This window comes from Vipera ursinii (genome assembly GCF_947247035.1).
Source record: "Vipera ursinii genome assembly, chromosome: 2".
NCBI classification, from domain to species: Eukaryota; Metazoa; Chordata; class Lepidosauria; order Squamata; family Viperidae; genus Vipera; species Vipera ursinii.
In genome coordinates this window covers 150,032,742-150,176,920 of record NC_139513.1, presented here as the reverse complement: position 1 = coordinate 150,176,920, position 144,179 = coordinate 150,032,742, and the positions used below count along the sequence as shown (strand labels likewise).

General features: G+C 43.7%; 1 protein-coding gene across 3 annotated transcripts; it reads right to left on the bottom strand.

The window, feature by feature from the left end:
- Nucleotides 1-48,805: 48,805 nt before the first annotated feature.
- On the bottom strand, nt 48,806-93,445 carry CALCOCO1 (calcium binding and coiled-coil domain 1). Of its 3 annotated transcripts, XR_014491180.1 has the most exons (17): nt 93,395-93,445; nt 90,194-90,236; nt 80,356-80,510; nt 79,259-79,361; nt 78,594-78,793; nt 77,164-77,322; nt 76,498-76,646; nt 74,993-75,083; nt 74,716-74,871; nt 73,021-73,275; nt 68,711-68,836; nt 66,803-66,898; nt 66,547-66,658; nt 64,004-64,218; nt 54,768-54,874; nt 50,193-53,110; nt 48,806-50,160 (listed from the first exon to the last, which is right to left on the bottom strand). XR_014491180.1 is itself a non-coding variant. In XM_083352444.1 (16 exons), exons 3-16 carry the CDS (start codon nt 80,494-80,496, stop codon nt 52,915-52,917), a joined length of 2,106 nt encoding a protein of 701 aa, XP_083208570.1. In that variant the 5' UTR covers nt 80,497-80,510; nt 90,194-90,236; nt 93,395-93,445; the 3' UTR covers nt 48,806-52,914. The 3 variants fall into 3 exon arrangements, 2 of the variants coding, with proteins under 2 accessions (XP_083208570.1, XP_083208571.1); XM_083352444.1 differs by having other exon boundaries at nt 48,806-53,110; XM_083352445.1 differs by lacking the exon at nt 90,194-90,236 and having other exon boundaries at nt 48,806-53,110; nt 93,395-93,419.
- Between the last annotated feature and the right edge of the window lie 50,734 nt (nt 93,446-144,179).

The window sequence follows — 144,179 nt, the reverse complement described above, 5'->3', positions numbered from 1 at the left end:
AGGACCCAGGAGCGAAGGTGTGCAGCCTCCTATGCTAAGGCTGGTCTACCTGAATGCCAGGTCCGTAGCTAACAAAGCTCACCTCGTTCGTGACCTAGTGGAGAGCGAGCATGCGGACCTGGCTTGCATCACGGAAACCTGGCTGGGCCCAGAGGGTGGTGTCCCTCTGGTTGACCTCTGCCCGCCAGGTTTCCAGGTGCTGCACCAGCCTCGGACCCATGGGAGGGGCGGGGGAGTGGCAGTTATCATCAGGGAATCCCTTAGCCCGCGAGAGACCCCTGTCCCTCAGATGGTCGGGTGTGAGTCTCTCCTACTGAGATACGGCCCGGGGGCGCAGTTGGGCCTGCTGCTGGCGTACCTACCACCTAATCGTGCAGCGGCGGCCCTGCCCGAGCTACTCGATGTCCTCTCAGGGTTGGTGGTTGAATTCCCAAAACTCATGGTCTTGGGCGACTTTAACCTACCGTCCCTGGGAGGATCGTCCGAACTGGCTCGGGAGTTCATGGCTTCCATGGCGGCCATGGACCTGTCACAAATAATTTCTGGACCAACTCATGAGAGAGGCCACACCCCAGACTTGGTGTTCTTGTCTGGACGGTGGCGTGATGATATCGGTGGGGGTGCCACGACTGTTACGCCCCTGTCATGGACCGATCACCACCTCCTGCGGCTAGACTTCCCCTTTGCCACCCCCACCGTGGGTGCACGGTGCCAGCCAGATGGTACCGCCCTAGGCGCCTAATGGACCCTGATAGGTTCCAGGCAGCGCTTGGGGATGCACATGCACTCCCTGCTCACAGCTCGGCGGATGCCTTAGTGGAAGCCTGGGAAAAGGCAGCCACGGAGGCTCTGGACCGAGTTGTACCCTTGCGGCCTCTGACCCGGCGCAGATCCCAGCGAGCCCCATGGTTCACTGCAGAGCTCCGGGAGATGAAGCGTCGGAGACGGGGCCTAGAGAGCCGTTGGAGATCCAGTCGATCCGAATCCGACCGATTGCGATTAAGAATCCTCACCAGGTCTTATCTCGCTGCGATAAGGGTGGCAAAATCCAACTACTTTTCCACCCTCATCGCGTCCGCAGATAATCGCCCGGCTGCCTTGTTCAGGGTGACTCGCTCCTTACTGAACCAAGAGGTGAGGGAGGAACCCTTGCAGGGTCGAGCCGAGGAATTCGGTCAATATCTGCTGGATAAAATTGCTCGGATTCGAACCGGCCTGGACTCCAACTGGGCTGAGCTGGAAGAACAAGACATGGACAGTCTTGTCGACGTCATCTGGGAGGAATTTGATCCTGTGACTCCTAAGGAAGTGGACAGGATTATGAGGAGGTTGAGCTCCTCCACATGCTTACTGGACCCGTGCCCTTCCTGGCTGGCTTATGCAGCTCGAGAGGGGACACGAGGCTGGTTCCTGGCGGTCATCTCTGCTTCTCTGAGTGAGGGTCACTTCTCCACCGCCTTGAAGGAGGCGGTGGTGAGACCTCTCCTCAAGAAGCCCACCTTGGACCCATCCTCTTTGAATAACTTTCGTCCAGTCTCCAATCTTCGCTTCCTTGCGAAGGTTGTTGAGAGCGTGGTGGCGCACCAACTTCCTCAGATCCTGGATGAAGCGGTTTATCTAGACCCGTACCAATCGGGCTTCAGGCCGGGCTACAGCACGGAGACGGCATTGGCCGCTCTGATGAATGATCTCTGGAGAGCCCTTGTGACCTCTCGCCTAGAGGTCACATAATGCTCTCTACATGGGGCTGCCCTTGAGATCCACTCGGAAGCTTCAACTGGTGCAAAGTGCAGTGGCACGGACACTCTTGGGAGCCTCCCGATACTCCCATATCACACCTCTCCTCCGTGCGCTGCACTGGCTTCCGGTTGCCTTCCGTGTGAAGTTCAAGGTGCTAACAATGACATACAAAGCCCTACATGGCATGGGTCCGGACTACCTACGGGAGCACCTTCTGCCAATGTCAGCACCCCACCGTCCTGTGCGCTCCCACAGAGAGGGCCTCCTCAGGGTGCCACCGCTCAAGGAATGTCGGCTGGTGGCCCCCAGGGGGAGGGCATTCTCAGTGGGTGCACCAGCCCTCTGGAACTGCTTGCCAACCGAAATCCAGATGGCCCCCGACCTCCGCACCTTCCGGCGCGACTTAAAAACTTACCTGTTCCAGCAGTCCGGCCTGGCCTGATAGCTCTAATTGGGGTCCCAGTTTGTTTTTACTATTGTTTTTCACTATTGTTCAATCTGTATACCTACCTTACTCTGTACACCGCCCCGAGTCCCTCGGGAGAAGGGCGGTTTATAAAAACAAACAAATAAATAAATAAATAAAATAAATTTAGGGCTTTGTAGGTGATCACCAGCACCTTGAATCTCACCCGGAGGGCAACTGGGAGCCAATGCAGCTCACGGAGAAGAGGTGTTACATGGGAGTATTGGAAGACCCCCATCACAACTCGCACGGCCGCATTATGCACCAGCTAGAGCTTCCGAGTGGTCCTCAAGGGCAGCCCCATGTAAAGAGCATTGCAGTAGTCTATTCAAGAGGTCACGAGCGCATGAGTGACTGTACGTAGGGCATCTCGGTCCAGATAGGGCTGCAACTGGCGCACCAGGAGAACCTGGGCAAAAGCCCCCCTAGTCACAGCTCCTATGTGATCTTCCAAACTGAGCTGTGAGTCAAGGAGGATGCCCAAGTTGCGAGCCCTATCTACGGGGGGTAACACCTCACCCCCCCATAGTTAAAGATGGAATAGGCTGGATTACCCGAGATGCCGGTATGTACAACCACTCGGTCTTATCAGGATTAAGTTGAAGCCTGTTCCTCCCCATCCAGACCCGAACCGCCTCCAGGAAACGGGACATCACGTCGAGGGCATCAGTGGGTTGATTTGGGGTGGAGATGAAAAGCTGGGTATCATCAGCATACTGATAATACCCCACCCCAAAACCATGAATGATCTCACCCAGCAGCTTCATATAGATGTTGAACAGGAGGGGTGAGAGGACCGACCCCTGAGGAATTCCGCAAACGAGAGGCCTCGAGGCCGACCTCTGCCCTCCTGCCAACACCGACTGCGAATGACCCAGGAGGTAGGAGGAGAAGCACTGTAAAACAGTGCCACCCACTCCCAACCCCTTGAGGCGCTGCAGTAAGATACCATGGTCGATGGTATCAAAAGCTGCTGAGATGTCTAATAGTATTAGGACAGAGGAACAACCCCTGTCCCGAACAACCCCTGTCCCAAGCCCGCCAGAGATCATTCACCAGCGCGACCAATGCCGTCTCCGTGCTGTACCCGGGCCTAAAACCCGATTGGTACGGGTCCAGATAGTCAGTTTCCTCCAGGAACAAAGGGAGCTGATGTGCCACCACACTCTCAACAACCTTTGCAAGAAAGCGAAGGTTGGAGACTGGACGATAGTTGTTCAAAATAGCTGGGTCCAGGGCAGGCTTCTTGAGGAGGGGCCTCACCACCGCCTCCTTCAAGGTGGCAGGGAAGCTACCCTCCCTCAAAGAAGCAGTTATTACTGCCTGGAGCCAGCCTCGTGTCCCCTCCCGAGCTGCATACACCAGCCAGGAGGAGCATGGGTCCAGTAAACACGTGGTGGAACTCAGCCTCCCCATGATCCTGTCCACCTCTTCCAGAGTCACAGGGTCGAATTCTTCCCAGATAACATTCCTAAGACTGCTCGTCTCCCCCCCATCAGACTCTGCCCAGTCGGAGTCCAGACCGGCCCGAATCTGAGCGATTTTGTCCGCCAGATGCTGACTAAACTCCTCGGCACAACCCTGCAAGGGCTCCTCCCTCACCTCCTGATTAAGGAGGGAGCGAGTCACTCTAAACAGGACGGCTGGGCGATTATCTGCGGACGTGATGAGGGCAGCGAAGTAGTTGGACTTCGCCACCTCCATTGCCGCGAGATAAGACCTCGTAAAGGTTCTTAGCCACAATCGGTTAATGGTTCCTGAAACCATAAAAGAAAATAATTCTTCTCACCAGTAATTTCTAAGTAATTAGATCACTGCTGGAATGGAAAAGGGGCAGTACTAGAATGATGCCACAGCCCATCTTCACAAACACTAATAGGTATGATCCGGAATCAGAAATATATTGATTCTTGGGAAGATAGAAGAAAGATTTCACTCAAAACTACCTTTGTTGGCTCAAAGACACATCTTTTATTCTACTGTTGTTGTTCTTTAACAACAATTACTATGTAGAAAAATTCACTTCTTTTTTCTTTCTTTCTTTCTTTATATAAGGTAATACTAATAGCAGTGTTGAAGCCAGGGAAGTTGTAACATGTCCACTTTTGTTTTTCATTATATATTCAATAAAATTTGGAAAAAAAACAAAAGCAACAACAATTACTATGCTAACTTTGCATTTCTGATGTGGCCTTTCCCCCAGGAGCAAAAGTATCAGCAAAATCACTTTTAGAACATTGACTGGGATACACAGAAATATGGCCATTCTTAGAATCACAAAGTTGAGCAGCAACAGACTATGATATGGTATTGTTTCCTCCTGTCACTGCTGCCATCGCTGCTAGCTGGAATAAAAAAATGGCAGAATCCAAAATATTTTTAGATATATGAATATAACATATAAAAAGTAAAGGAGATATACTGTATATACACACATACATACATACATACACATACATATTAGAAACATATGCATTCAAGACTATAGAAAGAGAAAAAACATAGATACCTACCTACCTACCTACCTACCTACATACATACAGTATATAAAACACATTCATTCTGGCCAGTAGATACAGGTAGTCCTTGACTTACAACCACAATTGAGCCCAAGACATTTGTTAAGTGTGCCCCATTTTATGACCTTTTTGCCACAGTTGCTAGGTGAATCATTGCATTTTAGTGGTGATTAAGTGAATCTGGCCTCTCCCATTGACTTTGTTGTTAGAAGATGACTGGAAAGGTTGCAAATGGTGAACACATGACCCTGGGATAGTGCAACCATCATAAATATCTGCCAGTGTCCAAGCGCCCAAATTTTAATCACATGGCTGTGGGGATGCTGCAACAGTTGTGTGAGAACCAGTCAAAACTCATTTTTTCCCAGTGCCATTGTAACTTCGAACGGTCACTACATGAATGGCTGTGGACTACCTGTACTGATACAAATACACCTCCCTGTCTGAATGATCTTCTTGTTGGAAAATTCAAATGTAGTAACCCTACTGAAACATGAGCACACACCAGCATATCTGATTTCAAGCATAGTACTTGATGTACACAAACTACTTTCTCGTACATGCTGAAATAGCGTAACGTATCTTAGTAACATAGGGCACACTAATTCTTAAAAGTTAACATCTTAAAGAAGATTTTTCAGTGAAAAGAATAACTTGCCCTTAACCACTATCTCTTGGTTTACCAATAAAGCCTGTGTGTGTGTGTGTGTGTGTGTGTGTGAGAGAGAGAGAGAGAGAGAGAGAGAGAGAGAGAGAGAGAGAGAGAGAGAATGGAAGAAGGGAATGTTATTCAAGTTTTTTAAAAGGCTGCCTCTTTTGTTCAATCTTCCTGTCTCTCTCCTTTTCCCATCTCCCCCTGACCTGGATTTACCAGGCTGCACAGCACAAGATGCATAGAAGGTCCTCTGGTACTTTTACAACCTCGATCATAAAAAAGGCCATCAACTCAAACTAAGTAAATATACATATACTGTACATATGCATAAAAAGCGTGGATAGGAATTATGCAGCTGCCAAGGGTTTATGCTTTGAGAGGCGTGATCTTCTCTGCATAGATAATTGGTTGGAGCTGAAGTAATGGTGGAGAATTTTTCTGGCTAATTTATCAGGGCAGTCCATGTGGGGTTATTTCTTGGATTACAGGTCACCCACTCTGTCAGCTGCTCAAATCCAAGGGCGGAGAAATATCAGAAAGGTAGCCATCCAGCTGGCAGCTGGGAGATAGGGAGAGTATCAGTCTAATCAGGGGTAGGCAACCTTGGCTCTTTTATGACTCGTGGACTTCAACTCCCAGAATTCCTGAGCCAGCCATGCTGAGGGGAAAGGGAGAGGTTTCTATACTGAGCCATGCTGGCTCAGGAATTCTGGGAGTTGAAGTTCACGAGTCATAAAAGAGCCAAGGTTGCCTACCCCTGGACTAATCAAATCTTCTGGTGTCCCTCAGCAGTATAAGCCAGATATATTTAACATGTCTGCCTTCCCATAATGCAATGCACGGAAACTCCCATTATCCTCCTATACTGCATTCAGAGTGTTATATGGGCGGGCCGGCATCTGCACTCGCAGTGACTCTCCTTCTCAGTCCCTCTTCAAATTCTCTTGTAGGTAATTTATATTTTCTATCCATTCATCTTTGAATTGTCTCCCTGACAGTAAAATACTACTGAACCGGCTGGTTTTGACTTCCCTCCCATTTTTTCCCCCCACTGGCTGTTCTTAAAAGAAGCTAATTCAATTTGTTTGGAATGCGTTTTGAAATTACGCTTTGACCTTGTTTGGAGGTAGGCCCCGCTGGAAGCCTTCAAACGGACATCTCTTGTGGGTATAAATTCCAAATTCTTTCTCCAATTAAGCGTGATTATGTGCTTCCCCTGTAAGATCTGATGGTACATTCCACGGATCAGAAGAAGAAGAAGAACTAGCATGGCAATGGCCTCCCAGCTGAAGCTAAGAAGGATTTGGTTGCCTGGAGTTTTAGGCACTGCTGCCAAAGGTGTGAAGGAGTTCAATTAAGGCTCTTTCCTTATTTTGACCTGGAAAGCAAGGAGAACATGAAAGGGGGGAGGGTCTTCGTCTCCCCAGTACATGCATACCTCATGAAACACCTGCAGATAAACCTAATGGAAAGATTGTAGAAAAATGGCTTGTCACATATTTATAGCCTGGTCTGGAGGGTGTTTACTCAGAAATCTGTCTCGGCTGCAGTCTGTAAACTTTCCCATGAAACGAGCCTGGAAATACATGTACATTTTCAGGCACTTTAGTGATCATTTGGGAATATCCTCTGGTTTCAATTAATATGCATTGCCGGCATTCACCTTTCCTTGCTTTAAAGGTCATTGTTGCCCAGTCGGCTTGTGTAGGGAAAAAAAAAAAAGCTCCTTCCCCTTGCCTGCCTCTCTGTGCTCTTCAGAGACAGTCAGAAAATGATGAAGTAGTGGTAGGTTGACAGTCTGAATATAGTCTTCCTATGAACTACACAAAAGCGGCATTGACATTTTTCCCCTCACGGCTCCCTTCTAGTTCCAGCCAACCTGATGAGAATGGAAGGAACCTGTTTTAGAAGGGCCTATTCTTCAGCTTAAAGGGACGCGGTGGCTCAGTGGGTTAGGACGCTGAGCTTGTCGATCAGAAGGTCGGCAGTTTGGCGGGTCGAATCCTGCGTAACAGAGTGAGCGCCTGTTACTCGTCCCAACTTCTGCCAACCTAGCAGTTCGAAAGCACCTAAAAAAATGCAAGTGGAAAAATAGGGACCACCACGGTGGGAAGGTAACAGCGTTCCGTGCGCCTTTGGCGTCTAGTCATGCCGGCCACATGACCACGGGGACATCCCCGGACAAGCGCTGGCTCTTCAGCTTTGAAACGGAGATGAGCACTGGCCCCTAGAGTCGGAAACGACTAGTACGCGTGTGCGGGGGAACCTTTACCTTTTTATTCTTCAGCTTTGATGAAGGTGAAATAATTTCATCCGGGCTGGCTTAAAGGTATTCCCATGTAGATCAGGACTGATGAACCTACATATTTTTTATATCCATGAAGGAAAAAAAGCAGAAACTATAGGCATGCTGGCGAAAAAGATAGTTCCCCCCCACCCCACTTCCTAAATTATATCAATTTCTCCCTCATAGCCTGAGTTGGGATCAGGGAATGGAAGGCAGATTTGTGGGGACAAAAGTTTACATGGTGGGTAGCAGGGTAGAAAATATGTTGTGAATAAAGAAGGGGGTTAGAATGGTAGAGAAGATAACTGTTTTTAATGGTGATTTTTTTTTCTGCAGAGAGAAGCCAGGCAGATGCTTACGAGTTTTTACTCAGCATTGCCATCTGTATCACAAGTGGAATCTCTTTTGACTGATCTTGAAAATCCATTCCCATAAAACTCTGTGTCTGGATTTATATTATATCCCTACCTGTAGCCAAGCCAGTGCTTTGCCTCTGTTTGTTTCATTAACTCCCTGCGCTAAGCGTCGTCTTTATCCTGGTGGTTTATGGCTTTTTTATGATGCTTTACAAGATGTTATATTGAAACTGCCCTCAGTGTTTTTACTGAAACACACGACCCTTCTGCGTGTGAATATTGATATATGAGTATTCATGGAAGGGTGCGATAATTGCGGGGCTTTTGTTTGTGCAGGAAGGTGTAACAAGGGCCTGTGGAGGAGGAAGGCTTCCCGAAAGGCAGGCAAGGAGAAGGGGGAGGAGAATGCAAGGAGACATATCTCTTGTGCAGTTGGGGACAGGGGGCTTCTGTTGTGGGTCCCTGATGGAGGAGTGAAGGATTCTGGGGGGTCTTAGTGAATCTTTGCTGCCAACTGACTGACCGGATGCTAAAGGTAAAAGTTTCCCCTGCCCAGTTGTGTCCAACTCCAGGGGACGGTGCTCATGTCTGTTTCTTAGCCAAGAGAGCCAGCCTTGGCCGAAGATGCTTCTGTGGTCAGCATGACTACATGCCAAGGCACATGGAACACTGTTACCTTCCCATTGAAGTGGTACCCATTTATCTACTCACATTTGCATGCTTTCGAACTGCCTGGTTGGCAGGAGTTGAGGCAAGTTATGGGAACTTACCCTGTCATGTGGCGCTTGGGTCTCCAACCTGGGCTGTCAGTTTTCCAGCTGACAAGCTCAGTGTCTTTAACTGCTGAGCCATCACGTCCCCCAACAGGATGCTACAAATACCGGCCTAGTGGGTTAAAGAAATACTACTCAGCATAAGAGCTGTTCCAAGAAAACAGATGAGGTTATTTTTGTGCTGACATCTAAGAGTAGGAGGTTGATTTTCTAGGTTTCTGGAGAGAAGGTGTGGCAAACAAAGGCCCAATGTTGTTTCAGTGCAGGCTGCTTTTTATCTACCCCAATACTGTCTGTTCCAATTCAGAAAGGTGGAGGGGATCCTTTCTCACCACTTGCCCTCTTTTCCTTTTAAAGGACAATGTTTAAGACTGGCTGTGGGAAGTTCTGCATACAAAATGTTAGGCTGATATGAAGTACACATATAATATCCAGCTTTTAAGTACGGTTCAGAATAATGATATGGGAAATAAAATCATGCATTATGGCCTCCAGGTTATCCTTTAATCTTTTTTTCATGTCAGCTATAGACCCCAGTTTTCCTATGTGTGTATTTTGCTTAGAGTCACATCTTATGCATTCTATAGCTTTAAAGATGTGTAGTAATTATATAAGCGTATTTAATCTCCAGCCATCCTGCATCATAGATTCTGTAATCTTGAGGCAACTTAAAATTGGAATTCTTGTTCAAGAGACTGTGAAAATGTAGAAAATCTTGTAGCCTAGAACTAATTTCCTAAATCAGTGAAATACAACTCCTGGGACTACTGAAAGACTAAATTCTTCCTAACCAAACTATTCAGGGGCAAACTTGCTCTGACACACTATTTCTTTCTCCTTTCTTGTTTTATCTGGACTTCAGAGCCTCTAATACACCTTTTTTTAGTCTGAGTCAAGAAACTGCTGAGAAGAAGTAGCTTTCATTAAGAAGTCCAGCTGGGGGATGTTGCATGACCATCCAATGCCACAGAAATTTTTCTCCATGAAAGATCTCTGCGACAGCACCATGACAAAAATGACATCCACACAGATAAATTCTGTAGAACTTAGAATATCAGGCATGTTAGGATCTCTGGCTTGGCCCCCTCTTCTTTCTGACTGTTCCAGTTGATTACCTTCAAAGGTTTTGAGAAAACATTTCCTTTCAATGAGGAGTTCTTCAGAGGTTTTCCACATGCTGGTGTCCTCCAGAACTGGATTACAACTTCCATCATACTTAATAATTGTGACTGGATTGCTGGATGTGAGCGGTCGGAAATTGTTCCCCGAAATGTCTAAATTGCATCACTTTCTTTGAGTAATCCTTTCCCAACGTACCTTTTTTATCCCTGCCTTTTTATGCTTAAAAGCAGGAGACCATAATGTTCCTCCATTTATCACATGAAGAATATAAGGTAGATCAAGTGAACCCTGGTTTCCCCAGCTCAGCAATTTCCAGATGTGTTGCATGACAATTCCCATCATCATGAATGAAGGCAAATAATCCAATCACTGGGACCAGATATTTAGTCTTCCAGGCTTTCAGACTCGTGCTAGAGCCCATCTTCAGGGAATTTCTCTCTCACCCGAATGTGTGGATGTGACTCTCTCACAGACCCAGATTGGATCCTGCAATTCCCATCTCCTCTAGTAGTTATGGTGGTTGTCCAATGCATCTGGAAGAAACCAAATTGGAGAAGGCTGCAGTAAGAGAATCGAAAGAGTTCATGGAAAAGGGAAATGAATAATAAATGTAGGGGTGGGAGATGCAACAGAATGAAGCAAGGCAAAATTCCTATATGTGTAATGCAAACCTTTTGTTGCTGATACCCACAGTGCACTTAACAGATTAATGTAAGAATATTAATATGACACATAAACATATAAGGAACAGTTGCTGGAATTGGGTATGTCTAGTTTAATGAAGAAAAGGATGAGGGGGGATATGATAGCAGGGTTCCAGTATCTCAGGGGTGGCCACAAAGAAGAGGGAGTCAAGCTATTCTCCAAAGCGCCTGAAGGCAGGACAAGAAGCAACGGATGGAAACTAACCAAAGAGAGAAGCAACCTAGAACTAAGAAGAAATTTCCTGACCGTTAGAACAATTAACCAGTGAAACAACCTCCCTCCAGAAACTGTGTATGCTTCAACACTGGAAGTTTTCAAGAAGAGACTGGACAGCCATTTGTCTGAAATGGTATAGGGTTTCGTGCCTGAGCAGGGGGTTGGACTAGATGACCTCCAAGGTCCCTTCCAACTTCTTCTTCTTCTTCTTCTTCTTCTTCTTCTTCTTCTTCTTCTTCTTCTTCTTCTTCTTCTTCTTCTTCTTCTTCTTCTTCTTCTTCTTCTTCATCATTATTATTATTATTTGCTGAAGCAACTTTCACTTTAGCTATAGAAAGAGGAGAAACATTAGGTTGACCTAAGAATAAAAGGGTAATTTAAATATTTCATAAAAGAAGTGGGGTCTGAAAGTAAAGATGCAAAGCTGGGCTGTGATATTTGGGTAAACTTGGCAGAAATAAACAAAGACGACACTTCCCAGGAATGCTGGAACATGTGGTTTGAAAAAGCTACAAAGTGTTTTTGCCCCACAACTGTGTAAACGAAAATCAGTCCTTCATGCATGCATTATTAGGGAAAAGGAAGAGCTTTTAGGTTAAAAAACACAGTTGGCCAGGCAATAAAATTTAGACAGAGCCCTGCTCCAACTGAAAAATAACCACCAACAGCACATGCTATTCACTGTACATTTACTGTATTCAGGAGGCTGTTGTAGAATTACAGCATCAACCTTCCAAATAAATAAATTTACTGTGTTCAGTAGGCTGTCGTAGAATTACAGCATCAACCTTCCAAATGGCCGATGTACTGTACATTCTTTCAGCCTCCCCTTACAATTACATAGGAAAGATTCCACACTGAGTGCCCTCAATACATTTGTTATCCATGCACTTGTGCAATGGATTGTTTTAGATTTTAGGCATAGGATTTTATGTGGCCTGTTCCATTTCTCATCCCATATATTACTTCATTGGTTTTAGGAGGTGGTTAGCTGGCCCTGCTGCTCATTTGGCTGGACTTCTTCTCTAACGTCCTGCCCTGATAGTCCCATTGTACTCATGCGTTGTGCTGGCTGGAAGTCAGCATGTCTTTCTGCGAAGCTAGATAACTACCTATTGAAAATCAACCATTAAGCCAGAACTCCTGGCTGAACTTCTCTGCTGGCTTGCTTTGGACCGTCACTACCCAACTGGAGAGTCACAGATTGAACTGAATGCTGGTTTAATCTCTTGCCAAAACCATTTGAAAGCAAAAATGATACTAACCACCTCAAACCGCAGCGGGTGCCCCTTCCGTGAACTTGCCACTGACCATATTCAGAAACTGTCGCTGAAAAATGGTGGGTCAATATAAAGAGGAGGCAGCAGAAGCTTTAGAGTTCTCTAGGTTTCTCATGACTCTGTCGGCTCTGCTTTGTTAACTTTCAGCACAGATTTATTTTTTTACAGGCTGCTAAATAGGGTGTGTGTGTGTGAGGTGGGGTGGGCTACACTCCCAGTTTTAACTACTTTGTAGAAAAAAATGATAGCACCTATAGATTATCCCAGGATTGTTGTTTATGCAGAAAGCATAGCTGAAATGAAAGACAGTTTTCCTCTGAGCATCTGAGCGGTGACCAGTAGGGGTCTCTAGCACATCAAGAATTGTAGTTAAAGCCAACCCAGAGATTCAAGAAGGTGGGGTGGGGATCCTTTTAGTTTCTCTGCTTCTCTCCTGCACACATAAACTGGCTTTGTTGGCGTTTGAGCTACCTGACCTTGACCTAGTAAGATGCTGGGAACTGCTCACCCTTGTGAGCATCCTTCAGAAGTGTTTCAGCCACATCCAAAAGTGCCTTTTTAATAAATAATAACAGCCATTATTTACGAAGGGCTGAGTGACTCAAGAAAAGAAGAAATTCACACACACACACACACACACACACACACACACACGGGTTGCTTGCAGATTTACAGTGTCAGTGATAACATAGAAAGAAAAAAGAAGCAGAGCTAGAAAGTCGAAGAAGGGTGGGAATGGATGGGGAAAGACACACTGCCATGGTCCTACGGCCTTTTCTGCCTGCTTTCCTATAATGGCCCAGTTCAGACAATCTTTTAAGGAACAGTGGTTAGGAAAGGGGTTAATGAGCCAACCTGAATGTTAGCCTTCTTCAGAAACTTTCACTCGCTCCCGGTTACAAGCCATGACTTGGCTGCTTCATCAAAATGCAACCAGTTATTCTTTAGTTCTTAATTATTCTCAGTTGTTCCTAGTTCTAGGTGGCTTCTCTCTGAGAGAAGTTGTGATGCTTGAGAAGTTATGAGTGGTCCATCACTGGAGGCTTCAGAAAGAGACTGTACGAGCATTTGTCTGAAATGAGATAAGGTCTGCTTGAGGAGGGGGGTTGGACTACAACAGGGCTTTTCAACCTTTTCACCCATTTGTACCACTTTTAGAATAAGGCACTGTCCGACTACCACCAGTCGCCCAGCAAGGCGTCAAAAACTTGACACCCCCCCACAAAAAAAGAAAAAAAATGATAAAGTACAGGTAGTCCTCGACTTACAACAATTTGCTTAGTGACCGTTCGAAGTTACAACAGCACTGAAAAAAGTGACTTATGAACATTTTTCACACTTATGACTGTTGCAGCAGCCCCAGGGTCATGTGATTTACATTCGGATGCTTGGCAACTGATCCATACTTACGACGTTCAGTGTCCCAGGATCATGTGATCACCTTTTGCAACTTTTTGACAAGCAAAGTCAATGGCTTGGGGGGGGGTGTGGCCAGCTCATCACTCAGGTTGCAGGGTGCCTGTGGGGCGGAAATCCTTGGGTCTCTGGTAGAGGGGGGTGGGACTGGGGTGGGTGCCTTCCTTCCCTCCCTCTCTCCCATTGTCCCTTCCTTCCTTCCTTCCTTCCTTCCTTCCTTCCTTCCTATCCTTCCTCTCACCTTTCACCCTTTCCTTTCTCTTTCCTTCTTTCCTCACCTTTCTCTACTCACTCTTCTTCCTTGCTTTCTCTCACATTTCTCTCTTCCCTTTTCTTTCCTTCCCTTTTTCATCCATTTATTTCTTTTCCTTCCCTTCCCCATCCATGTACTTTCCCTTTCCCTCCCTCCCCATTTGGTCAGCTGGTAAAATTGTCTGACAGATCCTTCCAGGGTTAAAAAAAAGAAAAAAGGAGAGACAAGGCAGCTTTCTCAACCCTCCAGCGGGTGGGGGGCTTGGTGTCCTCTCTCGCCAAGAAGAATTGTGGGAATCAGGCGACCTGGAGGGCCACCTGGTCTTGCCGGAGCTCCTTAACATTCCCGGAAGGACAAGGGGGTTTCTCCGGGGACGTCAGGATGCCACCTTACTACCTGACAGGTAGAGACTCAGGGCTGCTCTTCTTTTTGATCCTGGCTGGCAAAAGGTGTGTGTGTGTGTGTGTGTGTGTGTGTGTGTGTGTGTGTGTAAAAAAGACGGGACTTGGACGCAGGATGTGTCTCCCCACTACGGAGAACTCCGCTTTCCCCAGCACGTTGCTTCCGGCCTACCGGGCTGCCTCGGGACTCTCCGTGGAAGCCAAGAGGGCCAGGAGCGAAAGTGCGGCTTTGGCCGGGGAGTTCAAGGAAAGGGTGTCTGGGAGCGCTCTGGGGCAAAGAGCTGGAGGGCTCCCCCGAGGGCATCTGGCGCAGCCTTCCACAGCTCGGTGGAGGCAGCGCACTCTGGCTTCCCGGGCTCAGCTGGCAGAGGGCGAGCAGTGCCCGCCGGCTGCACCTGTGCCAACTAGGTGAGCGCAGGGAAGCAGAGCTGGGTGGCCGCTTGCCCCTGCCGGGCCCAGTGCCTCCTCTACCTGGCCATGAGGGAGCAGCACTTGCCCTGCCCGCCCACCCGCCAGCAAAACACCGGGACTCCTCCGGAGCGGTTGGGGCCGGTTCCAGGCTCGCCGCCTTTCCCCCGTTCTCCTCACTGGCTGGGATTGCCGCCGGGGAGCCAGCAGACCGCTGGGAGCTTTCTGTGGAGGGTGTGGGACGATCCGGCATCATGCTGTGTAGAGGGGAATCCCAGTGGGGTCCTCGTGGCTGCAGGGAGATCCCGCAGAAACCCCGCTTGAGCGTTTGGGAGGAAAGGCGGGGCTCCCTCCCTTCTTTCGGCGAGCGCAAAAGACATCTGGACGGAACAAGCCTAGCCAGGTTCTGCCAGCCCCTGCCCCCGTCCAGATAACCTCACCACTCCTAAGCGTTTTTTTTTACTAACCTGCTTTCAGCTGCATTCCATTTCTCCGCTTCTCTGCCTTTGCCACGTGTTTGTGGGACTATTGGTAAAAAAGAAAAAAAAGTTCCATGAGATCTCGCGAGAAGTTAGAAAGTCTCATGGAACTTTTTTTGTCCCACAAACACGCGGCTGAGAAGAGAATGGAGAAATGGAATGCAGCTGAAAGCAGGTTAGTAAAAAAACGCTTTTTGCTTTTTTATTTTTTACTTTTTTTACAGTACTGTTCAACTGGTCCTATGCGTACCACCAGCCAGGTGCTCGCGTACCACTAGTGGCACGCGTACCACCGGTTGAAAAGCCCTCGACTAAAAGACCTCCTACATCCCTTCCAACTCTATTATTCTATGTTCTATGTTCTTTGCTTAGGACAGGATTTTTTCTCTTGGGGCCCTTCCCACTTTTAAAAACTATGGAGGACTTCCCCAAAACCTTTTATTTGTGTGGGTTCTATTTATGGATATTCTAAAATATTAAAAATTAAAATAGATGTACTTGTAGTATTTATTGAATCACAGAAAAATAACACTAAACCCATTAGATATTAAATAAAATATTTCATTGAAAAAAACCCTATATTTTTTTAAGAAACATGAAATACTGTTAGGAAGAGAGACATTGTTTAAAATATTTGCAAGTATCTTCAATATCTTGCAAAAAGTTTTGATTCTGTGGACCCCTGGGAGGGTCTTCAGGGGAACCCAGGGTTCCTTAAACTGTACTTTGAGAAACACTAGCCTAGAATTTTTATTTGACACAAAGGATACACCAGGGCAGGGGTAGGCAACCTTGGCTCTTTTATGACTCGTGGACTTCAACTCCCAGAATTCCTGAGCCAATAAGGCTCAGCTTGGAAACCTCTCCCTTTGCCCTCAGCCTGGCTGGCTCAGGAATTCTGGGAATTGAAGTCCAAGAGTCATAAAAGAACCAAGTTTGCGTACCCCTGCACCAGGGGATACACTATGCCTGGCTGAGGAATTCTGGGAGTTGAAGTCCACAAGTCATAAAAGGGCCAAGTTTGAAGACCCCTGGGATACACAAAGCATCCTTTTAAATTCAGAGGCAATACAGTAGGTGCTTCTCTGTCACCTGGAATACAGGAGGAGGGAAGTGAAATTGAGAACAGGTAAACCTGAACTAGCAAATTTTAGCAGAGTCAGACCTTAAGAACTCTCATGGGTTCAGGATGAAACTGGGCCAGTGTTGGGTTTAAAGGGGCTAAACCAAAGTTGCCAGGTCAGCTAAAGGACATGATAAATTGTAAGTAAAGACTGACTCGTATTGTTATGTATTAAGCTTTATTGCAACACCTAAAGCTGTGTATAAGAGTCACCACCAGGAGGCGTTGAACTGTAACTGTTTTGGCGGGAAGCATTTTGGCGGGAAACAGAGGTTCAAACCGATTGGTTGGTTGAGTACCTGGCCAGGTACTGACCAGGTATATATAAGAGTGCAGGTAGCCCCTATTCCCCAGTACAGTTTCTTCCATCTAATAAAGAGCTGCTATGCTGTATTCATCGTCTCGGCGTCCTTCCTGCTCTCCAGAACCCACTACACAACACGTATTGTAGGTTGCCGTAATGCCAGGCAGCATTATTGGGTAGTGTTCATTATTATCAGTGAAACATACATTGCTTTTCTCATCCAAAAACAGCCCTTCTGATTTAACTTGGAGGAGAATGACACCTCAGGGACTCTGGGAGTATGACAAAGATGGATGCCAATTGTTTCACACCTACTGGGGGATTGTTCCTGTTGGCACTCTAAGGTCTGCCAAATTTCCCCAAGGGAAGGGAAGGGTGACAGAGGTGGGTGTGGGCTGGGAGCTTTCTTGAAAATCCCAAGTCCTGAACCTCAATTATAACAGTGAGTACAGCTGATGTTTGGTTATACTGGGCTCTGTGTGCTTGTTTGCGTCTTAAGGCAATAGCTATTGATGATATCTTGTTACTGTCAAGAGTCTTGATGTACAGCAAGATTGGATTACCAATATTCTGAGCAACTAATCATGTTAACCATAGGAAAAAGAGGCAAGAGGAGCATTTGTCTTGCTTGGAGATATCCTAGTTAGAGAGCTGTAATCTCAGGCAACACTTGTTTCAAGGCTGTTCTCCAGCACAAGTGCAATTTAAGAGCATAAGAAGTGTGTGTGTGTGTGTGTGTGTGTGTGTGAGAGAGAGAGAGAGAGAGAGAGAGAGAGAGAGAGAGAGAGAGAGAGAGAGAGAGAGAGTGCCTCACTGGCTGGAAATCCCAACAACAGATAGGATCTTGACTTAAAGAATAGTAGATTTATTGTGGCTTAATTTTTGTGAGAATAATCCATTGGACCAGATATATAGGCCCCCTCTGGATGTCCAGGAACCACCACCACCCTTGCTACATAAGACAGAGTTTATCTGAATTGCAATCAACCCCACCGTAAATTTTCCCTATTATATAGTATTTAATTCCAGATTACATAAGATCAGATACTACTGCCCAACTCCAGCTCAAATGGTCGTTTTCTTTACTTGCAGATTAATCACTGTAATATGCCCTGAGGACATCCAAGTTTTCTTCCCATTGAGTAGCTGTTGCTTGCTATTCATCAGAATTCAGCTTCTGCTTCTTTTATTCAGTTACTTTATTCTGTGTAGAAAAGCTGGCCCAACTAGCATTGGAGTTTTTCTTCCATACAATGCTTATGATGGGACTCCAAAAGGAGGCAGACTAACTTAGAGACTGCGGGCATGCAAGATGGGACACACGTAGCCTTGTCTTTCAACATCTTGCACTTACTACTTCCACATACATGTTGCCAGAGGCAGCTGCCCCACTCTGCCCAGTGATGGGAAGAGGGGGGCGCTCTCTTCCAGACCTTCAGATGCGTGGAAGTGTTCCCAAGAAGCAATCCTATATTGACATAGTTGAAAAGCTACACACTTACACAATTTCCACCCACTACAGTGTATTTATTTATTTATTTAATTAAATTTTTATACCGCCCTATTCCCGACGGACTCAGGGCAGTTTACAGGGCAGCATAAAATACAATATAAAAATAGTATAAATTAAAATAGATTAAATTAATTAAGCCCAACAATTAAAACAATATTAAAAGCTAAAACCCCTTCAGTCCAGGCCTGATAGATCAAAAAACCAGGTTTTCAGGTCCCGGCGAAATGAACGCAGATCGGGGGCGGTCCGAAGTTCCACCGGTAAATCATTCCAAAGGGCAGGCGCGCCCACAGAGAATACCCTCCCCCTGGGGATCACCCGCCGGCACTCCTTAACCGCCGGCACCCTGAGAAGGCCCTCCCTGTGGGAGCGCACAGGACGATGGGAAGTTGATGCCGGCAGCAGGTGTTCCCTTAGATAATCCGGACCCAAGCCATTACTATTAGAATTGGCTTTGTGTATATATTTTGCGTGAGGAAAAACTACGGCCTTGTGTGAAGGAAGGATGTGACAATTCGAGCCAACAAATTTGTGAACAGCCAAAAAGCCAATGTAATAAAAGAGGATGGATAGTGGATGGAGGTTTTTTTTTGTTAAGTCTATAATAGAATTTTCCTCACAGGTTTTTAGCCTTGGGACAGATTGCAGTTTAAGACAGCTGAAGGTGCCATGATGAAAACTTTTCTTTTGCTTCTTTTGTTGCAGCCCACCATTTTTCCCCAATCCAAAAGGTTGTGCAGGTTTCTGAAGCAGGATCAAAACCTGCAAAACGGGTTTTTTTTAATTATTCATCTGACAGTGGGCTAAGCATATACATCTTCAGCTCGGATACCTGTGTCATATCTGTGTAAATTCTGTGAGACTTCCTTTTCTCCCAGAAATTACAAAACAAACTCAAGTTCTGACCGTAGCTTAAAAGGCAGAGAACACCTGGAGATCTCCCTAAGCTAACTAGTGACCTTTCCAACTGACCAACAATGCCATTTAACCAGGAACCTGCACCCTGAGCTTCTGTAAGTCTTGAGCAAATTAAAAACCTGTTTCCCCCTTTCTACACAGAGAAGAAAATAAATGATTATTGCCCCTCGCTCTTAATGAAAGGGAATGAACAGCTGACCGGCATTTTTCTCACCGTCCTTTGGAATAATAATGAGCCTGAAATTCTGGAGGAAAGTAAGAAATTTAAAATGGCACTAGGGCTCTTGGGAATGAGGAAACAATCACTCTTACGAAGGTCTTCTCAAAATTAGAACTATCCCTGGACAAAATTCCGAATCTGAGTTTCTGGGGTGTCCCAAATTCTGTTGCCAAGTTTTGGAGAGCCAGTTTGAGGCAGGAGGCTGTAACTCATTTTTTTTAATGAGTTCTTTCTCTCTCCCACTGACATGATAAATGATTCAGACTCAGCCTACATTGTCAACAGCCTCTTAGGGCTGCCTAGATGGCACTTTTGCACTGAGGCATTTTGTTAGTCAGGTTTATAGAACCAGCTACACAATGACGATGGCACGGGATCTTAATTACTGATATCCTGGTTTGAGCCAGTGTTGTTCTTGGCACTGGACAACTGAACAGGAAGATCCACTCTGAAACAGGTGTTCATCCATCTTTGCTGATATTCATATTGTGGGGCCTCTTAATAAATTTGCAGGAGACTTTAGAAGCCCTCTGGAATTCAATTTTTAAACCAGCCACAGGAAGATGTAGAAGATATGACTAAACTCTCTCAACATCCCATATTATTCGCCATACTGACTGGGGCTGCTGGGAGTTGTAGTTCCAACAACTAGAAGGATACAGGTTGTCAAACCTGGCTTTAAGTCACAGACTTAACGACTATTCCGTTTATGGCTCATATGGGGAAGGGAAGCTGCTCAAAATGAAGAATTTAACGTGTCCATCAGTCTTTAATCATTGGAATGATCATACAGACATGTCCTTAACTCATCCTGACCTATGGGAAATCACATCCAGATTCTCAATTTACAGCAACATTTTCAGTATAGGTATTCCAGCTATGTAAATAAACAGTAATATGAGAGTGGTCTAAAAATGCAGATTGTTTGCTATCATAAACAAGCATGATGACCTCCTACTACTTTAAGTTCAAGCCCAGTTTTTCACTTGCCTCAAGCTCACTGGCATGGGCTATTCGAGAAGATTCCTTATCCAATTTATTTGTAAGCTTTCTATTTCAACTTTCTTCCTTGAGACCTCCCCTTATTTAACCCCCACAACAACTTGGGAGGTGGACTAGGCTGAGAGAAAATGCCTGGTCCAAAGTTCATCAATGAACTTCTGTGGTTGAGAGCGGATCTGATGTTTGATATGTCCAATCCTAGTTCAGTACCATAATTCTATCCCATATTGGCTTTCAAGATCTTTTCCTTCTCTTTACCAATCATTAATAGGATTCCAAGATGTTAATTGCCTAGCTTGGAAATTGCAGCTAATGGTAGGAAAATGGCTGATGATAATAACACGTTACTGCAACATTTTTTTTTAATGTGACACCCAATGAGTTTTGATTGTTGAACGAAAAGCTTTCATTGGAGCTGAATTCCCGTTCTTTGACTAGCAATGGTTCAAGAACGAGAGTAATTTTTACTGGGCCCACAATAGAATAGAACAGGATTAATTTGTCTGTCAGCACTTCACAAAACATTTTTCCAATTCTGATTCAGGAGGGGACAGCAGTTTAAATATCTTAGGTGCCGAAGGATCTTATTTGAACTATCTTAGATTGGCAGATAGCACTGACGGAATTTTTTTCAGGGTGGCGTCATATTTAGACAAGTTCTTTTTTGCAAGGGGATACAAATGATATTTTACTGGTCTTTAAATTTACTAAAAATCAATGCTTTTTCATTAATATGTATGGAGTATTGCTTGAACTACTCTGTACTCTTGTGATTCTTGATGTTATCGTTCTTAGTTTTAAGTTGCCAACATACTAATATGCCATATGGGGATTTATGTACTATTGTTGTACTCTTGAGTTGAATTATTTTGGGGGAAAACCTGGATTGCCAGTGTTAAATTCTTTAAAACACATTTATTAACATCAGATATACCATTAAAACTATATGTCATTTCTGTCCATTACATTACTATATCTCTTAACAATGAAAAAAATAAAAAAATACAGAAGCATGTGCTTATTAATGGAAAATCTTGTCCCCTGAAGTTTGGCAGGCCTCCATCCTTTTAGCCTTAAGGCTTTAAACACCTGGCTTTTCCCCAAAGGTTGAGAAAAGATTAAATGATGGCAACTTAGCATGGATTGGCACCAAGCATTTGTTGTTTTTAATATTTTATGCTTCAACTGCTTATGTTTTGTAGTTTTTAAAAGATTCCACGTGTCCTTTTAATCCTTGATTGCAAGCCACCCAGGGTTGGCTGAAAAATGGGTGGCTATGTAAATGTTTTAAACAAATAAAAAAATATTGAGCTTTGATTGCCATTTTACATTTTAAAAAGATTGTTTCTCATATTTCTACACTGTACCTATAACATTTGGAAGTAACACAGAAAAGAATAAAGGCATTGTGTAAGTAACAAACAAGGCTAGTCAAACAATGCCAAGATGCCAGTGGCTTTCATCCCCTTTTGAATCTGAGAGGCTGCTCCCGCCAAATTCATAAACTGTATTAAATTGTGGTAATCACACTCCAGCAAATTTAACTTTGTCATTTAAGGAATATATGATGTATAGTTTTTAACTGGAAAGATGCAAAGCAGTTGGTCACTGAAAAGATATTTAGGAGGTTCCAACAAATCTTTCTGTGGAGAAAACCTTATATCCAAGGTATTACAGTGGAGGAAGCCTTCTTCCTTTGGTTGCCTGTGGAAATCATTGGGCAATCGTGCTGCTGCAACCAGATTTTGGAACAGCAATCTTGGGCTGCTTAGAAGCCCCAGAAGGAAATTTGTTGGAATAACTGGCATATGAGTAGTGGGATGTCCACCTTTTCCTTCCTGTTCTTGTGTGCTGCTCTTCCAGTGTCCTGCTCAGGCAGCCATGGAGATGGTGCATCATGTGCTTTCTTGTACTTCCCCACCTCCGTTGTGTTTGGCTTTAAAACAGTGTTGTATACAGTACATGATACTCCTGGAATTATTCAATAGTAGGATTGTAGCTGGCGGTTCCATGTTGGTTGAATGAGTTAGAACGCCAAGGCATCATTTCTCATGCTGAATGTATGGGTATGTGGAGGCACCTGCTGGGAGAACATTGCCCTCGTAGTAGGTTCATTGGCTCCTCCAGAGTGTGAGTGGTATATAGACACTATTACTGATATAGTTCCTGACTGATGGGCTGGAATCAGGTTTAATGCTGCTTTTATATTTCTTGATTATGTGTTTCCACTCCACTCCTGGCCTAGGCATGCATTGGGGATGGTTTGCTAATTTTAACCTCGTGTTTTATCGTCTTTTATTATTGCTTTTTTAGTTTTATATATTTCTCTGTGTATAATTGCAGAACAGCGGGATATAAATAACAATATTTAGTCATTACCATCTCTTTAGTTCATAGCTTGATGGTGGAGGATCAATGCATCTCTACTCAAAAGTAATTCCCTCTTAATTCAGCGTTAATAACTCTTTGGTAGGGATGCTGAGTAAATGATGTAATTAAGAAATCGATAATAGAGAATGCAGATCTGTTAGTCGGACTAGATGCAGGGTGGGAGAGCATTGTAAAAGAAATATGATTTCTAGCAGCTAGAATCCAGCCAATTGTTACTGTACTTATTTTCTCAGGGGCTTTTAAATTGAAAATGCATAGTAGGAATTTGAATAAGCTTCACATAGTGCTTCAAATGAAAAGAATTATCCAGGGAAGATATAGTTAGTATATGATGAGTAAGGCAGGTAGGTAGGTAGGTTGTGTTTTACACTTGTGCATGAGCACAGACAAACATACCTCCAAGCTCTGCCCTTCTGCCCAGCCATCCTAGATGCCATTAGATGTAACTCAACAGACGATTTCGTAAACCTACTTAAGAATGTAAAAGTTTGATAATAATTCCTGTATTATTAACCCTCCCACCCTTGTAAATTTTATGGGCTGGGAGCTATGGGGGGGGGGAATTAGAGGCACGGTCATCGGACGGGACTCCACAGCTGTGATTCATTCTGCTGTCAGTCTGGGTCATATTTATTAATAGTCCTAATGCGGGAAGCAATAAAGGAAGAGAGAAATTCTATTAATTAAATCATTGTTATAATTAACTTTCATTAAAGGAAAATCAATAAAGAGGAGCCACGACTGAAATAGTGCCCATCCATTATGGCTGATTTTACTGGAATGCATTCAGGGCCTGCCATATATTATAGAAGTGGCGGGTTTGGGGTGGCCGGGGGGGGATAGTGATGGTAGCAAAGCTGCAAAAAGAGCGCCATGTCACAGCCAAATGATTTAAAGGACCCTTCTCTATCTCTGTGGGTCTGGATGTTCAGATATATATAGATTTGAACCAGGTATATGTAAGATACATACCCTTCCGTAGTAGAGGTTGGTGTGCAGACGTAAACTTGAGCACGTTAAGATTACTATGCAATCACAGTAATAGTACCGGAATAGGCATCTGTACTGGAATTTAACGTGGGCAGTATATATATTATACTAGGAAGCATGGAAAGCATATTTTATGGTCAAAGCATGAAAAGGGCACTTTTTGTGGAATCTTGACCTAGAGATGTAAATGTCTCTGTTACATGGACAGGCAGAAGCGCTCAACATTAAAAATGAAAGCAAAGAGCAGATTTAACCGTGAGAGTTTCTAGGAGCTGGAATATCTCTCAAGCATTGATCTGCAAAACATTCGACATTTATCTGATCCCCTGCAGTCGCAAGCTGAGAGACGAGAGCTGAATTTCTCAAGCTGTAGGCCAACATAAAGGACACTGTTGTGGCTTGGAGAGCTGCAATATGGTGGCACTAGATGGCCATGGATCATGGTCTCTACCTTTTACAGTGCAATTGTCTTGATCTGTTATAGTTTCAGGATTTACTCTGTCAACATCTCCTCCTCCTCCCCCCCCATTCTCCTGTACAGGTAGTCCTCAACTTACAACGGTTTATTCAATGACCATTCGAAGTTACAATGGCACTGGAAAAAAGTGACCAATGGCAATTTTTCACACTTACGACCTTTGCAACATCCCCATGATCACGTGATCAAAATTCAGACGCTTGGCAACCGACTCGTACTTATGACCATTGCTGTGTCCCCAGGGTCAAGTGACCATCTTTTGCGACCTTCCGACAAGCCAAGTCAATGGGGAAGCCAGATTCATTTAACAACCAGGTTACTTACTTACTAATTGCAGTGATTCACTTAACAACTCTGGTAAGAAAGGTTGTAAAATGAGGCAAAATTCGCTTAACAAATGTCTCACTGAACATGAGAAATTTTAGGCTCAGTTGTAGTGGTAAGTCAAGGAATGCCTGTACTCTGTAGACTTTGAATCAAAGTTGAAGAATCTTGCAGAGATATATATCTTCCTGCATTCCTTGCCATTGGTCGTATGCCTGGGACTGGTGGGATTTACAGGTGGCAACGTCTGAAGCTCGACCAGATCAACTATTCCTGTAACTTACAGCCACGACATATAGGGAACGTTCCTGCCAGACAGTGCTAAGTACTCAATCATAATCCACACATACAAGGCTAATATTCAAATGAATTGTTGCCTCATTGCTTCTGGCAGTGTGCTTGAAGATACCCAACTGCTCTCGGTTAGAATTTGCTAGCACACTTCAGGAATTTGCTAAACAAGACTGAGTTCCTGATGTACTAATTCATCAGTGTTTTAAACAATTTTACTCTTACTTCAGGTTGTTTATTGTTGATTTTTTTTTTAAATGTTCAATATAGCCACAGGAAGCAAAAAGTAGAGAAATGGAAACTATTATTTTTTTTCCTTCCCATTAAACCCCTTTTTAACAGGGGTTTAATGGGAAGAAAAATAATAATAATTTCCATTGAGGGTTTATCAGCACCTGAGGAACTCATGCCACAAAGCTACCAAAGTGTCAGAAAGAGCAAGAGTTGATTAGTTGCATCAACTAATATTGCGTGTAATAGCAACATTACAATATTAGTTGATGCAAAACAGTCAAAGCCTAAATATTCAAGTTCCGCCACTGCTGTTTCTTTTGCAAAGAAAAAGGCAGCACGGAGCTGTTTGCTGTACAGGTGCCTCTGCTGTGCTTTGCTGCCATGGCTGCCATCCTCTCTATAGCTAAACATACCATGCTAGGCTGCAGAAATCTAAGTGGTAGCAATATCCAACTCATTCCTGCCACCCAATAATGGTGTTCATTTTTGCAGTCCAGATCTGGCAGCCCAAACCTATCTAGAACCTGTCATCTTCTGGGTTCTTCTCAACCAGTGAGTGAGTGAGTGAGAGAGAGAGACAGAGAGAGAGGCCACATAAGGGCCAGGCTTTTCCAGTGGTAATGTCTCCATTGTGCAATCTTCCCCATAGAGAGGTACAACTGATTTTTCTGTTGTCTTACTGGACACTAGATGAATATTATTTTTCGTCTTCTCTGGTTTTTCATTCCAAAAAGTATGCAACTTCTTTTTTACTTTACAAATATTGGTTCACGGCATTGCTGGTATAAAATCATTTTTAACTAAATAGTTATGTTTTCACTACTTTTTATGAGTTTAAAATTTTACCTCAGAGCTGAGCAGTTTAAGGAAATGAATAAAAATATACTCTTTATCCAGGTTTAAGACTGTTAAACTCATTTGTACATGGCTGAATTGATGCAATAAGATTACACTGTACAACAGCACATCCTTACATACAATTAACTACCGTAGAGCCAACGTCTTCCCGTGATTTGCTCCCCAAAAGTTATTGTAGGACTCAGGAATCACTATATTCTCTTTTCCTGTTTTCTCCTAGGTCAGATTCCTTCTGATGTTGTTGAGCACCAGACTGCAGAAAGCCACCTGAACTCTTTGACCAGAGATGGTGACCAGATTAAGGCAGGGGTCATGCGTTGTGCTGAGCCATTACATGGGTTGTTTAGTGTCATGGATTCAGTCTGAAAATGGAGCACACCAATGAGGAGAAGAAGCATGTTCGTGGCAACAATCTTCGGGTACTTCCTTTACAAGAAATAGGAACCCGCAAATGGAAAAGCCAAGATTTTAATAGAACTTTGTCTGTCTGGTCGGTCTAATTTATAAAGCTGCCCGTCTCAAAAGAAGTGACTCTGGGCCTTGTATAATAGTCATGTTGAGGGATACATGGTGGGCAATCTTAAGAGATCTGATATGCTGGCCAATATGGAGGAGACGTTAGGCAGGTCCTTGTCTATGTACTCTGAGATGAGGTCTACTTTTAGGCAAAATGAGCCTTACGGGAGAGCAGCAGAGCTGAGAAAGCCCATTGTTAAGGTGATGGAATGTTGAGGTCGTCAGTTGACCAGGAGATAGAAGGCTGGGTTTCTCTAGGTTGCAACTCCCTTGTACTGTAAGAGCCCTCCCAGAGCTCTGCTGTGAGCTAGTGAGAAGCCTCTATTCTTTGGTTTAGATGGGATTTCAGGTGGCTGTCATGGTTCCGATAAATGAGACAGTTCAAACAAATTTCAAGCATTGTTTATCTAATAAATCTTAATAATGAAAGGAAGCATCGGCACTCATGGAGGGATGCCAGAATCTGAAATCTCCTCCCCCCAAACCCATCGTATCATGCACAATTCCCACCCCTATTCACACGTCATAATCACATTATCCAATTAGTTTTACATCTGAAGTTTCACTTCCCTTTCTGTGCGCAGACTTTTCTTATCTTCTCCAAACATCCAGTTGACATTTCCCCCCCCCTTCAGTGATTCAAAGTGAAGCAGTCAAAATAAACGGCTGTCTCTTATATTGTCAGTGCAAAAACATGTCAATGTTTGCAGCATTGAGAGTGGCTATGTCTGGGGTCCAGAAGGGTCAATCTGGATCTGATGGGATTAGGCAAAAATAAATAAAAATGAACTGGGTTTGACCCTAGTCATATCCAAAACGTGTGTGTGTGGGGGGGAGCAGGGAGGCATGTAGTTTCCATCTTGCTCGTTAGATTTATTTTCTCCCCTGTATTGATTTGTCTTAGCATGTTGGGGTGAACCCAACCAATTATGAGCACATCATGACTTTGCATTATGTGTGAATTCTGTCTCTATATATTAACTTTCTCTAGGTACCTCAAATGTTTGCTTGACATTCCGTGACAAAAGCTTTTAAAAAGAAATGGTGGCTAAGAAAAGGTGCATTTATACAGCATACATAGATGAGCATTTTGTCCTAGCTAGAATTTGGCTTGGTGTTTCAGAAATCTAACTTTGTGTTCTTAGCATCCTTGTTCTGTACATACTGCCCCAGACCCAGTTCTGTATAAGGCACGGTGCCTGCTTGCAAAAAACACCATGATATTTCTAGTGTACTTTTTGTTGTTATTATTTTCTTTCTCTGTTGCTGTAAAAATACATTATTAATGAGACTTGGTGGTTTTCCATGATCTGTACCCAACCGGCTCAGAAAGGTTGGTATGTAGCTGAGATTGAAGAGGCCCACTGGGGCAATTGGGAAGGGATTGGCATAGCCATTAAAAATGGTCTCCAATGTCGAATGTATCTTGTATCCCTTAGCAAAATGGCGGCTGGGGGAATTGCTGCAAGTACCAGGAGCTGGAGAAATGCGATTTTAAAGCTGCCATAATTCATCCTGATGGCCCTCCATTGCCTGCCATTAAATCGGAAGAAATACAATCCATCACCTGAGTCCTGTCAACATCGGACAGGCTCCTACCCACTACACTGCTGTCTGCCATGGTGCTCCTTGCTGCCCTGGTGAAAGAATTTGGCTGTCCCTTGTCTTCTAAGGCCTCCAGAGATGCTTGAAGAACTCAAGGAAAGTAGAAGAGGTCTCAATTACGGTAATCTCTTGCTTCCAAGAAGCCACGTCCTGTTCACTAGTGCTCTTGTTTTAGAATTCCCTTTATCCTAGTGTCCTTCCTCCAGAGATTAGGTCTTCAGTGAGGTGATCATCCAAGTGATAATCATTATATTGCTCTAAGTCAAAAGACAGCCTCTCTGTGGTAACCCAGGTATGAACAGCCATTTCTGCTGGTTCCTGTTCTACTAATTTTCTGGATTAAGTTGGATTAAGAAAGTGGTGGGCTCTTGTGTTTATTTTGACAGAACTTCATAAAGTTGAAAAGAGTTGCTCAAGAGATAATACCAAGAAAACATAATAGCATATGTATGGAACATAGTTGGTAACTGTGCTATCATAACACTTTTATTATATCTGAAAAGTGGCAAAGGCCTGCCACTTCTTTATGCCAGTCAGAGGAGGAGAATGTCAAGGTTCCATTATTTTCATTTCTTCCTCTTCCTTTTTCATATGTTCAGAATGTCTAGAATTTCATATTAACATTAATTTGAAATAAGGATATCTAGTCTTTCTGAGAGTGCTAACTGCTTAGTGTGGAGAATCTTTGGAATTCTGCAGAAAATTCAAATCCCAGTATTTCCTGGGGAGATGGCGTGTCCGTGAAAGCAGTCTATGTTCCTCCTTATCTTTCGTTAGAAGACAAAGATGATGCAGAGGTAAGTATTTTATAAATGTGCTTTAGGAAATGTTCTTTAGAAATCCTGATCTTACATTCAAGAATGGATCTGGTAGTAAATAAAAAGGCACTTTTATTGCAAGAAAATCTGGAATCCTCCAGTGGTAGTTGAGGATGTTGCTTGGGGTTGATGAGAATTTTGTGCCCCAGCATATGGATGAGCCCATATATCCCTCTTACCTCTTCTAGACTATTTAATAGACTGGGAATGTCTCTGTTAACTTTAATACCTTTTTGCTATTCTCTTCTTGCCTAATCTATCTCCCTGCTGATTGCATTTAGGTGTTGCTCCTCTGCCTGAAAGGCACCCAAGGTAATGTATGATATTAAAAGCCTAATCCAAATTTACTTTAAATTGAAAAAGATTAAAGTCCACATACAAATCTCAATTTTTTTTCCATTTAAAAAAATGTTTCTGCCTTGAAATATGTAAGACCATCTTTGTCATAGTCAGTGGTTCATATTTAGGTAAAGGTAAAGGTTCCCCCGCACATGCATGCTAGTCGTTTCCGACTCTAGGGGCTGGTGCTCATCTCCGTTTCAAAGCCGAAGAGCCAGCGCTTGTCCGAGGACGTCTCCGTGGTCATGTGGCCGGCATGACTAGACACCAAAGGCGCACGGAACTCTGTTACCTTCCCACCGTAGTGGTCCCTATTTTTCTACTTGCATTTTTACGTGCTTTAGAACTGCTAGGTTGGCAGAAGCTGGGACGAGTAACAGGTGCTCAACTCTGTTACGCGGCACTCGGGATTCGACCCGCCAAACTGCCGACCTTCTGATCGACAAGCTCAGTGTCCTAACCCACTGAGCCACCTCGTCCCTAGTGGTTCATATTTAGCTGGGTGCAAATCTAAATCCTTTAACTGCAGCCTCAATTATAAAACAAATGCATGGAATAATTCAGTAATCTGGAGAGAAGGAGAAAGTTGGATTACCAAAAGGTGCACAGCTAGCCCAATTCCTTTTTTTCCTATGAAGTGAAAGCTAGTGCATGTGATTTTGGACTCTATACTTAAAGATATACATAGTCCCTACTCTAGATGTGATGGTTTCTTATGGAGTTATTTTGATGGGAATGTGCATTACTATATTAATTTCCACATGTGATAATTTGGGCCTGCTGCATTTTGTGGTCGGTTGCATTGCTGCTGTTCTCTGTGCTACATGGAGCTGGGATGCTCAAAAAATTTCTTTTTAATTTGATTGCTCTATTGGTTGGTAAATAGCGATGAAAAGGTCATCAGAACTAAATTTACATAATCTCAGAGGTTTTCCCCTTGCTGTGCTTCTGATTACAACATGACAAATATACATTGATAATATTACGTCGAATGGGGAAGTTCCAGGTTCAATTTTGCTTTTTGTTATGAGCTCCATATGCAGCCTTAAGCAACCCACAGTTCTCTTAGGTTTAATGCTAACTACAATATTGATATTATAAAGTTGACGTATTTAATAGGTTCTTGTTCGAGTTACTGAGGTAATGTTAATAAAGAGTGCAGCATAATGTAAGGTTGGCCAACTGAAATGATGTCACCTCTCATGCCACTTGAATCAAGAAAGATGTGGATTCCTTTCTAAACTTAGCCATGAATCTGACTGGAAAATCTTGGTTCGTTTCACTTCACTTAATCGACCACACAGAGCAATTATAAGGATTAAATGTGGTAATAGCTGCAAATTTAACTTTCTCCATCCCTTTTGATGTGAATGAACCAAAAAACTAAATAGAAACAAAATGTCTGGATTTTTTTTTCTTGTTTTCTGAAGATTAGAGCAGTTTCCAGTTAGAAAGGGCAGGTTTGTGGCATTGGGGAGGATTTTGTAATCATCTTCTCCATGGTGTTTTTCCACCTGAAATTGTTCCCAGTCCCCATAACTTGCAGTTTATCCTGTATTTATATCTGAATGTTCTGACCTCTCAAGATAGGTTTTGAGTGAAGGGGCTTTCAATGGCAAAAATAATGAGGATAGAAAAAATATATCATATTTAATATCCATTCTTTAAAAATCCCAGTAAGAAAGGCAGCTGCTTCTGTCCCCTCTACTTCATCTCTGCTCTTCTTCTATTCCATAGAGTGGGATAATATATGATATACATTGCACTGCTTTTGAAGCAGCTCTTTCAGCTGTACCTTTGGCAGTAACTTGATCTTTGCCAAAGGGCAGGTGGTAATGTTGACGTCCATGTTCTAGGAAATTTCACTGTTGAATTTGGCAAACAGAGTAACATGCAAAAACCTACCCAGGTCAGTTTCCCTCATCAGTTGGCAATCCTCCAATACCAGCAAATGTTGAATATTGGAACAGGAAGGAGAATGTTGTTGTTCAGTCACTAAGTCGTGCCCTACTCTTCGTGACCCCATGGTCCACAACATGCCACACACCCCGTCCCCCACTGTCTCCTGGAGTCCACCCAAACCTATGTCCAATGCATCAGTGACACTATCTAACCCTCTCTGTTATGTGATCATGATAGCAGCGGCCACTGACACCACCAGGTGGTGCTGTACTGCGACAGGATTGGTTGGCCTGCAGACGGCGGGAAATTCAGATAAAGGGATTGGCTTTGGGTGTACCTGGACAGGTATATAAGGGGTCAGTCAGCCCTATTGTTCCAGTTCAGTCTGACTACAATAAAGAGCTGACATGCTGCACTCTAGTGGCGATGAGGATGGGGTGCTGCTTCATTCAGAGCTGAAATCACTAGTTGATGCACGAGCTGAAGTCACTAGGGACTGAGGGAAGAGATACCTCTCCCTAAATCCATTCTAACAAAGCAGTATCCGCCGGATCGAACACAGCATGGCAAAACTCAGCCAGATCTGTGAATTTGACGTCAGCCAGCCCGAATGCTGGGAGTCACATCTGAGACAGGTTGAAGGGTACCTACTGGTTAACTGGATCACGGAAGACTGGCATAAAGCGGTAGCCTTGCTGTGCCTCAGTGGACCGGACGTATACGATGTGGCTGTCAGGTTGTGTTCACCGGTGCACATCACATCCGTTTCGTACAAGGACCTCATGGACAAACTAAGTGGGCATTTTATGCCAAAGAGGTCTGAAATGTTCTGGCGGTTCCATTTTGCCCAGCGGATGCAGTTACTGGGCGAAGCGATGGTTAAATACATTGCGGCTGTGAGACAAGCCGCCCGTCTTTGTAAGTTCCCCGATCTTGAAGACAGAATACGCGACCAGATCTTGTTAGGACTAAGGGACAACTGGCTGCATCAAAAAATACTCGCAAAACTGTCCATGAGTCTGCAAGAGCTCCTAGACGAGGTGATGGCCCACGAGACATCCAGTGGCTCAGACCAGCCCACACATCGACCCAGCAGCAGCTCAGAAGGTACAGTCCACCAGGAGAGTGCTGCATATGGCGGAAGCGGGGAAGCGGTCGAGGAAGAAATTGATGCCGTACTTCAAAGACTAGGGAAACACCTAACATGGCGTGACAACGATGGAAGCCAGCGGAAGACCACAACGGCCAACAAATGCACTGGTTGCAGCTGCAGCAGCTGCAGAGGAAATGTCCAAAAATGTGCCAGCTGCGGAGGGAATCACCCGAGAGCAACCTGCAAGTTCTGAACTGCGAAGTGTCGTTCCTGCGGCAAGACGGGACACATCCAAGCCGTCTGCCGGAATCGCAACCAGGACAGCCTGCATGAACTTCAATCTTTGGATACGGCGCTAAAAGGTACTGAGCCCCCCCAGCGCACACCTAATTTTTGTGAGAGCAGGAGGACTGTGTCTCACACAGAAATCCGTCTGCTCACCCCAAAAATTAAACTAGAGGTCCATCTGCAAGGTGTACCTTGCAAGATGGAGCTCGACTCCGGTTCCGCAGTCTCAATAATTCCTTATGAGACTTTTAAAGTGGTTTGTGGCCGGAGCAAGTGGTGGGTTCCATTGAAACCCACCAGCATACAGTTGTCCGATTTCCAGCACGCCCCTATTAAAATCAAGGGGGAGGCCACCATGTTAGTGGGGTTTAAGGGTCCCTTGGACGTACTGGTAACCGAGGGACAGAGGACTAGTTTAGTGGGGCTGAATTGGTTTGAGGCTTTGGGCATAGGGATCTCAGGGATCCATAACACCCAGCCAAAAAGCCTCGAATCCGTCTGCAAAACATTTAAAGACGTATTCAATGGCAAACTTGGCAAATACACAGGGCCCCCCATTAAATTTAAGCTAAACCCCAATGAGCTGCAGGTACGAATTAAGCCCCATAGAGTTCCATTCGCGCTCAAGCATAAGATTGAGAGCGAATTGGATAAGTTAGTTAAACAAGGGGTGCTAGAGCCCGTGGAGGGGGGAGATTGGGAGACCCCCATAGTTACCCCACTAAAGGCTAACGGGGAGATTAGAATTTGTGCAGATTATAAGGCCACGGTGAACCGGGCCTTAAATCCACATGCTTACCCGGTCCCGACGGTCCAGCACGTCCTCTCTGCAGTCCAGGGTGGCGCCATCTTTGCCAAGTTAGATCTTGCGCAAGCGTACCAGCAGCTCCCGGTTACCAGGGAGATGGCTGAGGCTCAGACAATTGTAACACAGAGAGGGGCTTTCAGAGTTAACCGTTTGCAGTTCGGTGTTTCTGTACCTCCTGGAATTTTTCAAGAGGTGATGGAAAAGACTCTGAAAGGCATACCTGGAGTATGCCCTTACTTTGATGATGTCCTGATTGCTGGGGAGTCTGAGGAGATTTTGGCTGACAGGCTGCAGTCTGTTTTAAACAGATCCAACTCTGCAGGGCTCAAACTAAAAAAGGAAAAGTGCAGCATTGGAGTGGCATCCACTGAATTCTTAGGGTTCAGAATTGATGCCAAAGGAATTCACCCAACTGATAATAAGGTAAGAGCAATTAAAATGGCTCCTACCCCTAAAAACAAGGCTGAATTGCAAGCTTTTCTGGGATTACTTAATTTTTATCATGCTTTCTTGCCCCACAAAGCAGCAATTGCTGAGCCTTTACACAGATTGTTAGACAAGAAAACCCCATGGAATTGGACCACTATCCATGAACACAGTTTCAAAAATTTAAAACAACTTTTGTCCAGTAATTCAACTGTCACACATTTTATAGAAAATAAGCCCCTTATGGCGTGGGCGCGGTTCTGAGTCACATAGAGGAAAATGGGGAGCAGAGGCCTATTGCTTATTACTCCCGAACACTGTCCAGGGCGGAAAGAAATTACGCTCAAATTGATAAGGAGGCCCTGGCAATAGTATCTGGAGTCAAGAAATTTCATGACTACCTGTACAGCAGGGAATTCACTATTTTCACAGATCACAAACCTCTGTTGGGGCTGTTCATGACAGATAAACAAAAACCACAAATTCTATCCCCGAGGATGCTAAGGTGGTCCATATTTCTATCTGCGTACACATGCAAACTGGTCCACAAACCAGGAAAGGATATGGGCCACGCAGATGCATTAAGTAGTTACCTTTAATCATGACCGAGCCTGATCTGGCGCCGGCCGAACAAATACTGGCTATCCAAGATCTACCAGAGTGCCCTCTCCAGGCTTAGGACATTGCTGCCGGTACCACAGCAGACAGGGTCCTGAGCAGGATCTTAATATGGGTAGTCTCAGGGTGGCAAGAGAAGAGTCCAGGCCTGGAGTTCCAGGCATACTTCACAAGGAGACATGAGTTGTCTTCTCATAAGGGATGCCTATTGTGGGGTAGCAGGGTCATTATTCCAGAGAAATTGAGGGAGAAGGTTTTGTAGTCGCTACATGAAGGACATCCAGGCATAGTCAGGATGAAGGCATTAGCATGGAGTTACGTGTGGTGGCGTGGCCTGGATAAAGTTATAGAGGAACAAGTAGCAGGATGCTATGTTTGCCAAAGGTCCAGGCCAGAGCAACTGCACGTCCCTGTATACAAGTGGGAAGTAACACACACTCCCTGGTCCAGGGTACACATCAATTACGCTGGACCATTTCAAGGACAACTGTTTTTGGTGGTGGTAGATAGCTATTCCAAATGGCAAGAGGTAGTTCCGGTTGCGAGTATGACCACAGCAAAGACTGTCCAGGTGCTCAGGGGACTATTTGCCACGCATGGCCTGCCTGATGTGTTAGTCTCAGATAACGGTCCACAATTCACATCTGCTGATTTTCAGGCTTTCACCAGGGCCAACTTGATTAGGCAAGTCACATCCATGCCTTTCCACCCGTCGTCCAATGGACAAGCAGAATGCATGGTGAGAACGACTAAGGACGCGTTGAGACGCATCATCAGTGGAGACTGGCACCAAAGGTTGGCTCAATTCCTTCTGGCACAACACACCACACCATGCACAACCACTGGCAATAATCCTGCAGAACTACGTTGGGGAAGACAGCTTATCACTAAGTTGGACAGACTCCACCCCGACAGAGTGGCCGCAGAGACAGAACAACCAAAACTCACCAGGGAACTAAACATTGGTGAAATGGTTTGGGCTAGGAACTATGGGCTGGGGCATCTGTGGATTCAGGGTGTGGTGTTTGACAAAACGGGGCCTTTGTCATACATTGTAGAGGTGGAGGGAGGCCGCCAGGTCAGGCGACACATAGACCAATTGAGGAAGCGTGCTCCTGAAAAGTCACAAACCGACCAACCCCAGCAACCGTCAACAATAGGTCCTGGGAAGGAGGAGGATCTCACAGTCATCAAACAGTTGCCAGAGAGTTTCGGCAGGGCTGAGCAACAACAGGCACAGGCCCACCACGACAATGTGGTCGTTAGGGCCCAGAGCCAGGACTCAACTAATGACTCTGCTGACAAAGCCGGGGAGCACAATATGAGATGGTCATTCAGGACTCATAGGCCCCCCCGCGTATCTGGAGGACTATGTAAGGTCATGAGGGGGAGGGTCACATGGTGACTCAAAAGAAATAACCAGTACAACAGTATATTCGTTTTTGTGTTGTTTATTGTTTGTTCTTCTGGGGGAAGGGGTGTTATGTATATAGATGGGTGATCATGATAGCAGCGGCCACTGACACCACCAGGTGGCGCTGTACTGCGACAGGATTGGTTGGCCTGCAGATGGCGGGAAATTCAGATAAAGGGATTGGCCTTGGGTGTACCTGGCCAGGTATATAAGGGGTCAGTCAGCCCTATTGTTCCAGTTCAGTCTGACTACAATAAAGAGCTGAGATGCTGCACTCATCTGCCTGCCGTCTTCCATGCGGTCCAGAACCCACGACACAATACTCTCATCCTCTGCCGTCCCCTTCTCCTTTTGCCTTTGATCTTTTCCAACATCAGGGTCTTTTCAAACAAGTCCTTTCCTCTTATCTGGTGGCCAAAGAACTTCAGCTTCAGCTTCAGTATCTGCCCTTCCAAAGGTCACTCAGCACTGATTTCTTTTAGGATTGACTGATTTGATTTCCTTGCAGTCCAAGGGACCTTCAATGTTGGGGTAACCTTGGGGGGGTTCATGCATCAGACTGAGATTCTAGCTGGATTGATTTGCTTAAGTTAATACACCACTGGCTTCTGAAGTCTCTTGGCAGTTTAAGAATAGCTAGAAGAACAATTAAAAAACAACAGAGGCATAGGGAGGTAACAGGGATGGCCCTTAGCACGGCAATCAAGATGGCAAGACGGTGATCAGCCAAGCTTTTTCATAGCCTTTCCTCTCCCACCCATTTTTCCTTTTCCTCCCCTCCGTCAGGCAGGAGCTGCATTGCGTTGCCACATGGCCCATAACTCTTGGCGATATTGTATGTCTTTTGTGGAGGGGGGCTGACAAATTGTGAAGAAATATTTAATTGATTTGTTTATAAATTTATTTTGTATCTTGCGAGAAATCCCAGGCTGTGAATAAAGGGTCAGGGAAGGAATAAACAAAATTTATAAGGTAATAGAAAAGCACCATCAAACAGTGAATCATGTAATTCAATCTAACAAGGAGGACTCCGCCAGGCCGGTAATAAAAAGGACTCACCAACAGCCTATAAGGCAGAAGACAAATGGGATCTGGAGAGAGCGATGGAAGAAGAGGGAGGGAGGAAGTGGGGGGAACAGCTACCCTTCAAAGGGGGGGGGTCGGGTGGCAGCAGTCAGGAGGCACCCAAAGTTCAGGCTTGGCAAAAAAAAAAAGAGGTTCAATGCTGCAGGTGCAATTTTGCAGGGCAATACCTGCATGGGAGAGGGAGAAGGGGGGACATGAAAAATGTGTGTGAGTGTGTGTGTGTGTGTTATGCCAGCAGGCAAGCTTGATGAGAGGCTAGTGGGCTGTTATACCGGCCAGGAAATAAAAGCTTTGTTTTGGAAAGGCGGAGAGAGGAAAAAAAACTTGGGTTACTGCTTGCTCATTTTTTTTTAAAGAGGGAAGAGGGAGGGAGACCTCCTCCTCCTTTATTACCACTGCTGAGTTCCTCATAAAAGTCTCAGCCATAACTACTGGATGCTCCATCTCGGGAACAAATAAAGACTCCCTCATTAAAAGGGGGTCCTATCGGCTGCCCCTTCCTGGGTCTCTCTCTGGGTCTGGAATGATGAATGGGCCAGAGGGGGTGGCAGCAAAAGCTGGAATTCCCCTTCCCTCCCACCGCCCCAAGGGTGTGAATAATAACTATATTTTTATTGCACCTGTGCATATGTGTATGTGTATGAGAGAGAGAGACAGAGAGAGAGAGAGAGACAGAGAGAGAGAGAGAGAGAGAGAACGAACATATTTTACTTCTTGTGTATCCCAATATGCCCGTCCACATGAGAAACCATTTTACGTGAGGAGAAGGGAAGATTCCCCTCCCCCACCCCAAGGCAGATAAGGAGGGCGACAGTCACAGAGAGATTCAAAGGTCTCTGGGGTGTATTCAGGGAAATGATGAAATGATTTGATTCATGGGGTTGTAAAAACCCCAATATGAGATGCAACTGCTCACAGGTTTTCCCTCTTCCACCTAGTCTGGCTCTACTACTCCTATACTTACCAAATGATTTGTTTGGAAAAGGGTCCCCTTATTCCAGAATAAGGGTGGGAAGCGGCCTGCTCCTCAGTTGGAGCCCTAGCTTATTTAACGCAACATTGCCTGTATGGATTTGTACAAACTCCTCAGGTTTTCAGGTGAGGGTTTTCTTAACCCTATTTAGGGATTAAACCAGAGGCTTTTTTTTTTTCCTGTCTAAGAATTTGTTCAGTTGTTTGAGATGTAACTCTACTTATTTCCATATTAAAAGCACTTTTGCACAGATACCATTGCCATTTACCAATCTCTCTCACTCTCAGAGCCTGTCCTTTTATTTTATTTATTTATCATTTTTTTATCCCACCCATCTCCACTATAAGGTGATTCTGGGCAGCTTTCAGGTTATAAAACAAGTAAGGCATAATTTAAAAATTTTAAACAACACATAGCTATTGTGGGAACTCAGGACAAGCCTACCAAAGGTGACCAGTGCTCTCTCCGGCTAGTCTCCTACCCGTGTCCCCATCCTTGCTTTTGTCTTTCATATTAGGAAAGTGTAAAATATGCAGGCTGCTACGCTGCAAGGATTTTGGGGTGTTATGGTGGCTTAGTAGCTGGAGGCCAAGGGAGAGAATCAAGGCACCAGAAGATGGGGATTGGCAGGGAGATTCCAGCCTATTCCAAAATGTGGGCTCCAGCATGGCAAATTTTGCCATTGGAACTGGACTGCAACTAAAAGAAAATCTGCTCAGCTGTCCATCAGTTCTGAAGGTGTGGGATTATTGGGAGAAGATATTACGTTCTATTCAGATTGACTGAAGTAGGACAAAAGTCCTTCTAGAACTGCCATAAATTAGATTAGGGCTGCAGATTTCAGAATAATCACTAGTTGGAAAGTTTCTCCATGCTTTTGCTGCTATCCAATGTAAATGGGAATTTTTACAGTCCATATCTGCAGATAAAAAATCCGAAATGTGGTTGGTCCTAGCTTTGAGTAAACTTGCAGAGAAACTAAGGTCACAATCTCATGGCATGCTTACCAGTGACTAACTGAAGAATTAACCTAGTTGGCTGAACCCTGTTGGCTGAGTTTGCACACCAGGTGTTGTGCAAATCCAGCCTATAAATACATTGACAAACATTGCAGAAAAAGTAGTGTATATTAATCATGCTTCTTACTCTTTAAATCTCACAATACTCAGAAAGATAAGTACTTCAGATGAGAAATCACATACCATAATAATCACAATGTGTGTAATTGTGCGTGATGTAACACAGCCCTTCTAAAATATCAACTCTGTCTAGCTATTTGTCTGGGGTTATTTTCCAGCATTAGTAATTGGTTGCTATCTTTTCAATCAATGCAACAAGCTAACAGGGACTAGACCCCTTGGAAAATCTATTCTCATAAAATACTATACCTATCTATCTTTTATATATATATATAAATGTTTAACTGTTTCAGATACTGAAACGGGAATGGCTTCGACCCAACATATTTGTATGAGATTAAGCGTCTATGCAAAAGCACACATTCTTTGACTACAGGTTAGTACTATAATGGTGCTGTATAGAACTGAAGATAATACTGTAATAATAATAATAATAATATTAAATAACATTAAAAGAATTGTTATTTGTCTAAAGGATCTAATGTGAATTTTAGGCCTGTTTTAGGTATGAAAGCTGGCAGGATGACTTTGGCCAGCCATTCTCTCTCAGCCCAAACCACCTCACAAGTTTGTTGTAGTGGGGAAAATAGGAGACAGGAATGTTGGGTATGTTCATGCAGTTTTTTTTCCCTCTTGGCTCCCAATCCTCTCTGGAATAAGTAACCCTTATTTCATATGATCTGTTTCCCACATACACATACATAGATTTTTAGACTAGCCTTTCCTCAAAGTAGCATCATTGAAATACTTTTGGCCTTCAACTCCCAGAATTCTCAGCTAGGATGGCCAACAAATTCTGGGAGTTGCAGGATGCCAGGATGGTTTAACCCAGTTACCTAAACCTTCACAGAATTATATTTGTGCCAACTGAACAAAACAAATAGCCAGTGCTTTTTTTGTAAAAGAAAAAGGTGCCGGAACTCACACATGTCATACAACCTCCCTTGCCTACCCTACAAGGTTCCATCCAAAAAAGGTGCCGGACCTCCGTTCTGACCGTTCTATGAGAAAAAAAAGCCCTGCAAATAGCTATGATCAATGACCTTGATAATTGCATTAATTTTACAGCAGACCACAGTTGTGAGGAATACTTCTGGCACAGGAACTCAGGTGAGGAAGATTTGCATATGAAGGTTGTTTGATGCTTAATGGTGAGCAGATGCTTCTATATAGAAAGGTGTACTTCCAAATAAGAGGAAAAATAGGATGTACTAGCAACAGCAGCAATAGCAACAATAATTAACACTAGATTGGGAATGGAAGATTCTAGAACCGATAAGACAAACTCTGTAAAAGGTCAAGATGTGGCCTCGACATAAGACAAAGCCATAAAATGCGTTCTATTTTACTGTATATCCATCGATCCATTTTTAAAACAGGTTAAACAAATTTGTTTTTCCTTGGATGGTGAAGATGTAGTAATAGAAAGGATGTTCTCTGAGTAGAAAGGTGAGATATAAATTGAATAAATAAGAAGTCATTTTAGTAGTAATATTACTAGTAAGGGTCAAGGCTTCTTAGCTCACTTCAGTAGTATTATAAATCACAGTTTATATAAAAAAAACCATCTCCCTTGCCTGCCCCTGCCCCTAGCCAATATGGAAAAAAACCACATTTCTCTCACCCTGACTTCTATTTCATAATCACATCCCCCACACATCAAGCTGTATGGATGAAAGCTTCACAGCACATTTATTTCCGCTCTTCACCTCACTTCTTCAGTTCTTTAATCATTGTATATGTCTACAGTGTAAACCTAAATCAATTTTACACCAGGTTAGTAATAATTAACAACCATCGAACCTTAGAATGGGTTGGTGAGTGGCTTGCAATCTTTCCAAGATTACACAGGCCAGGATTCTCTTTCCCTGGAGAAAGAAAATGACCATCACTTCAGAAATGTTTGATAAAAATCTCTGCCTTCAAAGACGAAGGGAGGGCATGTATAGAGTAGCCTTCTCCACTTAGTGGCATCCTTGTGTGGGGAGGAGAAGACCCCAAATTCTCAACCACGCTGACTGAATTCTGGAAGTTGCACTCCCAGTATTATCTGGAAGACTGCAGGATGGGCAATCAATCAATCAATCAATCAATCAATCAATCAATCGAAACTTCCTAGCTGAAAGAGCAAGTAAACGTACATTGCCTCTTTCCCAGTTATAAGGCTGCTATTTAAATTGGGGGATATGGAGGGCTGCGTGTAATCAATCCTCTGACACTAGTTATGCTGGCTGGGAGACAAGGATGATTGTAATCCTACAACATAAAATGGAAACTAAGTCTTGGCAGCATCATAAACTCTAGACTTACTTTTTGGACTCAAATATAATACTAATGATAATGAATAAACATGTTGGTGAGATAATGTGCATATAACAACTAATTAGTCATGTTGTAGAAAAACAGACAGATAGGCAGAGTTTGCACTTTGTTGCCGCTCTGGCTATTGGGCATTGATGGAATCAGCATTTGTCACTGGGGTTCTTGACCTTTGGATAGTCCTAGAGAGAGAAAGAATACTTGGCAAAAGCAATCACATCCTGGTTTTCATGCCTCAGAAAACCTGCCTAGCAATTTCTCTCCTTTGTGCAATTATGGAAGCCCTGATGCTGAAAAGATTAGTGATACTAACAGTTTGGTTTTCAGGAATTACTCTGGACATTTTTTTTATTGTATCAGTTACTGCATGCTTGCTATCTAATTCGGTTATGTTTAGTTTATGTGGGGTTTGAAGAAAGTGTGCTTTCATTCACTATTATTGATCCATACTCCTTCATGGCAAGCAAATATCTCTTTATAAAAAAAGAAAACTGTGCTAAAATGATTTCTTGATCCGGAAAATTTTTGAATATCCTTGCCACCCGACTAGTTAAGAATGATCTAAGAAGAACAATTGGTGTTTTTTTTGTAAGCAAAATGGGGAAAAATCCATTTCGAGATTACAATAAAGAGAAGACACCAAAATCTCTCGCGCGATCTTACTGTAATCTATGAATCTAGACCACAACTGATCATTCTGGAAAGTAGGAAAAAAACTAAATTATATGTAATTGTATTTTAGGAGGCATTCCCCTTTTTCCTTCTAACCAGGGCATGACATGTCCTGACAAATTCTTTCCCCCCCAAGGCAGGATAGAGGTCAATAACAGACATGGCAAAATTCATGCTGATGTAGTTTCTGGTAGAATTAAAGATTGATATATAAGCACTTCTTTTGTTGACAGGGTGATGTCTCTGCTTTTTAGGCTGAGCGCCAAAGAATTGAGGCCTTTGAACTCTGGTGCTGGAGAAGACTCCTGCGAGTCCCTTGGACTGCAAGGCGATCAAACCGGTCAGTCCTAGAGGAGATCAACCCTGACTGCTCTTTAGAAGGCCAGATCCTGAAGCTAAAACTCAAATACTTTGGCCACCTAATGAGGAGAAAGGACTCACTGGAGAAGAGCCTAATGCTGGGAAAGATTGAGGGCAATAGAAGAAGGGGACGACAGAGAATGAGGTGGCTGGATGGAGTCACTGAAGCAGTAGGCGTGAGCTTAAATGGACTCCAGAAGATGGTAGAGGACAGGAAAGCCTGGAGGAACATTGTCCATAGGGTCGCGATGGGTCGGACACGACTTCGCAACTAACAACAACAAATATAAGCACTTCTACCCAGTAAGAGGAAACACCTCCTTCACCTTACCTTACAACTCTACAAAAGATGCCTCATTCTGGGCCCAAAGATTCCCAAGATCTACCTTGGCATGGTAATGACTAGCTGCTTGCCTCAAATCAAAGCAAAGGTAATATAAATGGTGAATTCTGAAACAGAGTCATGTCTTGATTGATTTTCCCTACAAATGTAGGGAAAAAACTGTTGCCCTAAAATGATTCTAGAAGATGGGGCACAGGGCCTGGAGGGGAGAAATCATACCCACAGCAATCTCAAAAGGCCAAAAGGTGCTGGGGCTGATCTCAATCCCAAGGGGTCACCTGACTGCACTCCCCATACTAACAAAGCATGTCCCATTGTGTCCCTGGCCAATTTTTCACCCGCCTAACAAGGAAAGGCAATATTGACAATAGTACATCTAGAGATAAATTAAAACAAGCTCAAGTATGGTGGGGGATGCCTCAGCTATGGGCTGGGGATCCGACTGAAGCAATTGCACGAGGGAAACAAAAGTCGCTGGGTCATATTCATGGCCCAGTTAGTTGCAAGAGATGAAAACATACAGAGCCAGGCCAAGTTCAATTTAGTCACAAGGTGTTGTCGTGGAAATTGGAAACTGCATTTGGAGAAGCCTTGGCCTTGTTGAGCTACTCAGGACTGCAATGTTCAGGGATGCCTTCACAGGCCCTGGTTTACAGTTTAAAACTGAGCACACTAGAGCACATTCTTGCCCTAATGGAGGATGCATCTTCTGCAACCCCATCAATCTTTCCTCCCTTTCCAACCGTAGGATCTGATCAGGATTTTTGACATTACTGCTGCTCCAGTTCCTTTCCAGATACCATAGACTCTCTTTTTTCTTTTCTCTCTTCTTTCCACTCTCCCTTCTGCAACCCCCAACATCAGGAGTTAGTCAGGAATGGACACGCTGGCTCCTTAACAGCCCCCTGATGTATGATGCAGCGGGAGTGATATTGATCACTTCTCATTAGAAAAGCTTCTTCATCACCCAGGCAAAGTGTTTCTCTGCTCCCCTGACAAATAGGAGTGTCACAGGGTACTGACGACATCATATATCCTTCTCCCCTTGCAGCCATCCCCTCCCACCTGAGGCACTACGCTTTGCAAAGAAAACATCATGCCAGAAAAACTCACATTGGGGTGCAGTGCACTTGGATGGTGGAGGGAAGTGGGGGGGGCAGGAAATGCCACTAATTGGTGGAAAGGATGGGAATTCTGCAGAATCAAAGAGCAAGCGGCAATAGAGCAAGTAGGAGAGGATCAATAGGGCATACTTTTACAGTAGTTTGGCTCAGTGAGAGAACTAAAGCTGAGAAAGATGAGATTTTCCCCCCAGGATGCACTAGAGACAATGTGCTGAATTTACTAGACTTGGGGTAAAAAATGCTGCTTTTCTTTTGAAGAAACAACCAAGTCTTAGAGAAAGTGAAGGTGAGGAAATCTTAAGAGGTGAAATTATGTTATGTGCTTTGAGAAAAGAAAAAAGTGCTTGGGGAAATTTTTTCATGAGGATTACTGCAAATATGCTTGTCCACAGCTAGATTTCCTTCACATAAATAGGTGACCTGCCACCATTTAAACAACAACGAAGTTCAGCTTCCTTTATGAAATGGCCTTGAAAGAATTGAGGCCCTTTATTGCCTGATCAAGGAACAGGATTCAAACCCGTTTTTGAATTATCCCATCTAGATAATGCTGCTAGCTTCTATTTCACATGGCACCTTTCATCCTCATCCCCATTTTCTTATTTCATTGTTCTAGAAAGGGTAGCTGTAATCTGTGGTTATATCGCCCCCCCTTAACCCCACCTGAAAGGATTGTAGTGCAATTTTTGCTCTTACCTTCAGAAGTCAGTTCCATTCAGGGGGCTAGATCTACAGATAAATAGCTTCGGGGTTACAGTCTGACAGTAAGACTCATGCTTTTAAATGCATCTGACTCTCAGGTAAGTGATTACAAAGAGACAACATGTATTCCAGCCTTCCCCAAATGAGGGGCAAGTCTCACAATGCACATACTTGCATCAGAGATTGGAAGCCAGATATGCTTGATGATATCACCACATGCATGTCATCGTTTTTGTGTCATTGGGGTTTGCATACGGGTATTGCTTTGAATTCCTAGAAATCCCCTTTCTGTGAATTGTTTTCAAAGTTGAAATTCAGACATCTAGAGCAGCGGTGGGATTCAAATATGTGAACAAACCAGTTCTCTGTGTGGATGCCCCTTCTGGAAGTCCATTCTGGGCCTGGGCAGCAAAAAATTAGCTACTGGTTCTGCCGAACTGGTGCGAACTGGCTGAATCCCACCACCGATCTAGAGTTATTTTCAAGTTGAGGAATGCTGCTATATTTTATTAAAGCTGTCCTCCACTCAAGTGCCTTCTAAGCACTGTTATAACCCATGCTTCATAATCACAGTTGATAAAAACCTGAGTGTGCTATTCCAGTACCTTCTGGAATTAATAAGATGCAAAGAATATAAAAAAACCCTTACAGTATATTTGTACTTCTGCACTGGGATCTCATGGAAAGATCTTGATGTTCTTTTTAATTTGTGCCACATTGGTAGCCTGTAATCATTTTACGTCCCATCAATATCTCAAGAGTAGTGACACATTTGAACTTTGGTGTTGGAGAAGATTAGCATATCCAGTTGAGAATAGCACACATAGCCAAGAAAACAAATATATTCATAAGTGAACAAATCAACCCACAGTTCTTATTCAAGACACAAAAGCCCAGACTCAAATTACCATTTGATGAGAACAGCTAGTTCTCTGAAGAAGTTTTTAATGCTAGGAGAGGTGATAGGAAAGAGACAATAAGGATATGAAGCAGCAAGAAAAATGGACTCGATTATTTATTTTTATTTATATCTCTTTGTTTTTATAAATACCTCAAGGCAGTGAGCATACATAATATTCCTTCCTCCTTCTGTTTTCTCCAAAGGGAAAAGGGTTAGTTTGAGAGAAAAGAGTGACTGACCCAAAGTCAGCCAGCTTTCATGCCCAATGCAGGACTAGAACTCAGCCTCCTGGTTTCTAGCCTGATATTAGGATTTAGGATTTATTAAATTTATATGCCGCCGTTCTGCCTAAGGACTCAGGGCGGCTCACAACAATAAAAATTAAGAGACATAAAATACAAACATTAAAAAAGAATTAATATCTTAACCACTAGACCAAATTGGCTCCTTTTATTATATCACCAACTATAGCCACGAGGGGGACACTTTTGGAAGACCTGAAGAACCATATTGGGGACAGGTTGTGCTGGAACTTTATGGTGAGTAACATTAGGTAAAGGAAAAGGTTCCCCCGCACATGCATACTAGTCTTTTCTGACTGTAGGGGCCGGTGCTCATCTCCGTTTCAAAGCCGAAGAGCCAGCGCTTGTCCGAGGACGTCTCTGTGGTCATGTGGCCGGCATGACTAGACACCAAAGGGGCACGGAACACTGTTACCTTCCCACCGTAGTGGTCCCTATTTTTCTACTTGCATATTTACGTGCTTTCGAACTGCTAGGTTGGCAGAAGCTGGTACGAGTAACAGGCGCTCACTGTTACACGGCACTTGGGATTCGACCCGCCAAACTGCCGACCTTCTAATCGACAAGCTCAGCATCCTAACCCACTGAGCCACCGTGTCCCTTGAGTAACATTAGGATCAATCAATATCCTAAAAATCCTAAGATCTTTTTTTTCCCAAATGTCATTTTCAGTGGAACTGCCTGGTGCAAATGATAATACTTAGTGGTGTATCTTTAGAATTAGGCTTCAAGGTAGATCTTGTTTAGCTAATGCTGTTTTCCTTATATCATGCGATTTGGTGGGGGGTGGTGAAGGGGAAAGAGGTAAGGCTATCGTTCCACTCCAGTTTACTTGGGGTTTTGAACACAAAGAGTGTACTGAGTAGCTATAGATAGGATTGCAAAGGCATCTTGGCCATCTTTTCTCAAGATCACCTTCAGATATTTTGGGTTTCAGCTTCTATAATCTTCCAGCTAGCATGGCCATTAACCTGACTCTCAAAGGCTTACACTTTGAGCTGTTAAGTAGTGGTGTAATGGAGCAGGAACACTGGGAAGTGCAGAAGCTAATAAATTGGATATTACAATATGTATTTCTGCTCTTTTGCTTCAGGTTAAATCTATGTCAAAGTATGTCCTTCAATTTTCAGGGGTTTTCCCTAATCAAAAAGACTCTCGTTTGAGTATTTCAGAACCTACTTTATCCTTGCAAGGAGATGGAAAATGCTGTTGCTTATGCCTTTCTTAAAACTCAAAGGAAATAATTCCCACATGATAACTTTGGAATTTAATTGATTTTGCTTCTGAAGGTGACCAGAGAGAGATGATTATACAATAAAAGAAAGAATATGAAATAAAGGGCTTTCATACGTACTACTTGGTCACATTGTTAAGTTCAGGAACCCTGCATTCATCTGTGAAATATTCTTTTCCTTTAAAATATTTTTGAAAACTCTTCCTTTCAAATCAAACTGGACAAGAACGACTCCCTTTCCCCTCTAGTTTAGACATGTAATAGATTTACACAATTTGTATTTATTTATTAAATTTATTTGATACCCATCTCGCCACAGCCAAGTCTGGGAGGCTTACCACATAAAAACAATTGTTTGACTTGTTTGTTCTATCCTTGGGATGCAAGTCTCCAACACTAAAGTCACCTTTAGCTATTGCAGTATAGAATTCACCTGGCGACCACCCTCACTTTGTTTCAGAACAGATTATAAAAAGGAAGATGCCTTAACTCGTGGCAGAATTGAATCTATTTCACAAACTCATCTAATTCATTCTGTGTAAAGGCATTCCTCCGTAAGGTCATCAGCTTGTTTAATGTTTAACCTATGGGGAGAGCTGAATTTTGAATGTATTGATTTTGTATTGACTGGGTCTCAGAGTCCAACTTCTATGCAAGTAGGCTTAAGTGCCTTCTGCCTGTTGAAATTAGTGGACTTCACTATAGAATTTTTGTGTGCTTTCAGTGGCATTAAGAGACTTTCAGGCACACTGTAGTGCTAAATTATTTTTAAGTTATATTCCTGTCTTCTCCCTCTTCCTTGCTTAGAAAGCAGCGGGTACATTCCTGAACCAGCCAAATACCCAAAGAGCGTGAGAACAGGTTAAATCAAGGAGCAGGCGTCACTTGGCAAGCCCTTGACTCTGCTTGTAAATACATCTGAATCTATTCCGAGGGAATTCTCCTACAAGCCCAATGCTTGGCCAGCCATTTCTTATCCTCCATATTCTCCATCCTTGTAGAAATGTCCCAGCACAACACCTGGCTTCTCTGAAGCCAGCTGACTGCCCCCTCCTGCCCTGCTCAGTTTCCATCTTATTCACCCCAGATAATTGCAGCAGCTATGAGTCAGGTTGTATGAATGATCTATAGATCCCAGGTCACCCATTGCGCTTAAGACTTGGATTGCAACACTCCATTACTATTGGCTATACAAGGGCAGAGCTTCCATCCGTACAGCCATAAATCTAGCCTCGTTGGGCCATCACTCAGCCCCACTCTGCCTGTCCATCTTCACCTGCCTGTGGGTCTTTTGTATTTTACATTTCTAATTAAATAAAATTACACACACAGACACCCGAGACAGACACACACTGGGAAAGAAAAGGTGGAGGGATAATGAATTCCTCAATGATTTGCTGTTATATTTTAAAGGGTCCATAAAAGCCAAGGGTGATAAAAATTGATTTTGTCGTTATCTGCTCCAGTGCTGGAACAGGAAAAGCTGTTCCCTCCTTCCCAGGCATGCTGGTTTCCCCAGCTGGGATTTGGCTGTGGTGAGGACTTACAGCAAACTGGGACTTACTGGTGGGAACTAACAGGCATGGCAGGAGCAGTTTTGTTGGACTAGGCCAGAAATACTGCTATGGGCTTCTCAAAATACCAGGGAGCAGAGACGGTAGAATGCACCGATGCTGCATAGATATGAACTGCACAGATGAAAGAGCAAATATTGAACAGAATGAAATGATTGGTTTTATTAATAAGGATTTTACATCTGCTGCTGGATCCAAAGTAAGCCCTCTTTGCCAGCATGAGTAGAACAAGCTTGTTCAATTCCAAGCAGCCTTCACTTGAACCAAAGTCTGTTGGCAACAATAGTTTCCTGTCGGTCTACATGAGAAGGAAAGGGAATGCCCAAAAGAAAAAAAAAGTTGGTGTTCACACACACACACAAACACACACACACACACACACACACCTCTTTTGCTCTGGTCCCTCCCAAGCATCCTTCAGCCCCACTCACCATCAGCAACATGCAGCAGGAACCTCAACAGAAAACAACAACACATTTTCCAAATCACAATTTGCTCAACTCAACAAACAACAAAAAACCATCGAGCTGCAGAAAGACTGCATTTTATTAGAATAGCTGCAACATGTCATATAAATATAAATATAAATATATACATATATATATACATCCTATACATAGACTTGGGGAAAGGTCAAGGCTGGGGGAAAGGGTGATTATTGCTTTGAGCGGCTATTATATTTAGTAAAAAAAACAACAAAAAACATTAACCGTTTAGGGAAAGGAAAGAAACAGATGAGAACACAAAGCCACAAATGCAGGTAACAATGAATAGTAAAATGTGTGTGTATAGCTATCAAACCTGTGCTGTAAGTGTTTAGTTGCCTGATAGATGGCAGCAAAGATACAGAAAACTCTTAACTCTTTGCTACCATCTAGTGGTTCTGACGGGCATGAAGAGGCATTTTGTAGCATATCTTCGAAAGGCACAGTCCCTAGAGAGGTGTGTCTCTCTCCTTCTGCATCGATACAGCAGGACCTGGATCTTACATTCCTCTCTTGTGACTCAACTGAGAGGTCAAAACGCAAAGCAAAAAAAAAAAAAAGCCCGCAACCAACCCACCCCACTCCGCAATTAGAAGGAAGCAAATGCAAAGCTCAGCAAATGGGGAAACTGGGGATATATACAAGGGCTAGCTTGTCAAAGGAGAGGCAACTAAAGCCAGAGGCTCAGTCTCACACAAAGGAGACACATGCATCAGTAGTCACAAGGCAGCAAGTTGAGAAAGAAGCAATACTCGGCTCGGCATTGGGAAAGAGCAACTTAAGGAAAGAGGTGAGGAGGAAAACAACAACAACAACCAAGTCTACTTAAGGAACTGTGGCTGGTTGAGAACCACCTTCACATTTGCCCCCTTGCACTCATGTCAATCCAAAATGTAAATCTATGGATCCTTATCTCTTCTGCTATGTCTTGGATCTCACTGACTCATGCAGCGCTATCATGATCGACAGCTTCTTCTACAAAATACCAGATCAATTTACTGATGCCATGTCTCAGGTTCCAGTGCTCCTCCAAACTCCCTTTACATCAACGTATTAGGTGCGTTATCCTAGAACCTTGCCCACTGTCACACTGGGAATTACCATGATTATTATTATTATTTGCACAGAGGGAGATTTGTTCACATCGGAACACGTGAACCTAGGTTCCCTCACTTGCAGTTTAAAATGGTGCAGTCCATCACTAAAGCCTCAGATTATGCCTCCGTGGGGGGATTAGCTGCAGGTTTTGTCCAAGAGAGGGAATCGTACTGAAAGAAAGATAATCATGGGTGGGCTTCTATACTCCTACCAGTCAGAACTAGCATTGCATACGGATGCACCCCCAGGCCCTCACCTGAGATTTGCAACAAAGGCTATGATCTGAAGGGGGAGGAAGCCTTGAATTATAAATCACGTTTCAGGGAGTAACTACACATTCCCAATAGTTCAGAACTGCGGATACAATGCAAAAACAAAACAAAAAAAACCTAACCCCATGTTTCTAGACTTTAAGGCAAAAGAATCTGAATAGGACTGGCAAGGCTTCTTTTACTCTAATTGACGAGATTCTGCCTACTATGCAGTTGGTATTGGCACTCTTCACAACTTGATCTTTGGCTATTTGTAGAACATCCCTGCTCTTCACATCATCTGGCTCCAGTTTCTGCCTTTTTCTGCTATTGACATTCTTTGCCGCATTGGATTTGTGCTATTTATGATGAAATTTGTGCTAATATAAATCTATTGTATATATTTGTGCTAATATAATGTATCGTATATATTTGTGCTAGATATAAATCGAGTAATTAAGCTAACTTGGGACTCTGTAGCTTATAGTAATTTAATTTGGTTTTCCATGTGAAACAAGATACATTTGCTATCATTTATTCCGGAAGCATAATTTATTGTTAGTATGAGCTGACTTGCATAATGGGCCTAATTTATGCTAGGGTGAGGAAATGGAAATCTGGAGCCAAAGCACATTTATGCACAGTTATGATCCAAAGCATCGAGATAAGCATGCTTTGATGTCTTCTCCAGATGCATTGTCCCCAGCTAAAAAATATATGTATTTCTGCTTAATACTAATAATACTAATGTCGTGGCAAAATACTATTCCTGTTGCTAATTCTTAGAGTGAATTATTTGATCAATTAATTACATGCTGCAAGGTTCTCTGTTGTGCAATAGCCAATGCTATTTTTCCCCCTGCTCTTTATTCACTTTGGTTCCTTTTGGAAGGAAAATGGACCCATTGCTGTTCTGGTGGGAGATAAAGAAAATTAGCTTGATTGAAACCACTTGAATTCATTTTTAATTTAAGGGTATCTCTTACGAATAACCTTGCCCACCACTTTCCATTCCTTGAGAGTAGTGGCAGTTACTGTACATTACTGTCATGTCCCTGTCCCTCCTTCTCCAGTTTAAATATCGTTGGAATATTTGAGAACAGGAATTATAATAGAATAATTTTGCCTTTTGCTATTTATGTAAAGGTAACAGTCTCATTTAGGAAAGTTATTCATCGTGTTTAAGGGAGAAAAACAACCTTGCCTGGGAGTTTGTATAATTTTGTTCCCTTGTGGTGATGAGATGTGCCGAAAGAGATTTTATGGAATCTGTTCTCTATTTTATTCTAATTTACATGTCTGCTAGTCTGGTTGCTTTAGCTTTTATTTTAAAAAGCCCACATACAATGCTATATAATATACAAATGTAAAGCAATAAAATCCTTTGAGGTTTTGTTGGAAGGGATACCAGTAGCTAAACCAATAAATAGACAATCCATTCATTTGCATTTCATTTCTTTTCTTTCTATTTACATACTGAGGAGTTAAACAATAGGTGGGCTTTCATCTGTTACTGAGCTGTTCTATAACAATGAAGAGAGAGTAGTACCCGCTAAATATTTTTGCCCCCAAGTGTTTTGTAGATATAAATTCAGCCAACTATTTATAACCAAGGAATTGATATCCTTAATTTGAGAACTTCTCAAATACTGACTTTGGGTTTATTCCAGGGATACAGAGTCTGTAACTCCCCAGCTGTGGCTGGATTCCAGCTGAAATCAGCCACAAGGAGTCTTATTGGACCTGGAGGCCAGGGATCAGTAAAGTCCTTATAACAGGAAAACCACATTGGTGCTGCATGGTTGACTGGAGCCTCAATACCTACGTAACTTTTAAAGGCCTTCCTTTTCCATTCATCTCAATACAGCTGCTACTGATAAGGCAACTGAAGCCGCCTCTTCTCTGCCTCCATTTGCTTGTTAATGAGCAGTCCTGGTGGTGCAGTGGTTAGAGTGCAATGTTACAGGCAAACTCTGCCCACAGCCTGGAGTTCAATCCTGATAAGGCTCAAGGTTGACTTATCCTTCCATCCTTCCGAGGTTGGTAAAATGAGGACCCAGATTGTTGGGGGCCAATAGGCTGACCCTGTAAACAGCCCAAAAGAGTGCTATAAAGCTGTAAAGTACTGTGGGGCAATATATAAGTCTAAGTACTATTATCATATCTCAGTTGCAATTGCTCCTGATTTTCTATAAAGTCTACAGAGTCCTTTCAGGGCAAATGTCAGAGTATCATTACCTTCCCTAGTGAGGAGATCTGATGGTTACTGGACAGTGTGAAAACAGCTGACTTCCTTGCACGGTATAGGGACGCCTGACTTCTTTGCAAGGCGTAGGGACCATAAAGCTTCTGGACATAAGCCTAGGGAGGACCTACATATATCTGGTGGGTTTTGTAGATACAAGCATTTTCAAGAATTTTGTAGTACTGGTACAATTGGCAGGCAAACAGGGAGGCAAAGTCATTGTGGATGTGTGTAGAAGATCACACAAAATGCCTGGACAACTATCACTCTATGGTGATACATAGCCCATTCTACTACTATAGTTTAATATCACCTACTTCCCATCCTTGAGGATACTACTCCTGATGCAAGATGGCTCTGACTGTTCTGCCTTGGAAAGGGCCCCTGGAAGACAACCGTTTTTTTACAGCCACCAACCCAATTGTGCTAGGATAACTCATTCTTCTTAAGAAACTCTTTATGAAAGCAAGAATAGAGGGGAGGAAACAGCCTGAATCCTACTGAAACGAAAGAGGGGAAAACAAGGGGACATGATGATGGTGGTGGTGACCAGAAGCTTATTCAAAAGTAAACGGGTCATGGGTGCTGAAAAAGAAGTGCCCGTCAACATGCGTATCAACAGTTTCCTTGTCACTCTCAGGCGGGAAGCGCTCGTGGCAAATGGGACACTCTTTCCAGAAGCCTGGAGAGGGCAGGTCCAAGGGAGATGCACCCATTCCGGATGATTCTGACATCTGCCGCCCTGTCAGCCCACTGAGCATGGAGGAAAAGTGTGGGAAAAAGAAAAAGAGAGAGAGAGAGAGAAGTTAAAAAGGGTGCTCTAAAACTGAAATTTAATAAATTGATCTTCTGAAATGGTGCTGAACATTCTCCCATAGGATTCACTGTGCAAAACCAGGGTAGAGTGGAGAATTGGTTAGGCAGACAAGATCCAAGATGCCCAAGGTGACAGAATTAAGGTCAGTGAAACTTGACCTCCAGTGTAGGCCAAGATACATTAATCGCAAATGAAGATAGGAGAAAGGCTTCATCCTACCAGACACACGGGGACCCTTAAGCAAGTCCTTCACTAAGCATATAGCTCCATGGTGGCGAACCTATGGCACGCATACCACAGGTGGCACGCAGAGTCCTCTCTGTGGGCACACGTGCCATCGCCCCAGTCCTAGGACTTTAGCTGGGTTTTATAAAACCCTTTAACTTTAGGGGTGTGCAAAAAACCTTTTGCTGTCTGCAAAAAAAAAAGTTCAATCAATCAATTTCAACTTCTCATGGGGATAAAAAAGATCTCGCAAAGTTGGAATTGATTGATTGAACTTTTTAGTCCCACCCAGTCTGCTGTTACCACCGCAGCCACGCCCACCCCAATGGGCCACGCCCACCCAATTGGACATACCCAGCCAATGGGCCACGCCCACCCAGCACCCAACAATACATAAGTGGGTTTTGGGTTGCAGTTTGGGCATTCGGTCTCTAAAAGGTTCGCCATCACTGATATAGCTAATACACAGGGCAATCAGACTCAGCAAGAAGAGAGAAGAAATGCAGTGGAGGGAGAAAGGGACGCCTGTAAGTGGTAGACTTAGGGCTGCAGAAAGGATGGGAAGGAAGAGGATACTGAGACATGATGAATTTATATCTATCTATCTATCTATCTATCTATCTATCTATCTATCTATCTATCTCCAGTTTGGCTGTGTGTGTGTGTGTGTATCTGTGTGTATGTGTGTGTGTGTGTGTGTATGTGTGTGTATGTATGTATGTGTATATATATATATATATATATATATATATATATATATATATATATATATATATATATATATATATTGTATGTATGTATGTACTGTATGAATGTATGTATGTATATATATATATATGTATGTATGTATGTACTGTATGAATGTATGTATGTATGTATGTATCCAGTTTGGCTGTTAAACAATCCAGAACTGGCACTATGGGCAACTGGAAGATGAAACCGTAATTAAGCTGCGTACATTTGCATGCATTTCTTATTTTGCACCATCAGCACTTTCTCTCTTCTGCAAAATCTGTCTGGCTTTTCAATATTTACAAAGCGGCTAGGGAGGACTGCAGACTACTGAATTACTGGAACCCCTAACCTGGACGGGTCTCTGGGTTCTGAGCTTTTGACAGGTACCACCTAGAAAACTTTCAGATGTTGCTGGTAACACTTTCTCGTCCCCCACCCGCCACCCCCCCGGTGAAAAAAAGACGAGATTGTTACCGAAATAACTGCAGTTTCCTTGTTTTCAAGTATTCTTTTTTTTTCTTTCTTTCTTTAGCATACTCCCAATCTGGCACTTGCCCAGAAGCTGGGGGCCAGGAATGAGAGAGGACAAAGTTGAAGAGAAAACACAGTTCAAATGAAATAACTTCCTCTCACCTGGCCATTTCACAGAAGCCATTGCCCAGCTCTGGAAGAAGTAGATTGGTTTCTTCACCGCCACTCTGGGCAGCTGCCATCAGAACCACCTTCTCATCTTCGGCTTCCTACAAAATAAAAAGAGACACGTTTTCAGCATGTTTGACTTTGGCTCATGTTCATGAGAACTGGCCTGTTCTTCTTTTTTTGCTGGAGGGCACAAACTCCTGTGCCTCAGGTTATCTACAGGATATGCATGCATACGGGATCCTCCGTTCAGGACACCTGTTTTGCACAGAAAAGACCTAGGTTCAATCTCTCCAACTAAAAGAATTATGGGATGCAGATGAAGGAAAGAGTCCTTGCCTAAAATTCTGGGGAGCTGTGGCTAATCAGGCTAAACAGCATCGGAAGATGAATACAAAGTCAGTAGGCACTTCTCTTGGTGCTGACCACATTTCTTGCCCCTTTTGGACATTGTTATGAATTATTATTATTATTATTATTATTATTATTATTATTATTATTATTATTATTATTATTATTATTATTATTATTGCTCTGAACTTGCAAAATTAGAAGCTGGTATCATGGAAAGTAAGCACATCGGCGTTTAGCGCAGACGTGCGTGTGTGTACACGCACACAAAATCAAACACAGTGCCCTTGGATCTGACAGACACCGAGGGGAAAAAAAAAGACGAGTAGCTGCAGTCCTGCCATCTTCCTGCCCAAAAGAAGAAAACTAAGCCAACATGATAGGAAGCATCCTTTAGGACATCCTTTAGGTTGTATATTTCCTCGGTTAGTCCAGACGGACAGACTCCATTATCCACAGTAAAAAGTTGTGCCTTTTTACTGGTTGGAGGCACATGGAGCTGCCTGAAGGAGGAGTTTTGGAACTTGTGTGCGTATGCACAGGTGTTTTATACATAAAAAGATGAGCTTTTGCCCATGTATAAAGTATGGTTTTATTCAATATTTATACTGTACAGTAAACTAGTATTCCTAGATCCTTCTTACGTCCACTGTTGCCAGACTAGATCTCCCCAGTCCTGTACCTATAAATTTGGTTTGCCTTACTATGATGCAGGATCTTAAATTTATCTTAACATCATCCTGTCAGATTTGGCCCAATGTTCAGTTCTCTCAAAATCAATTGGATTTTGATGCTCTCCTCCAATATATGAGAAAACCTCCTAACATTATCTGAACATTTAATAAGCAACCCTGCCATTTCATCCTCTAGATCAGGCCTTTTCAACCTTTTCACCCATTGCACCACTTTTAGAATATGGCAACATCCGAGTACCACCAGTCGCCTAACAAGGTGTCAAAAACTTGATGACCCCCCCCAAAAAGGAAAAAAGAGATGAAGTACAGGTAGTCCTCAGCTTACAACAGTTTGCTTAGTGACTGTTCGAAGTTACAATGGCACTGAAAAAATTGCCCTCCTAACCACAGCCAAGCAAGACACCTGCCTGCCCGCCCGGTGGCGCTCTTCCTCGTATCCGAGGTTTTCATTGTTGTGAGCATTTCTGTTGAGGATTGGCAGCGGGGGGTGGGGTGGGGTGTGTTGGTTTTTATTTCCCCCCCCCTCTGCTGGGTGGTTGCAGCAGGTTTTGGTCACTTCACATGACCCTGGTGTCGGGCCTCGGCAGCCCGACACACGAGGGGGGGCCCCTCCACCTCTCCGGCACACCCGGCTTCCCTCCCGCCGACCCCACCTGGAATCAGCATGGCCCGGAGAGTCCGGAGGCCCGCGACGCTCTTCTCGCCGCCTCCAGACGCGCCGCGGCTGCTTCCTGCGCCCGGCGGCACGTCGACACGCGGCTCCCCGGCTCGGACGGCTCCGGGGCCCGCGTCGCCTCTTCCGGTGCCTCCAGACGCGCCGCGGCTGCTTCCTGCGCCCGGCGGCACGTCGACACGCGGCTCCCCGGCTCGGACGGCTCCGGGGCCCGCGTCGCCTCTTCCGGTGCCTCCAGACGCGCCGGGGCTGCTGGCCTCGCTCGGCGGCGCGTCTGCGCGCGGTTCTCCAGCTCGGATGACTCTGGGACCTGCGCCGCGGCTTCTGTGCTCGGCCGGCGACACGTGTGAGCGATGGACCCCGGCCTGCAGCCTGCCCGGGGGAGGCCTGAGCCGACTTAACGACTCTGCGGCTTGGGGGGATTCCGACGCCATGCCTGCGCGGGACTGTGTGGCGACGCTGATGGGGGATGGGTCCCTCACCCCTATGATGTCCGGGTGGCTGGGTGACAGGGGCCTTCGGGGGTGGGTGCAGCAGGGAGTGGGTGAGGGAGAAGGGCACGGTGGTGGCGACACGTTGGGGGGGTCTTACCTGCCTGAGCGACGGGCGAAAGGCCTTGTAGGGGAGGGGTGGAGAAGTTATAGGGAATGGGAGGGCGGAGGCTTGTTTGGGTGGAGTTTGGGTGGGGTTTTTGGATGTGTATATAGCAGCGTTGGATGCAGATAGCAGCCAACGCTGGCTTTGAATCTCGTTGCGGCTATTGCTCTGGAGAATAAAGTGCTTCTAGACTGCAGCAGAAGTCTCTCGTTCCTGTGTTCGGCATCTACCCTGCTTGTTGCAGGACGAGCTTTGACAGAAAGCCAGCGTTGCACCAGCATTGCGGCCCTACTGCCTTTCAGCTGTGTTCCGTTTGTGCGCCATGGCAGAGGGTGTGCAAGGGGCCGCGTTGGAGACTGCTTCGGAGGAGGCTGGTGTGGCTGGGGCGGAGGTGACAACCCCTGTGGAGAGGGACGAGGAGGACGTCCAACCTGTTGTGAGGCCCAAAGTGCGGGACGTGCAACCAACAGACCCTGCGGTGGAGTCCCAGGGTGTTAGTAGCCAAACCCAGGGAGGGGAGTGGTGGCTGAGCTCGATCCTGGGGCGCACGGGGCTCGAGCAAGGACGAACGGCCCGGCCCGGTGGGGCTCCACTGGGTTGGAGGGAGCGTCGGCTTACTGATGATGATGGCGAGGAATACAGCTATTCAACTGCACCCGGGAGCCAAACCATGGATGTGCTGCGCGAAAGGTTCGGAGAGGTCGGGGCACGTGACGGCGGTTCCTGGGGAGCCATGGCCCCTGAAGAAGACACGGGACAGTGGTCCCTTGGGGGGGCACCCAGTCAGTCAGCAACGTCCCGTTTCCGACTGGCTAGTCCAAAGTTCAAGGTGCCTGGGGAGGGAGGCGTTCGGGGCCCATCTACACGAGCACAAGGGGGCCGTGAGGCATGGCCAACGCCTGACCGGGGCCCTGGACGTCCCGCACCCAGGTCGGTGGGGGTGCCCCAGGCTCAACCCCGTCCGCCTGTTGGGCATTGGGGACCGGGCGTGGTGTGGGGACCCCCACCACTCACTACAACCTATGATGGGCATCCCGACCGCCTGGCCATGTTCCTAGGGCAGGTGATTAACCATCTGGACGGGTACGCCCATACCTATCAATCACAGTGGGCGATGGTGGTAGCGGTCACCGCGTGCCTTCAGGGCGAGGCTGCAACCTGGGCAGCGGACCTCTACAGTGACCACGCCCGCGAGCTCGGGGACGTGGGGATGTTTCTGGAAGCCCTACGCGTCCGCTTCGAGGATGTGTCCCGCTTACATCGCGCGGAAGCCGAAGTGTTAGCCATCAGGCAGCGAGGACGGCCGGCAGAGGAGTACGTGCTTGAGTTCCGCAGGGTTGCGGGCAGGTTACGCTCGTGGCCCGAGCGCTTGCTGGTGCACCACTTCCGGGCCGGTCTTGACGGAGCCCTCCGGCGGGCGTGTGTGGTGCGGGGGGTTCCTGCACGGCTCCAGGACTGGTTCCGGGTGGCGGTGGAGCTAGACATTGGGTTGCAGGATACCCGGGGCAGACCAGTAGTGGCCCCTGGAGCTTGGAGGACCCCGGAGGGGCCGAAGACAGAGAGTCGGAAGCCCGTGGCGGTGGCGACACAACCCGGGCCCCCACCGCCGCCCCGTCCAACAATCCGCTGCTTCCGCTGTGATCAACCGGGCCATCGGGCGGTGGACTGCCCGTTACCTCCGCCGCGACCGGGGCCCAACCCTCCGGAGGCGCGGGTCTTGACCCCCAGAAGAGCTGCAGACCGCTCCAGAACAGCGTACCAGGTGGCCGACAAAACACCCCGAACATCGACACCGATACGTCCAGTGGGCCCGGCGGATGGACGAACGGACACGTCCGACGGCTCTGAGGATCACGAGTACGAGGAAGACCCGATGGTAAGCGCACAGGTGTGTCCTTTTGTGCTGCCCGTGGTGTTGATTAGCCCACGAACGGGTGGGAGGAGGGAGTGTAAGGCCCTGATTGATACAGGTAGCACACGTTGCCTTATTAGCCTCACGATGGCAAGGGAGGCCGGTATTCCCCTTCAGCGGCTCCCCAAGCCTATCTGTTTTCAGCAGGTAGACGGGTCTCTTCTGGGTGGAGCACCCATTACGCATGTAACGGCACCGGTGAGGATGGAAATGGGTACACACTGGGAGACTCTCCGGTTTGTCGTGGTGCCGTCTATGACGGAGGCAGTCATCCTGGGGCTTACATGGTTGGACAGGTGGGGCCCCACGGTTTGGTGGGAGGGGGGATGCCGACACCTCCGCCTCGGGACAGGGCCCCAGCCTCCCGAAAAGCATTCCTTCCTGGGTCCGGAGGGGATTGGTAGGCCAGAGGGGGCCGCAGGGGTGGGTACCGGGTTTGAGACACAGGTACCTTGGGAGTACAGCGATCTTGCAGACGTTTTTGATGAGAAGGAGTGTGACGCCTTGCCACCCCACCGCCCCACGGACTGCGCTATTGAACTGGAGCCAGGGGCGAAATTGCCGAAACCCCGCATGTACGCAATGGCACCCCGGGAGATGCAGGAGCTCCGTCAATACATAGACAAGAACCTGCGGAGGGGGTTCATTCAGCCCGCTCGGTCTAGGATGGCGGCCCCTGTCTTGTTCAGAGAGAAGAAAGACGGGACCCTAAGACTGTGCGTTGATTATCGGGGGGTCAACGCGGTATGTGTGGAGCACTTGTACCCCCTCCCTTTGGTGAAGGACCTTTTAGCTCATTTGGCCACGGGCCGGATATTCACCAAGTTAGACCTAAGGGAGGCGTACTACCGTGTCCGGATAAAGGCCGGTGATGAATGGAAGACGGCTTTCAACTGCCCGTTGGGGAGCTTCCAGTTTAGGGTAATGCCGTTTGGCCTGCAAGGAGCCCCCGCGGTATTCATGCAGTTGATTAACCAAGTCCTGCATGACCATCTGTACCGGGGGGTCCTTGTCTATCTTGATGACATCCTCATATATACGTCTACGCTGGAGGAGCATGTCGCTTTGGTGCGGAGTGTGCTGACCAAGTTGAGGGACGCCCGGTTATATGTGAAGCTCTCCAAATGTGAGTTTCACAAGCCCCGGCTGGACTACTTGGGCTATCGGGTGTCCTCCAGCGGGGTGGAGATGGACCCGGGAAAAGTGGAGGCTATCCAACAGTGGCAAGCCCCACGGACCCGGAAACAGTTGCAGAGTTTTCTAGGCTTCGCTAATTTTTATCGGCAATTCATTCCACATTTCGCTGCCATCGCCCTGCCGCTCACGGACCTACTACGGACTAAACAGATGGCAACGTCGCCGCGGCCAGGGCAGAAGCTTGCGTGGACCACTACATGCCAGCGGGCCTTTGAGGCGCTCAAGGCGCAGTTCGCCAGGGAGCCCGTTCTGCAACACCCGAACCCTGACCTGCCCTACGTAGTACAGGCTGATGCAAGTGACGTGGCTGTTGGAGCTGTTCTTCTGCAACGGCATGCAACGGGGGGGTTGCGGCCCTGCGCGTACGCCTCCAAGAAGCTAACGACCGCGGAGAGGGCTTGGGCTATCTGGGAGAAAGAGGCCTTTGCGGTCCGCTGGGCTCTGGGGACTTGGAGACACCTTCTGGAGGGGGCTAGCCAGGAGTTCGAGGTTTGGACGGACCATAAAAACCTGGAAGCCCTGCAAACACCCCGCCGACTATCCCCGAAACACGTACGGTGGGCCCAGTACTTCCAACGCTTCCGGTTTCGCCTCAAGTATGTGCCTGGGGGTAGGAATTTCCTGGCGGACGCCTTGTCCCGGCTACCGCAGTACGATTGCCGGAAGGAGGAGGTAGTGCAGGCACTGGTACCACCGCCCCGCCCGGTGGAGGAGACGGAGCACAGAGCCAACACCGTGACAGACGATTTCCTGCGGACATGTAAGGGGGCGTTGGCGACTGACGACTGGATGCGGGCGCACCCCGACACCCTCTCGTTGCGGGATGGTTTAGCTTGGCACGGGGCCAGATTGTATGTGCCTGCAGCGGCACGAGATCAGGCACTCTACCAATGCCATGACGCCAGGCAGGCAGGTCATTACGGGTTCGTGAAAACCCTGCATCTGGCCCGCCGCCAGTTCTGGTGGCCAACCATGAGACGGGACATTGAACGCTATGTACAGAAGTGCCACATTTGCGCAACCACTAAGCCCTCTACCAAGAAACCGGCAGGCCTCCTGCAACAGGTGGCAGACCCCGTACGACCTTGGCAGGACATTGCAATGGACTTTGTGGTTGAGTTACCGGAAAGCAGGGGATATAATGTGTTGTGGACAGTGATAGACTTGTTCTCGAAACAAGCCCACTTCATCCCCTGTAAGGGATTGCCCTCGGCCCGTCGGTTGGCCTGGCTGTTTGTCCAACATATCTATCGTCTCCACGGGGTGCCGCGACGCATCATCTCCGACCGTGGGGTACAGTTCACGGCCCGGTTCTGGAGGGAGTTCGTGCGTTATATTGGAGCAACACAGGGTCTGAGCTCGGCGTACCACCCAAGCACGAACGGAGCCGCGGAACGTGCGAACGCGGCGGTGGAGCGATACCTGCGCTGTTATGTGTCATACCAACAGTCCGAATGGGTGGACTTGTTGTCCTTCGCGGAAGTTGCCTACAACAACGCAGTGCATAGCAGCACTGGGTTCTCCCCCTTTAAAGTGGTATCCGGTTACGAGTTTGTTCCTATCGCAGGGTGCGATCAGGGGCCCCCGGCATCCTGCACACCTGGGGCGTGGATGCACCGGTTAGAGGAGGTGTGGGGGGTAGCTAAGAAAGCGTTAGAGCGAGCAGCAGAGTCATACAAAGAGCAGGCGGACAGGAAAAGACGGCCGTTCGCACCTCCCAAAGTGGGTGATCTCGTCTACCTCTCTACGAAATACCTGCGGCTGCAGGTGCCATGTAGAAAGCTAGGACCCAAATACCTCGGACCCTTCCGAGTTATACAGGTAGTCAATCCCGTCACCATCAGACTCCGGCTACCTCCCCTACTTGGAAAGATACACCCCGTTTTCCACAGCAGCCTGCTGAAGCCTGCTACGACCGCCTCTGCGGCGGCAGGGGAGGGCGGCCCGGGACCTGTACAAGGTAGTCACTATGAAGTACAGGAGATCCTGGACTCCCGGAAACGAAGGGGGCGGGTGCAATACTTGGTGCTCTGGAAGGGGTACCCCTTGGAGGAGGCCACCTGGGTACGGGATGAGGATGTGTGTGCACCACGCCTTCTCCGTGCATTCCACCAGAAACACCCGGGGAAGCCGGGGGAGACCCCGGGGGGGACTGTTGATCATGTTACGGATTGCTCACCTCTCTCTCCTTGCATTCCAGGTGGGTCCTTGGTAGAGGGGGCGGCATGTCGGGCCTCGGCAGCCCGACACACGAGGGGGGGCCCCTCCACCTCTCCGGCACACCCGGCTTCCCTCCCGCCGACCCCACCTGGAATCAGCATGGCCCGGAGAGTCCGGAGGCCCGCGACGCTCTTCTCGCCGCCTCCAGACGCGCCGCGGCTGCTTCCTGCGCCCGGCGGCACGTCGACACGCGGCTCCCCGGCTCGGACGGCTCCGGGGCCCGCGTCGCCTCTTCCGGTGCCTCCAGACGCGCCGCGGCTGCTTCCTGCGCCCGGCGGCACGTCGACACGCGGCTCCCCGGCTCGGACGGCTCCGGGGCCCGCGTCGCCTCTTCCGGTGCCTCCAGACGCGCCGGGGCTGCTGGCCTCGCTCGGCGGCGCGTCTGCGCGCGGTTCTCCAGCTCGGATGACTCTGGGACCTGCGCCGCGGCTTCTGTGCTCGGCCGGCGACACGTGTGAGCGATGGACCCCGGCCTGCAGCCTGCCCGGGGGAGGCCTGAGCCGACTTAACGACTCTGCGGCTTGGGGGGATTCCGACGCCATGCCTGCGCGGGACTGTGTGGCGACGCTGATGGGGGATGGGTCCCTCACCCCTATGATGTCCGGGTGGCTGGGTGACAGGGGCCTTCGGGGGTGGGTGCAGCAGGGAGTGGGTGAGGGAGAAGGGCACGGTGGTGGCGACACGTTGGGGGGGTCTTACCTGCCTGAGCGACGGGCGAAAGGCCTTGTAGGGGAGGGGTGGAGAAGTTATAGGGAATGGGAGGGCGGAGGCTTGTTTGGGTGGAGTTTGGGTGGGGTTTTTGGATGTGTATATAGCAGCGTTGGATGCAGATAGCAGCCAACGCTGGCTTTGAATCTCGTTGCGGCTATTGCTCTGGAGAATAAAGTGCTTCTAGACTGCAGCAGAAGTCTCTCGTTCCTGTGTTCGGCATCTACCCTGCTTGTTGCAGGACGAGCTTTGACACCTGGGACACTGTGACCGTCATAAATATGAATCAGTTGCCAAGCATCTGAATGTAAATCATAAGACCCTGGAGATGCTGCAACATTCCAGCTGATGGGTGCTTCTTCTGGGCTCAGCAGAAGCACTGGGATCAGCCCCGAGCTCCAGCTGGAGCCTGGTGCTGATCCTGGTGCTTTTGCTGACCTCTGACAGCCCTGCAGCTCCAGCCGTCTCTCTCACTCAGGCTTGTGCGGTGCGGCCACCGGTTCAGCTCATTCCCCTCCCCCGCTACCACTTTTCTAGGATGGTCGCGTACCACCTGCCAGGTGCCAGTGTACCACAGGTGGTGCCCGTACCACTGGTTGAAAAGCCCTGCTTTAGGAGAGGCTAGCGAGTTGATGGGGAGCATTTTTAACACGTTGTCTTCCTAGTGATTGGGCCCCAACAGTAAACCTTTTGTGAAAGTGCCCGGCCTCCTCTGAGGATTCCATTGCACGAAGGCGCTCACAGCATGCTTTCAGCTGCCCTGTCCCTGGGCTAGATCACCTCTTTGCCTGGATCCCCAAAGCAACTCTTTTGCTCTTCGCCTTGGACAGCTGTACGTGGGCTGGGCTGGGCCCTTCCCCGCTTCTCAGGGCCTCACCGAGTCAGAACTGGAATCCTCAGGCGGCTGCTTGATCTGGCTAGCAATAGGAGCAGGCTGGCTGATCACCACTGTGTGGGATGGCCCATGGGCGCAGGGAGAACTGGTGGTCACTGCCTGGGTGTCACACAGGCTGTAAGGACTGAACCGAGCAGGCAGGCGCATGTCCTCGGGGCACTCGTCCTCGGAATCAGACAGCGGGGAGTCCAGGGAGCCTGGAAGATGAAAATGAAGATGGCGTTAGGTGCGTGTGTGTCCCTGTGTGTGTGTAATCAAATCTCTCCCAGGAAGCAATGATGCTCCCAGCAGAGACTGACCTTGCAGAGAAAAAGATTGCTCTAGTTAGCCTCCCAGTGTGAACCTGAAACTGGATGTCTGTCCAGGAGATAAATCTCCCCTCCCTTCCATTGGTGCTCCAAGCACCTGCTTATTTTGCTAATGGTTAATCCAGGGTTGCTGGGTGGGATATTTGCAAGTTCCTGCCCTACAAAAGGAGCTTAAAGGCAAGGTGCTCCAAAGAACAACAATAATAATAAGGTACCTTGGAGGTCATCTAGTCCACCCCCCTGCTCTGGCAGGAAACCCTATACCATTTCAGACAAATGGCTGTCCAGTCTCTTCTTGAAAACTTTCAGTGTTGGAGCATTCACCGCTTCTGGAGGCAGGTTGTTCCACTGGTTAATTGTTCTAACTGTCAGGGAATTTCTCCTTAGTTCTAGGTTGCTTCTCTCCTTGATTAGTTTCCATCCGTTGCTTCTTGTCCTGCCTTCGGGCGCTTTGGAGAATAGCTTGACTCCCTCTTCTTTGTGGCAGCCCCTGAGATACTGGAACCCTAATATTATGTCCCCCTTCGTCCTTCCCTTCATTAGAAGAAGACTAGAATCCTTGAAAAGCTTGAAAAAATAAGAGTCTTTCACACTGTTATTGTTGGGGGTCTGCATACTGGCCCTTTCTTGTTTCATCACCACTCTCCCCTTCCTCTACCTCTTCACACCGGGACTTGTCCTGATCCCAGGAATTTATCTGACATTTCCTGCTTTATCTTCTTGTCAACAGAGTCGAATTAATTTCAGATAAGAAGAAAGTGAACCAGTCTGGTGTAATGTTTAGGAAACCAGGCTAGAAACCGGGAAAAAGAGCCTTGGTGGAGCAGTGGGCTGATGCCTCCTTAAGTAACACCAGCTGCCTGCCATTAGTGCAGGTTCGCATCCCACCAGGCTCAAGGTTGACTCAGCCTTCCATCCTTCTGAGGTAGGTAAAATGAGGACCCAGATTGTTGGGGGCAATTAAGCTGACTTTGTAATAATGCCGCTTGGGGTGTGTGTGAAAGCCCTAACAAGCAGGCATATACATAGAATGAAGGCTACTGCTAAGCACATTGGTTTGTGCTTCTTAGATTGTAAGCCGCCCTGAGTCTTCGGAAAAGGGCGGGATATAAATGGGATTAAAAATAAATAAATCATGAGTTCTAGTGCTGCCTTAGACACAGAAGCTGGGTGTCCTTGGGCCAGTCCTTCTTTCTAAGTCCTAGGAAGGAGATAATCACTTCTGAAAACCCTGGCCAAGAAAACTGTAGGGACTTGGCCGGACGTCCCCGGGAGTCAACGCTGATTTGAAGGCAAGAAAGGGAAGGAAAAAGAAAAAAGGAGGAGGAGGTAAACATTTCCTAATGTGCTTGGTGTGGATTTGGGGGAAGGGAAGCAAAAGGCTCTCCTGTTGAAAGTTCCTAGGAAACTGATGTTCCGTCCACCCAGGAAAAAAATATCTCCCAATATCTAAAGTCTGACTTTACGGAACACGCCATAAGAGTTCCCGCAGAGTGGGAAAAGAATGGAAGCATCACAAAGGGGCACTGACAGAGAGTTTTTCTCTCAGCTATGGCCAGGGCTTTTTTTCATCATAGAAGACCCAGAACGGAGTTCCGGCACCTTTTTCAGATGGAACCTTGTAAGGGTAGGCCAGGCGGGTTGTATGACGTGTGTGAGTTCCGGCACCTTTTTTCTTTTACAAAAAACGCACTGGCTATGGCCCTACCCAGGGTAGTAAACATTTAATAACCAGATGTTGCTGCAGTGCAATCCCCACCGTTCCTCACCATCGGCCCATTGAAATCCATCAACCCTAGAGGGCAATGCATTGCCCATCTCAGATTAAATACGGGAAGAAAAAAATTGGCTAAACAAATTTCTGGAGAAGCGGTTTCAGTCTCAAGGTAAACGCCATTAAGATCCCTGCCCCTTTTGTTCTGGATGAGCTTAAGGATGCCTGAACATTTAGATTCACAAGGCTACTTTCACAGAACTCAACAGAGTCTGTTGATCCCTAGATGATGATGATGAGGATGATGAGGATGATGAGGATGATCATCATCATCATCGTAATTATATCATCATCATCATCATCATTATTATTATTATTATTATTATTATTATTATTATTATTATTATTATTATTATTATTATTTTGCCTTTGTCACTGATAGCATGGACTAGAGTCACTAAATATAATTGATCGGGCGGCCAGGTGATGGTGGCGGGACTAACCAGGGGTATCCAGAGCTGTCTCCTCTTCATCAATCAGAACTGACTCACTCCATTTCTCATCTGCCACTTTCTCCAAACGTTCTTCAAGGCGGCGTATGTACACCAGCAACTCCTGAAGGCAGAGAATGGGCGACGCATATCAGCATTTAAGGCCTGAATGGTAATGGATTCCTCTTGCCACTTCGTAGCTTCTTCTCATACTAAATTCAGGCTATGGCCAGCCTTTCTTCCCTCCCCATTTGGATGCCACACCAACCTGTTTTTCGGACTGCAGTTGCTCTTTCTCCTTCTGGGCCACCTGCAAGGCAGCGCGCAGTTCCCGTAGCTCCCGGCGGCTCTCAGAGACTTGAACCTGATGAGGGCGACAGCGACGTTTGCCAGAGCAGAATTTTAGAATCACAAGGTTTAGAGAGTTGTGAAGCCCACCATGGAACTAAACACAGGTAGTCCTCGACTTAACAACAGTTCCTTTAGTGACCATTCAAAGTTACAACGGCTCTGAAAAAAGTGACTTACAACCGTTTTTCACACGACCGTTTGCAGCATCCCCAGAGTCACGTGATCAAAAAATCAGACGCTTTGGCAACTAAGTGGTTCACATTTATGACGGTTGCAGTGTCCCAGGGTCAGGCGATCAGCTTTTGCAACCTTCTGACAAGTAAAGTCAATGAGGAAGCCCTATTCACTGAACAACCGTGTTACTAACTTAACAACTGCAGTGATTCACTTAAAAAATGTGGGAAGAAAAGTCGTAAAATGGGGCAAAACTCACTTAGCAAATGTTTCACTTAGCGACATAAATTCGGGGCTCAATTGTGGTCGTAACTCGAGGATTACCTGTAGTTAATGCTCATGCCCAGTGCTGGGATTTTAAGACAGCTCCTTTCACTTCTGGAAAGCTCTCTCCATTTTCTAGGGCCTCTGTTTTATTCATGGGGAAGAGCCTCCCCTTCATCATTGGCCATCTGCATTCCCTAAAGCGGAGGTCCCCAACCCATAGTCCGTGGACCGGTACCGGGCCGCAGCATGCCAGCAACCGGGCCACACAAACAAGCAAAGCCCCAACTGCAGGATGCAGGCAGCACACGACCCCTTCGGTCTGAAGAAAAACCTCTCGCCGTGTAACCGGTCCCTGGTGTCCAAAAGGCTGGGGACCTCTGTCCTAAAGGCTCTTTAAGGCTTCTTTTTTTTTGCAGATCTATTGTCACATTGCACTCACCTCTTAGAGCAGGCCTGCGTAACCTGGAGAGGGGAAAGGGCCACACCGATGAATTAAAAGTAATTGTGGGCCGCAAAGGAATACCTGGCGGGCCAATCAGCTGCTAAGTAGTGAGGAGGCAGCGCTCGAGCTAGGAGCAGCAAGGAGGCCTGCAGGTGCTCAGCAGCACCCCTTATTTTATTTGTGTGTGTGTGTGAATTTAATGACTTTTTAATAAGCAGCATCAAACCATGCAGGGATGTTTGATGAGCCTCGCGTTGTTCATGGACCATATGCGGTCCAGGCTTGCGTTAAAGAGTTTGTGCCAGCAAAGCTTTATCCAGACTAAGAGAACTGAGATGCTTGATCCATTTAATCCTTCCCTAACTAGGCGCTCTCCTGATAACAGTGAGACAGCAATTCTTTGACCTCCTGGCCAGATGGTCTAAAGGAGCTGCAGTCACCCTAATGCTAGAGAGCACCCAAGTTAGGATTTTTTATTCCGAATTTTGCATCTTGCCAAATAATTGGGTGTTCACAGGACCGTGAAGGTCAGCCCAGAAATTTCTCAGTGAGGACTAAGAACGGCCAGTGACAACAGGGGGTAGTGACTGGCAAATCGAAAGAGAGAAGAGAAATGAAATGGAATGATGGGGTCTCTTAAGTCTTTAGTCAATGCTTCAAAAGGCCACAGGGAAAAAAAATCATGTATCCTGCAAAGGAAGGGAGGGGAACCAAGAGCTCTTTTCAAAAGTTTCTTGGCAGGTGATCCTTGCAAGATAAAGATGTCTTGCAACCCCATCTACATAGCCGGCAAGAGAGCTAAACCTCTTCCTGGGAGCTTGGCAATCTTAATCTGTGAATGGCTTAACTACTTGTGAGAGGGCAGAAATCATTGCCCAAAGTCTCTATCTTCCCTCCCGCCTTGAACAATGGAATCCTTTTTTTCCAGGGGAGATAGTTTACCAGACTGGCATCCCGTTCCTGTGCCAGCTCCATACGTAACACCTGGCGCTGTGCCCGTTCTTCCTGCAAGCTGTTTTCAAGACGGAGAACCTCAGCACTCAGCTTCAGGATCTTATCTTTCTCTGCCTAACGAAACATAAATTTGAAAGGAACGGTCACGGTGCAGGATGAGATTACTCCTCGCCCCCCCCAATTGCTCTACGGAAAGCTCTTAAAGAAGCAGACAAAGTCAGATTTTTTATGCAATATTGCAGGGCTGGAGAATCCAAGGATGTCTAGAAGTTACTGAACGGCAGTAATGGTTCTTATTACGGTTCTTAATTGGTTTTGATAAATTATGTAAACTTTGTAAAGTTTGTTTTTATTGTGTATGCTGCCCCGAGTCATGTCCAAGTGAGATGGCCAGCTATATAAATATAAATTCAATAAATAAATAAACCCAACAGCTCCTCAGCAATGACCACGTTGACAGAGCTAGAAAAAGTTACAGTTCAGTGGCATCTATAGCTCTAAAGTTGACAGCAGCTTGGTTAGGGAGGAGTCATCTGTAGATTTGTCCATAGATTTAGTTATCCCAGCAATTTTGTCCCTGTCTTAACTGTGGGAAGTGAAAAGAAAGAAAGAAAGAAAGAAAGAAAGAAAGAAAGAAAGAAAGAAAGAAAGAAAGAAAGAAAGAAGGAAGGAAGGAAGGAAGGAAGGAAGGAAGGAAGGAAGGAAGGAAGAAAGAAAGAAAGAAAGAAAGAAAGAAAGAAAGAAAGAAAGAAAGAAAGAAGTTGGTTGTGTTCTTGAAGATGTTTCATTACCATGTTAGGTAACATTATCAGCACTAAGGCTGTTACCTATTTTGATAACAAAATGTCTGCAAGAAAACAACCAAGCTCAGAGAGCACCAAGGACCCCACAGGTTAACCCTGAGCTACAAATATTCTCTTTTATCCCTTTAAAATACAGACTAATTTAGTTCCAAAGCCATACTGTTCTTTTTCTTTTGTATCTCCCAAACATTAAATCTTGGCATTCAACTGCTTGGGGATTTTGTTCTTTCTGCATATACAAAACTGGTTTAAAAACTTCCCCAGAGTTTAATTTCAATCCACAACAAAAGATCAATGATTACATCAATGCATGTCAGGATCCTTTTGCTTTATTCCCTCCCCACTACAAAAAAACCACAACACCAGTAGTCCTCAAGTTACGAACGTTCACTTAGCGAATGTTCAAAGTTACGACATCCCTGCCAAAAGTACTTACGACCGGGTCCCAAAGTTACATATGTTGCAACATCACAGCGGCCCTTCGCACTTACGAACAACTGCAGAGACGCTGCAACGTGCTACTTTGGTGCCACGCCTAAGAGCCCCAAACTGCCCACGCTCACCTCCTATGCAGTCTTGAGTGCCAAAGCCCTTGTCCAACCAGGCGTAGAAGTGCAGGATCGGTTCCTCTTCTTCCCTGCCAAGCCCAAGCCTCTCTCACAAGTGGCCACGGCCCTGCCCGGCCACTTGCTGGAGTGCCGAACCCAGCCGAGTTTCACAAATTGCGCCACCGCAGAGCTGGAGAACTTGGCGCTCCACCGCCTGGCTCCCCTCGCTTGCCAAAAGGACTCCTCTAAATTGCAAGAGGGGATCCTAAACAAACCTGCTTTCCAGCTCTGTCGCGTTTCTCCCAGCAGCTCAAGACGCTCTTCTTTCGCTGGAGAAATGGGTAAAGCTGGGTTGCAAGAATAAGAAATGTGCAAGAAAACCAAAGACGTTCATGGAACTAAAAATAATAATAATAATAAAAGTTCAATCAGACCTTCCAACTTCGGGAGATCTTTTTTTTTTTTTGCGAGAAGTTGGAAGGTCTGACTGAATTTTTTTTATTATTATTTTTAGTTCCGTGAACTTCTATGGTTTGCTGTTTCTCTGGCGAAATAAGAGCATCTTGAGCTGTGGAGAGAAGCGTGACGGAGCTGGAAAACAGGTTTGTTTAGGAGCCCCCTCTCGCAATTTAGAGAAGGAGTCTTTTTGGCAAGCGAGGAGAGCTGGGTGCTGGTACGCCAAGCTAACTCCGCAGTGTCGCAATTTGTGAAATCCGGGTGGGTTTTGCACTCCAGCAAGTGGCCAGGCAGGGCCGCGCCCGCTCGGGACAAGAGGCTAGGGCTCGGCGGGGAAGGGGAGAGACCAGCCCGGTGCCTCTGCCTGGCTGGACAAGGGGTCCGGCACCCAAGGCCGCACAGGAGGAGAGCGTGGGAAGCACATGGCTCTCAAACGTGGCACCAAAGGTAAATTAAGCGGTTGGTGATGGGATGAGGAGAAAAGGTCCAACCAGCTTGGGACCCCAAGGGGTGGGAAGAGAAGCATGGGATCTCTCAAGGGTGGGGGGAGGTCTTTGGTGGCTGGAAGCAGTAGTCTTGTCCCTGCACTAGGCCCCGCCATGGCCTTCCCCACCTTGAGATACCTCATATGTGTCATGGATAGATGGGACTACCAGAAATAAGAACTCTGAGGCAATTGCTTTCCTCAAAGAACACTTTTAATGGCTACATAACATCAGCACCAATAAAGGCGAAACCAAGACTGAAAGTTACCTCGCCAAAAGGTCGCAAAGTAAAAGTTGAACTCCCCACCCCTTACTGTGTGGCAGACTCCCTAACGGTAGCTCCAGCCCGCCAAACATTAAAGCTCTGCTTGACCTTGGTTCCCACAAGAAAGTTATTGTTTTGACTAAACTATAAGAATGCATCTTCACCCCTCCGATTGCTATGGCAACCAAAAAGCGAAGAAATATGGCTGATTTCAGAGCATTTGAACGTTTGACAATATGCACTTTTAACAACCAGTGCATTCGATTAGTGAATGCATGGGCGAAAGTAGGGAATGTTCACACTCATTTTTCATGATTGACTCCAACAAATCTTCGGGTTACGAATGTACAGTAGTGACCAAAATTGTGGAAACCTTTTGGGAAAAGTGTATTTTTGAGGTTTGATGGCTAATAACACCAGGGTTTTTTTGTAGTACCGTAAAATTATATATCAATGAAAAGATAATTTAATCAGGAATGTAATGCAACATAGTTTGTTCAATTATCTGTACTGTATTCTATGAAACATTATTTATTTATTTTATTTATTTATTTTATTGGATTTGTATACCGCCCTATTCCCATAGGACTCAGGGCGGTTTACAGGGCAGTTAAAACCATGAATAAAAAATAAAAACAATTAAAACAAATTAAATTCAAATTATAGCCAAATAACCAGAAAAAGGAAGCACAACTTGCTTAGATTGATATCAGATAGCTTTCCTTCATCTGATTGTAGCCAATGAGCATCAATGTTTAGAGAGCCAATCAGGTGTCATCTTGTTTTGGCAATGAGCCAATCAGATCACAATAGGATTCAGTTATTAATGTCATGTATTGAAGCTGAGAGGAGGACATTTGTCAGTGTGTTATGTGAACGCTATCAAGTTGGTTGGGTTTTTTGTGTTCTTTCATTTAGTGAGCTTGTAAAATGTAATAAAATTAAAATAATGGTGCAGAGTTGACTGCCCAGAAAGCGATGTAAAATAGTATTATTAAGTGAACAAGGCTACAGTTAGAAAGAAATTAGAAGAAAAATTGGTGGAAACTTAACCAAAGCTGGCATTTCTACTGTACACTTTTCCCAAAAGGTTTCCACACAATTTTGGCCACTACCGTAGTTGGCAGACTCTGTTACAGTTATTTATTTATTTATTTATTTATTTATTTATTTATTTATTTATTTATTTATTTATTTATTTATTTATCTTATATACCGCCCTTCTCCCGTAGGACCCAGGGCGGTTATAACTCGAAGACTACCTGTAGGCCATTTGTATGTGGATTGGGGAAGGTAGTATTATGTATAGTGCTGAAAATATTGGCCTAGGGCAGGGGTAGGCAACCTTGGCTCTTTTATGACTCGTGGACTTCAGCTCCCAGAATTCCTGAGCCACCCATGCTGAGGAGAGGTTTCCAAGCTGAGCCATGCTGGCTCAGGAATTCTGGGAGTTGAAGTCCACGAGTCATAAAAGAGCCAAGGTTGCCTATCCCTGGCCCAGGGTGAAGGAGACCTGGTGTCAAAATTGCACTGGATTATAGATTTCGTGGAACATAATTCTAGACCATTTGCTGCCTCTCAGTCTGAAACTCAGCCCTGGATTGTTGAGAAGCTAAATGAGATGAGGCTTCCTCATGCCTGCTTCAGACTTCCCACAAGACAGATGGAATATAAACGATGAAGGGAAAAAAAGTTTCCTCAGCTAACTTAGGGGATCAAATGCACAAGTGTACCCCCATACCTCTACATTCTGCAGCAGCATGGCTTTCTCCTTCCACCATTGGCCTTTGCCTTCTTTCCACTTGAGGGTCATGTCAGCAAGCTTGATGTTGATCTCGGCCGCCTCGAGGCGGCTCTTGTGGAGGTCAGAGATTGTGCGGTCTCGGATGGAGGCCACACTGGCTAGCTCTTCCCCTAAGAGTGCCACTTTCTGCTGACTGGCAGCCAGAATGTCCTGTGTGGTGCGCAACTGTTCGCACAAGGACTCCATCTGTGCCTGGAAAGAGAGAGGACTGAGAGGAAGAGGCACAAGAGAAGGTGGAGAGGCCATGTCCAACCTTCATGGCACTATTTATTTATTTATTTAATTTTATTGAATTTGTATACCGCCCTATTCCCGTAGGACTCAGGGCGGTTTACAGGGCAGTTAAAACCATGAATACAAAAAATTTAAAACAATTAAAACAATTAAATTAAATTCAAGCCCCAAGAGTAAATCTAAAACCCAGTTAAATTAACAAGCCCACAGTCTGGACCAAACAGATCGAAGAGCCAAGTTTTCAGGTCCCGGCGAAATGAGCGAAGGTCGGGGGCAGTCCTAGGTTCTGTGGGTAGTTGGTTCCATAGGGCAGGCGCACCCACAGAGAATGCCGTTCCCCTGGGAATAACCCGCCCTAGGAAGGAAATAAGCGGTCTATAATGCTAGCCATCCTTTCTAATCCTGGAACCTCTCCCAGCAAGTACGAGCATTGATTATGAATGATGGGAGTGTCTTCCAATACTTGATGTAATTCTTGTAAACCAAAATTCTTGTAACCTAATTCTTGTAAACCCCCCCCCCCCCCAAAAAAAACCTTTTCTGATTTTTCACAAAGAAAGAGAGAGATATTTTGATTTAGTTTCTTTCCCTGGGCCAAGAATAAATCCCTGGATTCTGGTTCCCACCAATCCACTCCTCTGCCCTGCAAGTCCTGACAGAACAAGTGGTTTTGCCTAGATCGGGGCTGGCTGGTTTTTGTCAGTTCTTTCTTGTTCTCTAACGTGAAGCCAACTCTGTTGGTTGTAACTTTGTTCCAAGACTATTTACAAAACAAAAGTCCATGGGTTTGGGGGACTTCCCCCATAATTAAATATTTTTATTTCTCCTGGAATTTTTTTAAGAACCCATTCATGAAGTGGCTGGTAGAACCTGGTGCCATTTTGTGTATGAATCTTCTTCAACAAAATAAGCATTTGGAGAAAAAAGGTTGGGCCTTAAGCAACATCACCTTAGATGTTTTGCCTATGACATGTCCTGATCTGTGCTTGGCTTGTCCAACCTTGCATTTTATCAGAGTCTAAAAGATCATTCTGAAATCCTGGATTCCTCCTTGTTGTAAACTACTACCTTTCTTTCGGTAATGGAAAAAGCATAGACCACTGGATTAAAGATATCCACTGGATGGCTACCGAAGGCTGCGTACTCAAGGAAATGACATGGCTACTTGCATTTAGAGGATGGGCAAAAAAAGGGGGGCCCTACATAAAGACAGAAATTACCAGGCGCTGGAGATAGGTTATCAAGATTGGGTGTCTGTCTGCCTTCTCCTCTTCGAGAAGTTCTGGGAGAACACCAAGATCATCTCATTAGAGACACCATCAGAGACAGACAGCGTGCTGGACTTGATAAGCCTTATTTTTTAATATCCCTATAGGCTTCCTGTCATCATGTACTTACTGTGCGGCAGTTAGCAGCTGCCAGCTTCTGCTGCAACTTCTGAATATCCTCCTGCAGCATGAGAGCCTGGGAGATTTTCTCACCATGACGAGACTTGGCTTCTTGCAAGTCGGAGGCCAGGCTACGGCTCTCCTCCTTGGAAGCCTGCAGCTTGACCTGGAGAGGAGAGGAGAGGAGAGGTGTATCCGACATGGCAGCTGCTTGGCTAAGGATGCCAGCTCTGGTTTTCCTGCTTCCCTTCCTGTCCCTCTTTTCGAACCTGTTGTTCCACCCTCACCTGGTACTGCTCTTTCTCAGCATTCTCTTCTTTGAGCTGATGGTGGATATGTTCCTGCTCCCTCAGAAGTGACTTCACGGTGCCTTTTACCCTGCAGCAGAAAAGATCCAAAGAGGATATGCACAAGTGAGGAATATCCACTGTGCTCTTTCTACTCTAAAAAAGGACTGCCTGCCTGCCTGCCTACCTGCCTACCTACCTATCTACCTACCTACCTACCTATCTAGAAACCACCCTTTTGTTCCATCTTTGCATCTTCCTCAATATAACATGAGCATCCACTTAGCCCAGCAGCCTAGTTCCAAGATGAGACTTTGGCCACAACCCATTAATTTCAAGGCATCACTAGGCTATTTTTTTTTATTGAAAAGTTTTAAAATACAATTTTCCTTTAAGAATCCCCCCTTCCCCCTCCCTCCTCCCCCCCACCTCCCCACCTCCCCCCTCCCCCCCCCGACTTCCCAGAGCTAAATACAAGGTATATATATAAAAAGCAATCATAAACAATCATATACTAACAACTATAAACTCTAAAATCCATCACTCTCTAGCTTATATAGGATAAAACAAGCCTTAATAATATTAATATGTATAAAAAGAAACTAAGATAAGAAAAGAAAAAAGAAAACGAAAGAAGACTTATTCGAATGCTACATGAAACTTCTTAACCCTATACTTGTTCTGGATAAACTCAATCCATTTTCTCCATTCCATAATATAGCGTTCTTGCGAATGATCTTTCAAATAGGCCGAAATCTTCGCCATCTCTGCCAGGTCGGAAACCTTTAAAGTCCACTCTTCTATGGTCGGCAGTTCCTCTTTCTTCCAGTACTGACCTATCAAAAGTCTTGCCGCCTAGGCATCACTAGGCTATTAAATAGATCAGCTTCTCTGTATGAAAAAACATTCCCCAACGTAATCTAATTCACTGAGCGTGGGCTTGTTACAAACCACGGAGTGGGCTTGTTACAAACAAATGTAAAAATCAATACTGATCTCTAAACGTCCTCCATTCTTGTACTTCCTCCACCTACGTTTAATTCATGGTCTGAATGGTAGCTGACCTCCTCTGATCAGACCAAAGATAAGAAGGAATCCCTACGAGCTTTAAAGATGGTTCAGGAAAATAGAAACTAAGACAAAGTACATTAAATCCTAGGACGACTCTTTGAAATTGAATTAGAAGGGCACAAAGGACTGGTTTCATGATGATTCTGACTTTAGCTTGAGAGAAAATATAATTCAGCCCAGCCCAGCCCACCCAGTTGTGTTGCTCCTAGAAACTTTTAATACTCTGAGTTAATAGGCGTTCTAATCAGAACATCAACATGACTCTGATTGCCTATCGGTAGCTTAGAAGATATTGCCTCCCCCCCATCTCTTTTCCTCCTTCCCTCCCTCCCTCCCTCCCTCTCTTCCTCTTTCTCCTTCCTTCCTTTTCCTCCTCCCACCATCCCTCTCCCTTTTTACTGTAATGGAGGTGCTCTCTTGGACATGGCCTTGACCTGTCTAATTCCGTCTCCCTCTGAAGCATCTTCTCTCCCATTGCTTGGATATCGCCCTCCAGTTCCTGGATTCGGGCCAAGTGCTCAGTTTCTTGAACGTTTAGAGTCTCTCTCTGCTTGGAGATTTCTGTGTAAGAATTTGACAGTTCCTGGTTAAGGGTAGAGAGGAAGAAAAGTGAGTGATGCCTAGAGCATTTGAATCATGCCTGAAAATCCAGCAGCTAGCTTTGATGACAAAATGAACACAACAACATATGAATAACCTCACTGGTGGAAGGTGCAGCTCACTTTGATCCAGAATGTGCATTTCTCACAATGCCCAATCAGGTATGAGATGAAAGGACATACTCCTTTCCTACTAATGTTCTCCTGAAACTGCTGAATGGGAGCATGCTTTACAGACGTTTTAATAATTGCTGCATGCATACTTATAAACAATTGAACTAATTTGATTCAAACGTTAAGGCAGAGTGGCATCCCTCTGTTACAGAAGGGACACTCAGATCTTGCTTCAGGCTTGGAGTCAGATGTTGCACAACGTTTTGTGACCACCTGAGTTTGTGCTTAGTAAGATGATGGGACACAACACCTTTCCTGAAGCTTGGGAAGAGGTGGGATCTGGAATTGCTGGCAAGTCCTACTGCAGAACCTTGCTTTCTGCCTTGCCTTATATTGTGCAGCCAGCTTGGTATGCTCATCACGTAAGGAGCTAAGGGCCGCTTCTAGATCTGCTGCACGGCTTCTCAATTCTTGAACCTCTTCCTTCAGGCGGCAGGATTCACGCAACAGGGCTCCTTGTTCCCGACGACTCTCTTCCAGCTGAGTCTGTGGGGAAGTAGAGAGAGATACGGTGCCGAAGTACAAAGTCAGGGGACACATTCATTCGGTGGCTGAATTTTATTGTCTTTTATTGCTATCCTAGGATTAAAAGCTGATTAAAAATTAAATCATGATATAATATTCCCAGGCTGAAATATTTCAAGGCTGTTTGTATGCTCTGTTGCTTTTACAAAACGGCTTTGCACAAAGAAAACTCAACATGCCAGGGAAAAGCATTTATCTCAGCCTTCAGATACTTAATTTTTTTATACAGCGCACCCAAATAAGGAATGTAACAGCTTAGTAGTTCCGGTATAGTGCCAGAAGACTGAAAAGCTCTGCTCTTTTGGCTTGATGAAAACAGAAGGTCAGCCATTTAATATTGGATGGATAGTCCAGGACATCTTAAAACTCTTCATCCACCTCATTCATTTTGACACCTGTGGAGGGGAGACTGGGCCCATAAAGATGTTGTTGGGACTACTTCCTAGACTGCTAGCCAAATTAGCTGAGGTGGATGGAAGTTGGAGCCCAAGAGCATTAAGACGACCAATTTCTGACACCAATGCTGAGGAAAACTTCAGGTCATAGGCCAAGACTTTAATTTACTTGTGCCATGATGTACCTCCAAATTTGAAGATGGAAAGTGAAGATGCGGACTCAAAGGAAGCAACTAGTATATTTTCCACTACTCATAATCATCAGGGAAGGCTAGGGCCTTTCTCTCATTGCTGGTACTGTTTAACCTTTAATTATGTCAGAAGATACTGTGTATTTAATATGGAAACGATGACATTCCCTTTGTATTAGAGATGATATGGAAACAGAATTAAAATAAGCAAACATGAGTTTGTTGCAGTTTCTTTCTAATCCATCCCTTCTCTAGAGGGCACTAAAAATGTCTACAATAACCTGACAAAATAGGTTGGGTTGAAAAATTGTAAACAGGCCTAAAATCAGGGGTGTCAAACTGCCGGGACACAGGCCGGATGCATCATCCGGAAGCTGCACCCACCCCATTGCTGGCAATGGGGAAATGGCTCCGATATGTTGTGCAACATCACGTGACGTCGCGGGTTTGACATGTCTGATCTAGAGCATTTCATAGCTGAGTGAAAGCTTGCATTTAGAATTTCCTGAGGTTGAGTTGAATGCTATAGTCAGGCAGCAAGTAATTAAGGCATAAAAAATTATACTCGAGGAAGGGAATAGCTGTGGGTTTAGGGTCAAGAATGTTGGCTTACAGTGAGAACCAAGGGTTGCTTAGAATATCCTACCTCCAGTAGAGTGGCCTTGGGAACTACCAGCAGCATGTCGGTTCCTCCTCCGTCATCGCTGGCCTCCTCTAGAGTGACCAGCTCATCCATGGGACGGGGTTCGCTGAACTGGAAAGGAGAACTTTGGCCACGCACCTCCCCGTGGCGATCCACATAACGAAAGAGGTATTGCTGTGGACCAGGCTTAGGCAAGTAGCTGGCTGTGAAAGGACAAATGTGTTGACTGTATTACTTTTTTGACTTCTGAGTATGAGGCTTTATTTATTGCTTGATTCCTAATGAGTCACGGATAAAAGGAAAACCAGGTTCTCGGTTTTAACATTCTCTTAATTTTTAATGAACGGTTAAAGATCTTTTTGCTTTGCTTTTAGAACAAATTGGCATTTTTAGTTTTGCTCCCAGTATCACTGCACCGAAAGGAATTGATTTGAGCAGTCTGGACCATTTTATTGTTTCCTGTGAACTTTTTTCCCCCTTAAGCTGTTTTGAACAGCCGTTTTGAAAGGGCAGGATAGATTGCTGAAATTAAGTTCAATGAGACCAGTCGATCTACTTCATCTTGCGTCACCATTTTGCTTGGGCAGGAAGTCGTTCAAGTGTCACTCAAAACATTTAGCCGCATACGCTTTGATGAATCTGCTCTGAATCACTTGAAACAAACCTACCTTGGAACTGGACACTGCAATGAAAGGTTCCTTCACAAGCTCCACCGTCTGGCATCATGCCCCACACAAAGGTATAATAGTCACGTACTGAAGAAGCATCCACCTGAGGCAAGGAATGGGAAGGTAGCATTAGGAGATGTAGTACTTGTGTAACTCTTCCCGAAGGTCCATTGCAAGCCCAACAATTGTGAATGGAACCACCTTTGGGTGTGAGAGGAATTTTTAATGCTGCTCTTTGCACAAAATTCCTATCCTACCTAACTCTTGTTAATTTTAATTATCTAGTGTTTATAAATGTTTTCTATTGTTGACAGTCACCCAGTTGCTTGATAATGAAATGGGTAGCATATATATTTAATAAATAAATAGAATCCCCAATGAATCACAAAGACAACGCCAATCAGAACGTTGAAAATGCAAAGTTCTAGCTGAGCTGTGCTGTCTTTCTACTTGCCAGGTATTTTGATTCTATGCAGAAGAACATACGTCTTCTTAATGGAAGGAAGATGTATTCCCCCTGGTAAACATGAAGGACCTAGCTGGATGGCATCACCAATCAGCTTTGGCTGGCTCTGGAAAGCTACACAGGTTTAGATTTTGCTTGGTACTTGGACGAGAGACCATCAAAAAACCTTAGCTGTGGGATTTTCCTGCTTTAATGCTGTTGTTGAGAAAAAGACATGTCCATCCCCTGATGCTACAAGAAGCCGAGTTGGATTTGAATGAGACCTCAGCTTTTTACTGTACAGTTCTCAAGTGCTGTCAGAACTGCAAATAGTAAAAATAATATGTAACAAAATGTGTGGTGTTCATATATACTAGATCAGGGGTCCCCAACCCCAACTCCGTGGACCAGTACCGGTCTGCGGCATGCCAGCAACCGGTCTGCACAAGCTAGCAAAGCCCCATACGCAGGATGCAGGCAGCACACAAAACCACGCCTCCTCTGGTCCATGGAAAAACCTCTCTCCACGTAACCGGTCCCTGGTGCCCAAAAGGTTGGGGACCTGTGTACTAGATTACAATTTCTCCAAAACTCCTGAATGTGACCCTATGCATTCAAACATAACCATCCCACTTGTCCCCAGTTGAAGTACCTGAAAGATCCCAATCCAATCTCTGGTCGATGGCTTCATGCCAGGTGGCAGATTGTAGTGGCACTCCACCTTGGTGTGGGGTACGTAACTTGAGGCCACATTCAGGAAAAGTACACTGGGGTGCGACTGCGCCTCTTCCATTTCAGTAACTTGGGCTGTTAAAGCAAACGTTAAGTAGTTGATTTTTTCAGACAGCTGAGAAAATCTCCTGGATATTGCAGTTTTGCCGGCACATGATTTGGTGCTGAAGCAACCAGATGGGCACTTAATGGGCAAACATCTTGTTGGGCAGGTGGATTGTTTTAGATTCTGCCCTTAGATGAGGAGTGGCAATGCGTATTACCTAACTTAGTTTACGATGTCACCAGGCAGCCCTGCTTTGGTTAATTAATTACTTCTGCTCTTTCTTTGAAGGTGGGAGACCTAGATGTCTGCCCCAAAGTATTGCGCTACTGATGGCTAGGGAATTCTGGGAGTTGAAGTCCACAAGTCTTAAAGTAGACAAGTTTGAGGACCCCTGCTCTACTGGCTTCCCTGCAAATGCATTTCAGGACATGACCTGAAATATGATCAAGGCTAGCTTTATACACCAATACAGGCCACCACTCAAGCCCCGTCATCTTCAGTAGCAGAATGGAGGAAAGCTTTCTGCTGAAAACCCTTGACAGCCACTGATAACTGGAGCAGAAATACAGGGTTAAAGGAAAAAGGAATCGGTCTTAGATTTTAAAAAGTATCAGGAAAAAGCCGACATTCATATTATTTCTGATTATTCCTGCAGAATTAATTCCATTTCTGCTGGGCATAGGCAAGGCTAGGATGGGTATGTGTGAATGTGCATACTCTAAAAGTAAATACGGCAGGGTCTACTATATCTGCCCACTTGTCATATGTTTTAGTATTTTCCCTGGCATTATCTTCAAATTTTCAAGCTTTTTTTTTTTTTGCACGCTATTGCTCACAGATGAGAGACACAAATTCAAATTATGTAATTGCATTAATCTGCTTACTGCACACGAATGAGTTTAATTCATATGCCCTGATCCTAAAGTATATGCTTTTTCTGCAACAACAAGAAGCTTTTTCAACAATTTGGGAGAGGTTTTTTGTTTTCGGTTTTTTTTTGACAGGATAGGAAATATGAATAAGCATTAGGAGTGGCGGTGTATGTGCAATGGAACATGGGTGGAAGCCAGGAGGAAAGGACAGAGCCAGGATGACTTTCTTATTCTTCGCAGATTGTATTTCCATCACTGGGATACCTCGGTTAATTATTGATTGTTATAATGATTTATTTATACCACACCGTCAGTTTACGCGGTACGTTGCAGCGCATATATACAGTATGTACATAAAAAAGAAAAATTTTGTCCCCAAAGGCGCTTACAGTCTAGTTAATGATGGAAAGAAGCGGCAGAAGGGGGGGGGAAAGGGTTTTAAAAAATGTCAGCCAACGCAGTTCAGAGCTGTAAGAACAATGGCTTAATTTCAGCAAAGGGAGTGCTGCTGCAGAGTTCAGGGAAAGGTAGCAGGAGAGCCAAGGGTTCAGAGGATGGATGTAGAAGGGACGGAAAGAGAATAATATTGGAAGAGAAAAGCTCGGAAACCTTCTTTTTCTTATTTGCATACAAAGTCTGAACATAGATCCGTCCTCGTTTTCGCTCCCCAAAGCCCTCAGGGACACTTTCACACTGAGCCGTCATCATTCTTATTGCCACAAGACACTGAGAAGCCCCACAGGCAACTAGTGCTCCCTCCCTCCAACAGGAGAGCATTAAAAATGGCAACAGCAGACACAGACACACAGACACACACACACAAATTTACTGATTTGGTGCTTTACAAAAGCATCACAGCAATTCATAAAACGGAAGGGTCACCCTAGCAGCGTTCTTCTGCTCGCCATTTCACTGATCCGTGACCAGGGAAATGGAATTTGGGGACAGCACAAGCATCAGGAGGACCCAGCGATGAGGGGAAAAAAAAAAGAAATCCTTCTCCTGTCCACCTCTTCTCTCTTCATTTCAGAGGGATAAAACTGGACCCGCAGTCTTTGAGCTGCTCTGCATTTGAGCCAGAAATGAGCCACCGGGTTGTTAAATAAGGAGCATCATTATGGGGGGGGGGGGTCACAAGGGAACACAGAGCCGATCCTGAAGCAACGTGAACTTATTTATTTATATTTTATTTTATTTCTTTATTCCATTTCTATAGCCGCTCATCTCAATCAAGGACTCTGGGCAATTTACCTGCTATGTATGGAAGCAGATACAGAATCTATAAGGTAAAGGTAAAGGTTCCCCCGCACATGCGTGCTAGTTGTTTCTGACTCTAGGGGCCGGTGCTCATCTCCGTTTCAAAGCCGAAGAGCCAGCGCTTGTCCAAGGACGTCGCCGTGGTCATGTGGCCAGCATGACTAGACGCCAAAGGCGCACGGAACGCTGTTACCTTCCCACCGTAGTGGTCCCTATTTTTCTACTTGCATTTTTATGTGCTTTTGAACTGCTAGGTTGGCAGAAGCTGGGACGAGTAACAGGCGCTCACTCTGTTACACGGCACTCAGGATTCGACCCGCCAAACTGCTGACCTTCTTATCGACAAGCTCAGCGTCCTAACCCACTGAGCCACCGTGTCGCTGTCTATAGAGACAGACTAATCCTATTTGTAGCAGGGCCAGGGAAAGACAAGAGATTGTAAACCGATGGCCATTTATAACCAATGGCTACATTTATACCTCCACGTGGAAAGAGAATGAGAAACCACACCTTTTATTAATCCTTTATCAATCAGTTACTGATATTACTCTTTCTCAAGGATCTCTTTTGTGCAGGACTGAAAAACACCTCATTGCCTACCCTGGCAATGGCCTTTCATGGCTGAACAAAAAAAGACTAGAACTGTCAAGGTCTCTCGATGCCTTTCCAATTCTTACTATTTTTCTGCAGTTCACTACAGGCAGTCCTCATTCTGCGGCCACCATTGGGACTGGCAACTTTGTCATTAAGTGAAGTGGTTGTTAAATGAAACTACAACTGTCCTTCAAACTACAGACTTACTTCAGCTTTCTTTTGCTTTACAGGCCTTGTGAGGATTGGTCGCAAAGTTACCTTTTTATTGCCATCGTCATTGTGAACAGATGCTAAGTGAGGCATTCGCAGAACAAGGATGGCAGGTTTAAATATGGGACTGGAAAATGTCTGTGGAGATTCTCAGTCGTCCAGGTCATGGGTTGTCCCAAAAATGCTTTTTCACGAGGCAACTGGACTTTCTTGTTGTTTCTTTGAAGATGTTTCGCTTCTCATCCAAGAAGCTTCTTCAGCTATGACTGAATGGTGGGAGAATGGAAGGATTTATACTCCTTGCAGACAGCTGGTCAATTACATTTTTTAGAGAGTCATTGAGGCCACCTGGAGATTTATGTGTCGTCAGGGTCACATGAGTAACAAATGGGTGTGGAGCCTTCTTGGAACTGTTGAAAAGACTGTGTCGTAGACTGGAGATAGGTGATGTCATATCCCTCCCCCTGTTGACAGAGGGCTGTTTAGTTTTGACATAGGTGGCCTCTTTGACCCCTCTTTCAAACCCAGCGGTCCTCTCTGTCCAAAATGTGGACTTTGCTGTCTTCGAAAGAGTGGCTTTTGTCTTTTAAATGAAGATGGACTGCTGAATCTTGTCCTGATGTCCTCCTATGTTGTGCCATGTGTTTATGAAGTGGTTGTTTTAGTTTCCCCAATGTACAGATCTGCACATGGCTCACTGCACTATACTGCATATACCACATTGCTCAGCTGGGACTGAGTAGGAAAAACCTCATGCAGTGGAACTTGTTTTCTTATAGTTTGCTTAATTGATGCCAGTAGCAAATACAGATGAAATGTTGGGCTTTTTACATTCTGTAACTGGCTCCCTCCTCCAAATCCTACATACAGCTGCTCGTTTTTTACTCACTAAGCCTGGGCGTAGAAGGCAATGATGCTGTTATGACAAGTTTCCCCAAGCCTGGAAATCCAACCAATGTGTGGACTTGATGCTCAGCATCATGGATAGTGAATCTGGGGAAACTAAAGAAGTCCTCCAATTTGGGGAGCACTTAAGTTGAGAAAGGCTGTGCTACGGGATTTCGTTGCAGAGGAAGAAGGGGAAAAAAATAAGTCCGATTAGAACAGTCTCCATTTAACTTGGGGCCTCCTGGATATGTAGGATTACAACTCTCATCTAGCACAGCCAGCATGGCCAAAGAGCAGGGATGATGAAAAAAAAGCTGCAATCTGATAACATCTTTGTTCTGTAGCCTCAGCTTATATGTGAATAAAGGTTTTAAATTTCTTTTCAAAACTATTCTCTAAGGATCCAGCACTTTTCAATCTGGGTTTTTTAAATTATTTTTTGGGTTTGTGTGCATATGTTAGAAGTTCATTGGGCTCTTCAGGAAAATGAACACATCTCAAAAGGCTGCTTACTGCTGCTTTTGTACAACATCTGCTTCAAAAGGAGGGATAGCAAGACCCAATAGTCCACCAGCACCTACCATGATCTAAGGAAACTATGGGAAATCATAAGGCTTTCCTTCATAGAGAAATCAACAGGAAAAAAAGGAATCCTGAAGAAATGTGAATGAAATACCTTGAACTGACTTAAAGGTAAAGGTTCCCCCGCATATGCGTGCTAGTCGTTTCCAACTCTAGGGGCCGGTGCTCATCTCCGTTTCAAAGCCGAAGAGCCAGCGCTTGTCTGAGGACGTCTCCGTGGTCATGTGGCCGGCATGACTAGACGCCAAAGGTGCACAGAACGCTGTTACCTTCCCACCGTAGTGGTCCCTATTTTTCTACTTGCATTTTTACGTGCTTTCGAACTGCTAGGTTGGCAGAAACTGGGACGAGTAACAGGCGCTCACTCTGTTACACGGCACTCGGGATTCGACCCACCAAACTGCCGACCTTCTGATCGACAAGCTCAGTGTTCTAACCCACTGAGCCACCACGTCCCTAACTTAGGAAGTGAATAAATAAAGGCATTAGCAATACATTTAAGCTTGGGCTGGACCAGAACATAGCCCGCATGAAAGAGCTTCCTTCAAGTTTGTTACTTGGGATCAAAAATGTAGTGGGAGGCACCCGGAGGTAAACTTTTCTTCGCTGTAGAGGGCATCCTGAATCTGTGAAAACTTTTCTTAGAGAACCAACATATGGCAAGAGAGGATGTTGTTCTTTCCCCCCCCCCCAAGCAGTTCATAACCTGACAAAGTGCTTTAAAAAGACTTTTTTCCTATGCCTTTCAATATACACTTGCAATGTAATTTCAAGGCTTTTTTTAATGTAGTGTTTAGTGGAAATGAAACTTTTTGATGGAACTGCACACTGAAGGGCAGATCTGTTTGAAGGCAACCAAACTGTGGCCCTGGCATTTTAGCACCATAATATTTCAAGGACAGGATGAGAAAGGTTTGCTATCAACAAGGCAAGGGATCACCCCCTCACAATGGGATGCAGCCTAGATAATAGCTGCTTGTTTCTGGCATTTACAGCAGAAGCGAAGGGTCACAGCAAGTATTAACAAGTTTGGCCATGAAACTGTAATGGCAACCAGCGTGGTTTCTCAACGATTTAACTGCGTCAGACAATCCTTCGGTCCAGGAGATCTAGGAGCAAGCACGCACATCCACGGGCACACCTTTGTTTGTAAGACATGTACATTTTTAATATATAACTGGCTTTATAAATCAGTAGGAATAAGGAAGGTGGTAAGAAAAATAAGATTTCAGACAGATTGGACTTATTTTTTTTACAAGATTCCCAAATCCACTGACTAGAAATGCAAAATGATGGTGGGGATGGGCCTGAACTAATAATCAAAAGTAAATGTTTCTTAGCACCACACCAGGTCCAGAACACTACTACATTAGAACTAATTTTGCCTATACAAAATCAGCTTCTATGCAACTTCCTTTCTTTCAGCAGCCTGGCTTTGTGCCAGCAGAAGACTCTCTGTTGTTGCTGATGCCCAATTGGGAGTTGGAAATTTTTGGTACTCTACTTCAAGTTAAGAGATCTACTAGCACAGCCAAATCTACCTTCTGCTCACCCTCATTTTAGGCCATCCAGTCAACTCTCTGCCTGAGGTGGGAAACCAGGGCTAGGCCGCTAGGGCATGTGCTAACAGACTAAGCAACTGGGTAGATATCTGGCTATTTGGAACTCCAGGAAAGCCAAACCGAGCTGTAGCTTTCATGACTAATCTACTCATAATCCCAACTGTGGTCTCCAACAAAAACCACTTGTGAAATTATTTTTACTAGACAACATAATGGCGTGCAACAGCATACATCATCATCATCCCAGCCAGCAAATCCTGACTGGAACAGATGAGATTTATTTATTTACTTGTGTTTTACATTTCTAAACTGCCCACCACCATCAGACAGATTAAAGATTATAGATTAAACATAGGATAAAGCTTAGGAACTTTTCTTGGAATGTAGGTAAATCACAAGATTAAACATATAAAACAAACTGGAACATCCATGTATATAAACAGTGAGCCTTGGGGTACAAAATTCAAGAACTGAAAGATGAGGAGACCTTTTGTTTCATACATCAAGTTTCCAGAGGTATCCCATCATAAAAGTTTGTAAGTAGAAACAAAAATAACAATCTTGGCCTTCTCCAGGTTGTCTTTATAAAGTAGATTAGGGATTATTTACTTGAACAATATGCTATTGTTAGTGGAATGAATTTACAGCCTGGGGAAAGAAGAATGTAATTTTCCTGTTTGTGTGGCCACAACTATGTGGACATGAACCTGTTTAGGTTTTCTGTATTAAATCTGGAGCATTAAGAGGAGCTATCCTGGATGAAACCAGCCAGGTACTTTGCCCTATTTGAAGCAAAAAAAAAAAAAAAGCTGGAAAGGAGTCCAAAAGCAGAACATGTAGTGGCAAGATAGCTGTAACTCCCGGCAACTAGCATTCAGACTAGATATCAGGTGTTTGTGGTTAACATATAGGCCGGGGTAGGCAACCTTGGCTTTTTTATGACTCATGGACTTCAACTCCCAGAATTCCTGAGCCAGCCATGCTGAGGGGAAAGGGAGAGGTTTCCAAGCTGAGCCATGCTGGCTCAGGAATTCTGGGAGTTGAAGTCCACGAGTCATAAAAGAGCCAAGGTTGCCTACCCCTGATATAGGCTATTGTTTTGGCCTCTAGATGTTTTGGGCCTATCTGTTTCAGAATAGTGCAGGTCAGGCTAGCTAAAAGTGGTGGGAGTTGTAGCTTTAGCAATCAGGAGGCCAAAAAAATGGGAAACCTTCCATGTAATATTAATAAACAAGGCACTTGAAAATGCATCCTGTTTGTAGATCAATACACTGCATGTACTACTTAGTTGGTGAAATGTGGACAACAATATGCTGGTTTGCAACATACTCTCTGGACTAGAGATTTGAGCGTGTACTAATAGTCTTGGCATGTTTGAGCTAAAAAAAATGCTGATTGTGTTTGTAAGATACAATCATAATGTGTCAAAACTAACTAGTACCATACTGTCATTACTGTTAGCAGAGGATGCTGCATATAGCACAAATATAAGTAAAATTTACTAAAAATATGTCAAATATAATAAAAATATGTTAATGCCATGGTTGTACAAAGCCATAGTGACAGAAGTCATAGCTTACAAGTTCATCTGGTGATGGCAATGGGAAAGAAAGACTGTAACTTGGAATTTAAAGGAATACATGGTAAGGAACATGAATTAATGATAAAAAAGAAGGAACAGTGTATGGTATATATCTGTGAAACTAAGGAAGGGGAAGGATGCAATAGATCTGAATAAGGATATAGTCTGTGGAATGGAGTTGATGAATAAATGCAAAAGTGTAGGTTATGAATGAAAGCTAAAATGTATGTCAGAAAGTATGAAATAGTGCTATTTAGGATGTTACAGGTTTCAGATGCAAGTGAAACTTTAATTATGTTCCAATGAATTATGATAATAGAAAACCAAAGATTTAAAGAAAACTCGTGCAATATTCAGATTGAAAATAATGAAGGGGGAAAGTTTTCCGTTAAGTGACATGAATGTTTTGGTAGGAACAAGAAAAAAAAATATAGAAAAAAGGATGGTGCCATTCAGAGAAGATTGGTGATCTTGGTAAATGGCTGCTCAGAAAAAGGACTAAGCAGATTCACTTTGGATACATGGCTTGTTTTGAACACAAATTTTAAACATAGCTGTGTTTATACGTACACGGAATATAAATCTTAAAGGACTGAGAGAAAATTAGTGAAGGATACAAGGGTGATGAGAGATTCAGAATGCGGGAGAGTCAATTTTTTGGTAGAAAAAAAGTAGATTTTGAGGAAAAATAGATATGAAACACAATGAAAGATGGGAAAGAAGAGTGGAAAATAAGACAGCAGGAAGAGAATGTAGCAGTCATTATGAAAAAGTACTAGAAGAGTGATTAATTTCCCAGTAGAATGAACAGAATGTGAATATAAGGAATGTGGAGTGTCCTTTAAAATAAATATGTTACTGAGTACTGCACCATTGAAGCACGTGGAGTTATGCTACTAGAAGTATAAAGAAGAGTGCCTGGTAAAATTATGACATAAAGGAGGTTGTGTTTGGGAAAAATTCGCATAAGAGAGAGATTGCTGCAAAAACTGAAGATGAAAGAAATATGCTGAATAATGCATATGTAGAAAATCAGATAATAGCAAAGAATATATCCAAAGATAGCTAGACACAGTTAAGAGTCAGAGGAAATGCAGAATAGTTTTGATAGAAAAATATATCTTTTGAAAATGAGTAAATAGTGCTAAACAAAAGGGCCTACAACTGAATGACTGAGATTAAGAATAAAAGTGATGAATTAATTTGGAAAGAAACTGAAGGGAGAAAATGCTGGAAGGGATATTTGAGAGACTTAAGTGAAAATAGTAATACATTGCAGCACTAAATTGATATAGATGCTCTATATGTTAGTGTTAAAAAAATGGGGGAAAAGAAGTAAGACTGAGAAAATGTTGAAAAATGAAAAAGCTGCAGCGGTAGTTTACTGTAACTGGAGACATTTCATGCTTTTCTAGACACTTTTAAAAACTCTTGTTCTTTCAGAAAACATATACAAACTGATATGTGTGAAGTCATCTGTGCCAGGGCTTTTATTGATTCTTTTTATTTTTTATTATTTTCATCACTCACTTATAATTATCTTTTACTTATATCACATTGTAGTGGTAAATAAATCTCATAAATAAATGTTAAAATATTATTGTGGCTCGATTATTTAACAAAGGTGAAGACTGCATCTGCCCAATGATAAGAAGAATGCCATTTTTTCCCCACATAAAGGGAAAGGTTACAAAGAGTTAAAAGTTGTTAAAGTGTGTCTGGGAAGGCATTTAGTAAAATTCTAAATGAAAAGGTAGGAGAAATGTCACTGAGAAAAAATTGTAAATGCAGTGTAGCTTTATGCGTGGCAGGTGGTACAGTATACAGATCAATTGTTTGCTCTTTGATTAGGTCATTCAGAATGTGTGAGTGTGTTTTGGGCAGAGAGGTATCAGCCATTGGAGTGCCAGCCTCAGAAGTCAGCAGAGAATTAGCTACCGATGGCTGAATCAGCAGGAAAATCAGTGGAAACAGGTGTTGAATAAGTCAGTATATGAAGGTCAAAACCCTGGCATAAAACTTAGTTCCACGATGCATTGGAATCTGCATTTGGCCTATTTAAGAGCGGGCATCAGCAAGGTCATGCTTCCCTATATTTTCTGGAGCATTGCATGCACTTGCATGGATAACGTCATGCCTTTGTAATTTACTGCAGAACTACTTACCAGTAAACTCCTTGTAAATCAACCAGGCATATGTGTTATAAGTCTGAAACAGAATAAAATGTGAGAATGTCTATGGGTGATTTAGAGAAAGTGGATGATATAACAAGTGGGCTTCAATTATCAAGTAAAACAAACATCTAATAATATGGAAGAATATATGAAACACTTATTCAAGATTGAGCACAGGCTAAGGCAAAGATGGTTGATTGCATCTGTGGATAAATGTATAAATATTGCATGTGATGGCATCAGGAGTCTGCTAGTTGAGGATGTAAAATGTAAATATAGATTTGTATGCAGATGATGCTATCTTGCTGACTAGACCCAAATGATTTGCAGAAAATTGCTGACAGACAAAATGGCAGGCATAGGAATGTTTTAGTAACAAGAAAGTGAGAAGGGCATGTGAGGAGAAAAATAAAAGTTGAATGTTGTGGGAATGACTTAATGAAGAACCACATACAGTATAGCAAAGCATGACTAAAAGATAGGGGGAGTACAGCAAAGCATGACTAAAAGATAGGGGGTCACGATAAACAGGTGATGACTGTATGCAGATTAAATACAAAAGTAAGTGATTAGTATGCAAGAAGTACGTTGTGGTATAGTAAGAATGGATGTGAATCAAATTAAAAATTAATATAGGAATGAGCTGATAAGAGGAAGACCCAGAAAGCCATTATTTGTATGGTAAGAGAGGTAAGAGATTTAGAGAACAAAACACACTGTATGAAGCAAGCATTGTATGGAAAAACAAAGATGCTTTGTAAGATAGAGAGATATGGAGAGTTATTTAGCTATCTTTGCTATCTCATGTTTTTAATTTATTTGATTTGCAGCTTATTCCTTTTCTGGCCTTTGCATAATACTCCTTGCTTTGAAAGCGACGAATATTCAAGTTATTTGTATATGTATGCCCTATCAGCATAACTGTTTTCTCCCAAAGAATTCTGCCTAATAGTTATGATGATCACATAATGTGCTGTTGGTTCTGTTGCGTTTTATGGACATTTATTGGTCATCAAGAACAACGGCTTTTCTGTTGAGACTCCCATCCAGCCTTCCCTTTAGAGGATTTCCGTTATTAAACTCCCAAGATGCGTAGTGTAAAATCCATTTTTAATTCCCATTTTACTCATCATGGCATGATATTACAGCGACTTATAGCCAGTGATCATTTTATCAGTTCTATTTAATTTGTACAGATGCCCATCTCACATATGCGACTCTGGGCGGCTCAATTTCACTGTTATGCTATCTTTCTTGAATGTTAACATTAAACTGGGCCTGAAGGATGTTTCTCCTAATTACTCATAGAAGATTACCTTCCCTGAATTTAACTGCCTTGTCAAGTTACTAGGTATCATGACATCTTGTGACAACAACCCAACGCCCCGCTTCCCGGTTAACCAGGGAAACACAAGTTACTGCCCGTAGCGAGCGGTTCTTTCTATTCCCTTTCCTCAACCTGACGATGTTCAGCTTCTTGCATTATTGTTTCAACGGCCAAAGGAAGAGTTTAAGTTCACCTCCTCAGCTGCATTATTCAAGTGAAGAGACCAATCGCCCCGTTTTTTTTTGCAGATAAAATTTACAACAGGGGACGATCTTACTACAGGCTGAGAATACCACAAGAGGGGAAGAATATATTTTTCTATCTAACCTTTGGTGGTGGTGGTGGTGGGGCGGAGGAATCTATAATAATAATAATAATAATAATAATAATAATAATAATAATAATAATAATAATAATAATAATAATAATAATAATAATAATAATAATAATAATAATAATAATTTTATTTATATAAGGGTTTTTTCCTTCTTCTTTTAGATACATAAGGGCGTTCTTCTGAAGACCTCTTGGGTAAACTACGGGGAGCGAGGGGGGGGGGAAGAGGGAAGCTCGGACGTGGCAAAGCTTCCTCACAAGAGGAGGCCTGTTATGAAACCAGGTGGAGCCGGGCCTGCCCGCACGAAGCACTCGCTCCTCTCCACCACATACCAAGGGGAACCAGCTTTCCCCCCCGCGTGACCCAGACAAGCCACGTGGCCACGAAGCCCAGCCTGGCAGCTCCCGGCACTGCTCGCTAACATTCCTTTTCCTCGCGAAGAACTTAAGAGCCCGGGGGCGGGGGGGGGCGGGGCTTCTCCACGGCAAAAGCCAATCAGAGAGCGAGAAGGAGCCCAGCAAAACAAACCCTTCGCTTCGAGCCGCTTATGGGAAGAGACGGGAGGCGTGGGAAGATGTGCTGGTGCGCGCTTTGCGCAAAGACAACCACCCCCCCCCCGCCGCCGCCGCCTCTCCTTCCTTCCTTCCCGGTTTCTGATGGGCTTTTTAGGGAATGGAGGCGGCTCTTCGTTCCCCTCCTCCCCTCCCCCCCCTTGGCTTGTTTTTTGGGGAAAAAGCTGTAAGTCCTTCTGCTGCTGCAAAGGCGCCGTTCCTCCTGGCGTCACGGCTTAGCCTTGGGCAGCTTTCAAGCCAAACAAAAGGAAAATGACTGTAGCTTGCAAGAAGCCACAAGTCTCATCGCGTCCTGCCTTCCCCCCACATGTAAACGCCAAAATCGTGCGAGCCTCGAAGCTTCTTCGCAATTACGTTTAGGGTTTGGGGAGGGGGGATTTTTTGGGGGGGAGGAGGAGGGAGACTTTTGGGCGTCAAAATGGATCCCGAAGTTAGATTATTAGTAGAAAGGAGCGAAAGGTCGCAGGCAGCGAATTTTTTTTCCAGCAGTTAAAACAGGAAGAAAAGATTTGGGGTGTCCCAGCACCGAACAGTTCGTGTATGTATCAAGGAAACGGGGAGATCGATGTGAAACAGAGGTTAAGAGAGTTTCCGAGCTAATCGGGTTAGAAAATCCCTTTTTCAACGAGTGCTCTTCCCAACTGCCTGCTTTTTTGGGCTGCAAGTTCAGAGTTAAAAGGCCCACTGAAGCCTTTCGTACGTTTTCTCTCCCCTTTCATGCAGGGAAAAGTGAAAACCTGTGTAACCGCAGCCTCCTTTTTTTATTTATTTTGATTTCTGTCCTGACAGGAAGTACAGTTGATTAAAAACTCCTGAACTCAAGAGAGAGGAAGGGAGGGGTGTCACCCTCCCCGAATACACCCCAAATCTGATGCTTCCGAGCAATAACAAAGATAAAAGCAAGGAGGAGAGAAAACTGAAAAGCCCTTTTCCCCAGTACAGAAGACGTCTCTTACCCAGAGAGCAACCAGCTGGTCCACTAATCTTTTTTAGTAACAACAATAACAGCCTTCAAGCCAGCTGAGGGAGGCGGAGGCCGGTGAAGCGCTAAGTGCTGCCGGGAGTTGTAGTTCTTTTTCCTTGCTCATAAATTAAAAGATGAGCGAAGAGGCGAGGTTCAAGTTGTCACGGAGAGCCGAGAGAACGCTTGGGATTGTGGGATTGGTAGTTCCGAAGGCCTAGCGAGACAAGGGGAGATAGTGCTACTGGGACTCCAAGTTCCAGGGAGCACTTTGGTCTCGGGGAGATGGGAAGCAGTTCACGGGGAAAGAAAATAAATTATTTAGAAGGGATTGAAGTTGCCAAGGTGGTAACTCTAATATTCTGAGAGTTCGTCTCAGAATATTTTTTGAGGTTATTTTCCTAAGTACTATGAGCAAACTCCCCCCCAAACCCCTGGGAATTGGCTAAAACTACTATAATAAAAAACTCAGAGATGACTACAACAGGGCTGTAAAACGCACACGAACGTTTGAATATACACACAGGGCAATGAATATGTGGAGACGTCGTGTACAATGATAATGATCCAAAGATAAAAATAGGGAATTATTCATGGGCATCGTGCCGATAAATAGGTTACATAGATGTTCCCGTGAGTAACATCAAGGTCAGGAAATCAATCTCGAATGCATATGAATAGAAGCCAAATACATTGAGGAAATCTCGTATTTTCTGTTACATCATTGTTATAAAAGTCCAACTGCAGGTTTAATAACAAGACAGCATAGATTTTTGTGTACAAGAGAACATTCTACTTGTCCCTAGCCATGTGAATATTTTAAATATTTCAGTTATACAAATATGCTGCAAACTCCTAATACTACTACAGCAATAAATCACCCAGAAAGTCACAATCCAGACAATAATGAAACATCAAATACTGTAAGCCACCCCAGCAGCCACTCTCTCAACTAGGTGCTGCCATTGTTAAAGATCCAAGTACTATACTACTCTGTTGTACTGCTTTCAGGAAAAACGACACAGGCCATTTTAAGCTTGGGGGCAAGCTGTTTCATAGTGAGAGGGCTGTACCAGAAAAAGCCAGGTCCTTCCTTTACCTCTGGGGGTTGAAATGTGGCACACGTCCTCTTAGCCGCTACGTATTTTACGGGCAGATTATAGTTGGAGCAGATGGTCCTAAAGGTAGTGAGGACTAGCATCATAAAGGTTTTTATAGGAAACAACTAGTACTTTGAATTAGTCCCAGAAGCCTGTCAGCAACCAGTACAGTTATGCAATATCTGATGATCTAATGAGAGCCAGTTTGGTCTAATGCAGGGGTGTCAAACTGCTGGCCCACGGGCCGGATGCATCATGCTAAAACCACGCCTGCCCCATTGCCAGCAATAGAATGTATAGTCGCCAAGGAGCAAAGAGGCAGCTCAGTATGGAATCTCCAATATGCAGGAATAGAGCCAAAGAGGACACTTCCTACCCTTTCACGGGGTATTCCTCATAGTTATGCAGATTTGTGCTTTAGTTTGGCAAGATTCCTATCTATAGGCAAGCAACAATAAAGAAACAGCTCTGAAGTAACTCCTTGTGTTTTTCTTCATTCCTTCTACCTGACAAGGACCAAGATTATCCACTCCACCTGGAGCCTCCCTTAATTCTTGTGTATTATCTTCACAACCTTTCCCAACAGGAGAGGTTGGTGATAGGACAATATTTATTTAAGATTAATTGAGTAATGGATCTTGAGGAACGGTACACCACTATTTTTTGTAAGGTATTATGGACATCCCCTGTTCATTGTCATAGCCTGATGACATTTATTTCATCTTAATCCTAGCTATTCCTGAAGCTGATTTGTTAGTTCTTCAGGGTTTTGTGTAGGTTGTCCCCCTTATTGTCTCCCCTGTCCTGACACAATTATTGCCCTACAAACAATTTGATATGCTTCACTGATTATTTGCTTTCAGTTCCCACATGTAAGCCTATACAGGTCTTGCAATCTGCATTACTTGGCTGAAGCTAGAGCAGAAGAGGGGTGGTAGTTAGCCTGCTATACTGTAAATTGTGCCAATATTGTATATTAACATTCTGTCTCTTCCAGAGTTTGTTTCCTTACCTCTTCTGATTGTTACCTGTAACCCTACATGCAACCATTCACAGCAAAAACCTGTGTGAGGGAAGCACTCTGATTGTTCATACAATTGTGCAGTTCCTTAATTTCTCTACTTCAACAATGGTTAGTATAATTCTTTTTTCCTGAAAATCTGAGAATAAGTAAAGTATCCCTTTGTGTCTATCAATCCAGTTGCTTTGGTTCTAGTATTGAGTTTTTAGATGTGAGTGGTTTAGCAGGCCATTGAGTGGAGGGGTCATACTGCATTGCAAACTATTTGATGCTTCGTTCTGGAAACAATTTGGCATTCTTCATTTATTGCTGTTCTCACATGGAATCATATATGGTCTTTGAAGTCAGCATCATGTGGCTGAGGGCAGAGCTGCAGTGTCTAATGGTGAAAGCTGACCCTTTATAGTTGTGCCAGTTTTGTATATTAGTCAATTAAACAATGCCCTGTATCAAGACTCAAGAAGTATGGCTTCTCTGTTGTGGTGCCTGTCCTCTGGAATGTTATTGCTCCAGAATTAAATGTAATTTCCATTCTGATTAGTTCCAGAAGTCTTTTAAACTTGGCTGTTCTCCTAGGTGTCGGGGTAGGGTGTTTGTGGAGCCCCAGCTGATTGTTTACGATGCTGTATAATGTGTGGTTTGTCCAAACACATGGGCTCTTTTGACTGCATTCTATTTTTAAACATAAGAGGCCCAGAGTCATTCTGACATTGGGCAGTCTGTAAAGTCTTAACAACATCAACAATAATAATGCTATAGTACTTGTAATGTAGTGGGTCTGACGCAAGGAAGAGACGCCAGCCAGAGTACGTGTTCAGCTCTTTATTGTGTGTGTGGGGGTCCGTACTGGCGAACAAGGGCAACCTGGCCTTCTTAAATACCTGGCCAGGTAGGTGGCCAGCCAATGGGGTTGGCCCTAGGTTTCCCGCCGAAACTAGGTTTCCCGCCAAACCGTCCAGGCCAACGCCCCCTAGTGGCCGCTGCTATGCAGATGCCTGCACCTGCATACACAACAGTACTAAAATGGAGAAGGGATGTAAAAGTTCACTAGAGGTCAGCATAAGAGATTGCCCCAAATCTGACTGGACTGCTACAGTTCAACGTGAAGGACAAAATGTGTCCTTTTCTGCCAAATATCTTTTCCTTAAACAATTAAACCAAGACTTAGAATTGTACAAATTATTTTGAAGAGATGACGGGAAGAACTTGGATTGGCATGATGTGGGTCAACCGGTCTTTTGTGCCTTTGTCTTCAGCCTTTCATTATTCCAGGCCACAGTCTCTGGTTCTTCTTCTGTCCACATGTTTATGCCCTGTTCTCACTGTAGAGAGAGAGATCAGAAAAAGGCAGAATGAGAAGTTATTTTACCAAGGCTGGTTGAAGTGATTTTATTTGAAATTCTCATGTGTATACTTTATTGGGCATTCTTAGTTTCTGTTACATAGCTCTGGTAAACTAGTATTTCAGTGCACATAAATGGCCATCGAAAATGCGACTGAAGTCTCTCTCTGGGTTTCCAATGCTCATTTTGTTGGATGAAAATTTAATAATTAGAACTTGGAAACTGGCAGCGTGTTTCATTAGTGGTGCGCTTTTGCTAGTTTAAAGATGTAACACGTCACTGTTTTGCCAATTTTTGGCAAGATCATGCTTTCCCTGGCCTGCTGGTTTCCTAACGTATTGTATCTTTAATTCCTACCATATCCTATCATCCTATAGATACTCACTGGTTTTAGTTCTCCTGTGCCTCTTTTTTTCTTTTCATTTTTTTCATTTGCTTTTAAACGGAGGAGGCCTTTTTTTTCCCCCTCCCCTGTCTGTCTGGGCAAACTCAGGGATGTTTTTTCTGTATATTTTGCTGGACACGGCTGCAGAGGCAAGTCCATTGCAGAGCGACCAGGAACCCTTTTCCTAATTTTTACATTTCAACACAAGAAGAGATGAATGAAACAAAAGAAGAGGGAAGTGGTGCAGACTTAGTAGAGGGTGAACATACTGAGGTCCTCCAGAGATCAGCAGAGGGCCTCCTGTGGGCTTAACCATCTATCAAACCTTCTCACTTAACAGTTCTACAGTCCTGGTCTGCTGTTCCTGCTAGAAAATATGGTAGACAGACACCTTGGTGTTGCTGGAGAGTGTGTCCTTTAACCACGTCAGTGGCACTTTACGATTAAAAGAAGTCTTCACTATGAATGCTATTCCAAAACCTTTATCTCTTTCCTGTCAATATGGCGTAATTTGGAGATAAGGTATCAGACTGTTGTTTTGCTTAAATATCCAAGCTCTTTTTCGTGGCAGTTTCTTCACTGACTGTAGAACATTGGTATGAAGACCAAGTAAAGCCTCTGCCAATACTGCCCTCAGACTGGTCACCTCTACACCACAGTAACTATAAATGCCTTGCTGAAAAGTTTGGCTGATGCTGAACAGCTGTCCATGGGCTCACAGTATACATTGCTTATAGAACAATGGTTTGATGGGAGAGTTCTCAACAGAAAATCTTGTCTCCAACTGTATCATAAAAGTCACAAGTTTAAAATATGCAAAAGAAAACACAATAAGCCTCAAGTGCTTTGGAAATAAAGTGATTTGGAGTAACGGAACAAACATAAAATACATTTGGAGGAAAAAGGGACAGAGGTAGCTTTGGGGTCGTGTGGTGCCAGTGGCACAGGAAATATTGTCCAGAGGGAATTAAGGATGGATTCAAATAAGCGTCAATTTATACTAGGAGTTAAAGTTCCAGTCAGTGGAAAAAAAACCACCTGACTTCCAAAACAAGCTTTTAGAACTTAAAGAACACAAATGTTTTGAAATTGCCTACAAGGTCCCTAATTTTGTGTATTACTGAAAAATCTATGGGATGTTACAACGCACAGAAAAAGGATTGTTTTTGAGTTAGAAGAAACTTTCTACATTGAAGAATGTGGAAAAACTACAAAAGCAAATATAGACTTTTCATCAGCTACATACATGTTTGGATATTCTCTTTTCTGTCAATTTTTCCCCCAAAAAGGATGAAATATACGGTTTGAGTCTGGGTGCCTAAATGTTTACATACAACTGCACAACATGAAATTTCCTGGTGTCCTTTTGTCAGAATTCTAATTAGATCAGATCCTACTGTAATGTTTTACACTTAGCCTCACAATTTCCCCAGCATTACTCAGGAATTTAAAAGAGCCAAAAGAAACTCCTGAGCCGAGGTTTCAGCAAGCAAACAACTTTTATTTTGATCAAAATAGAGTTGGGTGGCCACATCTCTCTTAGTGGCTGGTAGAGAGATGAAGGCAACAACCAGGAAAGATGTCTTCCACCTTTTATACCCCTTCAGAACAAAGAGATCTGGTCTTGGTACTAGGAACCCAAAGGTACAAGAAAAATAATTCCAAGATGATGACTCATACACAACTCCACATAACTCCTTTCCCCCCTCCCCTTACCATGCTCTTTTCATGTAAGCAATCCCCTGTACCTAAAGCATGAAACGTTTGCTTTTATACAACTAATTTCCCAATATAAAGCACCTACAAAGCTGCTTGCACATAAAGATGATTACCCAGTATCATTACTAATATCAATATTACTAACATCAACCTTAAGCATAATAAAATCCCTTCACTACTTTTTCTGAATCAGCCATGATTTGACAATCCGCTTCCACTTATAAGGGCCAACTTTTTATTTAGGTTTATCTAAATTAGCTGGTGGACAAGTTAAGAACTCCTTGGATGTAGAGGTTTATGTTTTGTCAGGCTTATTTTTAACAGTTGGCGGAGGAGCTAATTTTGTACGGTGCTACTTTTGATTTCAGCTCAGCTATTCTCTTAGTACTGTTTTCTACAAGTTCAGTAAAACTGTCATCAGAATCAAAGCGAAATAACAAGATAAGGATTTAAGAGAGGATGGGACAGGGAATGAATCTTCACACCAAAAACTGAAACTAGCTTGTGTGCAACACGCATTTGCAATTTGCATGTAATATTGATGCTGTCTGGAATATGTAATAGCATTCATTTATGAAAACAGTTTGCCAAAGGGCTTAGCTTTATTTCATGGGTAAAATTAAGAGTGAATAAATTGAAAGCTTTGCACTAATTTATAGACAGGAAGAGATCTGCCAAAAAAAAATGCCCTTTCTCATTGTTCATTCTAGTTAACTGTGGTATCTAAAACAATTTCTGTCTTGCATCCGGGAACTGGCTCTCTAAGAGATTCTAGGCCAGGGATGGAGAACCTGTGACTCATGGGTCAAAGGTGACATGTCCAGGGCTTTTTTTCTCATAGAATGCTCAGAATGGAGTTCCGGCACCTTTTTTGGATGGAACCTTGTAGGGTAGACAAGCTGGTTTGTATGACATGTGTGAGTTCCGGCACCTTTTTCTTTTACAAAAAAAGCACTGGACATGTCACAACATTTTAGGGGATGTGCCAGTGTTCACCAATACCTGACAACAAGTATTCTTGAAAGCACACCCTATTCTCGTGCAATTTTTGGAGGCCGCAAAAGCTGGATGAGAACAGGGAGTGCGCGCATACAGCCTTTGGAGCCTCTGAAAATTGTGGAAAAATGGGGTATGTTTTTGAGTGATTTCCAGAAGCTACAGAGACTGCAGAAGAGAATTCTCCAAAGCTGTTCAAGAATGAAGGCCTCATGTGGTGTGGAGCAGCCTTGAGTAGGTCTCGGGAGCCTGTCAATAGAAAGAGAACATCGCCTGAAGGTAAGCGGCACATGGCAGATCCTGGGGACTGCTGGATTGTGGGGATAATTGCACCATTCCCAAAGGTTTGTGTGGCAGCATTTTTGAATGGCAGCAGTGGTGCTCGGGCTGCAGTCATGGCCCGGCCCTCTACTTCATGCCCAGCATCTATGCTGCTGCCGAGTGCTGCTGTTCAGGGTGGCCTAGATGGGTTCGAGTGGAGATAACAGGATTGTTTCTTTTGTTCGGTGTGTGTGTGTGTGTGTGTGTGTATGTGTGTGTGTGTGTGAGAGAGAGAGAGAGAGAGACAGAGAGAGAGAATGCCAGCAGAGCCACCATTACTGTCTCAACCAAATGTCTCAACCAAAATGTATTGTTTTCCATTTTTTCTCCCTCCATAACAGATTTTCAGGAAAGGCAAAAAGATTAAACCAATACTTTAAAAAAGCAGGACAACGTTGTATGAAAGCTCACCTCTTCCCTATTCGTGCCTCCATAAAATTCTCTGAATGTGAGAGGGCGATTAGATATTAAAAGCCTCATCTAAAAGCACCCTCTCTCTTTCTGGAGTATTGCCAAAGCAATTTCCAGACAAATTGTTGGAAATCTCTGCCACAGGCAAGTGGGTTACCTTTTAATTAGCTTGCTCACCTGTTGGCCAGGATATTAAAAAATAACAGTTGTACCCGACATCACGATTGATTGATATATTCTGTTAGAAAAAAGCCCCCTCAGCATTTAAATGAACCCACCCATGTCCTCTGACTACTGTATAGATAAGTTACTGTTCCACCTCTGTTGGGGGTGGTGGTAGTGAAATAATAGACTTCTACCTGCCTGACATATTAACAGAATTTGGACAGCTGAAGCTTGATGCATGACAGTATTTCTACGCTAAGAAGAATAACTTGGTCACTTAAACATCAAGGGGATAGACAGATTGAAAAAGGCCAAAACACAGCATGTCAAATAAAGGAGTGGGAGGTGGAGAAAGGATTGCATCTTTGCAAGAAACAGATCTGCGTACAGCTTCTAGCCAGCATCTCACTCCTGCACGTGTTGCACTGTTGTTTTATATTGTATGCATCAAGGGAGCGGAACAGATTTTATTTATGTTATGTATTTATTTTTCTGGCTTATATAGCCACCCATCTCAAACAAGTGACTTACAAAGATTAAAATATAGAAAACCCACCACATATAACCCTGTAATTTATTTATTTATAAAATTTATGGACTGCCCATCTCACCTCAAGGTAACGGCATGTGGGAGTGACTTTGCGAAGCAGGAGAAAGAGCGGCAGACTTAGCAATGGTCAGATCAGAGGCAGATGAGCACGTAGAATGAATAGGGCGTGGCAAAGGTCTTAGAAGGGAGACTTCGTACTTTCTTGGACTATAAAGACAAATATGGAGAGATGTAATTTTAGGCCTGCCAGATTCTGTCAAATGCAGCCTTACAATAAAGATAGAGCTGATACCCCGAGTGTGTTTCTTGTCTGGAGTACCTCACAAGACTTAACACATGCCCAGCACCCAAGGATAAACAATAACCCCACTTTTTGGCAAGCTTCTTAGAGTCACTTTGGATGAGTGGGCGGCCATATAAATTTTCTTAGATAAATAAATCCCACTTGTCAACTATGCACATCATTAACGACAGCTTGTCTACCTGCCTGACTCAGATGGCTGGGAAACATCCAAGCCTTCAAGGCCTTGTAAAAAGCTAACAGGATTGGCATTTACCAGGGGCTTCTCTGCACTGAAGTGTTGACTTTATTTTTAGGCCTTTCAAGCTATCCTTTGCTTTGGCCATCTGCTTCAAATTACATAAATTGGCCAGTAATCGAAATGATTGACTTTAAAACAATTTCTGGTTAGCGATTGGTACTTTTCAAAATTGTACTTGTTTCTTAAAGAGGCCCAAGGTGGCCTCTTTAAACATACTACAGTGGTATACTGTAGTGAGGTTGAGGGTTACCTGTACAAGCATAGCATTAGAACAGCTCTTTTGTTCCCTGCAAAATGAGGTTTAATAGTAACATTCTGAGAAAGTAATAGAGCACAAAACCCTAACAGAGAGAGAGGGAGAGAGGGGCAGAGAGGCAGTGATGGGATTCTGCCGGTTCGCACCACTTCGGCAGAACCGGTAGCTAATTTTTTTTTTGTTGCCCAGGCCCAGAATGGACTTCCGGAAGCGGCACCGACACAGAGAACCGGTTGTTCACATATTTGAATCCCACCACTGGAGAGGTGCCTAATATTTTGGACCCACCTGCTCATGAGAGGCCTTCTTATGTCCTTCTTTGGTATGCCCCATCTAAGTCATGCCAGTGTGAATGATGCTGGTTTGTGCTGTGGAAGGGAAGCACAGGAGGCAATGTCTGCTATGCCGAGCCTTCACTTTTACAGCTACTTGGAGCTTCATAACATAAAAAGCAGCGAGAGTCTTATTTGATTTAAAACAGGAGCTGAAATATCTTCAGAGCGTGCTTTTAAGATCCCACAGAGCCCCATGTCAGCAAGTTTCTCAGTGGCATGAATGCATGTGTGGCAAGAATGCACGGATCTGTGTGCGCCCTGTAGAGTGTGTGTGTGTGTGTGTGTGTGTGTGTGTAGTGTGTGTAGGCTGAGAGCATTGTTGCTTGGGCATAAAAATGTTTTCTGTGCCCCAGCTTGCTGCAGCCATTTGGAGGATGGTGACACTGCACAGTGCTAAAAAAACCAGAGACCACTGCTTGAGAGGGACCTAATTAAGCCTTCGATCGGCTGGCTTATCTGCCTCTCAGATGCCAGGCCTGGCATTAAAATGAACAGAAGGGGCTGTTGGCTCTGCATTCTGCGGCCAGCCCCGCACTGTGTGCCAGCCCGCCTTGTCGCGCCAGGCTGCTTTTCTTCTCCCCCTGCCTGCCAATCAGTGGGTCTAAAGTGAACCTGCTCATCAGAAGAACATTTGGCTGGCAAATACGCACACACATCAGTAACTTCCATTTGAGAGTCAGATGATTTGTTGTTTTTCTCATCCATCATTAAAAACAAGTGCAAATGGCCCAAGTGTGATTCTGCTCTTTAGGTTACTCACATCACGGTTCTTTTTAGATCTTGTTTATGTTAACCTTTCGACTCTGTCTCCCTTAAACATCCTTCCTTTGTTCACCCTCTCTCTGCTGAAGTATTGATCATAAGTGCCTTGGGAACAGGGCTAAATTTTTTAAGCATCATTGACAGCAGGGGTCTCAAAGTTGTGGCCACGTATAGCTTCCATGTCTTTTTTTATGGGCTGTAAAAATACTCTACAGGTCCTGAGGATACTACCTAATGCAGGGGTCTTCAAACTTGGCCCTTTTATGACTTGTGGACTTCAACTCCCAGAATTCCTCAGCCAGCCTGGCTGAGGAATTCTGGGAGTTGAAGTCCACAAGTCATAAAAGGGCCAAGTTTGAAGAGCCCCGACCTAGTGAAACCTGGGGGCTGCGTAGATAACCAAGTTGGTCTATGGAAAATGTTCTAGGAGAGGGAGCAAGTTAGAAGAGGTGGCCTCCCACTGACTTGGTAGCTTTCTTGACAACATCAGGGAACTTGGCTGGTAGCTGCACATTAAATGTCCTGAAGCATCTTGCATCAAGCAACGCTGCTCTCTGAGTGCTCCTGCCTGGGTTGGACCCTCTTGAGCTAATAAACTCATTCTGAGATAGCACTCTTGATGAGAGAACTGATGTGCACTGTTGGGACTATCTATATTTCTATCTATTTCTCTATCTCTATAGTCTCAATAGTGCAGATCAGGTATATATAATTGAATTATGATTCAAAGAAACTATGGGTTCATGTAACAAATGCAGCCAACATATATATGTCTGTATGTATATATATATATACGGGTATACATGTACACACACACACACACACACACACACACACACACACATATATATGCTTCATTTGTTACATGAACACACAGTATGTTTGAACCATAGTTCAGTGAATTAGTGGCTGAATACAAACATGAATCATGATTTAGAAAGCATTTACAGTTGACTTTAATTTTCATAATCGTGTTTTACAAATCCAAATGACTTGACTGCCACATCTCGCTAACCCAAAACGGTGTAAACATTACATCTTAGCATGATAAGGTCTTGCTTCTTAGCTCTTAGCTGTGGCTAGGAGAGGCCAGTGTGGGGTGGGGGCTAAGAGTGCTAGGCTGTATCTGAAATGAACCCCTTGATTTGTGCTGGATTCCTGCTGACCTTATGGCCATGTCATTTCTTTGGCAACATTGTGGAAGTTGCTTGGCAATGCCATCCCCTGGGATACTACTAAATTCCTGACTGATACCATCTTGCAAATGGGGAGCCGTTCATCTCTTTATTAGAGTGATGCTGCTAACCTGCTCTCTTGGGCAGTGGTCAAGGATATTGGGATTTACCCTACTTGAAGCAAATGACTCTGTCTCTTTCAGCCTGGCTTAAACTAACTGCAGAAAGTGGTTCCCCTATATTGGTTTCTCTGAGTACACGTGAGAGAAATATTTAGTCAACAGTGGTTAAGCCAGGACTCTGAAGGCAAGGGGTGTGAGCGGTTTTTCTCTCTACTTGAGGTCATAATAGAATAGCGAGTAATGAGTATGAGTAGCTCAGTATTATTGACGATGAATAGCAGTGCTGTATTATTTGGGAATATGTACTGTTCAGTTCTTTGTTTTAAAATAAATATGATAACTTGAACAACTAGAAACTAATTCTTGATGCCAGGTCTGTTGCAACTGCCCATTTATCTCCCATTTTCACCATCTGGAATCCCCAGCGTGGCTCCCAAGTGCACCAGTTGGCCATGAACAGTTTCCTTTCCAGGCCTCCAGACCTCATTTTGCTATTTAAACGTTGATGCTTTAAACCAAATTAAAAAGGAACGCCACTCCGAGAACTGTCTTTGTTTCCATAGTGCTGTTGATTTCTGTATCAACCTTGCAGGAGTTTTTAGAAAAATTAAAATAGATCGTTGTACTCCTGGTTTTGCTTCTGAAGGTACCCAGTGATCCTGAAAAAAAGGGGGAGGAGACAAAAGGGAGTATTGTAGATGGTTAGAGGATGTGGTAGCTGTCAGTTTGCCTTTTGAATAAACGGATATTCTATGACTGGCTACATGCACATTTTGTGAATGGACATACTCTCCAAATATCTGGACCTTCTGGTCCAAAAATGTTGGAGACTCCCTGCCTTTGATGATCATTTGGTCCATTCAAAATGCCAGGCCTTCTACTTTGACTATAATCAGTGGTGGGATTCAGCTAGTTCACATCGGTTCGGAAGACCCATTTATTTGAACAAGCTGGTCTGGCCTGATGGGGGACGTTAGGGTTTTTAATGGGTTTCTTATATTGTTATTGTTTTTTATCTGGGCACTTGTTTAATTCGCTTTTAATTTTTGTATTTGCTATTTATATATGCCCTGTTCACCACCCTGAGTCCTTCCGGAAAAGGGCGGTATACAAATTTAATAAAATGAAATGAAATGAAATGAAATGAAATTTTTTGTTGCCCAGGCCCAGAATGGACTTCCGGGAAGCGGCATCCACACAAGAGAACCGGTTGTTCGCATATTTGAATCCCACCACTGGCTATAACCCAGAAATCACTCAAATCAAAGGGTGCAAGGGTCCCTCCTGTTCATTATTCTGAGAGGTGTCCCTCCTCTAAGTTGCCTGATAGCACCCTGGAATTTGCTCAAATTGACTATCAGCGAAGACACCACCTTCAATAAACTGGCCTGTCCTTTGATTAACAAAGGAATAGTATGCATCCTCCTTTCTGTATCAGTATTATATTTTGCTGCAGTGCAAGACAATTTTTGGGCACACCCTGCTTATATAACTCATTGCCCCAGGAGATTTGTCTGGCATCTTATTGGTGTTTCAATGCCTCTTTTTTAAAAAAAAAAAAAATCCCTCTTAGTTTCAGTCAGCACTTAAAGTTTATTTAGTGGGTTCTTATCTATTACCCTATTCACATTTATTTATTTGTTTAATACGTGAGATGGTTTAAAAGATTAAATCAACACTGAGCAATTAAGGTTTCAACAGCTGAGTGTTATGTTTCTATCTCTGTTGTTAATTGCCAACAGTGCACAGGGTCTGTATTTTACGCTGGCCAAATTGCATATTTGCATTGCAAACACCTCGGTTCTGCAGACATTGTGATCAGAAGCCAAACAGTACTAGAGAAACGCATGGGTGAAAATGACCAAAGCAAACAGTTTGGAAGGCCATAAATGATCTGAATTTATTAAAAACATGTTATATCACTAAGCTCTTGAGTAAGAAGCACATTAAGAGGTCATCAGGTTAAAATAAAATAATCTTGTTCTCTAATTCATTGGTCCCCAACCTTTTTGGCACCAGGGACTTGGTTTCATGAAGGGGGAGAGGAGAAATGTGCAACCTAGATCCCTCATATGCAGAGTTTATAATAGAGTTCATCATGTTCCTATAAGAATCTAATGCCTGATGATTTGAGGTGGAGCTGAGGCAGTGTGCTAGCACTGGGGAGCGGCTGCAAATACAACTGAAGCTTTCTTTGCTCATTCACCCATTGCTCACCTCCAGCTGTGCAGCCTGGTTCCTCAGAGGCCCCGGACTGGGTCCGGTCCATTGCCTGGGGGTTGGGGACCCCTGCTCTAGTTTATATGAGGGAAGAATGGAATGTACTTTTTTAGGTATGAGGTACTGGTGTTCCATGAGTAGGTCACATAAGGGTCTGAATTTCATTCTCTTCTCTGTTAAGATTACAGGTAGTCCTCCACTTACGACCACAATTTAGCCCAAAATTTCTGCTGCTAAATGAGACATTTATTGAGTTTTGCCTCATTTTACGACCTTTCTTGCTAGAGTTGCTAAGTGAATCACTGCAGTTGTTAAGTTAGTAACACGGTTGTTAAGTGAAATCCCATGGACTTTGCTTGTCGGAAAGTCACAAAAGGTGATCACATGACCCCAGGACACTGCAACCGTCACAAATGTGAGTCAGTTCCCAAGCATCTGAATTTTGATCCCATGATCACATGATCCTGCAATGCTTGTAAGTGTGAAAAATGGTCATAAGTCACTTTTTCTGTGATATAACTTCGAACAGTCACTATACAAAACTGTTGTAAGTTGTGGAGGACTACCTATATTGTGGAACAGAGGTGAAATTGTGCTGGGTGGAGTTCAGTTAAAAAACAGATGCTTTGCCTGCAAGAGGCCATATATCTTTATGGCATGGCTGGAAGAAGGAATGTCTACCTGAAACCTGTAGCTTTTGGCACTGACAATACTCAGTTATATGGATAGTTGTAGATCACTGTGTTTCTTCAGTATGAAGACCAAAAAAGTGATGCTTTTTACTGAAGTCCCATGCCAGAGGTTCAGAATGGAACATTCTGCTTTGTAGCCTTCCTAAAGGCTCAAGTTGGGATAGCAGCATGTCCAGAATAGCATTGTCCGTAGAAGTCTCTGCTATTTCCATTTTATAGGAGACATAGAGGTGGAAACAGTTTAACACAAGTAGCAGACTTCATTTCATGGGGTCACTTGATTCACTGCTTCCATCTCCTTGTCTTTCTGTTCATTCCCTCTGGATGCTAGGAAGGCCTGAACTTTCTACAGAGATACTCTTCAAACTTCAGGCACTGAGATTTTATCTTTAATTGGAGCCACACAGAGATGTTTCCAGCTGGTTTCATGGAAAGCATCTGTGCTAAAATTCAAAAGGCTCCATTGCCATACCAAACTTGCTGGCGTCTTCTCATTTGGCCCAGCTGGTCTGAGCAGACGGCCCTGTGGCATCCCATTTTGGCTGGACTCTGTGAGTATGGTGAAAGGAAGATGGGATCCATGCCATAAATCAGGCTTTATATGGAGGTCGAACTGGCAAGATGGGCTGTAAACTCGAGGGGTGTGCACATAGTATGTACCTGTTGCAAAGCTCCTGTCTCATGTGAAGTTCTTCTTGGGAAGAATTTCAGATCATAAGAGTCAAAATAACGCAATCAAATAATTGAACTGTGGGGAAAGGACATCAAATTAGTGGGTTTCTTTACTTGATATCCTGCATTGTTATGTTGAGGTCGTCATTTAAATTACAGTGATTTTTAAAAAAATATTTTTTCTTATAAAGCAAAGGACCATAACTTATGCTTAATACATAACAATACTTAATACAGATAGGTAAGCCTTAAGATCATTTGATTTTATTTGTAATTACAGTATGACAAATGTATTCTATCTAACGCGTTTAGACAAACATTTCTATGCTTATTCTCAGAACATGTGTCTCAAAATGTTATTTATTCACTTTTCTACAAGTTCTCTTATTCTATTATCTTACTAGATAAAGCAAGATAAGCTTTGCAAGGTCTCTGATCCTCACTTCCAGTTTTTCTGCTGTTTAATTAATGTGAGCTTTAAATAAACTAGACTAGGTACACAGACTGCTCTCATTAAAACGTATAAACATAGTGGAGTGAAATATACATTATTTTCTCCCCTGAGTCAACATTTAAACTTCTGGGGCTTGTCTTATCCCGCTACTCTCACTTTTGTTTCATTCCTGCATAAATTTATGTGGCGTATTTTGTGTTCTTTCAGGGATCTGGATACTTAAAGACTATTCAAAGCTGCTTGTCTCAGTGGGATATAAATCAGGATAAACACGCGACTAAATAAAATATGACAACCTAAGAGTGTTTTTGGTTTAAAATAGATCTTGAATCATATGATATGAATGAACTCCTATGTCTGTATTGACTCATGACTCTAGACAGCTGGACTGGGGAAAGAGCTCAGAGAATGATACAATGCAGGTCTGTTGCAGAAGTGAAGCAGGCCTGGTCTTTAAGTAGTACTCATTTATAGTTATATCCAATTTACTCAAAAATAGTTACACTGAAAACTATGGCAAATTGTTGTGATTAACATTTATTCTATCTTGTGTCTTTTTTACCTTTTAAATAATTACTTTTATATTATTTTAATTAATTGTACACCACGTATATTCACTTTTTTGTGAGATGGGCAGCCATATAAATTTGATAAATAAATAAAAAATGAATTTGGATTGTAGAGCAGAGGCCCCCAACCTTTTGGGCACCAGGGATCAGTTATGTGGAGAGAGGTATTTCTGCAGATCAGAAGGTACATGGTTTTGTATGCTGCCTGCCTCCTGCGAATGGGGCTTTCCTTGTTTGTGTGGGCTGGTTGCTGGCATGCCGCGGCTCGGTACTGGTCCACAGACTGGGGGTTGGGGACCCCAGTTGTAGAGTAAATCTGTTTATGACTGTGAGTCTGGTCTAACATCTTGTGTCTTCCTGTTGTATTATATTGTATTAAAAATGTCATTATCAGTGTGAAATTACCAGCCATCGGGGTATAGGAAAAAAATATTTCTTCTAAAATGAGGGCTGCACTTAGCCTTTGAATCTTGTGCCTAGGACCGTACTTCAAAATATAGGACATGGGGCCAGACAAAAATGATGCAATTTGATATTTAATTATCTTAAAATCAAACATAGTTAAAATGATCACCCTCTAAATTATTATATTTAAGGATTTCTCTTTCTGTTATACACTAATAAACTTTTATTAACATTTTTTTGGGGGGAAGTTTCTGGAGGGCATGCCCAAAGACATTTGGGACCGATTCAGTCCTTTGACCTTAAGTAGGTCATTTCTACTGTACATTTGTTTATTCATTAAATTTACATGGCGGCTACTTCTCAGAAATGTGACTCTATAAAACCAACAGTTAAAATAGTCTTCAGATATGGAACCCAGCCTATGTTCTACATTGGGGGGAGTGTCATGTTATGGCTCTGAAGAGGTTGTAGCTGATACGTTCAGTGATAAAAGTGAGGAATAGTGATGTCTGAAATTCAGAATATCCAAAGATGCCAATCTCACTGTGGGGGAAAAATATGTAAAGAATGAAAGTGCTGTGAATATTCCAATTGTGGCCTCCATCTGGTCAGGTTTAGATGCATCGATATGATTCTAAAAATCACCCTCCCAGAAAAATGTGACACAACCTTGAAGAACCTCTATCACATACATGCTTACTTCTCCCTTTAATATGGAATCCAATGCTCAGGAGGTTTCCTTCTCATCATTCTAGAACCTCAGAGGTCTTCTTTGCCCCCACTGCTTTCTGCACTTTTGGTCAGTTATGATTAAGCAAACCACTGACTGGATAATTGCAAAGCACACAAGTGGCTGCTATTATCTCTGGGATTCAGTCTGTTATTGCAGAACCATTGTGGCAGGTAATGACTCCATTGCAGCTGAGTGAACATACTAATTATCTGGAGTGAGAAATGTTCCTCAGGATCTTCTAACAGGGCAGGTTAGATACTGAAGACCAGCTTGTGACAAAGCTGTCCTGAGATGGTTTAAGCAGAAGTCACAGTCTTTAATTTCCTGAGTTTATTCACCAATGTCCTACCAAATTGCATGAGGTATGTTCACAGATTCATCCTTGGATACTCTTGAGATTGCTTTAGTGAGAAAGGTCAGCCTTGATAGTAAGCAGTTGTGACAACTGTCTGAGGAAGAGGATTAGTGCAGTGATGGCAATTTCCCAGTGGTCTTCTTGTGTTCCTTGGACATTTCCCTCTTTTGGAGGGGAGAGTTTTATGTGGTACACAATCTTTCCTACACCTCCTAAACAGAGCTGTGTCCTTCAGGCATGTTGGAGGACACAACTATCAACCAAACGGCATCTGCAGATGGAACAGAACGAAGTGCCTCAGGCCATCTACTTGTCTTGGGTCAACCCTGTTGGTAAGCAAATCCTGTTTAGATACAACAGGCCTTAATTCTGAATACAGAAATGGTGGGTTTAGAAGTAAGTCCCCCTGCCATTTTCAAGAGCAGGACATATCTGAGGGCACATTCTAAAAAGAAGGAAAAATCTGCTATGTAGAACTGAACAGAATGCAGTTTGTTAGGGGAAAATGTACAAAGAGGAATGAAACCAGCTCTGTCTAGTGTGGTGCCCCTGGAATGGGCTTCAACTACAGTTCTCATCATCCCTAGCCAGCCTAGACACTGACACTGGATGAGAGGTGTTTCCTTATACTGTATGTGGAACATATAAGACAGTGTTGGTTTACTGTTATTCATTTGCAGTGTTGGCAGAAATGGGGTGCATGGATGAGCAGGTGGTGTGTTATGCCGCAAGGTACCAGAGATCTTATCCTTGTTGAATAATAGGCTTTTGGTTGCACAATAAGCGGGCATGATACTGCCAGCACTGAACAGACAGTAGAGGCATGTACCAACTGCCACTTCCTGTTGATGCTCGGGTGATAGGGATTATTTAAGGCCTCTTGCTTAGGATAGCTCAACGCTTAACTACGTCCCTGCTTAAAGTTTTGGTCTTCAATTTCTGATTTAAATTTAGTAGGTTGCGTGCTTGTCCTATAAAAGATACAAAGTTGACTCTGTTGTTGTTGCTTGGCCATTTTGTTTAGCCTACGGGATGAAGAACGCTATTTGCATTCCTTTAACAATCACCAAACCTACACCTTGATAGCTGATCGGCCTTCAGAGATCATGGCGAATGATCACAGGGATTCAGATGGTGGCTGTTTTGCTGGCACACCTGGAAATGGACAACAGGATCTAAGAGTCTAGCCACGTATGAAGGCTAGCCATGCTTGCTTTTTCAGTGTTGTGGTACTGCCTGCTTTTAAGCCTAGCAGGATAAAGTAAGTGTGGGACAGTGAGGTGGTTAGTGGTGGGATAGAAATATGAACTATAGGGTTCCAATTTCCTACTTGACGTTTGAAAATGGCTGCACACCTGCCATTAGGGCTATCACCTCTGCTTGACGATAGGCGGTGAGGAAGAGAATAATGGAGGTGAGGGAGAAGAAAGATGGGCAGTTCCATTTGGAGAGGATGCCTTTATAAGTCATTATCTGTGTTAGACCGTAAGAGAAAAGAGTCCGTCCCTACATTTACATGGAACAGGCTGTAGATTTCCTTACGCAAAGCTTTCTGCAGTTTGACAAAAGCAGCTTGATACTGTTTCATGAATAGGATTATTAGGGGTTGGGGCAGGTGGATGTTCCGGTATTTGTTACAATAATATTGCACTATTCCCCAAAAAGGTCTGTTCTGTCTGTTGGAGGAAGGCCAGGAAAACCACCAGTTTCCTGGCAGCTTGAATTGGGGACAGGAGAGAGGATAGGAGTATGTGGAGAGAGAAATCTTGCCCCAAGAACAATCAATCTGAGATTTAGGTTTTTCAGTCTGGCCCAGCTGTCATCTCTATGCCTTCTGTAGGAAAGACATTTTTTTTTTAGATTCTGGCAACTAGCCGGCCAGTCTTGGAGAATTCTTTTCTATCCGCCACAGGGACAAAGTGCGGCATCTTGGCAGCTCCCATGGCCTCTAGGTGCTGCCCCAGCTTGAATCAGAGAAGAAAGGTGGCTGGCTCTGTCTATTTAGCTTCTCTTGGCCAGAAATTGCCTCTTTGGCATTGAGATCAGAGACTGTGGAGCTTAAGCCATCAACCTGCAATTGTTGTCATGGAACTGGCTTCATCCATCTGCAGATCTTCTACTGATCTCCAGCCACATAAGAGTGAACTAGAAGTTTCCTCAAGCTAATCAGGGAGATTTAAAAAACCTGGTGCTTATGACCTGAATGTAAGCACGGAAACAATTTAGGGATGGGCAACTCATTTGTTTCACCCAGCAGCTTAAACAAGTAGTACAACAAGTTCTTCTTCACACAAGAAGACGCCCATACTGAATAATGCTTCTGAAATAATATTCTTCACAAATTCTATTTTTCTTTATCAGCTGTTGAATTGAAATTGTATCCAAGTGTACTAAAGATGTCAAGGAAAGATTATGCAAAATATAAGCGATGGCATGCAATACTGTAGCTTACAAATAAAAGAATAATCAAATATTGAAAAAACATGTATATATGATTCTATGGGCATATATCTAGGAATGGCATTCAGTGTAGAGCTATCTCTGAATAAACACCCCCCCCCCCGCACATTACCTTCAATCCACACGGTTTACATTTCACAGTGTATCATTTCTAAATTTGATTTAAATTTGCTAGCCATTTGTTATCTATTTTTCCCCCAAAGCAAATTATATTATAAGAAAGATTTTCTATCCCTGGCTTACCCTGATCTACACAGAAGGGTTGTCCCATTGTAAAGTCTTCCACAGATGTTGATTTTCAGAAGTGACATGATGGAGTGTCCTTGCAATGTCTTCCTCCCACATCACTTGTTATGAAGGTTAGAGCACAGATTTCCAAATAGAATAAACTCTGGGGAGGAGTAAAGGTCCAAAGGGGACTTGTCCTTTAATGCAGCCTCCTGAGTCCCCCTGAGCCTCATGGGTAACAAATGTAGCTGAGAATCAGACCAAACTGGGTATGATGTAGAACAGGGGTAGGCAACCTTGGCTCTTTTATGACTCATGGACTTCAACTCCCAGAATTCCTGAGCCAGCCAAGCTGGCTCAGGAATTCTGGGAGTTGAAGTCCATGAGTCATAAAAGAGCCAAGGTTGCCTACCCTTGATGTAGAACATCCTCAGCCTATTAGGAATTTGATCAGAGCAGTGATTTCTCCTAGTTATTTTCTATCCCACAAACATCTAGATCTATTTTTCCTTAGCAGAGGGAAGGAGAGTATGTTGTCAAAATATGCTGTTTCCCCCTCTGCTGAGGAGAAATGGATCTAGGCCAGGGTTGTCCAGCTTTAGTAACTTTTAGACTTATGGACTTTTAACTTCCAGAATTCCCCAGCCAGCCAGCCATTGCGTGCATGGGGAATTCTGGGAGTTGAAGTTCACAAGTCTTAAAGTTGCCAAGGTTGGACACTTTTGATCTGGGCCTTTGTGTGTTTCTGTCAGGGGAAGTGGCCTGTTTAAACACTCCTCCCTTCTGCTTCTCCAATCAAAAATTACAGCTCTCAACAATTATGTTTTGGTTAAGAAATCTAATATGAGCCTGGATCTTGGGCAACCGCAAACCATAAATCAGGCATTGAATAAATGTTTACCAACATCAAATTTGGTTTCCCCCCCTTTTTAACATATATATGGAATCAGGAGCTCGTTAAGGGGGCAAAATAACAGAGTTGGAAGGGACCTTGGGCGTCCTCTAGTCCAACTCCCAGCTCAAGCAGGAAACCCTACAAATGGTTGTCCAATCTCTTCTTTAAAACATCCAGTGTTGGAACAACTTTCCACTGATTAATTGTTCTAACTGTCAGGAAATTTCTCGGTTCATCCTGTGATAGTGTTTTTGCTGTGTATTTTGGTTGACTATGATGGTTTTATGACAGCTTCTTTCAGTAAAAGCCCAGGTGGATTCTTCTTAGATACTTTATCCAAGACAGTTTTGGACTGACTTCAGAATGAGATACTGAATTTTGATTACTTTCTTCTTCCTTCTCCCCCACCTTCTATTGTTACATTTTTGTAAGATACAGAGATAGACAGCCAAATAAATAAACATAATGGTTATTTACTGCATATAGTTTTTGTAAGATGCAAAATTTATTTTGACTGAAGTGGTATACAGACACTTGTAAATAAATGAATAAATACATTTACAAAATTATTGTCATCAAATGTTCTGTCTAGTCTTTCTTCTGGGGAGTTTTAGCTGGCATTCATGCGCTCGCAAGGTATGTGGTTCAAAAGAATCAACCAGCAAGAGTATGTTGGCTTTTAATTTGTGAACTGATTTATGCAGCCCTTATTGATTTAAAAATAAGGCTAATTATGCAAGCTGGATACCAGTGTAATACTGGGAAGCTTTTAATTAGGCAGTGCCCTATACTAGAATCCAGAAGGATCATCCACAAACTGAACAACCAAGAAAATGCCCTTTCAGCATGACTCCTAAATTGGCAAAAGGCTAGAATTTACTTATCAGCTGATTAGTGAGAGAGCAATTGCTTTCAGCCTCCCTCACCTCCTTTCCGTAATTAGTAATCAGCTTTTACTTGCAGATTGGAAGATAAGAAAGAACATAGGAATGTCTGAGAACTGGGTCACTAAGACTGGCATAGCTTTTCATCCCAAACAGTGGTTATAAAGTTGTGCTAATTGTGGAGTCCTCAGGTACCCAGGAAGTGCTATAGGACAACTGAGGCTATCTTCTTTGGTACTATTATCTGTAACTGATAACCTGCTTTCTGGACACCCTTCAAGGCCAGACAAGGAAACCAAACCCATGCTTGTCAATATTACTTTAATTATAAAGATACAGTAACAGAATCTTGCAAGTCTGAATATGCTTTCCCCTTTATCTCTGTGGGAATTAGGGAGGGTGTTGTTTGAGACATTTTCTCAGATTACAATGCTGTCCTGGACACAGGTTTCTTTTATCTGATCATTGTCTTGGTATGGCTTCTTCCTCTTGTCCCTCAAGGCCATTCCCTCATTCCAACTACAGATTTATCAGGTGGCAGGGGGTCTTTAAAAGCTCTACCTGAAGATAACTAGGGATTAGATCTAGCCTTTTTTACACATAAAAGTAGTATTCTTCAGATTGCCAGGTCTATACTTCTGTTGTGAGTCTGAAACAAGACATATTAATACCCGTAAAAGGTGTTCCTTAGGTTGGGGTCAGCCACTATGTGTAAGTTCATCATACAAGCTAGTCCAACATCTCTCCTTCCAGCTTTCACCATCCCTTCTCTGGAGATTTTACTTGCTTTGGCTAAAACACAGGTTTAGATGAGGTCCCACCCACCCACCTACCCACCCACCCACCACCACCACCCTTCAATTACTCAGGCATCCAGTTGTTAAAGACAAAATCCCAATGCCCCTACTATAGCAACGCTGGTTGTAATGTTGAGGTCCCAAGAGCTCATTTCATGAGTGACCTTACCTAGGATTTGAACCCAGCCTCTCCCGAGGCAATTAGTGGAATGCATTAGCACAAGATGTCACTAGAGCCCAATATGAAAGCAATGACAATTTGTAATGGGCACAACATTTTCACGAAAGCTTTATGCCTGGCAATTATTTTTTACGATTACACCTTTAACGTGACTTATCCTTAAGGACAAATTGAAAGAAAAAAAAAACCTTGTAACTAAGGGCTCCTTCTCTGCATCCCGACAAACAAGGATCCTCTCTCTTGGGCCTTAGAAATAGGATGATGGGATTTGAGCTTCCTTCAGTCAACCCTCAAACAGAACGAGGTGGAGAGAAAGAAAGCCATAGATATTGTTTTAGATTTTCTTTTCTTTTCTTTAAAAAAAAGGCAAAGAAAAAAAGTGAGACAATTAGGAATAATAAAATTCTACATAAAGCCGAGATCTACATGTTCTAACACCCGGTAATTGCTAAATTGCCGAACCATCTGCTGACTTGCTTTACGTAAATTACCAGCTATATATACACGTCTCTGTGCATCACAGCCTTTTGGTGGCATAGACCTGATGACTTTGAATAGAGCTTGGGGACTCATTAAGCCTCTTTTACGAAATTTTAATTGTTTTCTGTCTTATTCTGGCAAGGCAGGGATACAGGTGAAAGTTTTTTCCATTTTTTCCCTTTACTAACTGCCCCCAAGCATATTTTTGATTATTTTGCTTATAGGTGGTGGGTTGTGAGATGGGCGGCAATGGAGAAATGCAATTTATGTTGTAAATCTTGCTTCCTGCCAAGAATATATTCAGAGAAAAATATTTTTTTTCTTTTCACTAACGCAAGAAAGAGGGATACCGGTAATTCTCTATCAATTCCTGCAAGAAAGAATATACAGAGGATCTTCATCAATCTTAAATGACAATAAATGGGCATTTGACCTGTGTCTTCAACGTTATCTACATCACTTATTTAATGATGACATAAGATGTGATGTTATTGCCCCCATTCCATTTTATTGGTTTCACTGTCAGGGCAGAACTAGGAAATGCTGAGTGAGAGTGATGACACATAACAGATACCTCTGTTAATTCACTTTCATACCACTGCTTATTCTAGTCCACAGTCTCTGAGTGAGCAGTTGGAACCTGTTCCACAATTGGCTTTACTTCTGCATCTCTCCGAACACTAAGAACATTCAGAAAAAAAACAGCCAATTAGTGCACTTTTCCAGTTGATCAGTATAATTCAAAGAGTACCCTACTCTGAGCTTTAATAATCCCAAAGAAACAAAAATTCCCCCTTTAAACAAAAAAGAAATAAGAAATGGCCAGAACCCCTCTCCCATCTATTAGCTAGTAAAGGTAAAGGTAAAGGTTCCCCCGCACATGCGTGCTAGTCGTTTCCAACTCTAGGGGCCGGTGCTCATCTCCGTTTCAAAGCCGAAGAGCCAGCGCTTGTCTGAGGACGTCTCCGTGGTCATGTGGCCGGCATGACTAGACGCCAAAGGCACAGGGAACGCTGTTACCTTCCCACCGTAGTGGTCCCTATTTTTCTACTCGCATTTTTTACGTGCTTTCGAACTGCTAGGTTGGCAGAAGCTGGGACGAGTAACAGGCGCTCACTCTGTTACGCGGCACTTGGGATTCGACCCACCAAACTGCCGATCTTCTGATCGACAAGCTCAGCGTCCTAACCCACTGAGCCACCACGTCCCTTCATCTATTAGTTATGCAACCTTAATTTATTTTTCTAGTTGTTTGCAAAACAAAGCAAAATCAGTCATTTCCTCTGAGGGGAAGTTTCTCGGCTGCTTAGCAGCCATGCTTATTGCATTGAAAAGCATTGCAAATTGGGAAGGCAACGTGATATTGTTGGCAAATTCAAGGGAGGCACTTTCCCTGAATAACATTACAGTACTGCTTTTTGCTGCTGTGTTCCTTTTTCATCAGGCTGACCTGGATTGACGACAGGGTTTTTAAAAATGTTTTAATTTTAAATTGTTTAGTTTAACTTATTTATTGGGGCTGTTTATTTAATTTCTTTTAACTTTTGTATTGTTGTTTTGATTGTTGTTAGCCGCCCTGAGTCCTTCGGGAGATAGGGCGGCATATAAGTCCCAAAAATATATAAATAAATAAATAATACCTCCAAATCACAAGACATTGGCTTTATTCTTATTCTTCCCCTCTGCAGTTTGAATATCAAGTATAAAAGACTAAAAAGAGATTTTCGTTGACATCCCAGCCTTTCAACTACCCAAGGAACCGAAACAGCAAAGTTTCGCTGTCGGGCAAGCTTCCACTCCAGTCGCCTTTCTTTCCTCTCGCTTTGCCTCTTTTTAACCTCACACACACCCCATTTTCTGTAAGGGAAGGCAAAAGGCTCGCTCACCCTCTCGTGAAAGAGGGCCTCCATGTTTATGTGTCTCCCACCGCCACCATCGGCTTCCACACCACATGGTCCGACCCAGCCAATCAAACCACGCTCTGGCTGTGGTGCTCCGGTGCCTCATGGCTCCTTCTAGAGCAGGGGTAGGCAACCGTGGCTCTTTTATGACTCGTGGACTTCAACTCCCAGAATTCCTGAGCCACCATGGCTCAGCATGGAAACCTCTCCCTTTCTCCTCAGCATGGCTGGCTTAGGAATTCTGGGAGTTGAAGTCCACGAATCATAAAAGAGCTGAGGTTGCCTACCCCTGGTCTGGGAGCTACGATGTTGAGAAGTTACGTATTTACTAGAATAATATGGGAAAGAAGGTAATGTATTCATGGTTTTCATTATTATTGCCATTTCCTTTTTCTCTGCTGCACTGAATCAAATTATTTTAACCGAGTGGAGCCATATCTTGTGTCCCTTGAACTAGCAGCTGATTGTTCTTTTCCAGGCCCAGAACAGAACTTCTGGGTGTCTTCGGGATATGTGAATCAGTACTAGGGTGTTTTTTTAAAAGCAGAGTTTTATTCACTAAGCCTCATTCTCACTTCACTCAGCAGATCACATGGTACAGAGATGCCCCTTCTCCAACAGAAAGAAAAGCTTTTCATTCAGGCCTCACATTTATTTTATTTTATCCAAATCCAAGAAATCCAGACCAGATGGAGGTATTTCTTGCCATTCAGAAGGCAGATCAGGAACTAGACTTCACATAATTTGGAACTACAGTCTCACCAACCCAGTTTTGCAATACGATGGTAAGTTTGTTGTTGTTGTTAGTTGTGAAGTCGTGTCCGACCCATCGCGACCCTATGGACAATGTTCCTCCAGGCCTTCCTGTCCTCTACCATCTTCTGGAGTCCATCTAGGCTCACGCCTACTGCTTCAGTGACTCCATCCAGCCACCTCATTCTCTGTCGTCCCCTTCTTATATTGCCCTCAATCTTTCCCAGCATTAGGCTCTTCTCCAGTGAGTCCTTCCTTCTCATTAGGTGGCCAAAGTATTTGAGTTTTAGCTTCAGGATCTGGCCTTCTAAAGAGCAGTCAGGGTTGATCTCCTCTAGGACTGACCGGTTTGATCGCCTTGCAGTCCAAGGAACTCGCAGGAGTCTTCTCCAGCACCATAGTTCAAAGGCTTCAATTCTTTGGCGCTCAGCCTTTCTTATGGTCCAGCTTTCACTGCCATACATTGCAACTGGGAAAACCATAGCCTTGACTATACGCACTTTTGTTGACAGGGTGATGTCTCTGCTTTTTAGTGTGCTGTCTAGATTTGCCAAGGCTTTCCTCCCAAGGAGCAAGCGTCTTTTAATTTCTTGGCTACAGTCCCCATCTGCAGTGATCTTGGAGCCCAGGAAAATAAAATCTGGTAAGTTTAGACTTGGACATTTAGCTGTCCCTGTCTGGCCCATGGCATCAGAGTCAGGGGGCAGGGCACCATCAGGGGTGGGGCATCAATGGAGGGTGAGACATTGGCAGCAATGGCCTTCCACAACAATCCCAGTTTCTCATGTGCTCCCTTGGGAAAATTAATTGCCCATCCCTGATTTAACTTCATCTCATCTTCTGAAATATGCTGGATTAACATGAATCTCAGAATTGTATCTCTTTATAGCCCAGATACTTCCATGGTAGGGTCAGGACCTCCAGATGGTGTGCATAAATATCTCTGGACTGATACAGAAACAAACAATTTATGAGAGATCATAGAATAATAAGTAATATATTGGATGTCTGGGAGAAATATAGGAAGATAATACATCCAGATTGTCCCCCTTCACTGAATTATTAAATGTCTACTTTTATGGAGAGGAAAACACTAAGACATTTGTTCAATGGAAGGTTAATAGCTCATTTATTTTGCAAAATTGAGTTATCAATTAGACGAAGATGAGATCTTTTGAGATTTTTTACTTTTAGTTTCAGTATCTTCAAATAACAGCAGAAACAAAGGGAAATACCAAGAGACTCGCCTTGAATTCAAAATTCTTCTAACATATGATTTGGATCATTTGTTGGACCAAATTTGTAAATTGTTAAATATGGTTCAAAATCTGCACAAATTAAAGGCTTTAAGGTTAAATGGAAACTGAATGAAATAAGAGAGGTGGAACAATGGAATGTTTGGTGCAAAAAAATAAATTTATTCTAAATATCATACAGAAAATCAGTGCAAGATGTTTTATCCTTAGTATGTCACTGTAGTCTTTATTGCTGAAATAGATAATTCATTAACTATAGTTGGAAATGTAACATAGAAGTCAATGTTACATATAAGTCAGATAATATTTTCATAATTGGTGACAGTGTTGTAAATCTCAGTAATTCTGAAAAATGATTCATTCTACAATTAAATAAATTTTTAAAGTTGAATTCCCATTTCAGCCTGTGATAATCTAATTACAGTTAATTAACCATATATTATCTTTAGGTATATTGAGTTTGTTTTTTATATTCTAACCTTTGAAACAATATTATATGGTTCTGGAAAAGTATACTGGATCCTCTTTGAAAGAACAGTTAACCAAGTTGTGGTGTATGCGTTGCCATTTAAAATAGTTTTATACCTTTAAGAAAATCTGACTTAGCATTTAATTCAGAATGAGATTCTTTGGACCACTTCATCTGAAAATTTGTTTTTTGTTTGTCTACAGCATCCATACTTCAATTTTATGGGTTATTTATGCTGAATAGATTTTCAGTGTTGACTCAGTCTATATAGCTACAATATTATTTGGTGATTTATACTGTGTTGACCATGGTTCTTAATATTTAACTTTTCTTAAAGTTTAATGTAGAGTTTTTAGTAATTTAAAGTGATATATTCAATCATTCATAATTTATTAATGGAATACTTTTAAAAAATATAACCTTGGTATTTGTTTACTCATTTGTGCTTTGTTCTTTTTGTATTTGTGTTGGTTTATCTTCCTTCTATATCAACAACCTAAGATACGCAGATGATACCACTCTAATGGCAGAAAGTGAAGAAGAACTAAAGAGCCTCTTGTTGCGGGTGAAGAAGGAGAGTGCAAAACTTGGGTTGAAACTTAACATTAAGAAAACCAAGATCATGGCATCCGGCCCTCTCAATTCCTGGCAAATAGATGGGGAAGAAATGGAGGTAGTGACAGATTTTATTTTCCTGGGCTCCAAGATCACCGCAGATGGGGACTGTAGCCAAGAAATTAAAAGACGCTTGCTCCTCGGGAGGAAAGCCATGGCAAATCTAGACAGCACACTAAAAAGCAGAGACATCACCCTGTCAACAAAAGTGCGTATAGTCAAGGCTATGGTCTTCCCAGTTGCAATGTATGGCAGTGAAAGTTGGACCAGAAGAAAGGCTGAGCGCCAAAGAATTGAGGCCTTTGAACTATGGTGCTGGAGAAGACTCCTGCGAGTCCCTTGGACTGCAAGGCGATCAAACCGGTCAGTCCTAGAGGAGATCAACCCTGACTGCTCTTTAGAAGGCCAGATCCTGAAGTTGAAACTCAAATACTTTGGCCACCTAATGAGAAGGAAGGACTCACTGGAGAAGAGCCTAATGCTGGGAAAGATTGAGGGCAATAGAAGAAGGGGACGACAGAGAATGAGGTGGCTGGATGGAGTCACTGAAGCAGTAGGCGTGAGCCTAAATGGACTCCAGAAGATGGTAGAGGACAGGAAGGCCTGGAGGAATGTTGTCCATAGGGTCGCGATGGGTTGGACACGACTTCGCAGCTAACAACAACAACAACATCTTCCTTCTCTAAAAAGTTAAATGATAAAAAGAAAATTGCTGGATGTATAACTTTCTCTACTTCAGAATACTTCAGAAAGATCAGTTGATACACAGCGCTCAGCTAAACAATGGACTGAAGCTTGCTCATTTTTCTAAAAATAATTCCAAGTGTTGTTTATAACTCTCTACTGACTAGGAAGTACTTCCTCATAATAAGCCTGCTCACATGAGGCCCGTTTGATGAGAAGGTGAGGCAGGGTCTTCTGAACGGCTGTTCCTAGGCTTGGTTTTACCACAGGGAGATCATGATGTTTTGCTCCAGACAACCTTTGAGTGGTTACATCATCCTTATCGAAATAGCTTTTAACAATTGGAGATTGTTTATTTAATCATTTGTGATGTGCTTTTTTAACTGGTTTTGATTCTAGATTTTTAATCACCCAGCCAAGCATTATTTTGCTGCAAAAACAATCAGTTTGATAAATTAATAAATTTGGCCCATCAACATTTGCTCATTGGGCTTCTTTAGCTACTACAATCCAATAGGCAGTTTTGAAGTTGTTTGTGTGTGTGCGTGCGTGCGTATGTTTCAGTCAGTACTTCTTGATATAGGATTGTGATGATCCTGTTTTATGGTGTTACTTTTATCACTTTCCCCCTTTGTGTTGCTGCAGTGTTTATTTTTTATTTGTATGCCACTCCAAGTTTAAAAACGAGGTTGTATCTGACCAAGTCCTTAAATAAAATACAAAACCCGCATTACTTGTGTTAAAAGATTAAAATCTAAAGAGCAGCTCCACGTCATGGGATAGAGATTACAAACAGGGTAAATAGCTTGTTTCCATAGGATTTGGCAGCTGCCAATCCCCCTTGAATCGTTTTTGAGAAGCCTAAACTTCAAAACGCACATTTGCCGTCCAGTACAAATCACATATTTTTGCTCCTGAATGCCATAAATCAGTATGTTATCAAAGCACCATAAAATCTTCTTCCCAAATCCGAGTACATTCAGGATTTTAATACGCTCTGTGTGTGTACCCACTAACTGTAACTAGATGGAATGTTTAGTATTAATAGGTATATTTGGGGGACATAGTCTTTACTATGCCATTACACATAGGATACTGAACCTATTAAATGGGAAACAACTTTAAGGCCACGTCCCAGCAAAAAAAGATTCAGTCCCGAGAATTCTACTCCGCTTTTTTCAAAAGTCTATTAATCCTCAATAGTGCTCATTAAAGTGACCCAGAATATGTAGGCCACTGATACGGAGAATCCATTGAAGTAGGGTTTTTTTTTTAACTCTCCCCCAGGTTTGACAGATCCTTAATTCCACAAAAATAAATAACCGAACCATAATCATTTGCTTATGAAAAAAATATTTCAAAATAGGCACATTTAAAAGAGCTCGGTTTTTTTGCTAGCAAGCACAAAGAACTTTAACATTTATTTTTAAAATAAAAATAAGCCCATCTTTCTGAACCACTTCAGAAACTAACAGGGACAAAACTCTCCCCAGTATAAGGACTGGCATTAAATACATAGTTATAGCCAGTGGTGGAATTCAGCCGGTTCACACTGGTTCGGAAGAACCGGTAGCTAATTTTTTTGTCGCCCAGGCCCAGAATGGACTTCTGGAAGCAGCATCCACACCGAGAACCGGTTGTTCACCTATTTGAATCCCACCATTGGTTATAGCTAACATATTGTTTGCTTTCCTCAAGCAAAAGGGGAAGCATTTTACCTAAATACTGTAGGAATTCTTAAGTTACCATTAATGCTGGCTTTAAATGAAAATCAAATAGTATCTCTGCAAAGTTGGGAGAGGAAGAAAGGAATGTATTATTGTATTATTCTTTAAATCTGAATGAAAATAAAAATAAACGGAACTACAAAAAAATAAATTCAAAGAATTTTTAAGAGTCTTTCTAGAAAGCAGTCCAGTCTTCTTAATCCAGGCATCTTAATAGTATCTTCCTCCCCAAACAGTGCCAACTTCAGATTTTGTTGAGTCAGATGTTGTATTTTTAGATCCTTTTATTCATAAATTAAAGATCTAAAATGAAAAAGAAACATCCAATGCTTTTGAAATGTCGGCTTCCCATTACTTGGTGCTAGAAGAACAATAAATCAGCTTGATTTATTTGCGTGCTTTAGGATGACCACCTATCCATCTTAAGAAGAAAGAATAAATGTTATCACCAAGAGAACAAAAAAGGGCAAATATTTGTATGGATATGAGCACATTCCAGTAGATTGTCAGAGGCAGATATTTAGAAATAATTACTGCAACATACCGTATATACTTGAGTATAAGCCGACTCGAGTATAAGCCGAGACCCCCAATTTCACCCCCAAAAACTGGGAAAAGTTGTTGACTCGAGTATAAGCCGATCCGCCGTTCTGCATGCCTCGGAGGCTGGATCCGCGCTCTGCAAGCCTCTGCCGCCAGCAGAGGCTCGATCCGCCATTTTGCAAGCCTGAATACACAGGAATACCCTGTGTGGCTGCGGCTCTCGGGGAAGCCCTGGCTGTCCGCTTCCTCACTCCACGCTGCCATTCGGGGCCCGCGCGTTCCCCGGGCAAATCGCGGCGCCCAGAAGGCGAGGAAACACGCCCGTTCCAGTCGCCCCCCCTTCCCTCAGGAGACGCGAAGCAAGTGACCGCCCGGAGCTTACCGAGGACTTGCGCGCGGCCGAGGCTTCGGTACTTCCAGGATCGCGCGCACCTCTCCCAAGCCGCCGCCGTCCGGAGACCTGCCGAAGTTTGGGGAGGTTTGGGGAGGTACGCGCGCACCTCCCCAAACCTCCCCAAACGTCGGCAGGTCTCCGTTCCTCCGCGCAGACCTGCCGACGTTTGGGGAGGTTTGGGCGCCTCCCCAAACCTCCCCAGGTCTCCGTTCCTCCGCGCAGACCTGCCGACGTTTGGGGAGGTTTGGGCGCCTCCCCAAACCTCCCCAGGTCTCCGTTCCTCCTGCCGAAGTTTGGGGAGGTTTGGGCGCCTCCCCAAACCTCCCCAGGTCTCACTATACACATTCACCCAGAAGTGACTCCCTCTGTCCTGACAGGGGATTATTCCCCTCCAAGTACATCTAGAATGGTAGTCAAAAGAATTGTTAAGTAGTTTTTACCTTTCACAAATCTCTTTCAACTTCTTTAGTTGATTGCTTTGGCATTCTTCTGCTACATCTGTTAGCTTTTGTATAAGCTTAGGAGGGGGAAAAAACAGATATGTCATAGACTGTACCAGCCACACATTCTGTTGATAAGTATTGCACAGATAGTCTTCAGGTTGTGACCCTAATGGAGACTGCCATTAAATAATGTTAAATGAACTGCCTCAAGTAATGACCAGCCATACGTATTCTCCTCAGTGCATTCATTAAAGAGTGCACTGGTCATTAATTGAGGGTGGGGGAGATCCTGGGAGGCCTAATGCAAGCACCAGCCCGCCTGCCTCAGGTCTCCCCCACCCCCAGATACTGGGCTTCAGCACAGCTGGCTGTCTTGCCAAAGAGAAACATCTGGGAAGGAAAACCCTGTCTTACCTCTTTCCCAATTCTGCCTCTGCCCTTCCTCCTACCAAGGTGTTCTGGGACAAGTTCCCTAGCCTTTTGGAGCTTTTGGTGTTCGCCCATCAGCTGTCTACGGGGAGGCAACAAAGCTGCCTCTCTAGGCTTTGAGAAAAGGCCCCTTGCACAAAAGGCAGCTTCAGGACGAGCTTCCAAAAACCCTTTCCTTCCTTAACGCCCTCCCCACCTTCCCCCAGAAAGCCATATTTCTTTTTTTTTATTGAAAATTTTTATTGAAGTTACAATATTATCCCCTCCCCAGCCCACCCCAGAACCCCTCCCCCATATTTCTTCAATAACAAAAACATAAAAAGCTGGTTGGGATGTACTCGCTGATTTCCCCCCCCCTTTTTTTAGATGCTAAAACTAAACTCTCCCTCTGCCTTCCAACCAATATCCCTTTTTAAAATCTTACCTTGGCTCCAGATGGAAGAGTAGAGGAACTAAGCTAGTAAGGAGAGAATTTTTTTCTGCAACTTTTTACTCCTGAAGTAGTAGTAGTAGTAATAGTAGTAGTAGGAATAATAATAATAAATCCCTAAAAGTTGTGCCAGAAAATGGAGGACGCTGGGTCTTTGCAAGTTTTAGCTGTCTGTCAGACTGCCTGAAAAGGGCGGCCTTCAGGCAGCCAGGCGGACAGCTAAAGCTTGCAAAGACCCAGCGTCCTCCATTTTCTGGCATAACCTTCGGAGATTACTTTAAAAAAAAAACAAAAAAAAACTTCAGAGGAAAAACAGCTGCAGAAACATTTTGTCTCCTTGCTGGCTTGGTTCATCTACTCTTCAGCCAGGAGGGAGTCCAAGGCCTAGAGAAGGAGAGCTTTGCAGCATCCCTATGGACAGCTGATGGGCAGACAGCTGATTAGCGGAGAAGGCTCTGAAAGTAGCCGCCATTTTAGCAAGGAATTGTTCGCAGCTGCTTCCAGGAGTCCTGGGGAGCAGGCCTAAGTGCTGCAGGGGAAGACGGGCAGGGGAGGACAGCGCAACATCCCCAGGGTCTGTGGTAAGTGTGAATGACCACTGGAGTGCTGCATTTGTCATAAATTTGAAAGAGGTTATTTGTAGTTTTGGGGTGTTGGTTGTTTTGAATGGCAGCTAAATGGCCTCCCCAAACGTCGGCAGGTCTGCGCGGAGGAACGGAGACCTGGGGAGGTTTGGGGAGGCGCCCAAACCTCCCCAAACGTCGGCAGGTCTCCGTTCCTCCGCGCCCTGCCTGCCTGCTTCTGTCCGCTGCGGAAAGAAGCAGGCAGGCAGGGCGCGGAGGAACGGAGACCTGCCGACGTTTGGGGAGGTTTGGGGAGGTGCGCACGCACCTCCCCAAACCTCCCCAAACTTCGGCAGGTCTCGGACGGCGGTGGCTTGGGAGAGGTGCGCGCGATCCCGGAAGCACCAAAGCCTCGGCCGCGCACAAGTCCTCGGTAAGTTTTTTTGTTGACTGGAGTATAAGCCGAAGTGGAATTTTTCAGCCCAAAAAGTGGGCTGAAAAATTCGGCTTATACTCAAGTATATACGGGTAAGTGGAAATATCTTGGGGAAGACTATAATCACATGATTTGACTTGCATAGATTATGATTCTGCTTGTATGTTGTGTGTCCTTTGATTCTGCTGTTGTGTGGTACTATCATGTTCAAGGTGCTTCTCTATTATCTTACTTATAGCACTGTGGAAATTAAAACCTTTCAAATGAGGATATCTTTAAATAGAGGTCTATCCTTTGTAAAGGAGGATCCAGGGACAATGTAACTCACCCTCCACTACTCTCTAGTATTTGTAGCTAACCCTTAAATATCCAGGACCTCATAAAGTTTCCAAAACTGTGAGGTTTCCTCCCTTGGAGGGTGCAGACAGAGTCCAGGGCAGTGTGAATAATTCCACCTTTCTCAAAGCTTTGTTGCATTGTTTTCATTATTCATTTGTGTTGTTTTGGTGTTTGGATTTTAGGAGGTGTGATGGCAAAATGTTTAGGTGTCCCTGCCTTAAAGCAGTAATGAGGACTCTCAAGCACTGACCCACAAAGCAGTCACAGCAAGGTATGCCCCCTTCTCATATTTCTTCTCTCCGTCTCAGTAAATTTTTCACACTTCCACTCATGTTTAAACCTTGATGTAGTTTCCATGGTTTTACTGCTCTTTGAATCAACACGCAGGTTTCACAATTAAGTTGCGGTGGGGGTGTTAAAACCTTGAAGAGATCTGTGTTTGTCCCAACGGTCCTTTTACATTGGATGGTCCTCTATGTGTTTCCTACCCATTGTTCAAGTTGAATCAACTTTCCAGTTGGACGATATTTGCTGCTGAACTCAGAGGACATGGGAAAACAGAAAAAGGATGGAGGAATTATCTTGTGGAGAAGAAGAATAGCATAAAAAAGGATGAGAGCGAGGGAAGAACATCAACAGACTAAAATTAGTATCCGCCATTTCAACTGCTGTGATAGGTTATGCACTGGATTTTCTGCCTTCCATTCTCCTTTCTTTTCTTTCAGGCCTCCCCAGACATTTTTTTAAAAAAAAATTGCCTGAATTTCAGGGACTTCACATATGCAAATATCTCCAGATTGTTTTATACATAAATTGGAAAGAAGTGTGTGTGCGGGGGAGGGCTCCCTCCTTTTGTACTTCCCCACCCCAGAGAGTCTTGGAAAAGTTGGAGGGAATGACAACTTCAAATCAGCCAACTTCTGAGGATCCACTAAGTTGCCCTGCGCTCCCCACCGCTTTGGCAAAGAGGCATGTGGTCGGCCATTTTCCTGTCTGGCAATAAAGCAAGGAGTAATGTGGGCTCTCCAGAGCAGTCATTTAGTATTCATAGAATAGCAGAAAAGCAGGCACATCTGCTTAGCACAGCAAGTCCTGTCATATAACTGTCTCTCTCACTATCTGTCCATAAAGAATGTCCCGGAATTGGTGTAATTCAGAGAAATTAATGATAGCTTTATGTGGGAGTGCACCCCGGAGGCAGCTTAACACTTCATAGTCCATCTGATCAGTTACACGCAGGGCACCATAGCAACAATTTGGACCCCAGCCAGCTGCATTAAAGGTTATTACTGAAAACATGACCTGAAAACTGGATCTGCATTACAAGACCCAATGAAAGAAGTGGGGGGGGGGAGGAGGAGGAGAGATGAAGGGTGGGTGGAGAGAAAGACAGGAGCAACAATAAAATAAAATGAAAAGTGTGTCTGTGTGGGGGGTTGATAACAGAAGATAAAGTTTCAGCAGATCGTCCCCATCCCTCTGGCAAAAAAATAAGATATCATTACAAAGGTCCATGATTCCAAAGATTCAAGGACTCAGAATTGTAAATCCAAGGTCTCCCCTTCTCTGCCTTTTGGGCTTCATCGTACAATGGGGCAGAGTTAATTTTGGAGCAGGACAACAGGTTAAAGAAATGGACAAAATGTGCTTCAGTGTTATACATTCACGATCCACAAAAAAAGAAAAAAGAAAAACAGGATTAGGATAATCAGTTTGGTGAAAGGGAATCCAATCAGACCTCTCTTTGAAAGTTTATACTTTTAAATAGAATATCACTCCTGGAAAATATGAAACACACAGTATAGGAGTCTATAACGTCTATCTTTGTATCTGTGTACATAACTTCTACACATCTGTTTATGATGATGAAGAAGAGGAGGCGGCCGTAAACAGATCAGTCTTTCATGCTGCGTTACAGAAGTTTTCCCGAACAGTGTCAGTGGTAGGATAGTGGATGACTTCAAACCCAACATGGTGGCTTAGGAGGTGGAGTTAATTATCCACTGTGCCACAGGGATTGGCAGACACACAAATCTAGCTATAGGTTTCCAGGCGACATGGATTGTTATAATGCAGTTCTTCCAAATTACCCGTAGAGGTGATGGGCATTTCTTCATTGGAAGTGTTAAAAGTTAGATAGCCATCTGTCTGGGATGCTTTAATTTGCATTCCTGAACCAACCATGGGGTTGAATCTGATGGCTCCAACTCTATGATTCTACGAGCATTGCCAGCCAATTTGCCCAAAAACGTGCAGAAACATTCAGTTAGTATTCTTGATTTACACATAAGGAATTTTGAGTACAGGCAAATCAAATAGTGAAGCCCAAGTTTTGCTTTCTGCTGTCATTTACTTCCTTCATCTAAGCCCTGAGATTCATGGACCTTAGAGATCTACTGCAAATCACAAAGAAATCTGCCAGTAGATCCTGACTTGCTCCTGCCTGCTTCTGTAATTGGTAAAGGCATCAGTATGGAAGTTATATTTCTTACTAATTATAATAGAGTCTGAGGAGAAGCAAAGAAAAATAATTTCTTTCTTTTCTCATTGTTTACATCTTGGGTTATGGCTACATGGATTCCCAAAGTAGGTTAGAAGATAGATTAAAAACAAATAAAATAATATCACAATACAATTGAGACTCTTAAATGGAGCTATATTGAGGGGCTGTATCAGTTTGCACTAGTGGGCAGATTATGATGGAATACCCTTGACTTTATATACTCAGCACTGTTACCACATTCTTTTTTCTTCTTTTTGAAGGGAACAGTAGTTTTGAGATTGTGCAGAGGGGTTTTGTACATCTGTTGATACTTTTTACATCAGAATTTTGAAAAGACAAACTATTCCTATATTGGAAAACATTTTAACTTTTACTTTGCAATCATGAAAAAAAGCTATTTAAATGTCAAAATCTTTAGCTTCAAAATGCTCAAGAATCCAGGTTACTGCTATTTAATCAGCAAAGGAACTTTCCACGGGGAGCAGTGTTTTCACTCTTAGTGAAGGCTCTATGCCCATTTCCCTCATCAGAATCATAGAAGTTACATACTGTACAAAAATATCTATCACTCTTACATAAAAATGCTTCTTGACATCTCCAACCTGTACATACATATTCAAATGCTAATTTGTGAGCAAAAAATGTAAAACGACAGGCAAAGACAAACTCATTTTAGAATAATCTTTGTGTATCTGAAACTCAAGAATTCCGATATCAAACAATTATTATAAAAGGTGCATATCTGCAAACCATTTTAGTGTGAAATGGATTAACGTTACAGTCCTCTTTCTCCCCCACATCTCTGGAAATTTGTTCTTCTGTTGGAATTTTGCAATTTTTGTTATTCTGTTTGGGATCTTTCCATATCCAGGGAAGATATGTTGCCATCAACGGGAAAAATGGATGAAAATGATACGCAGCACGGATTCACACCTAAAGGATGACATCATCTGGAATTATCCCCTGTGGAATTATACAGTGCACATTGAAAAGTCAATTTACGGTACATGCCGTATACTCTACATGGAACTAAAGTCTCAGAGTTATTTTTGCATAAGAAAAGAACAGCAGAAACAAAATCCTTTATAATAATCAAGGATATTAGTCCCAGGGATTGTAGGAAGCAACATTGCTGGTGGATTTACCTGCCTCAAATATATGAGAATAAATACATCCAGGGCTTTTTTTCTCATAGAACGCTCAGAACGGAGTTCCGGCACCTTTTTTGGATGGAACCTTGTAGGATAGGCAAGGCGGGTTGTATGACATGTGTGAGTTCCGGCACCTTTTTCTTTTACAAAAAAAGCACTGAATACATCCATGTCCTCACCTTGATCTAATATAGAGCAGTAGGAGAGAGATATATCATTTTATTTTCCCAGTCGGAGCCAGAAGAAAATCAAGCTTTACCTAAAGATTGAAAGTGGGTAGCTTTTCAGGCTGGCTGCTCCTATACGAAAAATAAAAATAGCAAAGACTGTGGGAGGAATGGTCGGTATGGGACATAATACAATTTCACCCACTGTAAATGAATGTAATTTCAAGACAAGAGCTTTTATATCTAAGACACTGACACATATATATTGTGTGTGGCATATTAAATATTTATTTTCAAGAAAGCGTTGCTGAAAACAACAATTTGTAGCAGCAAGGTACAAAGTTCAGACAACTCAAAAGCCTAATGAGAAAGCTTGGGCCATCCACTTAAAAAGGGGGAAACTGACCAAGCTTCAAACAGAAAGAGATTATACAGCCTTAGTGCTGTTACTGAGCATGCCTTCTCATTTCTCAAATGATCGTACTTTTAATGAAATGGATACAGAGGAAAGGCTCCAGTAATGTTCATAAAAAGTAACCAGACCCCTGTGTTTCAAATCACCAGATCAACTTGGGGCTGCTGAAGAACAGGCAATCAAAAACAACAGAATTTCTAGAGCGGCTCATTTTTGCAGGGTTTCATCTCTCTTGATGGCAGCCCCCTTGAATCTCCCATGCCGACAGACTAACTTCCCTTGACATGCTTAACCATGTTGTTTGAAGAGAGCCTCTTGGTTTCCTTGGCAATTGTTACAAGTTTCCCCAGACTGTTGGTATCAGCCCCCTTGTGATGTAGATTATCTAGGTCAGGGGTAGGCAACTTTGGCTCTTTTATGACTCATGGACGTCAACTCCCAGAATTCCTGAGCCACCCCTGATAGGTAGTCCTTGCTTAATGACTGGTTGATTAATGACCATTTGAAGTTACGGCAGACTTCAAAAAAGTGATGCATGAAAAGGCTTCAAAGTTATGACTGCTGCATTCCCCCCTTTGTCATCCTGTGATTACATTTTGGTGCTTGGCAACTGGCTCACATTTATGACTGGTTGCAATGTCCCATGATCTGAGACCATGTTTTGCAGCTTTTGCTGTTTTTCAGAAAATGGCAAAAGTTGCCCATTGGACATGCTGGATCTGCTTAAGGACCACTTGATTCACTTAAAGGCCATGATGGCTTGCTTAACAACATAATAAAATGGTTGTAAAATCACGTCAGGTCACTTGGTAACCTGCTTAATGACTGCAATGATTTATGACAAGAATTCTGAGCACAACTGTGGCCGTAAATTGAGAACTATCTGTAACCTGGATATAGATTAAAAAAAGGGGGGATATACATAACTAGGGCCTTGGCACCATGTTTTGTTTTCTACATATTGAGGAACTGATGTTTAAAGGAAAGCAGAATGACTAGAGAACATTATCTTGTATGAAATCACTGCACGTGATCATATAAAGCTTTCTCAGATATCGTGATAAGCACTGCATTAAAGGAATGCAAGTAACTTTTCCCAGCATTTCTTGTTTCTGTCACTAAAACTCAGTGGCAGGTTTGTCAGGTGTAACATCACCTGTTTTGCAATCTACTTTATGTACTCTGTTTTGCAGAGTGTTCCTTCAGTGCCAAAGCAAGTGGGCTGTCAACCACGTAGCACGTAAATACAGAAATAAGAGATTATGAAAAGTGAGCTCACAAATGGTAAATCAGAGTATTCCTTGACGTTCTCTTGGAGATTCTCAAAGGTTTCCTTGATTCAAAACGTGGGCGTTCATTAAAGGAAATGAATTCTTGAATTTGATTCATGAACATAAAAAGCCTCATGCGTTTCAGTTCTACTCAGCAGTTTGATTGCAGGCTTCCTCTGGGAAGGTCTTTGCTGTGGAACTGGAATTCTGAGAAGGATATTAGAAGGTCAGTAACACCAAGGAAACAGAGACACGACTCTTCCAGGAAAGACAGTTCCTTGGTGACTGCTTCCTGCTGTAACAGTAGCACAAAGCAGGAGATAGAAGAAAGCATATTGGCAAAAATGCTTGTCTTAAGTCTTATCGATATATCCTGCTTGGAATAACACAAAGATGCCCCACTAATGGTGTGTGCTGAGGACGTAAATACCCCACGTTGCATTTCATCCATCCCTAGATCACTGCAGAAGGTTAGGCAGCTCTAGGGGGCAGTGCTCATCTCTGTTTCAAAGCCGAAGAGCCAGCGCTTGTCCGAGGACGTCTCTGTGGTCATGTGGCTGGCATGACTAGACGCCAAAGGTGCATGGAACGCTGTTACCTTCCCACCGTAGTGGTTCCTATTTTTCTACTTGCATTTTTACGTGCTTTCGAACTGCTAGGTTGGCAGAAGCTGGGACGAGTAACAGGTGCTCACTCTGTTATGCGGCTCTCGGGATTCGACCCGCCAAACTGCCGACCTTCTGATCGACAAGCTCAGCGTCCTAACCCACTAAGCCACCGCGTCCCTTATGCCTGGACTAGTCTCTGCTATTTTCTTGGCAAGCTTTTTAGGAAGTGGTTTTCCACTTCCTCCTTCCTAGGAATGAGGGAAAGTGTTACTCCAGAGTCACCCAACTGGCTTCTTGCCTACAGCAGGACTAGAATCCGCAGTCTTGTTTCTAGCCTGGTACCTTAAGCACGACATCAGACTGGGTGCCACAGTTTCTCACTCTGATTCAAAAGAAGAATTTTCTAGCTTCTCCCAGCACAAGCCATTTCTGAAGTGATTCATCCTGAGATAAGGTTAGGGGTCAAGTTCTCTCTGTTTCCTTTTTGGCTCTATGAAGCTATGGGCACAATGCCACTGATTTTTATGCAATTGATTATATTTTTTTAAAAAGGCTGTTTGGTTTTAGCAGTGGGGCATTCAGGCCTCTCTCACTCTGCCAAAAAAAATCTTGTCCTACTTCTCTTGCTGGTCTACGGATGGTAGAAATGGAGAGAGAAAGAAGGGCAAGTGGTTCTCCTGCCACTACAAAACCCATTTTCCATCATGGAAGGGAGAAGAAGGACATGGAACTTCTGCTGTCAGGTGTCCAATCACAGAGCAAAGGTGTTCTGTACCAGCCTGCTACCGGCCCTGCAGAAAAGGCAGGGACAACCCCTTTTACAAGAAGGCAAGAGGCTGGAATTACGCCTGCCAAATTTATTGCTACAAAAACAAAAAGAACAAGACACAAACCAAGAAACAGGAGCTTTTCAAGCGGTTGCCTTCAGCAAACTAGCCCTCCCACGCATTCCCCCTTAAATACAGTTCAGGGCGTGGCTTCTCTCTGCCTCCTTCCGAGGAGCCCCATTGCCTTCCTCTGTTTACTCTTGATTGACTGCCTCCTGCGTCGGGCGTCCTTGAACAGGGCCAGCTGTGGGTCATCTTCATCCACGCTGTCAGGCTCACACAGCTGGGTCTGCATCGTGACCAGATGAGAGGGGCCTGGCTGAGGACTCTCATCAAGATCTTCAACACCCCCCTCCTCCTCCTCTGAGTCATCCGACCCAACTGCCGAACCCACAAGCTGACCCTGAATCACAACAAAAGGGATCAAAGGACCGGTATCAAAGAGCTGTCCTATCTCTATTATCCTATTGCCATGCATGGGCAAGAGAATTAGGGAGGAGGGAGAGAAGAAAAGTCTGTCCTTTTGGTACCGGGTTTCCTGGCACTGAAATTATCTGTTGCCCTCCATGACATGGAAGTTAAAAGAGCCACTTTCTACAATTACATTCCACAAGAAAGCAAAGGGGTAGTGAAGCATCTCTTCAAACAGCAACCACCCATCCCTCTGGCTTGGGTGTTGTAGCATATAAGTGCAGGGGCCTTCTTCTGGAAGACCACTAGACATATGTCACAAATGTTCCCCTGAGGATTTGGGACTGAGGCACCATCAGCCTTGTGAGGTAATCCAGATAGGAAGCACACCTATATGAATTAATTGTACTTCATTGCCAGGTTACATTAACAGAATCTTGCAAGTCTGAAAATACGTTTCTCTGTGTCAAGGTTTACAGCTCAAGATATTGGGGAGGATCCCTTCTGAGATACAACCACAATCCTTTTGTTGACTAATCTGCCTGTTAGCCAATTATTCCCCTGGCTGTGCTTGTCCCCCTCTCCCCTAAGGTCATTCCCCAATACTATTCCAAGTACTGATGTAGAAAGTGGGTGTTTTTTGACACGTGTATAGAAAGGTCCTCTCAGCTTAGTTGCTCGTCTAGCACCTAAGCCATGATTGGGTGTTGGACTTACTTGGGGGCATCTACAGAAGAACTGTGGCTCTTCAGTTCCACTATAAGGCTGTCCGTGGTTTCCCTGTAGGAAGAGTTTCATGTGAAGAGAGGTGGAGAAAAGGTTCTTCAGGGACATGCAGCTCCTTTGGATGCTGGGAGAATTAACACCAGTGGGCCAATTCTTCTCCTTCTCTTCCTCCACTTCCCTTCCCATAGGGATGGCAGGAAAAGATAGAGGTAAAGACATGGGCCTGAAGGACTGCTTTACTTAGGATTAACCTCCCCATTTACAAAACTCACTGCAAAACCTGGCAGTCCGAACATTGGCCAGTTCCCTTTTCTCTGTCACACTTGGCTAAGTCTAGTAGTTTGCCCTCAGTCACTGATAATGGGCAATGACTCTATCTGAATGTCCTATAAAGTGAATTTGGATCCACACAGATAATAGCTTTACCAGATGGTTTTCTTTAATTGTTGCTACCATGATCCACACACCTACTCGGCAGGCCTATAACAGAAGGATCTCTGGCACTATTCATATGCATTCTTTAATAAGGTGAGAGTATATTGTGATATTATTACAACCAACTGCTCTTGCTTTATAGTGTCACTTTTAAGCTGAACTGTAATTCTTTACTGCTTTTCCATATACTGTGATAGTAGAAACCTCTGCTGCTCCTCGTCCTTTATGTAGTAAAATATTAAAATGGTTCACAAGCATTAACTTGCTGGCCTCTCCTATAAGCCACTGTGGTTGGCCAGTGTCAGTATCCCCAAAGGTAGAGCTTAAATGCCTTCTAGGTTTGGGGGGGGGCTATCAGACTCAGAATGTCCTCAGCATTGATCCTGCTGCCTAGGATTCAGCGGAGTTTATTTCTTTATTTAGCAAATTTATTTGGTTGCCCGCATTAATTAAATAACTCTGGGCAGCTAACACAGCATAGACAAAACACAATATAGGAACCAAATTAGGCAACTCTAAGGACTCACTGGAGAAGAGACTAATGCTGAGAAATATTGAGGGCAATAAAAGAAGGGGACGACAGAGAATGAGGTGGCTGGATGGAGTCACTGAAGCAGTAGGTGTGAGCTTAAATGGACTCCAGAAGATGGTAGAGGACAGGAAGACCTGGAGGAACATTGTCCATGGGGTCATGATGGGTCAGACACGACATCGCAACTAACAACAAAATTTAAACAATAATCGAGATTCCTTATAAACAGCCTGAGAGCATATAGCAAAACACATATACAGGCTCCGCTCACATCCTGGCCCCAACACCTGAGGGAAAAGTCAGGTCTTCAAGGCTGTTTTCTAAAAAATCTAGTAAGGACCACGTTGCCTGTAGTTCCTTTCTGCATGACCTTTTGCATCTGTTCTTCAGCCTTACAAATCTGCCCCCTTTTGCTTTCCCAATGCAGTAGAATCACACACCGCTCCAAGAATAACCAGCTAGGGACAGTTACCAACTGGATCAAATGTAAAAGCCTTTATTTGCTGCTAATTTGAGATGTGCTTCTCATAATCTGCCTCTGAAATTGCAGGACTGTGCAGGCAGGCGTACACTTGTCAGTCCATTCAGAAATTGCAATACAGTTATCCCTTGCAATGTCTGCACATTTTAAACAATGTGCCTTAATTTGTAACTTTTTAAAGGATTCAATCTGACTGGCAGAAAAAAAATCCCATGCATTTACATAAATTAACTTATGCAAGTTAGCAATAATTGTTTATTTACTCCTTTTAATATAAAGTAAGAATGGCTACTTGAACGGTACATTGTCTTGACCTTCAAACCTCAGCCCAGTCAAGGTATATGACTTCAGAAATATGTACACCAGTTTAAATACAGACTGCATAGTTTTTAATTTTTTCCTTGCCCAGCTCTCCCAAGATTGCAAGGTGATAACGGGGAAATAGAGCAGAAAAGCTTATCTGTGTACTTTTTCTTGCTCCTTTGAAGAGCATCTGTCCAATTAAAAGCATTTAAAAGCCAAAGTCAAATTGAGTAAGAAGTATATGATTGGGACTATTTCACCGACAAACATAGGCAGGATTTTCTTCTGTGGTGCTCTATTTACACTGGTCTGATCTGTCAATATTCTTAGATTTAGATCTTAGATACTGTATAGACTTTGCTTTGGTCTGTATATGTCAAAGATAGAAACAAGATTTTTGATAGTGCTACTGTGCAGTTGTAACATTATTTGATGGTTCTAGGAGAAGGCTTTGATTGCATTTCGACCTTTGTCTCACCTAAAATCAGATGTTCTTAAAGCTTTTGTCCTTGTTGTTGCCTTTCACTCCCTATTTTTACTTGGAGTTGTGCACTAGGACGATGGCCCCTGTCTATTTTACATATTTTAATGTTTGTCTCTTTGGCCAAGGTAAAAAATAGCTTGCTGATTATTTTCTTTGTCTACTGTTATAAATGTCTTCCCTAGAATAATGTCATATTTACTGCCTTCCATTTTCTGGTTGCAGCTGAAACTTGTCAATTTGTCTTTTTTCTCTTGGTTCTTTTTCAGAAAGCCCCCACACACATTAATGAGGGTTTCTTTTTAATATATCAATTTGATCAAAGACAGGATAGGACTGATAAAAGCAAATAACAAGGTGAATGGGTAGAACATACCAAAAACACAGGATTTTTTTTACAAAGCCAGTCTATCATCAACCATGATATGATGTGACTTGTTGCAGAAAGTCTGGGCTAACGACCAGTTCAGAGTATTTTTATTATTATAGTTTGACAGTTATATTTCTGCAGGAAAAAAAATATATATTGGCAATTATATTTCTGCGTGAGAAATATAACTTATTCATGATGGCAATGAGTCCTGAACTGAAGGCTTCCCAAATGATGAAGTGTTTTGAAAACAAATGCATGATTTGGCCTGGGTTGATACTGACAAAATGGATAGCGGACTTGCAGCAGCTGCCTTGAAAACACAACTCGACAAGATTATGGAAGAAACTTGCCACAATTTTCTTTTAGAATTAATTGGAATGATGTGCCAGTAAGAATTCCACTGTGGCACAGATGGCCATAAACTATGGAGTCGTCTAGAATCCATCATTTTTAGATAGCATTTTTTTTTTTGCACGGAACAGCATATATTTAAGAGAGATGCATAGGAAACAAACATATATTGGAGAAAACCACAAAGAAGCAAAAATAATGCAAAGCACAGAAACTTTCATCTAAAAAGTGTATAGTGGGAATAGCTGCATTAAACCCAGTATATATTAGAGGAAGATGAATATAAAGTTGTATGTATTAAGGAAATTTGTATGTGATGATGGTCACAGGTTTTAAAACCGTAATTAGGAAAATAACGTGAGGGATTAGAGCAGCAATTTTCAAACATGTTGGTCTTAGGACTCCTTCACATTCTTAAAAATGATTGAAGACCCTAAAGAGCTTTGGTTTATGTAGATTGTATGTATTTATATTTACTGTATTAAAAATTTAAACTGAGACATTTTAAAATATTTATTTATTTATTTATATTTTTATTTTAATCCCATTTATATCCCGCCCTTCTCCGAAGACTCAGGGCGGCTTACAATTTAAAGCACAAATCAATGTGCTTAGCAATAGCCTTCATTCTATGTATGTGCCTGCTTATTAGGGCTTTCGCCCCCCCCCCAAGCGGCATTATTACAAAGTCAGCTTATTGCCCCCAACAATCTGGGTCCTCATTTTACCTACGTCGGAAGGATGGAAGGCTGAGTCAACCTTGAGCCTGGTGGGATGTGAACCTGCACTAATTGCAGGCAGCTGGTGTGCTTCACAGACCGCCTGGAACAATCTTAGTGATCCCCAGAGGTCCCCAGAACATACCTTGAGAACCACAGGATTAGATTAAAGGGAATAAAGTGAAGAGACTGGCAGAAATAGAACCCTAATAAAAGCTAGCTAATACATTTAGCAGAATGAAGGGGTTCCAGCTTCCTTGCACATTTCTTTCACTCATCTGCATAGTCCTTTCCCTCTGTATTCCAAATGGCCGTTGCAAGGAAAAAATGTAGAAGCTGTGCAAACTTGTGCTTCTCCAGATGTTGCTGAACTTCAGTCCCCTGCATTTTTTCATTGGTCATATTGGTTGGGTCTATTGAGAGTTTTCCTTCAGCAACACCTGGTTCCCGCATTAATCCAAGGTCAATTAAAAAATTCTTTTCCATAGCTAGGTTCTGTTGAGTGTAACTCAACAAAAACCCTTCTTTTCCCTTTTGGCTTTTGGGCAAAACTCACCATCCTTCCTTTGCTCTGGAATCACCACCAAAAGAGCCTTTCTTTTCTTGCATTTACAACCATCCCCAAGTCACGGTGTTTATGAGGCAGTTTTAAATTGTTCTTAGGGATATTGGTGTTCAAAACAGTTAAGAGTCAACAGTTAAGAGTCAAAACTCAGTTCTAGAAGAATGATGTAGATGGGGCCCTCTTGGCAATCTGTCATAGGTGATTTGGCCAGCAGCAGTGGCAGCAAAGCTGAGAAGACTAATTTTCTCTCCAGCTACTTCCATACAACCTAATCCAACGTCTTCCATATGCATTAAATTACGCCCTAAACTTGCAAGAATGTTGGCCAGACTGACTGAGAATTATTGAAGCTGCAGTCCAACATATCTGGAGGATAACATGACCTTTCATAGAACTGCTGTATTTCCAAATTATTAAAACACTAAGATATTTGAAATTTTGTATAGTTTTGCATCTGAGAAGGAAGAAAAAGAAAAAGGTATTCTTAGCTCATAAAAAGGCCTTGATTCTTCTGTCTTCTACTCTGTCTTCTATCTTGATTATTCAGTCTGACAATACTGCATGAGGAACACAGTACATTTGCAACCAATATTTTGCCTGATTCTTTGGCATTGCTTTTTCAAACCAATTTCAAGGCAGGAAGGAAAGGCCATCTAACAACAAATCAAATAGCAGGTCTACTTTCCTTTGCCATTGCAGTTTCATCTACGAGAAAAACAAAAGGGTGGTGAGCCGTAGGATATTTTTGAAACTGTGCTGTACAGGAAGAGAAAAACTTGAGTGTAGAAGGAGGAGAAACAAAGAAACAGGGATAGAAAGGAAAGGAGCAAATCAGCTGGGAGCAGTCAGACAGGCCAGAGATCCTGAGTCATGTCTGAAAAAGGCAAAAGGGAACATATGACAATATCCATAAGTGACATCTCCCCGGTTTTCCTCTTGTTAGATAAAACCTTTCGTACTTTGCATCACAGTTGTTCGCTATGACCAGTTTTTTTCCCTTCAACAGATTTAAATTATATTAGAATTTAAATAACAGGTTACCATAGTACCTTATTGTATTGAATTAGTTATTTAGTAAACTACTGAGGAAAACTTTGGCAGTTAGGCACTATAGAAGTGCAATAAAATACAATAAAAAGGTACAAGGGTCCATATCGTCAATGCGGAAGTCAACAGAGTGAAAAAGATTGTAATAGTATTAATTCCATTATTTATTACGCTATCCAGTTATTGTTGTCACTGAATTTAAGCCTGGCATTACTAGGCATTATAATACCTTCTCACTGAAGGACAAACAGCCACATGTACATGCACGTGGGCGTGCACACCTACACACACACAGAGAGAAAGCGAGAGAGCACTAAACAGGGCTAGACTGGTTCTAGCAAATTTTTATGATCACATCTCCCCACCCCACCCCAAGAATTACAGTACTATACCAATAACAGTTACAGTAATTGTAATTCATATTTGGATTTTTCCCTTGACTGACCCAAATATTCCTCTGCAACTCTATCACCCAGCATAGGCCTGCCAAAAGAAAAAGATGCTAGCCATTAATTGGCCCACAAAGATCTTTGGATAAGGGAATGCAAATGAGGGCTATGAGGAAGAGACATATCCCTAAAGTTACACATGTTTCTTACAAGTTTCAGTTGGACTACAAAGACCAACAAGTAATGAAGGAGGGTGAAATGCACTGAATCCCATCACTGGCTAACTTGTTTAACCTGAGAGAGTTGAGAATGTCTCTTATCTTTCTCCTCCTCCATATCCCTGATCTATCTCCTCATTTCACCAAGAGTATGAAATAGTCTTCAAAAGTTGTAGAAAGTTCAGACAAATTTGCAGAAAGAATGATGAGAAAAGATTACCTCTTTTTCATTTTAAAGGTAATCGCTTGTACTTTCTTCATTTGTTGGTTGTTATTGTTTTTGGTGGAAGAGGACTAAAACTTCCTGGAGGGATTTTTCCAACATCCCATCTTTTATCTAGCTATCGGACATTGCTCACTTTTACAAAGATTTATTATGGTAACACTCATTGACTCTGGTTTATTTATAGTTGTTTGTTTGTGGTTGAACGTGCTAAAGATACTGCCGACATTTACACATTTACGCAGCCAATTAGGCCATTTATTTTAGCCCCCATTTTTCAGATGGAAAGGATAAGGCAGAAGAAACTGGCTGGTCTAAAAGCTTCAAAGTTCTACAGTGGATTAAAATTAATTACGTGACTTTAGGTAGTCACCAGAGGTCAAGGTTGACTTGAAGGCAGAGACGTGCAGGCACTCGCACACATACATAAACACAATGGGCCTTGCAGATCTTATACTTAGGATCACACAGATACAGTTGAACAAGAATACTTTCATCAAATTTTCTGTGCCGGTTATGGGTGGCAAAATGGATAAGCAAGAGAAATTCTTGTGGGAAGGGAAAAATGATTTTCTAGCAGTATTAATTGGAGTGAAAAAAAAATCAGAACATATGTACACCAATTTATATGCTCTTATCAGGGCACCAAAGTGAGGAATGACAGATTCTCAATTCCTGCTATAGAGTATGATGGAAATGTCCTGTGTAACACAACCACCTAGCAGACAACTATTCAAGGCAAGTGTGTCAGGGACTGCAGCACCTAACCAACCACAAGGGCAATATGAGGAACATGGTTAATACCGATGCCTCGTTGGCAGAGGAGCTGAATATCTTCTTTGCTCGCCAATGGCGTAGCGTGGGGGGTGCAGGGGGGGCGGCCAGGAAAACTGTGGGACATGGCCAGGCAGTTGCCAGGAGTCAACACTGCCTGGATGGAAAAAATAAAACAACTTGTGGATGAGCCCATGCACAGGTAAGTCAGTCTTTAAAATTTTAACCAAAATCCATGAAAAAAATGCACCAGTTGTGGATAAGCCAGTTGTGAACATTGAAACATACAAAAATTTCGATGGTCCACTTATCCACAAATAGCAAATCTTTCATGGTATTTTAATTAAGGATTTAAGGGTCAGCTTATCCACAGATGGCCTTGTCCATGAATATATGTAGGTAACTGCCTGGGTGATGCCCTTTGCCTCCCATCAATTTTTACCTTCCTATAAAAAATTATTTATAGGGCTTTTGATTTTTATAATATTTGCTACACATGCAATGCCTACTAATACAGCTCTGTCATAGATAGGCTGCAAAAAATCCCAGGGGCCATTAGACATCAGTAAAGGACTACTTCTTGATTAGGATTTAATATCTGTCCTACCACATCATGATACTCAAAGTGTCCTCCAACAACAGCCTCACAATTAAAATATTAGTATTTCAAGCATTAAAATAACCTTAACACATTAAAGTATAATATGCATTGATAATATTAAATCATAAGATATTAAACATATTTAAAAGCAAAGCGGTGGAGCCCTTCAAGTGTCAGGGGATGCCAGAATAAGCAGGCGACAAGTCCTTTGTTCTTTGCTAGAAAGATGGTGACCCAGTGGAAGATATGGCTTCCATACGTATTCTTTGGCCATCTCGTAACTGAAATGGGTTTAGCGAAGGAAGTCTATTGTGCATCCATGAGAATTTCTCCAACGTGCTTTCTTGATTCAAAAGAAATTTTGAAAGCAAATTCTTCCAGAATATCCAAAGCAGCTGAAGGCAGGACAAGAAGCAATGGATGAAAACCAATCAAGGAGAGAATTAACTTAGAACTAAGGAGAAATTTCGTGACAGTTAGAACAATTAATCAGTGGAACAACCTGCCTCCAGAAGCTGTGAATGCTCCAACACTGGAAGTTTTTAAGAAGAGACTGGACAACCTTTTGGTATAGGATTTCCTGCTTGAGCAGGGGGTTGGACTAGAAGACTTCTAAGGTCCCTTCCAACTCTGTTATTCTGTTAAGGAAGATGGAAGATTTTTTTCTGCAGGAGGCTTAATCTTAGCAGCCATCCCTGGCTCTTCCCGAATTCTTTTCTTCCCCCTCTGCACATCATAAACACTTCGATACATGTTTCCTTTGAGGCACCCAATATATGATCTCATCCGTAGATGGCTTAGGGACAAAAGCTGTGGCTGAAAGAAAAGCCTGACAACCCTGCTGAGCAAACAACAGGCCACTGTGCATATTTCTGAGTTGATTTAGGAGTTCGCGGCAGAGGTAGACAGCGTGTTACAGCGGAGCGCTAAAATACAGCCATGGCTCTCTCAGCAAGCAATGATACAGGCAATCTAGGCCAATTAAGGACAGCGTTTCTT

Excerpts from the sequence above, each read along its gene's own strand:
- CALCOCO1 (XM_083352444.1), bottom strand. The coding sequence starts at position 80,496 with ATGGAAGAGGCGCAGTCGCACCCCAGTGTACTTTTCCTGAATGTGGCC. Across the intron at positions 64,219-66,546 it reads GACAGCTCTGGATACCCCTG|GCTCCCTGGACTCCCCGCTG; the intron begins GTTAGTCCCGCC and ends TTCATCTTCCAG. Across the intron at positions 53,111-54,767 it reads GGCTTCTGTGAAATGGCCAG|TGGGCTGACAGGGCGGCAGA; the intron begins GTGAGAGGAAGT and ends CTCCATGCTCAG.